The 143,224-nt window shown below is 47.6% G+C and overlaps 1 protein-coding gene across 1 annotated transcript; it reads left to right on the plus strand.

Annotated features, from left to right (window-relative positions):
• Positions 1-17,734: 17,734 nt before the first annotated feature.
• Positions 17,735-64,919, plus strand: DISP3 (dispatched RND transporter family member 3). Its single transcript, XM_069035042.1, has 21 exons — positions 17,735-17,929; positions 47,419-48,351; positions 49,102-49,321; positions 50,800-50,936; positions 51,372-51,506; positions 51,728-51,888; positions 52,776-52,915; positions 53,642-53,787; positions 55,227-55,388; positions 55,774-55,935; positions 56,376-56,498; positions 57,103-57,239; positions 57,773-57,954; positions 58,396-58,526; positions 58,626-58,798; positions 59,519-59,645; positions 60,472-60,617; positions 60,956-61,115; positions 61,485-61,598; positions 62,602-62,768; positions 63,477-64,919. Exons 2-21 carry the CDS (start codon positions 47,427-47,429, stop codon positions 63,837-63,839), a joined length of 4,011 nt encoding a protein of 1,336 aa, XP_068891143.1. The 5' UTR covers positions 17,735-17,929; positions 47,419-47,426; the 3' UTR covers positions 63,840-64,919.
• Positions 64,920-143,224: the final 78,305 nt, after the last annotated feature.

Consider the following 143,224-nt stretch of genomic DNA (forward strand, 5'->3'; position numbering starts at 1 on the left):
GATACATCATAGCTTTACAACAGAATTTCAGCTTTAAGCATCTCCTCTTTCTTCTCCCTCAGGTTTTCAGCTCTTCACAACACTAAAAGGGTTAATCTCACCTCGGCCTTGCAGCTGGAATTTTGCTTATCGCTGTTGGTCACATGACCTTTGCGGGACAGCAGGGCAGCTTCAGCTGAATCTTGGCTGCACTGGAGAGGGGGAGCCGGGCCGCTCTGTCTGCACGTAGCAGAGCTAGGGGGGATGGGGGGGGAAGGGAGGGGGGCAGGTGGGTGGGGGGCTGTGGGGGGAACAGGGCCCATCGGCTCCAGGATGGCTGTGGCCTGGCCCAGCCTGGCCCGAGCAGGGCCTGGGCCAGGCCTGCTGGGCCCCAGTACGGGGCTCCGCAGCACCTGTCCCAGTGCCGGAAACGAGACAGAGCCCTGCCTGGGATTTGTCTATTCTTGAGTGTGGACCAGAGAGGCGGTCAAAATTCTAAGTGGCTTAAAAAATTGTCCATATACGAACTGGCCAACTGATAGGTTCTGTCAGGTCACAGAGGAAGCTGTAAGCACCCCTTTGCAAGAACATCACTTCTGGGACTATGCTTTGCTAACCCATGAGAGATCTACACCAGTGGAGGAAGTTTTGATCTTGAGGAATCCTTTTGCTTGCAAGCACTTTCTGGCTTAGAACTTTCCTAGGAATTTTTGGTTTTATAGAAATTTTTTGCTTTTTAGTAATTTTCTGACTTTGAATCACTTCTGCAAGCTCTCCTGTTTCTGCAATAGTTGAAGAGACTGGTAACATTTCCAAAGTGGTAGTGGGTATGCACTCGTCCTTCAGTGTGTGAGTAGGTTAGTTTGAGTTCCTGTCCTCCTCCTTATTTTCCTTATTCTTGTTCTGTTCTTCCTTCCTGGAGCAGGCATTTCTCCCACCTGATTTTCAGAAGCATTTTTTTTACTGCTGCTACCAATATGCAAAATCTTCTGATTTGTCCCCACTGCATATCTGGTGGAGAAGGAGTCAAAGTTATGCTTTGCTTAAGTACATTTTAATTGCTTCAAAAAGAAATATCTGAAACGCTAAATATTTCAGCTTAAACTAATATATTTTTGTTCCAGTCAGTGCTTCTTAAAGATTTGTGTTTCCAGTGAAGAGCTGAAATGTTTGGCTGGTAAAGTAGAGCATTTTTTGAGACGTTTTTATGTAAATAAGAATATTTACATATCTGGAAATGAATGACCAAGTTTTAAAAGGCTTGAGCACCCACAAATTATGTTACATATAATGAGAACTTCAGGTTTGATGCTTAGAGGTTTAAAGATGGATTTGAAAACCTACCTTTTGGCTTGTGGATTTGAAGTTTTTGGGTTTTTATTATTGGAATGCCCTGAGTTTTCCTCAGTGTGACTGCTTCAAGATGTGTTTGCCTTTTGGGATCTTGCATTCATCAGAGAAATAACTTCTGAAATGCATCAGAAGACTGAGCAATTTGTATCTGTGACACACAGCAGCTGAGGGGACCTGAAACTTCTGCTACATGAAGGTTAGGCAGATGCTGGGGCATTTCTGCTCATGGAAATGCAGTCAAAGAGCTCAGTTAACAGCTCTCACTCCATAGTGTTGATGGGGAGCTCAGGGGACTGGTAATGGAATATGGCATTCTTTCCCTCTGCTTTACCAGTTAGTGTTCTCTCTGGTGAGCAATAAATGAAGGCTAGTGCTGGCTGACTGTGATTTTTGGCCTCCTTGATGTGACCTTGTGGAGTGAACTTAGTTTCCAAATGCCAGATTCAGCAGCCTTCATTCAGTACAATGCATCAGAGCAAGTGTGTCTGGATGTGGTGGGAGGAGGGATGTGTAACCCATGGGTGGCAGAGTACAGCTTTGAAGGGTCAAGTTTAGAAATCACTGATTAACCCTTCTGAGCTCACTAACACTGTGGGCTGAGTGAGTTGAAAGCAGATGATAAGAGGCAACAGTGAACAAATAAATGGCACCTCAAATGCCTCCCACCACCTGGCTGTACAGAAGGAAGAAGGCTAGAGGAAAGCCAAGGTGGAGATAACCAAAGTGACTTATTCAATATCCCAGAGTGTGCCTCTGTGTCCTCTAGGAATAGTTCCCACTCAGCCCGGTCAGCTCGGGACACAGCAGGCTGTGTGGGGCCAGCCTCTGGTATCGGAGTGACCAGAGGTCTGGCTCGTGGGTCCTTCCAAGGGACTGCAGCGATGAAAGCAGATGGCGGAGGAAAGGAGGCAGGCTCAGCGTTGGGTTAAATCCAGAAAGTTTATTGGACCTCCGAATGGGGGGCCTCAACCACCAGGGGTGCCCAGCTCTGAGCAGCCTGGAGGCCTCGTGCAATGGATTTTATGGAGGGGAGGAGACAAGGGAGGGATTACAAATCAACCAACCAGGGAAGGGAAGGGTGTGGCAAACAAGATGAGGGACACATATGGAAACCAACTGTAACAGGGGAAGGGAGGGACTCTTTCCTCAGGACCAATCACCTGGCCCCCTGGCTAGAACTTTCCAGATGCCTGGGAGGAGAGCCAGAGTGACGGACAGGGCCCTGGGAGGAGACTGTGGGAGTGTGTTTGTTTTGGTTCAGTCCGGGTCTCCCCTTTAAGTTCTGTATGTTTGGTATAGCCCAGTTGGCACCCTCCCTGTTTTATTGAAATCACCCCATGTATCAGTTTTGTCTCCTCCCAGTCCGAGGAGTCCGAACATGATTATGGCAATTAAAAGAATAACAAACAAAACCAGTCCGGTTCGCAGAATGGATCCAGCCCATCCGGACAGTCCCCATCCGCTGAAGATGCTGCTGAGCCAGTCGCCAGTTTCTCTTTGAATCTGCTTCACCATGGCCTGCATCTTATTGATGGTCTTGTGGACGTTCTCAGCCCTCGATGATAGATTGAGGCAGCATAGTCCTTCGAACTCCTCACACCGGTGGTCATGGAGGAGGAGTAGGAAGTCAATGGCCGCCCTATTTTGTAGGGTGGCTTGTCTGGTCAGTTCCTCGTCTTTTAGGAGGTCACTCAGGGCGTTTGAAGTAAGGTTGGCTTGCTTGGCGACCCAACATTCTAAGTGGCCTAATTCCCCTAGCGCTTTGGCTGCAGCCACCCATGGCAAGAGCACGGTGATTGCAACCCCTTTTGGCCTGGACCAATGTATAACTTCTGAATCACAATTCTGGTCCAGTTCAGCCAATTCACGTTTTTTGATTGCCAATTCGGGGGTTTGGTTTGTTTTCTTCTCCCAATTACTGACTACAGTCTGGCTGGGTGTCAGCAGCATCAAACGGCCTATGGTACATGGGCCTCCTAATAGGTGAGAGGGGATGCCTGCCCACACCCTGTCGCTGCAGATGAGGAACAATCCCCAGGGTAACCTTTTCGGGCGTGACCGGTGAGGGTTTTCGGTGGTCACTTTACTGACGGCCAGGCACCATTTGGCTGCTCTGTACTCCCAATGATTCGGGGCAATGATCTTAAAAGCCTCCCATCCGGGGACAGACCGAACTGAAACTGGATGCAGTAGCGAGCTGGGTATGACCCCAGGAAGTCTAATTCCTGGGGCTCGCTACTGGCCCTTGGGAGTCGGGGCAGCCATCTTTCAAGGGGGTTGTCAGTGTCACGCTTTCCCCTGTGGTGCCAGCTGAATGGGGGCCGTCTCCGATAAGGTACCCGGGGATGGTGCGAGCTGACAGGCGGCTTGACAACAGAGGCCTTACCCGTATTTGATGATTTGGTGGTCTGGGAGGGCGTTGTCGAAGCCTGTGTGGACTCGAGCTTTTCAGGAAGAGAAGCAAACTCTTCTTGTTCGAGAGGGATCCCCACTAGACATGTGGCCATGGGTTTTTGGGCCGCGGTTGTGGATAAACATATGTGGTCCTGACCTATGGTCTGCGCTAGAACTGACCACACATTAGCTGCTGGTTGGGGAACGATCCACAAGGATACAGGCCATAGGAGCACTCGCAGGACGATGATCTGCAGAACTTTGGCGACGGCTCGGATAGACAGCACTGGACCCATTTCCGATGTCTCCAAACTGAAACAAAAAGAGAAGGTTGTAACTGGGAATAGTAACTGGGATAAACTTGGGGCTCGGGGGTCAAAGAGGCACACGACTAACCTACTCCGGTCTTGGGGGGTATTTGATTTCCCTTCCTGACGGTCTGGGAGATACACGGTTTCACCCACTTTGATGGGATCCACCTAGGGCCCTCGGGGGTGGATACACACGCATACCCTTTCCCCCAGGTAACCAGTTCATAGGGCCCTTGCATCTCCCTAGTCTCCGGGTCTTTAACCAACACCGGAGGCCTCGCTTTCATTTGCAACTGCTGAGACCGCCCAAAGTGCCGCACGATTGGAGGGTTCAGGTTCTCAAAGGCACAGCTGAGAAAATTTAGGGTGAACAATGCCTTGAGAGCCTGACAGCAGGTGACTCTAGCTTTTTGGAGGAGCACTGGCGCTGGAGCATTCTTTTGATGTTTTGGTGGGCCCTCTCTACAATGGCTTGACCTGTCGGGGGAGGGGATGCCAGTCTTGTGTTCTATTCCCCATTGCTGCAGGAAGCTCCTGAACTCCTTGGATGTATACGCTGGGCCATTGTCTGTTTTAATGACTTTGGGGATGCCCAAGGGTAGCGAATGCCTGCACCAAGTGCTTTTGGACATCGCTAGCCTTTTCCCCTGTGTGGGCAGAGGCAAAAACTGCTCCTGAGAAAGTATCCACTGACACATGTACGTACTTCATTCTGCCAAATGAAGTGACATGCGTCACATCCATCTGCCACACTTCGCAGCTGTTAAGTCCATGGGGGTTCGCACCAGTACCAATGGCGGGAAGAGCTAGTTGGTGGCATTCTGGACATGTAGCCACGATCGCCCTGGCCTGGTCGTCCTTTAGATTGAACTGACGAACCAGGGCAGGAGCGTTCTGATGAAACAGCTGATGGCTGATTTTGGCCTGCTCAAACACGTTTGGAGTCGGGGCCATCGCAGCTGGCGCAGCAAGGGCATCTGCCCTTCTGTTGCCTTCTGCGATGAACCCGGGCAGGTCCGTGTGTGACCTGACGTGCATCACGTAAAATGGTTGCTCTCGGTGGGAGACCAGGTTTATTAACTTTGAGAGCAACTCATACAAGGCCACGTTGGAGACTTCCCGCAAAATCGCGTGCTCGGCTCTGGAGACTACCCCTGCAACATATGCAGAATCTGTTACCAAATTTAGGGGTTCGGGGAACTTTTCGAAAGCCCTGACGACTGCGTCTAATTCAGCAACTTGGGGCGATCCTTCCACCTCTTTGATGTCAGCCTCCCACCGCTGAGTTTGGGGGTCTTTCCAAGTCACCACTGACTTATGGGACGCCCTGGACACGTCAGTAAAAACTGTCAAGGCCTTTAGAGGTTCCTTGCTCCGAACACTTTTTTTATTTAACTCGAATTGAATTTCCGAATTAAAAATTTTATGGGCTGGCCTATGCAAGGAAATTTGGCCTGTGTAGCCCTCCAGAGCAAACTGCAATGCTTCACACTCCTGAAGCAAGCCCTCCAACATTGCCTTAGTAATTTGGCCCGTTTTTGTCCTAATTGGCACGTGGATGCAGTCGAAGTCACATCCCGATAACTCCCTGATCCAGATCCTAGCCTTCTGGATCAGTTCAGCCATCAGCTCTTGTGGCTGTGTCATCCTCTTGGACCGATGATGACCGAGAAATACCCACTCTATGATTAAGAGGGGATCCCTCCGGTCCTGGTCCTCTTTGCTCTTCTTCTTGTCTTCCCATTGGAAGACAACCCCGTGCAAGTGTGGCAGATTACCCTGGATAATGAACTCGAACAGCAAGTCAGGCCTATACCTGCTCACCTGCCTAGTGGACATTAGGTGTTGCACCTTCTCCAGAGCTGTTTGCGCCTCTGGGGTGAGTGTCCGGGGAGAACTAAGCTCCTCTCCCCCTTTTAGTAAATCAAAAAGGGGGGCTAGGTCTTTGGTGGACAGACCTAGCCACAGCCTCACCCAATTTAAAGACCCACACAGCTGGTGGACAACTGCCAAAGTCTTGATACTGGTGTTAATCAATTTTTGCGGCGCAATGGTCCGCCTTGTAATTTCCAGGCCCAGGTACTTCCAAGGTGGCATCCGTTGAATCTTTTCTTCCTGGAGCTCAAACCCTGCAGCAACCAACGCACTGATTGTCAGGTCAAGCACACTGGCAAGCATGTCATCGTCGGGGGCACAAACGAGGACATCATCCATATAATGAAAGATGATGGCCTCTTTCGCTGCTGCGTGAACTGGGGCAAGCAAGGAAGAGACATACCATTGGCAGATGGTTGGGCTGTTCTTCATACCCTGCGGCAACACCTTCCAATGGTATCTTTTCCTTGGGGCTTCTTGATTGATAACAGGAATCGAGAAGGTGAAACGCGGGGCATCGTCAGGGTGCAGGGGAATTTGGAAAAAGCAGTCTTTAATATCAATTACTGCCAGATTCCAATTTTGGGGGAGCATCGTTGGGGATGGCATCCCTGGTTGGAGAGAGCCCATGTCTTCAATAACATTGTTAATTTGGCGAAGGTCTTGGAGGAGCCGCCATTTGTCTTTGTTAGGTTTTTTGATAACAAAGACAGGGGAATTCCAGGGGCTGTTGGATTCTACAATATTCCCCTTTTCAAGTTGCTCCTCCATGAGCTGCTCGAGCACCTTCAACTTCTCACCATAGAGTGGCCACTGCTCTACCCAAACCGGTTGGTCTGTTTTCCAATTTAGTTTTTGAGTAGGGCGCTCTTCAGTGGCCGCAACCCAAAAACTTTGTGGGGAGTCTGGTAGGTCAATTGTGACACCCCACTGCTGCATGAGGTCTCTCCCCAAGAGGGGTTCCTTGTAGTCTAATACGAACGGACGTACGTTTGCCAGTTGTCCGCTCGGTCCCTTGATTTGCACGATGCTCTTGGACTGTTTGGCCAATTGAATACCCTCAACACCTTGCACGTGTCCTGCCACGTTTTGCAGTTCCCAATATGCCGGCCATTCCCGTGTGGGAATGATCGTCACATCTGCCCCTGTGTCCAGAAGCCCTCTGAGGTGCAGGACTTCCTCCCCTCTGTTGACCTTACAGTCTACTCGAGGCTTCTCTGTTCCTATAACATGGGTGGCACACACCATTGGGGGTGGCCCTTCCACAGGGATAGCCTGGGCGACTGTCTGCCCTCTGGGCAGGAACAGAGGTGGGTGGACACAGCGCAGCCAGAGAACGGGTCCTTCAGGACTAGATGTCATTAGTCCCGGAGCGACTTCGATCTCTTGTGGTGCGCAGGTAACATTTCCGACTATGACATACCTGTTAGGGCCTTGGTCTTCTGCCCACAGCTCACCACCAGTGCTCACCGGTGCGGTATGCCACTCGCTGGTCTTTAGGAAGAGCGGTGTCAACAGCTGCAACCTGAAAGAACCATCAGAAAAGGAAGTCAAATCCGGTTGTAAAGTCGTATCCGGTAGTTTTGCAGTCTTTTTTTGCCTCTTCAAGTTCCCCCTCCCCCTCGCGTCCCGTCCCTTTTTTGTCTTCACGCGGGGCGGGCACATGCTCCCCATTCAGTTTTTTTGTTGCCAAGGGCCCTCCTGTCCCCCAGGTCCATGTTCCTTTATAAATTCTGGAATTGCCGCTTGAGCGGGCAATCCCTTGTCCAGTGTCCAGGCCGGTCGCATAGGAAGCAGGTGTTTCTGGCCTGTGGGGCTCGCTTTTGGCCATTAGTCGTTGGAGGTGGCTTGGTGTTCGGGCCCGTGGTCTTCCTCTGGTCCGCTGCAGGGCGATGCGTTGCTGTTCCCACTGAGGCCGTTCCTCTGGGTCGCTGCCTCTCCGAGCTGATAGGTTGCAGGTGTGGCGCCTTTGCAGCGCAAACTTCCAACATAGCTTGCATGGTTGGCGGGGGGTCCAGGGGGAGGCTCAGGATGGCTGCCTTGCATTGAGGATTTGCATTCCCCATAGCCATCTCTGCGATGACCTCTTCCCTGGCCGCCGGCTGCTTAACTTGCAATTCTACAGCCCGGGTTAGTCTTTCTACGAACTTTAGGAATGACTCAGTGGGTTGCTGCCGGACCCGTGAGTACGATTCCACGGGCGCATCAGGCCTCAGGCCAAGGAACGCCTTACCGGCCACTTCCTTGACCTGTTGCAAGACCTCCAAAGGCAGGCCTTGAGCCTGCTTTGGCGCCAGAGCCCAATCCCCTTCGCCGCTCAGATGGTCCAATGTAAGCTCCTGATTGTCAGCGTCAACGGCCGTATCAGAACTTTGCAAGAGCGCTGGAAGGAGTTTGCGGAGCTCCCTTTCCCACGCCGCTTTCCAGAGCAGAAACTCTGCTGAGGAAAGCAGGCATGAGAAAAGCTGATGCAGATCGAAAGGCATCATTACCCCTCCGGAGAGATTTGCCTTTAAAAGGCCATGAAAATATTCGCTTTCTCTCCCAAACTCCTTTTGCGCCTTGCAGAGTTCCTTTATTGTTTGGTGGGAGAGGGGTTCCCAGTTGACATGGATTGTTCCTCCTCTCCGGGACCTCTGATAAAAAACCAGAGCGACTGAAGGAATGGGATCCAGTTCCGGATTCCGGTCCTCAGGCCCTCCCCCTTCCAGCCAGTCACCGTGGGAACCGGAAGGGCAGGTGTGGGAACCGGAAGCAGGAAGTGGGTGGCAACCGGACATGGATCTACGATTTCTGGGGGCGGGACACGGGGGCATGCATGAAGGGCAAGTGGGAGGGGCAAGAGGGGTGGACCCAACTTGGGAGTAGGAGGAGTCAGGGTATGGGGAGGGGCTGGGACGGAAGGGGTTAGAACTTGGGAGAAAAGGATTTCGGGATGAAGAACGGGAAGGAGGGCAAGAAGGGGTCTCTGCCATGTGGCACCAGCCATCTTGTCCTCCTTGGGCAGGGAGGCCATTTTCTAAACCTTCTGCATAACTGAACCGAACTCAGGGTCTAACAACTGGGGAAGTCAGGGAACGGGATGAGCCCCGGGCAGTCTGGCCGGGACTGTCCGAGTGGGGGCTTTGGGAATCCTGAGGAGAGCCAGGGAGTCGGTAGCAACCCTGCGCATTGCGGTTTGCTCTCTTCAGGATGCCCGATTTTGGGGACACGGGTGTGGGAGACGGCTTAGGGATAACAACTGGGGAATTCGGGGTTGTCTGTCCTTCCCTCTCCCTTTTTTTATTTAAAGCCGATCTAATTTGCAAGTACAGTAAGGAAAACTTTTCCAAATCTTTCTCTTTAACGGAATTTGATTGCGCCAATTTTGCTCCCATGGCGTTCCAAAAGGGAACGCTTAAAACCGAAATCTGGGAGCACTGAGGGAAGTGCAGAAACACCCACCGAATAAACCTTTTTAAACATCCCTTTGAAAAACTTATTCCCCCACCCTCAAGGAGTCCCACAACTTGGAAAAATACCCCGTTCTGTGCTGTGGAGAGTTTAGCGCCCATTTTCACTGACAGCACAATGTCTGGAGCTCAAAACTTAAAAACAAAGCCTAGAACACCGGTTTCCTGAAAACCAACCGGAGACAAGCTAACCGCACTTGCCCCGGGGCTGCGCAGCCTACGTTTGGCTCTTCAAGAGCCAGGGACCGTGCCGGTCCCTCCAAAAGCCTTTACCAGCTTCAAGGTAAGTTTCCCCCCCTGGGGAAAAATACTTACCTGACTGGCATCCAGGCGAGCTCCAGGCAACTGGTTCCTCCACCGAAGATGACTCCGCTGGCGCTGCTACCGTCCTCACCCCCAGGAGCGCAGCTCACTAAAATGGAGCATGCTTCAACTGGGGTAGCTTGACATCCCAAGGACGCGCTTGCCGAAGCAATCAGTCCCTTCCGTGGGGTCCGATGGAAGCGGGGGCCCCACTTGGGTGCCAAGCTGCCTCTGTGTCCTCTAGGAATAGTTCCCACTCAGCCCGGTCAGCTCGGGACACAGCAGGCTGTGCGGGGCCAGCCTCTGGTATCGGAGTGACCAGAGGTCTGGCTCGTGGGTCCTTCCAAGGGACTGCAGCGATGAAAGCAGATGGCGGAGGAAAGGAGGCAGGCTCAGCGTTGGGTTAAATCCAGAAAGTTTATTGGACCTCCGAACGGGGGGCCTCAACCACCAGGGGTGCCCAGCTCTGAGCAGCCTGGAGGCCTCGTGCAATGGATTTTATGGAGGGGAGGAGACAAGGGAGGGATTACAGATCAACCAACCAGGGAAGGGAAGGGTGTGGCAAACAAGACGAGGGACACATATGGAAACCAACTGTAACGGGGGAAGGGAGGGACTCTTTCCTCAGGACCAATCACCTGGCCCCCTGGCTAGAACTTTCCAGATGCCTGGGAGGGGAGCCAAGTGACGGACAGGGGCCTGGGAGGAGACAAAACTGATACATGGGGTGATATCAATAAAACAGGGAGGGTGCCAACTGCGGTATACCAAACATACAGAACTTAAAGGGGAGACCCGGACTGAAGCAAAACAAACACACTCCCACAAGAGTGGATCCTGGAGGTCCAGGAATAGAGGAACAGAGGTGTCCACCAGACTGTGAGGTGCCTCAGACTGTCCCCCCTCTATAGATTATTATTTATGTTTATACCATTAATAATTTGAAGGAAATCTATCTATATCAAAACTTCACTTATTATGCCTCCCCTTCTATGTTCAACTCTACTATGATCTGTTTGGTAAAGTCTGTTTAGAGACAGCTCTGTAACTGGATGGCAGGAAAAATAGAATTAGGTGTTCTACAGGTGGATGTGAATAAGAACAGTTGAATGATTGATTTGCAGAGAGCTTTCTACAGATGTTGGGGCTCCAGGAGGGGACCAGCTCTGTAGAAAGACACAAGGGAGACACAAGGCCAAAGATAAACTATGGAATAGGGATAGGAAAAAGAGTAGGAAAGGTTGAAAAATATCTGCCACAGGAAGACCATTAAGAACAGGGCAACACTATCCCAGTTCATTGAGCCCGGCAGGAAAACAACTGCTATATTAGTTCTGCTGCCTTCTACCTCAGAGTGGCCTGTAGTGGATAGCTTCAGGACCTCATCTCTCTCCCTTTCCCTATGTCCTCTGGTGAGCACACTGCCACAGAGGAAGTGATGTCTTGTTCAAGGTCACACAATGAGTCAGTGGCAGAGCCAGCTGGGGACAAGCTTCCCAAGTCCCTGGCCTGCATCCACTGTGCATTCACTGGCATAGAGGCAGGTCTGCAAATCTCACATTCATTACAATACAATAAAGCTTTGCTGCATGGGTCTGTTTTTTGGGTTTTTTTACAATGTCTCTTAGAAACCCAAGACTGATTTGCATTTTAAAACCACCAGTTCCAGCTCAGGAGAATGCTATTCAGTAGCTCTGGGAGCTCAGGAGTAAAGATTATCTCCCAGTTTTTCTCTCCCAATTTTTCTGCCTGAAATTTATTTTTGTCCAAATAGCACAATACTTAATGCTTATGTTGTGAATATTCATTACATCCTGAGGCTTCAAGGCTCCAGTGGGACGGCGAGCACAGGAGGCATTGCAGTCCTGATACGCCTACACTCCATAGGCACAGGGAAGAGGCATCAGGGTGAGAAGGCTTGTTTGGCTAGGGTGTGAGCTGTGGGATACCAATGCGGTCTGGAAGCCTTTGGGGAACGCTGGTGAAACTCCATTAAATAGTGCACTGAAGGCCTTTTCAACAAATAACTTCCATAAAACCATTAGCTTCCCTTAATTGTAAGGAAAAAGCCTCACATGCAGCAGGGGTTTAGGACACACTCTCTCTCCTTTACATCTGTTTCTTTCTCTCTGGCAATCTGCAGAAGGATCTCTCTTTCCCAGCAAGCTTCAGGACTGGGGATACTCTTCCTGCCCTCAAAGCTGTAGTGTTTTACCTGTCAGCAGTGGTGATTTAGGTTTCCACATGTGAATTTATTCAAAAGAGCCCTGCTCTCATGCATGCCCGAGAGCAGTACAGCTCCCCACAGCAGTGTGGGCTGCAGCTGCTTGCAGGGCTGGGACATGCTTCCCTTCTCCTGATGTGGCTGGAGGCTCCCGAGCTCACTGCTGTTCAGATGGTGCCATCTGGCTCTCACGAAATATATGAGAAATGTTATCCAATAAAAGAGGGGACTGGCTGGCTGTGTGCCTTCACCTTTGCTCTTTGGGGAAGTGGTTGTTTCTGCATCTGGGAAATGTTTAACAGAATCTTTGAGTACTAGTGTTGCCTTAGTAAGAAATAATAGGCCGACAATTAGAATTCAGGCCTGAATCAGTGGTAACTGGAAGACATTTTGCTTGGTCAGGTCAGGGCTAAGGTTTATAAAAATACACAACTCATAGAAATAGATTGTAATGTGGCTTTGTTAGTTTTATAGACAGATAGGAAATATCCCTTTCCTTGATGTTCTGTCAAGCAGGATGTTTGGGTTAAGAAAGATAAGAAGAAAAGGTCTCAGTTCTATGAAAGGAAGACATAGGAAAAAAAAATGCGGAAGTTTCTAAAAAGAGCATTTTTTTCCCCCATCCCCATTCTTTTCATCTGAAAATATGCTTTATCTGCAACTCAGCATCCTTCAGGGATTGCCCGCAGGAGCTGAGGGGGCTGAGGGGAGTGTTGGATGCACCTGCAAATTCTCCTGGGACACTTTGCTGGCAGCTGATGAAAAAGAACCTCTCTGGCCTAGGGGCTATTGCCCTTTCTTGCTGGGTTTCTTCATTACTTTCTCTTCACTTTGTTAAGCTTACTGGTTTGTTCAGTCTTATTTTGAGGCCCTTTTCTATTGCTGCCTGCTCCAAGGTCACCCTTCCCCCTCCCTGAGACTGGTCAAACAGCCGTGTGCTCTGAACCTCCTTTGTTCTAAAGCGCAGGCAAAACCGGAAGTAACTCAGACTCTGGAGCAGTGTCTGATTGGCCAGTTACCCCAGGTCCACCCCTAGCGCTCCCCTTTCCCTTCTCGTGAATAAAAGAGAGAGCTCAGAGTGGGCCCGCTCTCTTTGGCTCAGCTCCCTTCTGCGAACAACTTCTGTGTGTCTCTGTCTCTGACTGAAAGCATCTAATTGCAGAATTAGGCATAAGCCAAGAGCTATATTTCTACCTCTTTGCTTGTACCCGTGGTATTGGCTTTGCAGCTACCATTTACTGCTTTTTAGAGCTACTGAAGTGCCAAGTTGCTTGTGCTGTCCCTCTAGACGACTTGAGGCTTCCTGAGGCACTGAAACTGAGAGCCTAGCCGGTAAAAGTACTGTGAGTATTTCCACACTTTTCCACATACCCACAGTCCCACTTGCATGTCACCCTGTCATGGTTTGACACTGGCCAAATGCCAGGCACCCACAAAAGCCGGTCACTCAACCTCCCCTGCCACAGCTGAGCAGAGGAGAGAAAAATTTAACAAAGAGTTCATGAGTTAAGATAAGGACTGCGAGAAAACACTACAAGGGCAAAACAGGCACAACTTAGAGATATGAAGTGAGTTTATTACTAACAAAATCAGAGGAGGATAATGAGAAGTAAAATAAGCCCTTAAAAACACCTTTACTTCCCCCAGCCCCTCCCTCCTTTCCACCGACAGCGCAGGGAGACAGAGGGTGGAGATCTTGGTCAGTTTGTCACCTGAGGTTTTCTTCTGCTTGGCTCAGGGAGATAAGTTGTTCCCCTGTGAGACCATGAGGTCCCCTCCCACGGGAGACAGTTCTCCGTGAACTTCTCCAGCGTAGGTCCACCCTCACGAGCAGCAGTCCTGCCAAAACTGCTGTGCCGTGGGTCACTCTTCCACAGGGTGCAGTCCTCCAAGGACAGGCTGCCCACCTGGGAGCACGGCCCTCTCTCTCCACTGGATCTCCCACTGGATCACAGGCCCCTCCAGGCATCCACCCGCTCCAGCACGGGCACCTCCCCCATGGGCTGTGGGTGGATCTCTGCATCCCACATGGATCCCCAGGGGCTGCGGGTGGATCTCTGCATCCCCCGTGGATCCCCAGGGGCTGCAGGGGCACAGCTGCTTCACCATGGTCATCACCATGGCCTGCAGAGGAATCTTGGCTCCAGCACCTGAAGCACCTCCTCCCCCTCCTTCTTCACTGACATTGGTGTCACCATGTTGTTGACTTCACATGTTCTCACCTTCTCTAGCTGGAATTAAAACTGTGCCACTACTTTTGTTTTGATTTCTTATTAAATATGTTATCACAGAGGTGTTACCATCATCTCTAATGGGCCCAGTTTTGGCCAGCAGTATGTCCATCTTCAGAGCCGTCATGGATTTGCTCTGCCAGACATGGTGGAAGCTTCCAGCAGCTTCTCACAGAATCCACCTCTGTGGCCCCCATTTCCAAAAACCAGGCTGTGCAAAACCAACATACACCTTTCAATCCAGGTGCTTCTAACTCCAATGAGACATCTCCATGTACACAAGGCCTGGTAGCCCTGTGTGTACTCCAGGGCTGTGCTGACAGACTTTGCATGCACTCATCTGTACACACTTATATGGAGGCATTTCTCCGTCCCAAGCCTGGCTCTCAAGCCAGCCATTGTGTTTGACAGAAGCTCAGTGCTCAGCTGTTGCTCAGCCCCTTCTGCTCTGTGTCTGGCTGGTACAAACTTGAAAGCCTTTTGGGTAATCAAGCAATAATAGACCTTGTGGAAGCTGAAAGTCCCCCAGATAAAATTTACAAGGCCTACAAGAGTCTGCCTGACATTATTTAATGCTTTAGTAATGAGCACCTGGACAGGAAAGATTGCTTAGCTATTTTTATTCTGCATAGATGAGCAGTCAAGATTTCAGAGATGGGCCATAAATATAAGCAAGTGGAATGGTGCCTGATCTTTCTGTGGAAGGCAGTCGTGCTGAGGCTGTGAGAACGTGAATAAAGGGGAAGGTGTTTTCCTTCAGTTTCCCAACTCCAAAAGACATCCTTTATCCAGGAATGGCTTTAGAGACAGTAGCAATCCCTTTCCTGCCTGCCTGTGACTGTGCCTCTGTGGACAGGTGTTTGTGGATTTGCAGCTGCTACCCAAGAATGCAATTCAGTGCTGATGTCCCCTGGTGTCGTGGGTGTGTTTCTACCTGTGTGGCTGAGGACAGCAGTGTGCAGTGCCTCAGCCCCTGTGCTGTTTGGCTGGGCATGTGTGCCATTAATAAGAGCCACAGATAATGCTAATTCTTTGTAGATGCATTTGCATTGTTAGTGGAGTCTGCCAATAAGGCACTGACACTTTTGTGTACAGTTAATGTGCAAGTAATGCAGGTACGGTTGGATACAGTTTGTTTAGGTGTTGCTCATACAGACAGTTTCAACTTGTGTCTCAATAAAACATACTCAGTATTGCTGATTTAAACTAGTAATGAACTATGTCTTCATTTTGGTAGCACACGCTGTGTTTGATTGAACACTTCTATGAGGCCTGAGGGAAGAAAGTGATAGCAGTTAGAAGCTGATGCTCTGTGAACACAGAGGGACATGGAAGGAAATGTTAGACCAGGTATAAAGATTTCTCCTGGGCACTATCCTAGCCCTCTCATCCCCAAATATTTGAAATGTTTTATTTCTTTCCAATGCAGAATGAAAAGAGACTGAAATCATAGAAGTTGCCATAGTGCAGGATTGTCAGCCCCTCAGTCAGCCCTTTCCATCCAGGTGAGTATTCTATTATGGAGCTTTTTGAGTGCTGTGCAGACCCCTGTGTGTTCATGTAGCGATCCTTAATGTTGAATGTGGCAGTTGGAGTGTCTCTATATTGACAGGGAAAGGGATATTCTTCATGTACATATTGTAGTTGCTAGCACAACAAGAGAAAATTCTAGTTCAGCTAAGGGCTAGTGTAGCTCTGTGGTGTGCATGTGAAGGAAGGTGTCATGGTTTTACGCTCTTGAAAAACCATGTACAAGTTTTAAAAGCTGAAGCTGTCAAGTTGATTTGTGCAGAGAGGAGATGGGAATGGTTCATCTTTGTGCAGGTGTGCCAGCAGCACTCTGGCTGTTTGCTCCTGTGTGCATCACACGACCTGGGGTGCTTGTGCCCAGAGGCAAGCGGGGCCAGCTCACGGGGTGTGTGTCTGTCTGCACCTGAAACGCTGTCAGAGTCAGAAACACTTCTGAGGAGAGTTGTGTTACTGTCTGAGTGTTCAGACGCAGCACCAGTGGATAACTCCCGCAGTCTGCTGGGCTCTGCTGAATGATTGATTGAGCACTGTCCCTCACATCAGCGTGGGCTGTGCTTGCAACACCAGCAAAGTTAGGAAAAGCAATTTTTCCCTTTATTGTACACTTGCAATTTTCAACAAAATTGCTAACCCCACACCATCACCTTCTCTGCAGACATCTTCATCACTGGCAGAAGTGTACAAAGTTGGTGGAATGCATTTTAACTTCAGAAGCCTCATTAGATTTGCATTCCTTGGAGCCCCACAAGGAAGATGATGGTCTGGCTTTGTCTGCTTCACTTCCTGTTCACTTTGGGTGATGCATCAGAAAGAGCTTTTGACACAGCCTGCCTGGAGACAGACTCAGGTGATGGACCTGTTGTATTGTGCTGCTTTCCATTTCTTACTGACTTGACAAATCTATCTGAAAACAGGTATTTTTCCTAAGCACCATCAACACTCAAATAAGTGAGAATGTAGGACAGAACAAATTTAGGCTACATTACCTTTGTAATGTAGCCTGATTAAAAGCTCTTACCACCAGGTAGTTGTTCAGCAATTTACTAACGTAATCCTGCTCTTGCAGGAGTCCACATTACAGTAACAGGTCACTCCAGTAAAACAGGCCAAGGATGAGGGGACTATTGTTCTCTCTCTCTCTGCCTCCAAAGCTGGAAGAGCACAAAATAAATATATGCAAGACCACTGTATCCAGCATAGTAATTAGAGACCCTCCCTCAACACTAAGCAAAGCCCCTGTACTCAGGGATGTCTTTATCATAGATAGGACTCCATCTCCTGAAAGCCAAGGCAAGGGCAAGGCAAGCTAGATGACCACCTATGCAGAATGCCTTGCTCCATGAGAGGGAAGCATGAATGTATAAAAGATTTTCTCTACCACCCTAATTAATAAGTCTTGCGGTCTCCCATTTAATGACTCCTACTTAATTCAGGGATTGTGCATACTTCTGCCATTTAATGCATGTAGATGTCTCCTGTACAGAGCATTTATCTAGCAGTGAGGATACCAGCAAGTACTCATATTGAGTCTTTCCCAGAGCCCTCGCTCTAACACGGGCTGGACCTGCAGCACCGGCTAGGTGCTGCAAAAGTTTCTAGTAGTTTCTGTCCCAAGACGCGCCAGGTCCCGGGGTCGTGGCAGTGCTCACCCGACAGAGCCGGACTCCCATCCCCAGTCCGCAATCTGTCACACGAGGCATTCCCATCACTCTCCAAACGGCAGCCTGTAAACCAAGGGCTTCCTCCGCGGGCGGGCAGGGCAGTCCCGGATGGTCCCTCATCCCGGAGAGTCCACGGGCACCCGCAGCTCCTCGCTTCGGCGGCCGCTCCGTTACCTGCCCTCTCCGCTAAGGAGTTGCGCGGGGAGGACTGTGACCGGGGGCCGTTCCTAAGCGCCGTGTCCGTGCCGCCCTGCCCGGCGGCGGCCGCTCTCCCGGCGGTACCGGGCCCTGTGCCTGGGGCTGCCTTCCCACCGCACCGGGGCCACCGGGGCGAGGGCCGCACAGGGGCATGGTTTATAAACGCGATTTATAGCGCGGCTGCAGCGCCGCCCGCAGCCTGGCGGGGCGGCGGCAGCCCGGGAGCTGCGCACCGCACCGCACCGCTCCGCGGCACAGCGGCGGGCGCTGGCGGTCGCCCTTCCGCCCACGGCGGCCGCGGCGCTCGGCGGAGCGGCATCTAAAGGCGGCGGCGGGGCAACGAGCACCGGTACCGGGGGAGTCGGCGCTGCCCGGCATCGCTGCGAGCCCAGGGCTGCTGCCGCTCGGCGAAGCGGAGGTGAGTGATGCGCTCCGCGGCCTCGGGGTCTGCGGGGGCTTGGGAGTCTGTGAGCACAGCCGTCTGTCGTGGTGCCATCTCCGCCGCCGGCCCTCAGCGCTCGGCCCTGCCCGGGTGGGTGGCCCGGTGGGTCGGTCGGGCTTTCAGGTCCCGCAGTGCCCAGGGACAACACCGCTTGCAACCGCGCTTTTTTTTTCTTCCTTTTTTTTTTTTTTTTTTTTTTAGCCCTCCACTTCCATTCGCTCCCTCCCCTCCCTCCCCCCCCTTCCTTTTTTCTTTCCCCCTGGGAATCCCAACAGCTAAATCCCTCAGTTGTGTGTTTAGCCAACTCTCCCTGGAAGCTCTGGATAGTTCATGAATATGCACAGGGAGAGCGTTTCCCAGGAGGCTGCCCCTATAATAAGCTGATTGAGCTGCGCCTGCAGCAGGGCTGTTCTCCTGGGGGAAAAGTTGGGCGCCAGAACTGAGCAGCTTTGTGTCCCCGGCTTCACGGAGGCTTGGTCGGCCTCCCTGAGAAGGAGCAGAGTCAGTGGGGTATTCGCCGTACTCAGTTGTGTTAGCAGGTTCAGCCAGGCAGAATCCTCATCTGCCGTATGTCCAAAAGATATAAAGAGCATCATGTACCTAGTACATGTAAGGTAACTTTCCTGTTTTATACCATCTTGTGCAGAAATGGACTCTTCCTGTCTAAAAACACCGCACCACTTAATAAGGACATTTCATTGCTTAGCAACAGTCCCAACTCAGCTTGGTCCTGGGCTCTTGCCATTCAGGTGGTCTCCAAAGATGTGCCAGTAAAACAGCTGCTGTCCTGGAGAAGAGGACCTCTTCTGTTTTTTCCTTGGTGATGTGGTGACCAAGCCAAAAGAGTGAGGCTGGTTGCTACTGCCCAAGTATTTAAGAGCACTTGAGAGACTGGGAGCTGAGTGCAACTGAAAAATTCCAGGCCAGACAGAGTAAGCTGGAAGTGGCCGGTCCTTCAGGCATGTGTGGGACCTTGCAGCTGCCTTGCTGCTGCCTCCTGTGTCACTTGCACCTTTGTTTTGTGCACAGGCATAACAGCATGCTGGTTAACAACCTTCACTTATGCAATTATTAGAATAGTATTTTGACAGCTGTGCAGAGTCTGCTAGGGTTTAATGTAATACACAAACAAATAAGTTCCTTTAAAATAAGGCTGATGCATGCCCTTGTCTGCTGTGGCAAGACACTCTAGTTAAGTGGGGTGAGGACTTGAGCTTTGGAAGAGAAGTACTTTCACAATTCAAATGACAGAATAAACACACAGACTTTTTGCTCACAAAGCCACATCCTGATACACATAAAATCTGCTACCCTAGAAACTCAGGCTTTTAAAAAAATTTCCCCATGAAAATTTGTGTAAACTTTTGAAACTAGCTGTCTGTTCTCATCAGAACATCTTTGCTTGGGGACAATATTTTTCCCTCTTTCTCATCAATAACCTTGTAAAGTGTTGATAAAGATATAATCCACAGCATCAGCTTCCTTTAATTGCTCTTTTAGACTGTGTATCGAAATGGAAACCTAGCAACACAACAACTTGAAGGGAGATATTTCAATAGCTACACTTCTTTTATCACCCTGGATGCATCTTGAGAGGTTAGACTCATCAAGCTAGTCTCTTTACCCTTTAGAGCCTTATAGCTTGATTCCCTAAACCTGGAATAAAACAGAACTGAGCTAGTGAAAAAGACAATGAAGATGGAATGGAAAAATTTAATATGATAAAAGATCCATTCTTCCTTTCTTCCTGCTGCCCCTGTGAATACCTGCAGTATTCCCATGGGAAAGATACTCCTCTACAGAGAGAGAATGCTTGTCTAATAGGAAAATGATTCAAGGGGAAACTACCCTTCAGCATTTGTGTCCCTTTCACCTAGAGGCACAAGGGGAAAGCTAAGGGACCAATGGCCCAGAGCAGTGTGTAACAGTGTAATGTGTGAGAACCGGACTGGCATTTGAGAAGAAGGATCAGCATCATCCAATCTCCAATTGCCCATGGTGATGACGACTGTGATTCCGTTTCTGCAATGTACAGGGCAAATTCATCCTCAGGGGTAGGAAAAAAACCCAAATCACAACCCCAAACGCGAGCTGAAGTCACTGATACTCTATTCAGATTTCCCTCACTCACTATAGTGTAGTGCTTTTAGCTATCTTGACAAATGCCCTTGTTGATAGCCTCCTTACCATAGAATAAGGCACTTACAGTGAATCAAGGTGACAATGTAATTTGGGGGCGCATAAATGAGGGATTTCACACGGGTGAAATTGCTGTTAGTTTTCATATATTTGGGGAAAATGTGTTTGCTAGGTGCTAAAAATTCTCTCAATAGTGTCCTTGGCTGTGCCTCCCAAGATCTTGTACTTTTTCAGTGTTAATGAATAAAACATCGCAAATGCCTTTGTCAGACCAACAGCAGAAGCAGTTAAGTTACAGGAGAACTCTGGCCCCTTCCGTATCTGTCATTTCTGAACTGCAAATGAAGTGTTATTAACAAGCTGTATTTTGCAGGAGTTTATGGGGTAGCTGTGGTGTGTATGTATGTAATCAAATCACATGACAGTGATAGGATGGGTGCATTTTGATTTGGCACAGGGAGAGTGTATGCACACGGTGTTAACATTTTGCATCCAAAAAAGCCACAGCACATCTGAAATCCTCTTGTGGTACCAGTGCTCCGAGATAAGTGCTGCTTATACAAAGACTTGCCTGTTGGTTACAAGTACTTAATAAGTAAGCTTGAGTGAAACTGGAGCGGGATAGAAGTTCATACCCTGGTGCATATGGAAAATCTGGATAAACTATGATTTTTATTTCTTAAGTTTGATCGGGTCCTTCTGTGAGTCCCAGGGGGTCTCTGGATGATGCTGCTGTGGTCTCTGTGCATGCCAACATGCAGTAAATCCTGGCAGGACTCTCTTCAGCACGAAGTATTTAGCATACAATTGGTTTAATCCTCTAATTTTACCAAGCACTGACATAAATGAGAACTGAACAGGTTAGTTCATTCTAAAAAATCAAATCCCGTTATATTTCTCAATGTAGTGCAAAAGATTTCTCCTTTTACTTACTTGATTGGCTTATTTTTTTAATCCATTGTTTGTTTAGAGGTATCAGACTATAGATTTGGGCTTAGTGGTGAAAGGTGCAGGTAATCGGCTCTCCTGTGATGCGAGTTTATCTGCGGTTTGAACAGCTGGAGGGGATTTCAGGATCAGAGCAAGTAGTGTGGCCTGAGGGCCTGGTTACTGGGAGTTGTGAGCTTGGCAGAGGAAGGAGTTTCTACTAAGTCTCAGTGCTTCTTACCTCCTCGGCGACAGCAGTCCTGTGCACTTCTTATTGCTTTTGTGCCAGTCAAGAGGAGCAGTTGTCCTTTGCCTTCTTCCTTCCCACACACCTCGCCGTTTCTCTCTCTCTAGAGATAAGCAGTCCTCACAAGGTGTGTGTGAAAACTGTCGTTCGGCTCTGTGAGTGTGTGGCCAGGGGCCCGGGAAAGTGTTTTCAGACCTCGTGATGAAGTTGAGCAATGAAATACTAGTTTCTAGAACTCCCTTAATCTCCCCCCGTGATACCGCAGAACAGGCTATCTCTTTAAATGATTGATTTCACACAGATTTACCTGGGTTCATTCATCTTGTTGTAGCTTTACCAGGGTGAATTTTCTCTCAGGTCTGCCCTTACCAGTGCCTTTGCTAAGGGCTGGATCCTGCCTCTTCTCCTCTTTTAGAGCAGCACCTCATTTCGTGAATAGCTCTGCTGCATTCAGTGAGACCGTTAAAGAGGAAGGTGCTGTGGTGCCTGTGACTCAGACTAATGCAAGTCAATTTAAAGGACAGATTAAGCGCAGTGTGAGTATGGATTGCAGTGTCTGGCCCTTAATGAATAATTCAGGAGTATGGAGGAGACAGTGCAAGAGTTAAGTGCTTAATCCAGCTCTAGGTGAAGTCAGCAAAAGACTTCCCATTGACCCCTGTCCGGGATATGTTTCAGCAAAGCTTAACTATGTGTAAGTTTGTAAATTGTCCCATTGATGGCAGTGTGCTTCAGGCATGAGCTACAACAACTGTCCGAATTAGCACCCAGCTGAATGTTATTTACGAATCTCTTGCCTGTTATACTGTCATTAACCGTCCTCTGCAGCACCTAAAGGAAGATTTCTGAGGTCTCAGCACGGTTGTTGAGTCACACTTTTATAGCATTGAAAACCAGAAAAGATTAATAACTGGAGTGCCACACCACTAACAGAAAATACAGACAGAAAAAAATTGGCCAAAAAAGCTTCAAAGGTTTAATTTTGGTTGCTTAGAGCCAAGGATGGTGCCCTCCTTCTGCAAGAACAAGACAATTGCCTGTGATAGGGATCCTACCAGCACTGGACACTTAGGCTTTCACAGCTCAGGAGTCCACTTGTGCCTGCTCTGCCAGTAGCTGAGTGTGATCTGCCTTCCTGGGGTGAATTGAACCCCCAGGGACTGCAACTGCTCCTGGAAGACCTGATGTGCGAATGGCAGAGCAGTTTTGCTGGTGGGAACCAGAGGATGCTCTTCAGCTGCACCTCTTGTTTTCAGCTATGGGTCTGTAGCACCTGGGAATCCTGTCCTTCCAGCTACTCCAGAGGGATTTACTTTCCCATAAAGGTTCAGTTCAGCACAGCCACTAGCAGTGCTGATTTTTTTCATGATGGCAGCAGCATCATCAGCTTGGAGGGGCAGGGCATCTCCTCCTTCTGGTTGTAAAATATAAAACTTGTGCTGTAACCTGTGCCTTTGTTCTGAGCCTCCAGATTCTGGCAGTGCCACAGGCTTTTGCACACCCACGGCAGAGCACGGCACCCCAGAGACAGGCTGTCTCCTGCACTGAAATTAGGGCTTCACAGATACCTCACCCTTTTTTCCTGTTTTTGAGTTCTCTCTGCTTGTTGGGAGAAGTGGTTTGGGGGACAAGGCTGGGATACTTTCCCTGCCATCTGCCTTAAGGCAGCAGGCTTGAAAGCTGGCAGAGTTACTTCCTGATCTTTGCCAAGCTCTGTTAACACAGAACAGCTCCTCCTGAATAGAAGGCAGTTCATGTTACATAAATAGTGGAGAAAGGGGAGAGGCTTAGAGGGGTTTAGAGGGGTTGAAAGACACACTGGCAGTCATCTGATTCTTGAACTACTGCTTGGTCTTGACTGCTTGGCTGCTTTATGGGGGGAGAGTCAGGGGTGAGTGTCATTCTTCTGCCTGGACTTGAAGGTGTGGATATTGTTGCTTCTGGGGCCTGGTTCTGCAGCTGCGTCTCACTTGCAGTCATGTCGGTGAAGTCACTTTGGATTTGTTACTGGGAATGTTATCTGAGATCTACCTGCTAAGCTAACTACATGGATAAGCTTATTTGGGCTTCAGGGCATCCTGTTTCATGCTGCCACAGACTTTCTTTCCATCTTACTTTTGCATAGCAGAAATCTCTTTGACTTGAACAAAGAGGAGGATTCCTGGAGATCTCTAGTTTTACTCTGAGCTCACTTGGCTGATGTTGGGCTAGCAAGTCACAGGGTCTCTGTGTCACTGTCACTGTCTGTTAAATGGAGTTGTAGGTACGACTGCTGCTTCTCAGATGGCAACTAAAGCTGAATGATGTTAGCTGTAACTTGCTTTGTCTGTATTTAGCTTCTGTGAAAGTCAGCAAAAGTAATAGCTGAATTCCATCAGAGCTGAAGCTCAACTGTGGAACCTTGCTTAATTAATTTGTGAACTTGCATATAATTCTACCTATTTCCCTAGAGGAATAAGGAATTGGATCTGATAGGTGTTTGCAAAGGGTTTATGCAGTCTCTGATATATGATGCACAAAGTTTGCATCATATATCATTTGCTCCTAGGGGGATGTTGGCTTGTTTCTTGGCTCTGTGTAACATCCAGGAGCTGAGAATGAACTGCTTTTGAGCTGTATTAAAGTCTTTGGAGACAGTTCGGAAAAAAAAAACCCAAACAAACCACAAAACAACACCTAACCCTTCTACTGCTTGGGGTACTGCTGCACTTGCAGCACACTTGGTTCCCTGAATCCAAGAAGTTCTCTCTTTGTTCCTCCATTTAACAAGGGACATGAATTACTGAAGAAGATGGGGCTGCAGACTTAGATTTGAACTAGAACCCGACAGGGCATTTTAAACGTTTGAGAAATGCCCAAAGCAACCCTGACTCCTGCTTATAAATCAAACCTGGCCAAATCCTCTGTGTTCATATTTACACTGCCACCTCTTTCACTCTACCTCCCCCCTTCCACACCCTCCCACTTGCTCTCCAGCTAAAAATCAGGCACCAGGTTTAATCTCCAAGCCAATTTTTATAGCTGAGTTGAAACTGGAAGGTGGACAGGCCCACAAGAGCATGAAAGTGACTCAGTAACACAATGGGCTCCAGTTAAACTGGGAGTCTGGACAATAAAGACATCAGCTTGTTTTGAAAGCTAAATTTATTTTGCCTGAAAGCTCAGGCTAGCTCTTGGACCATGCTGAAAACTGCTCCTTCTGGTGCTTCCTGCCAACAGTTGCAATTTCCAGCCTCTGGGCATTGCAGGCTGGGCTTTTTAAGGACTCACAGAGCACCTGTCAATGCCTTGGACTTCTCCGAGTGTCCAGTCTCTGGATGTGCTTCTTAGTGGAGTGTCTCACATCTGATGTATATGCTTCAAGCCATTTCTTTCCACATCCAAACTGAATTTTATGTCCAGGGCCATCCCTTCACTTTTTCCCCATCCTAACTCTTGCATCTCAGCTCTGTCCCTTCACACAGGGCTCAGAGATGGGCAGCAAGTGGGCAGCTGAGCTGTGGTCTGTGATGGTCTTTGGTCCATTTCATACTTGTCTCTGGTGTCAATGCATGCACAGAGCATGGCAGAAAAGCTGCAGCATCATAGGGAGCTATAAAACACCAGCCTATGACAACTGGAAACAAGATATATCAGCAGGTAAATGTTTCATCCCCTGTGGCACTGCTTAAGCCAAAGAAGCAAAGCTTCATTCCTGTAAATCAGCTATCTGGAACCAATTCCTTGGTGCAAGTTTCCTCACAGTAACTCCAGAGTTCATAGCATGGGTTTTTGTGTAAGTGGCACAAGAAAGCATCTGGCCTTGTTTAGATTCCAAAAACAGAGAGCTCTACTATAAGTAGCAGACAAATAAGATTTTGATGACATTTCCTTTACAGACCTCTTGCAATGCCTTGTATTTCTGATGTGTTGTGGGGAGATAATTCCTTCTGGATCCAAATCTTGGCTTACATGCAGCTAAATTCGTTCCTGCACGTACACCACCTGCCTACATGCTCATTTATTTGGTTATGTTACAGATCCTGGTACTGTTCACATTTCCATTTCTCTGGCTGATTTGGGAAGGGCCAACAGTGACTTTTCCTCTTGTACTCAGCCAAAAGCCTGGTTTCCAGAGGGCCAGACACATTTCCACATCCACACAGGGCAGTGGAGTGAGTGCCTTTGAAAATCAATTTACAGATGTCTTTGCAAAAATAGCCTGTGTTTGCTTGTGAAGGGGAATCCCAGGAGTCTTTTGAACAAGGCATGTTGTGAAAGGATGGAAGTCTCGAACTCCAAAATATGAGAGCAATTCAGAGCAGATTATGTGCTTTGCCCCAGGAAAGCTGGAAAAACTAGAGCCACAAATATTACCTTCATTTTTGTGTTTTAACTGCAGGACTTTGTCCTAAGAGATAGCACAAGTAGCATCTCAGCCTGCGAACATCTGTCTGAAAGTGTGGGATGCAGTAAGGAACTGGGAACAATTGCCTGAAATGCTTTGATCCTTTGCCAGGTGGCAGCTCTTGTCCCTTTGGGTTGGCTGATTGCCACTCATGAGCAGCTCCCAGGCAGCTCCTGTGGCTGTGAATCTCTACATCTTTGGTGGTAGAAGGGGAATAAAGACAAGGGTGATGTTTTCCTCTTTCTGAACTGCTTCAGATCATGGACCTCCAGGTCTGTGCTGGGAGGGAGAAGAAGAGAGCAGAGAGGAGGGACATTCCTACTGTCTCAGTTCAATCCTGGTGGCCTAAATCTGTATCCTAGAGACGTGGCTTCACTGGAAGCTTCTGGGAGCTGTTGTAAGCAATGCTTCCCTCCCTTGCACAGTGACTAATAGGAACCAGCTCATGGTGTCTCTTGTTTGTATTAGGAAGCATCCTGGACTTTCTCTGAGATGAATGTGTCATTAAAGCCTGTTTGCTTATTCTGAGACTCTGCCCCCTCCTCTGCTAATGGTCTGCAGGACTGTGCTCATTGAGCTGTAGTAATATTTAATGTGAGTTTCTGCATGGCTGGTGCAGCTGGCAATAAGCTTTAAGTCGTTGTACTGGCAGGGGATCTGCCGACCTGCTGCTCAGGCACTGAGGCAGCTTGTCTTGTCTCCACATCTTCCCCTCAAGAAGTTTGCCTTCTGTTCTGAAAAACCTTGTGCTTGCCCAGGTCCTGCTCCAGAGGAGTGAGCTGTGTGACACTAGAGGCTCTTCAGCCTCTGGATATTGCAGATCTTCTTCCAGATTTCTCACTGATTCTTGGAAGATGAAATATCAGTGCTAATTAGATTAATTCCACAAGCACTGGGTTTTCATGGGAGGAGAGCAGGTAACTGCATCTGTTTGAGAGAGAGAGAGGTGTGAGAGGTAAGAAAGACATACCTGCTCAGATCCCACTTTTCAGGCTCCTGAAAGCCAGCCAACTACAAGCTGCTTTGTGAGTCCCTCCTGATCCAGTAGTAAGTTTTCCATGGGTTACTATAAAGCATGGTTTGCTGCAGTTATTCTCACTCAGTTGTAGTGACGGTCAGGATGAATTCCCCCCAAAATTCACCCTCACATTCTCAGAAATAGGAGGCTGTGTCTGTGCCACAGATAAGCTCAGCTCAGTGCATGGAGCTGGAATGGTGCACAAGTATTTCAGTATTCCTGCTGCTCCCTCATTTGGGAGAGGGCTACAAATCACCCACTCCTCTCTCATGCTGGTGTATGGAAAGCCCTGCTGAAAAAGTCAGTGTTACTGAAATACCATGGGAGCTGTGTCTTCACCACAGTCTTACAGCCTTTCTGTTCCAAATCTGGCATTTTCTGATGTCAGTAAATTGTAGCAGTGAAAAATAGGACTTGTAGATCCATTAGATCTAAATGGGTAGCGCCTGGAGTGAGACACTGTGACCTGCATGACTCAACACATGTGCAGATGGGACTTTGTGCCTGTTCCTCCCCTTTCTGGAAGGTCAGAGCACAATGAGCAGAGCTGGCTAAGTACACTCTTCAGGTGGAGCACTTGTAACATTTTCTTGTAACCTTACTGTACCTTTTACCACCTTTGGAGTGGCAAGAAGTGGAGCTGAAACAGCTGCCTGTGCTGTGGTTGGCGAGAAGGCCTGGCAGCACAGGTTGGAATTCCTGCCTTATCTCTCATATTGCTGCCCACAGAACCACCAGCAAAGCCTCCTCTGCACAAACTGCTGCTTGAGCTGCTGAGAGAAACAGCTCAGATGGAGGGTGAGGAAGAAGTTTTCCTCCTCCTTCTCAGCAATGAACTAGCAGCTTATGTGAATACTGTGGAGAGGAGCCTTTAGGAGAGGGTGTTTTGATCAGTCCCAGAAGCAGTGTGCACACCAGCAGGGTACTGTTGGAGAACTGCACATGGATGAGGCTGCACAGCCAGCCCTTGTCTGTGTCCTTCCTCCCACTGCAAAGGGTGGCTGTGGGGAGAGGGGTCAGAGTCTGCATGGGAATCCTGCAGCTGAGCAGAGTGGTATCAGTCCCGGTGGTTAACATAAACTGGGGAGGCTGAGCACAGGGTAGAATAATAAATTACTGGTAGGCACTGCCAAGCAGGATGTGGCTTTCCTTTCCAGGGTGACAGTGATGTATGAAGTTGGAGTGTATCTGTGAAAGAGCAGCACACAAGCTTTGGGGATGGCAGTTTATTCCACTGGCGTGGGAATTGATGATTCCCCTCTGTGGTCTGACATTCCTTCCTGGAGTGATACTTCTTGGGATAGTAATGCAAGGCCCTGGTTTGTGGCAGCCATCTATATGTAATGATCTGTAAAGGCTTTGCTCTGAGCACAGGTGCTTAGGGGTAGGTGCTGGAGTGTGGGAATCCACATACCTTTGACAAGCTTGTTCCTTTGGGCCCCTGGCAGGTGGGATCCAGGGTGCTTTTGAAATCTGTCAAGGCACCCAAAGGCACCCAGCTGAGCCAGAAGCGATCCCTTTACTTAGAAACAGCAACTGGCTGGGGCTCAGACAAAATCTAAGTTATTTTTGTAGTGGTTAGGTAAGTAACGTCTGAAGCATATCAGAGCCTCAGCTTGCTTGGTGCCTGTGTGCAGAAACCTGGAAGTGCCACATGCATGAGTGACAGCACAGCTTATCACCAGCACAAGCAAGTAGCTTGAGTAGTAAATATGGCACAGGGCTGTGAGGCATGTTTTGTGAGATTATAACCAAGAAAGCTGCTTCTGACATCTACAATCATTAGTTACAATAACCAGGAGCAAATTATTTTATCAGGAAATTAATTTTCTTTGGCAGTGACATGCATGTTAGCAAAGTGTTCTGCAGCAATCCCGGGATGTCAGGGCACTGAACGTGCATGGTTTGATGTGAGCAAATCCTTGTGACCTTTGCCTTTGAAAAGTGCCAGTTTCAATACTTTAAAGCATGTATTTTGGGGCAATTTATTGGTTTATTTTTGGTAGCGTAGATGGTGTGAATATGGCTGTCATTGGGGAGGTTGGATATCCCTCACCAGCATAAAGGTTATGTTGCACAGTGATGGTTATGTTTGATGATACAGCTCAAATTATACCTGCAGAACACAGCAGAGTTTGTGGTTTGTTGCACACAGCCCCTATCTTTGCCCTCAAAAAGATCTGGTATCCTGTGTGTCAAGCTAGGCACCCAAAATGTCTACTTCTTCTTTCATCTCCTGAGCTCCAGCATCTGTCAGATGCAGACTACACCACCCCCTCCTTCTCTGAGATGCTGGGAGAAGATTCAGTTCAGCCCTGTTTGTTCAGCCCTCAGACTGTTGTGACAGGCATTGTTGAAAAGCTCATGTGGAAATTAATAATTCTGCCTCTGAGCCAGGCATGAGCGGTGTGCAGGAAATGAGGCATGAGACCACACACTGAATGATGAGGAGACAACAGGGGAGCAAATAACTGCTGGGTTTGGGGAGCATTATCCATCGCATGCACTGGTGGAAGCCTTGGACACTGGGCTTGTAAGCAAAAGTACACTGCAGAGCATTTACAAAAGAAGGACAAATTAAGGATTCTGTGTTGGCCCTGAATTTGGCATTTCTTGACTAATGAGTGCTTGATTTTGCAGCTAATCTTTCCACACTGTTTTTGGCATGCAATTACGAGTAGATCTAATCAGTGTTTGTCAGAGCCTGGAGTAGCAGGTGGGTGCACACAGAAGATCCTCAACGCCGTATGCTGAGAGTGCTCCAAGCAGCCTTTGTCCAGTCGGAAAGCTGGTCAAGAGATGGTAGAATCATTTAGGTTGGAAAAGCTCATTGAACCTAATCACTTAAGATCATTGATCCTTCTGTTTCCAGCTGCTCTTATCTTAGCCAGGGTGTAAAAGTTCCTGTAGGGCCAAAGAGGGGTGGAACAGTCAGCAGTGGAACACCTCCGTAAGAGATGTGGATGCATGTGCCTATGCTTGATTTCATAAAGCTTGTGATCAGATAATCCTCTTTCCTATATACAGCCCTGTCTATTGTCTTGCTTTTTGTGAGCAAGTGGAATTATAGACTGGAGAGCTTTAATGTATATATATATATTTAAAATATTTTTGTTGAACTTTTTTCCCGGCAAACACATATTTATATCATTACACTGTAATTCCAACAGCTCTGTGCTGCTGGAGCATTCTGATATCATTCTGATCTGCAAAGTGCCTGGAGTCTGACAGTGTTTTTGTGCATCTTACCAAAGGATTTAAAGCAAGTGGAAAGGGAAATGCAAAGCACACAGAAAGAAAATAGATTAAAGCCTTGTTGCTGTGTTGTGCTTGCAACTGGAAAAGTGAACCTGCTTAACTAATAATGGTGGAGCCAGCTCAGCCATCAGATGAAACCAGTGCTTTTGAACAGCATGTGCATCTCCGGGCTCGTATCCCACTGAAACAGGCTCTGTCAGTGTTGTATTCTCAGGTGCAGGTTCTGCTCCATGACTGAATTAAGTCAATGTTTTGAGAAGTGTTATAGGAGATTCAGGGTCAGGTATCCATGGCCTGTTTTACTTTTCCAGGAATGCAAGACTTGTGAAAGTTGATAAGACTGATCAATAGTTAATTTATGCAAGCACAGTTAACTATTGGGAGACAGCAGATGTTGATCACAAAACCTAAGAAGCAGGATTCACCTTAATCTTGTCAAGATAAGAGGAATAAGAATTTACTTGAGACCAACACAGAAACTGCTGAATCATTCTACAAAGGACTGTGCGTGCTCCAGAAGAAAGGTGGAAAGTGCATTGTGATGAAGACTACTGATCTTCATCAGAAAGACCCCTGAGGAAGAAGAGGCACCTTCCTCAGTGAGACCACCAGCACATACCACACATGTGTGACACATATGCTAATGATATTAATGACTTCTGAGAACTAATTTGTATAACCACTCCTATCTCAAGGAATGTGATGACTATTCATGAATTTTACCCATAATATTGTGTTGTAGGAAGTGCCAGTGTGTGTGTGTTTGGAGGAGCACCCGGCACCGAATAAAGCAAATACCCGCTTCTTGGACTCTGTCTCTGAAGTGTGTCTTGGCCTGGTTTGGGTGATTCAACTGGCACCCCAGAGGGGACCCTAACTCTGCCTGGCTGCTGGATCCAGGGGTAAGCAGACCTCCCAGCCACGGCCCTGAATTTTCAGGGGGAGCTCAGCTGTCTCCTGGCTCACGGCGACAGCAGACAAGGACCATCTGCACCAAATTAAGGTATTTGCTATTTTTTTGTTGAGTAGAAATTCCCATGGGTCCAGGGTTTGAGTCCCCGAGGGTGGGTTGAAAGTCCCGAGGAGACTAGGTCTCCCAAAATTAGTCCTAGGCAAAAGGAAAGATACCTTTAAGGGGTTGGAGGCCCCAGGGGTTGGACCCCGCTGTCATGCACTATCGTATTTTTGTTCTGTCTGTCGCTGTTTTGCTACTGTGTGAGTGAGAACAGATGAGATGTGTCCCGGACACAAAGCGAGTGTGGAGCTCTAGCTCTGGTTCTGTAACCCGGCGCCAGGAGTGGCCAGTGAAAAGCGAAGTGATTGGCAGCGAGTGAATGAGTATAAATCATATAAACTATTGGTTTGGAGTTCAACCTTGTTATCCCAATGGAGGCGGATTGTATCACTGGAGGGGAGAGATTTTAGACATTAAATTGAGAACACCCAGACACCCAACCCCTTTTCTAATGTAGCTCCACCTAACTGCCCTCCTGAAATTCTATGGAAACAGTTGTGAGGCTTGGGCTTTGTGTACATGTATTAATTGTGAGAGAAAGTGGTATTGTACTAAAAGAAGTGGGTGGTGTCCAAAATGAGGGTGTAAGTAATGTTAAAGTAAGGGGAGAGTGACAGAAAAGTGAGAGGTTTATTGTGGCTTTAGTGTGTGGATCTGGGAGGCTTGGAAAAAAAAGTGGCAGGAGACGTGCAGGAAGGCTTGTGTGGAAAGAGAGAAGAGAGGGAGAGAAAAGAGAGGAACAGACAAAGGAGGCAATGGGATCATCAGAAAGCAAGGAAATAACCCAGAAGAGTCCACTGGGATGTGTGTTGGCACACTGGAAAGAACTAGGAGGAGTCCCTGGAGGGACTATGAAAAAGAGCACCCTTGTTGGAAAAGTCCGAGGACTCCGGCGGGGGGAAAAATTGCAGAACAGCCAATATGGTTGATAAAAGCAAGCTCTGTTTATTAGCAATCCAGAGGCACTTAGATAGTATATCAGCTTGTTAACTCTTAAGTGGCTTAAACCTATCAAAGCACATTTCTGCTTCTACATAATTAGACTACATTGGCAAGCTTCTACGAGTTATCATTAAAGAATTCAGCATTCACCCTCCCTTCTCCTGGTCAGTACATCTTATCTGCACAGCTGTACATCCTCAAAACTCCCTTTCTTGTTCTCAGGCTTGTTTCTCACACAGGGATTTTCTCATGCAGGCAGTTTCTCACACTAGCTTTTGCTTGCAGGCCTTTTGCTTGTACAGTTCTTTTATCGCTCCCATAATTCTATCAATGATCCATGCCCCTGATCCTCTAATCATTTTGCAACACCCACCCTAATTAAATACTGTAACCAATGGTTGCCACTATACAAATTAAGATGATGGTGAAAAGTGGCCAGAAAATGGGACTTTAAACTATAACACCTTACTACAATTAATGCTATTTTTAAGGAGGGAGAATAGATGGGATGAAATTTTTTACGTGGATTGTTTTTTTACTTTAAGACGTAAACCAAAGTGGCAGAAACGGTGTGGTATCAGTTTGGCACCACAGGATTCAATGGTCCTGCTTTTAGAAAAGGAGGCAAAAGGGAAAAGCTGCATGAAGAGGTGTTGCTTGTCATGCAATATAGGGCAGAGATGTTTAAAGCTCAAAACTGAGAGAGACCAGGATCCCTTAGAAAGCCAGGAGTTAATGAAATACAGTGGTGACACCCTAACATCAGGGACAACATCCCCAGCATCCCTAACATCCTCGGAGGGTAGTGGGAACAAAGGGACAAGTGAGGCTAGCTCAGGAATATCATCCAGAACTAGGAGCAAGGCCCCTGTAAAGAAGAAGCTTATAGCACTGCTCAGACAAAGTGGTAGGGCCAGACGGGGGAATAACAGAAGTTAAAGCACCATTTACAGCTCTGGATTTAGATACCTGGAGGGAGGCAGCCAGAATGTATAGAAAAGACCCTGAAAAGGTAGCAAAGAGGTTTGAATTAGTTGTTAGAAATCAGGATGTTGATTGGGATGTTAATGCTATCAGAGCTAGCTGAAACCGAAAAAGCAGCTGTAATATCCACGGCAAGAACACACGTGCAGGAACAAATAGCTACTGGGATATTACACGGTAATGTAGATAACATTTTCCCCACGGAAGATCCACATTGGGACCCAAATGATCCACAAACATATCTGTTTTTGGTTAGATACAGGAAATTAATACACTGGGACTGCTAAACACTATACCTAAAATGGTTAATTGGTCATTGTTGTTCAGTATTCACCAGGAAACCACTGAGTCTCCAGACTCATTTGTAGAAAGGCTAAGGGATAATATGAGGAGACACACTACACTGGATCCAGCTTCTGAAATCGGGCAGTGACAGTTACTATCCTTATTAATGGGTCAGTCAGCACTAGATATACGCAGAAAATTGCAAAAGATCAGGGAACCAGATAACGGGAAATTAGAGAAACTTTTAGCAGCGGCATGGGAAGTTTATAAAAACAGAGCACAGCCCCTTACGGTCGCGGTTGCCCAGGTTAGGGGACCGAGATTCCCCAAGGGTGGGAGGAGGCCTCCACCTGGGGGGCAAAGACAGCAATGCCCAGCCCCTAACCAATGTTTACTATGTGGCCAGCTCGGGCATTGGAAGTGGAATTGTCCTATGAATCGTGCTGCGATTCCAACGACACAATGATCAGCCCTGCCAGAACCAGTGACTGTAGCACAGCTGTACCATGAGTGACGGGGACTGGCTGGTCCCTCCCTAGCCGACCCGCTGGTTAAAGTTAGGCTAGGGGAACGGGAGGTGGAATTTTTGGTAGATACTGGAGCCACGTTCTCAGTCCTGAATCAGACTTTGAGTCCTATAAGCAATGGTTATGTCCAAGTTATTGGGGCCACGGGGAAAACAGAAAAAGCCTACTTTTTAAGACCCTTAAAATTTACATTAGGTAAAAAGATGGGAATACATCAATTTTTATATCTTCCAAATTCACCAAAGCCACTGCTAGGCAGAGATCTATTAACTTGGTTAGAAGCAAAAATAGAATTTACAGAATAAGGAATGAGACTACAGGTTCCTGAGGAAAAATTAATTATGGCCTTAAGTTTAGCAAATTTCCCTGAAAGAGGAGAAATACCCATGGATAGTGAAATAACAGATCAAGTGATCCCACTAGTATGGGATGTTGAAATTCCAGGGAGATCAAAATGGGCTTCCCCGGTGATTACTGAACTACTGGAAGGTGCACAACCAGTGTCAGTTAAACAATATCCACTAAGACAAGAAGCATGAGTGGGAATAGAACCAATAATTGCCAAATTTATTGATCAAGGGTTGTTGAGAGAGTGTAGGTCTCCCTATAATACCCCAATTCTACCAGTACAAAAGCCAAATGGAAGTTACAGATTGGTTCTGGACCTAAGGGCAATAAATGCAATGACAAAACCACTTCACCCCGTAGTGGCCAATCCTTACACTTACAAAATTACAGAGTGACTGGGTGTGGTTTTCAGTTTTAAAGGATGCCTTCTTTTGTCTGCCATTAGCTGAAAGCAGTCAGGAAATTTTTTCCTTTGAATGGGAAAACCCCAGAACAGGGAGAAAGAGTCAGCTCACATGGACTGTATTGCCACAAGGATTCAAAAATAGCCCCACGATATTTGGAGATCAAATAGCCAAAGAACTGGAAGCCTGGACACCACCACTTGGAGAAGGTACACTCCTGCAGTACGTTGATGACCTACTGATAGCAACAAGGACCTGTGAAGACTGCAAGGATTGGACTGTAAGTATTTTAAATTTTCTGGGACTAAGTGGATATAGGGTCTCCCCTGAAAAGACTCAGCTAGTCCTCCAAAAAGTTACATATGTGGGATATGAACTGGTGGGAGGAGAGAGAGCCTTGGGAAATAACAAGAAGGAGGCAATTTGTCAAATGCCCCAGCCAGCTACAACCAAAGAACTGAGAACTTTTCTGGGGATGACAGGATAGTGTAGGTTGTGGATCTACAACTATGGACTAATTGTGAAACCTTTATACCAACTCCTAAAACAAACTGGGGGAACTCACCTATGCTGGACACCAGAGACTAATAATGCATTTGTAACTCTGAAATGTGAGTTGATGCGAGCTCCAGCACTGGGCATACCAGATGTCACTAAACCTTTTCTGTTGTTCTCACATGAGAGACAAGGACTGGCGCTGGGACTTTTGGCACAGAAGCTGGGACCATACAAAAGGCCAGTGGCTTATTTCTCCAAGCAGCTGGAAGTGGTCAGCCAAGGATGGCCCGCCTGCCTGCGTGCAGTGGCAGTCATCATCCTGAACATAGAGGAAGTTCGCAAGTTCACAATGGGCCAGCAGATGACTGTTTTTGTCTCTCACACAGTGTCAGCAGTGCTCACACAGAAAGGAAATCACTGGTTAATCCCATCTCGCTTTCTCAAATACCAAGCTGTCCTAACAGAATCGGAGGATGTGAGTATCCAAAATCTTAAATCCAGCAGCTTACCTCCAGGGCAAAGCTACTGAGGAGTCTGTACAGCATGACTGCATTGAAACCATGGAGGCAGTTTACTCCAGCTGCCCGGACCTAAAGGACTCTCCACTAGAAAATGCGGACAACTGCTTCACTGATGGGAGCAGCTATGTTAAGAATGGTAAGCGGCTCGCTGGGTATACAATTACAACCACAGACGCCGTCATTGAAGCAAATCCGTTACCTGTGGGGACATCTGCTCAAAAGGCTGAGGTAATAGCCCTGACTTGAGCCCCGGCATTAGCTGAAGGAAAACCTATCAACATTTGGACTGATACAAGGTATGCCTTTGGGGTGGTACATGCTCATGGGGCTATTTGGAAAGAAAGGGGTTTATTAACCTCACAGAAGAAAGAAATCAAGCATGCTACTGAAATCTTACATGAAGTGGACTGAATCTTGCTGGAAGTGGTGCTAAAACCTTTAAAAGTGGCTATGATGCATTGTAAAGGACACTCCCAGGGAAGCACCATCCCTGAACTGGGAAATGCTATGGCAGACAAAACAGCAAAGGCAGTGGCTAGTGGGGTTCAGATCCAAGCCCTAGCTCTAATCCCTTCTAACATCCTTATGGGTGAAAACCCCCCACCATACGACACTGATGTTTTAAATTGGATACAAGAAGAAAAGGGACAAATGGGAACAGACGGGTGGGCTAAAATAAAGGGTCTTATACCCAGAAAACTGTTAAAATTATTTATCCAGAGCGAACATTCTAAGACACATTGGGGAGTTGATGCTCTACATAACCACTTAAAGGACAAAGTGACAGCACCAAAATTAAAGGAGATAATTGAGAACATAACTTCCACTTGTGAAATCTGTCTTAAAAATAACTCTAATGCCACTGTTAGGCTAAACACAGGGATTGTCCCTAAAGGAGGTTTACCAGGGGATGTGTGGCAAATTGACTTTTCTGAATTACCTAGAAAAGGGGGATACAGATATCTTTTAGTCCTCACAGACACTTCCTCAGGTTGGCCAGAAGCTTTCCTTTGTAGGACAAATAAAGCTAGAGAAGTTGTTAAAGATTTAGTACAAGAAATTATTCCACGATTTGGGGTGCCTTGGGAAATTAATTCTGATAGGTGATCACACTTTGTAGCCCAGGTGGTGGTGCAGGGAGTGAGTAGTCATCTACTGGGTATAAGCTGGCAATTACATGCACCATACAGGCCTCAGGCAAGTGGGCAAGTAGAAAAGATGAATCATTTAATAGTACAACAATTAGCCAAAATTTGTCAAGAAACTAATTTATATTGGTATCAGGCTCTGCCCATGGCTTTGCTAAGAATTAGGGTAAAACCACGGCTTGAAGAAAAACTAAGTCCCTTTGAAATTTTGTATGGAAGGCCCTATGGAACAAATGTGATTCACAATGACAGTGTGGCTCTGTTAGGGCAAAGCTACTTAATAGATTATGTAAAGCATTTAGGTAAAAAATTACGATCAATGTGGACTACAGTTGTTAATTGTCAACTGCCACCACCTGATAAACCTTTTCACAATGTGAATCCAGGAGATTGGGTTTATGTTAAGTCTCTTTCAGGGGATCCACTTCAGGAAAAATGGGAAGGACCTTATCAGACACTGCTGACCACTCACACAGCAATTAAAGTAAAAGGAAAACCAACTTGGATCCATTATACAAGGACAAAACCTGCGCCAAAACCAGAGTGGGAAGCAAGAACAGGACCTCTGTGCCTTCAAATACAAAAAATCAACACAACATGATTTGGACCATATTAGTAGCATTGGTAACTGGGGCGGGTGCATGGGATCAAAATACATACCTTCTATTGCTCAAAGGTGGTGTTGAGAACTTTAATCTAACTGATTGCTGGATATGTTCCCAGCTGCCCGAAAATTCTGCTAGAGGCTTTCCTTTGGTTGGGACAACATTCCCTAATACAACAGAAATCCATGCTGCACTTAGTACTAATAACCTTTCACATTAAGTCAACATATCCCTAGACCAACTTCAGTGGAAATTAGAGCTTGAGGAATCAATAAATGAGTCCTCACTGGTAGCCTGTGTGCAGCAGTGCTGGGAGGAGTCTATACCCAAAAACTCAGGAGGAAAATAAGATGTATTCCAAATGTGGGAGCTTAACATTTATAGGCAGCTACCCCAACTGCTCAAGTTTTTGGACCTATGGGGGGGTTTAACATGTAGAATAAGAATCAAACGAGATGAGGACCAAAGCCCAAGGGCTGGCCAGTGCCCTCAGGACAGGGCTGGTACTGGATATGTGGACACAGTGCCTATAAAGTTTTACCCTTAAGATGGCAAGGCCACTGTGCGATAGGATGAGTATTTCCCCACATTAATGTTGTCTCTCAACTACAAGGTTTGCTCCGAACTTTTATACACAGCATCAAAAGGACATCAAACCCCTTGATAGATAGACCCACTGGATTTCACAGCTTTGCGAGGTGGTTTATACCCAGCCTTGGAGTAAGTGAGCTAGAGAAATCAATAGTGAATCTTTTCACTACTGTAGAAACCATAATGAATGCCACTGCAGATGCCATAAGAACACAGCAGATCGAGATTAAGAGCATGTCACAATTGGCTATACAGAATAGACTTGCATTAGATTTGCTGTACGCCAAAGAGGGAGGAGTATGTACAGTTATAAATACAAGCTGTTGCAGTTATGTTGATTTAACTAAATGCATAGAAACAGATTTGCAGACAATTCTGGACAAAACACAAACATTGCATCAGATCACCTTAGATGACACTTCTTGGGGGTTTAAAGACGTATGGGACAAACTTACAGTGTGGTTACCCAACTTATCCTGGCTTAAACAATTGTTCGTAATAGTTATTTCTATAATTGCATTGTTATTTACTGTTTGCATTAGTAGTTACTGTTGTACAATTTTATGTACTTGGAATCGCAATGCTTATGCTCAATGGCAAAAGCACAAACTTAGAAGCAAGATAGAGAAGGGTACTTACTTTCAAGACGTGAGATTTGTAAAGAATTACAAATGACCAAAGAAAAAGAGGGGATTGATAAGACTGATGAATAGTTAACTCATGCAAGCACAGTTAACTATTGGGAGACAGCAGATGTTGATCACAAAACCTAAGAAGCAGGATTCACCTTAATCTTCTCAAGATAAGAGGAACAAGAATTTACTTGAGACCAACACAGAAACCGCTGAATCATTCTACAAAGGACTGCGCATGCTCCAGAAAGAAAGGTGAAAAGTGCATTGTGATGAAGACTACTGATCTTCATCAGAAAGACCCCTGAGGAAGAAGAGGAGCCTTCCTTAGTGAGACCACCAGCATATACCCCATGTGTGACACATGCTAATGATATTAATGACTTCTGAGTCATTTGTATAACTAATACAATTATATAACTAATTTGTATAACCACTCCTATCTCAAGGAATGTGATGACTATTCATGAATTTTACCCATAATATTGTGTTGTAGGAAGTGCCAGTGTGTGTTTGGAGGAGTGATCCCCCACGCACTTTTATTGCCAAATAAAGCAAATACCCGCTTCTTGGATTCTGTCTCTGAAGTGTCTCTTGGCCCGCTTTGGGTGATTCAAAGTCAGACCTTCAATTAGAGGAAAATCGTATCTAATTCTCCCTATTGTTTTGCTTAACAACTCATGAAAGGTAGTCTACGCACTTGTGACAGCTGTGTTGATAAGGGAGAATGGGGACCTGAGATAGCCCTTCTTGGTTGTGTTTTAAAATTAGAATTCTGGATTAGTCCCAGTGATTCAAGTGTAAAGCAAGACTGTGGTGCTGTGTCCCGGTGTCCCTGTGGAGCTCTGCTTTAGTGTGGTACATTAATGATGCCCTCAAGTTGTTCTACATGGCCAGAACTGTGTGCAGCTCTGTGTCACAGAGACATAGCTTTCAGCAGGACCTGGTTGCTTTTAGGATGTTTTGGAAGCACAAAAGCTAATTCTCTCCCTCTTACAGGAACTTCATGTAGCTAACAAAGGGGCCTAAAGCTGTCTTTAGTAGAAACTCCAGGAGATTTCAGGAATACAAATAGGAACATAAAACTGCTAGCTTTGCTCTGAAGCTCTGCCCATGGGAGAAACCAGTGTGAAGTTTAATTATTTTGTCAATGAGAATCTCCTATATTACAGAAATTGTCTTTCCCTCCCTTCTAGTCTTGTGCTTTCTTTCCTTTTTTCTTTCTAGCTTGCTGCTGCACAAGGCTCCCTTTTCCCTGTAGGAAGGAACAACTGGGTAATTGAAATGGAACACTAGTGAAGATTTTTTAATCTGAAAGTCAGCATTAATTAGTCAGGTCAGTTGTAATTAGCTTCCTCATCTGTCACTGCTTCTCTCCAACTTGCCCATGACTTTCTTCTATCCTAGGTGTCACTGAAAAAGAACTGTCTTGTGGGAGCTGCATGGGTGTTTTTCCTGGTTGAGGTGCGAGTGACAATCCCTGTGGGGCTATTGAGGCTTGAGCTGGATCTCGTCTGGAGAGCCTGTTTGCTTTGGAAATAACAGAAGGAAGCCCAAGAGCTCTAAATGCCTACCCAAACCAGTTGAATCAGTGCCTCTTCTCTAAAGAAACAGACCCAGGGCTCCAAGGAGTGCTCTTATCCTCTGCCTCTTTCAACCTGGCCCAGGCTAGGCTTGCGCAGAAGTGAGGCAGAGCTTTAATGAAGGCTGCAGGATTAAGTTCTCTGTGTATATCCTGGAGTTGAAAAAGTAATTGGGCCATGATACAGTGCTGGGAGTCTCTGGATAGTATGAGAAGTGATGGAGGGAAAACAGGCCAGCCCCCAAGTAGAATTCAAGCAGAAAAAATGCATTTCAATCCCCTTCTGGCTAATTTGGGGGTTTATCTCCCCTGCCAATTCCATTTGCCCTGTTTTGGGTTGGATAAGCTTTCATCCTGACCCAGGCAGGATCTGGGAAAGGCAGCAAAGCCAGATGAGTCCCAAGGGCAATGCTAAGTGTGCCATGTCTGGCTTTGGAGCTGAATCATGTGATGAACTCTCTCCTGAAAGGAGTGCAGAGCTGTGGATGCAGGCATATGCTTACCCTGCATGCAGAGGGAGGTTGGCACTGCTGGGGACAGCCCAGGTGCTACTCACCCTGCCCTTGCCTCTGTCCCAGACCAAATCTTGATCCTTCCCTGACTCAGTTCTCACATGACTATATAAGGGCTTCTCCAGCAATTTCTGTGCTGGAGTTCACACCAGTGCCAGAATTGGTGCCAGTCTGCAGCTACAGTGTAACATGTGGTCACCAGACATTGTAGGTACCCATGTATTACGAACTGGGGGTTGCAGTCACCATGACAGTTGATGGAAAAGCCAGAGGGAGATGCCTGAGATCTGATCCTGATGCCTTGAGGGACTACCCAAAAACAGAGGCTAGACAAAATTAAGAGAATAAGAAGCAGTTATATTTATTGAAGGGCCTTCAGATACATTAGGGCAGACAAAGCCCACCCAGGGGCTACACCCAAAATGGACAATGGGTCACAGGGTTTTCATACTTTTATAAGTTTGGTCTATTTGCATATCAGGGTTAATCCTCCAGTTACAGCTTCAGGTAATGAAGTCATTTACCCCAAGCGTGCTCCCCCCAACTCACTTCTGTTTACATTTCTTGGGGCCTGAGACAGTAAGGTGTCCTTGAGTTTCAGGCTTAGAGAGGAATTGTTTTGTCTGATCAAAATGGGAGAACATTAGCTAACAGACTATATGGAGTTTAGAATTATACACTAAAGAATTACAGGATATGAAAAATATAAGAGCTAAAATCCTAAGGCATCAATCCCATCCTTGAGTTGAGGATTTATTTCTTCGTTAAGAAAGAAGATGGTGTGATCCCTTTTCTGCTGCCTTATTATTATGTCGCTCTCTCTCATTTCCCTTTCTTGTCACATGCGGCTCTTCTGTCTCAGGATTAGAATCCTTTCCCTCCTTCTCCTCAGTAACTCAATAAAATGGGATGTTATTATGGCTCTTTACCTCTCTTTCTAAAGAGAGAATACATATACTTGTTCAGATCTCACAGTAACTCCTTTCTGTTGAAGGAGAGCCCAGGCCAGTGGGAGAAGAGTCAGGGGTAGAGAAGAGGTAACTGCAGGTACACACCAACCTGCCCAAATGGGATGAGTGAGGTTTGCACCTGAGTTCCTTCAACACCAATCTACGCTAATGTGAACTGGAGTTGTAGCTTGGCTGTGCGTTAGAGGCTGAAGGGTGACAGTCCTTGTCAGCTAGTGATGGATGGGGGTCACACCAGCCAAGGGTGTTCTGAGGATGCCTGGCAAAGGTGAGCAGTGTGGGGTGACCTGTGAGCTGGGGCTGACAAGATGCTGTGTTGGGGGGCTGGCATGCCAGCAGGCTTTGGACACATACCTTGTCAGCCTGGATGGGATTATGGCTGAGTTTGGGAGTGTAGAGTGTAAGAGAGAAGGCAGGATTGTGGTAAGAATCTTCCAGGAGAGGATTAATTTGCAGATTCAGAGACTTGGGAAAGCCTCCTCCCTGTCATGATGCAAATAAGGCTCTGCAAGCAACAACACAAGAACATGTGGATCTGTGTTCCCATGAACCTGAGCAGTACCTGCAGTCCAGTGCCTGTCCTGGGCAGCATCATTTTTATGCTCTTGGCTTTGCCCCAGTGCCAAGGGCTCACACAGTGATCCATGTGTATTCAAGGAAACTTTCAGGCACTCCTTGGTTGTTTAGGATTATGCATCCTGAATATTAAAGAAATCTCAGTGGAGTCCAAAACCAGCTAGATTACTCCTGACCTTTCCAGAGGCTTGAAAAGAAACACACATTCCCCCCCCCCCCCGCCCCTTGTTTTCCTCTTGCTGTCTTGGTCCTTCATGTGAAGGGGGCAACAACACAGAAGAGTTCTGTGAGCTGTCCTCTCTTCACCCTATTTCTCAGCCTGCTGAGGGTGGAGGTCTGGCAGGAGAGGGACTGTGGCCATCTGCCGGCAGTGGTACCTGTCTGTTTTTGTACTGAGATGGCAGAGCAGGAGGCTCACATGTGCCCTCCTGCACAGTCTCCACAGTCTAGCTTGAGGTGGGTGAGCCACTGCATGAGCCTAACCAGGGTGAGGGGCTGGGAGAGCCCCTGCTCTCACACTCACAGGAAGGGTGGGATGTTTTGAGACATGACCAGTTGCAGATTAACACTGATGAACATTCCTGCTTTCCTTGGTGTGGGCTGGAGCAGGGGTCTGGAGCTCGGAGGTTACCTGTTCTCCACAGGTTCTGTGATGAGGGGAACACTCTGCCCAGACATGCACAGATGCTGTCCAGTGTAAGAAGCCAGAGGTCGAAAGCCGCGGCGGTACGGGGAGCTCGGATCCCCGGCGGGGGGAGAAGAACAGACAGCAGCCAATATGGTTGAAAACTAAACTCCGATTTATTAGCAGTCTCGAGGCACTTAAATAGTATACCAGCTTGTTAGCTTCTAAGGGGCTTACTTATCAGGATATTTTTCTATTTCTACACAATCAGGCTACATTGGCAGTCTTCCACAATCTTGTTATGTTCAAAGGAATCTTGTCCTTGCCTCCCTTATACTCCTAGATATCACACCTGCAAGTACGTTACTCCCTGAAATTTCTCAGGCTGGAACTGTTTTGCTTTTCACAGAGACTTTCCTACAGAAAGTGTCTCACGCACTCAGGCCCAAAAACCCTTCAGCTTAATAGCTTGCACAGCTCCTTTATTGATCCCAATAAATCCATTCTCCAACAAATTCCCCGTTTTCTTTTGTGCAAGCAAAGCTGGAGGGATCACAGTTGTAGACTTTATATATTGTCTATTGCAAGCATCGGGAGGCAAGGTGAATACACTGCCAGTTTTACAGTAATCAAATACTATACAAATAAAACTAGTTATAATTTTAAACTTAACAACTTTAACTATCCCTCTAAGTTGAGACCGTCTTTTTTTATAATCATATAGTTAATTGATGTAACTTACTTATCTATTAGTGGAATGGGAAAAAATGATTTAAAAGACTTAAACAGTATAAACCTCTAAACCTTTCACAGCCGTGGCTGTGGCTAATAGCAGAAGATCAATAGCTACTTAACTTTATATTATTACATGTCTAACATTAATAACACACACTTAACTTATTAAGCACTTGCAAGGCTATATTAAACTTAATGGCTACGTAGCTTTGACATCACTTAAACTCTACACAACTTAACTTAGCAGAACTTAAAATTAACTTTACTTAAACTTAACTTTGCTTAGACTTAACACGAATTAACCTTAACACTACCTAAACGTTATGCAACTTAACCTTATCACTTAAATTCTACAGAACTTTAAACTTAACAGAACTTAAAATTAAAGAACTTAACTTTAACAGAAATTAACTTTAACATCACGTAAACTTAACAGAACTTAAATGTACTCTTATTTCAAGACATTACTTTTGAGTTTGGTGTTATACTCAAAAACTTTTTGCAATATACCCAAAAATTTATGCAATTATTTCTCTTAGTTTTGTTTTTGGAAAGAGTTCCCCGACACCCAGCACCAGTCACTAGCAACCACCTAGGGCAGCTGTTATTATCGCCCCAGAGTCTCATTATTTCTCCTGTTATGGAGAGTGGTGGATCTGGCAAGTCCTCAGCTCCTTCACTCAGCCACGTCTCAGCCTCTCTCAAGGGTCCTCAGGACAGGTCTCACAGTCCCAGCTGTTATGGTAGTGGCATCACGTCCCTCAGGAGCTGATGCTGACTGTGCTTTCTTGTTTCGGGGTCCTGTAGCATGGCACCACTTTGCTGGGCACCTCTCTGGTCAGTGATGTAGCGATGACTTGTCCCTGTTGTTGCAGGACATTCTGCAGTGTTGCAGTCTACGTTCGTTCCCAGAGCAGGAACTGTGAAGGGGTTAACAACTGTAAGATACTGATGTAATGCTTTTGAACACAGGACATCTGCTGTAAAGACAAACTGAAAAATGCTTAGTATAGATAAGTTAGCAAGCTTTTTGATGAGTTTTTGCATTACTTGTTGGTACTTCTCTTTCATTTGGGGCTGTTTTCGGGTCGCCCCGGCCAGCTTTGGCATTGCAGGCGACGAAACTGTAAAAGCCGCGCTGTTGCCGGCTGTCCCGCAGTCCGGCGCGGGGGGGTCACCCTCTGCCGCTTTTGGCCGGGCTGCTGCTTTCGGCCGGGCACCGGGGCTGCCGGTGTCTCTTTGGCCCGCCCGCGCCCCGCCCCCTGGGTCTGGTGTCTGTGCTTCCGCTCTCGCGGCCATTACTCTTCTGGCCGTCGGAGAGTTAACATCCGGCTCTGTCGGGTTTAGTAATTCTCGCAATGAGCTGACGCGCGCTGCCGTGGTTTTAATGATTTTTCTCGCGGCCAGCCCGAAGGACCGCGCTACCCCGAACTCCGCCGCGGTCTCTGGCCGCTGCTCTGTAAGTCCCGCGTCTGTTACTTTCCCGGAGCTACTAAAGCTCGTGCTGCCGCTCTCTACAGTCTCTATAGCAACCGCGGCAACTGTCTTTCCTGTTTTTACTTCTGAGAAAGTACTAATTACTGCTCTCCAGGTGGATTTGGGAGCTCTTGTTTCTGTAGCTTTCATTTTAAACGATCTTGGATTAACTAGTTCCTTATAAAGGTTTATCTCCTTAATTCCCTGCTTTTCTAAAAAGCGTAAAAACACATTAAAGGCTGCCTGAGTTTCCATGACCGCGTCCACAAACCCGCGACTCAGCGCGAAACACAAAGCGCATAAACTATACCCGCGGATAAAACCGCGAACCCGCGTCCAGCGCGAGCCGTACCCGCGATCAGCGCGAACCCGCGCCTCAGCGCGGAAAACAAAACCGCGGACAAACCGCGAACCGCAAACCGCGAACTAAAAACCGAAAAACCCGCGGACTACTCTGATACCACCCGCGTCTCCGCGCGCCCCAAGTATCAGGGTACTGCAGCGTCCAGGCAAGCCTTTAGCAGCCAAGCGGCGAACCACCGATGTTAAGGTGGCCCAGGCTAGAGGTTGGCCACCCCTCCACGCCCGCCGGCGCTGCCCCGGCACCGCATTAGGCTCCCGCCAGGGCAACGGGAATAAAATACCAGTCCCAGTCCAAAGTCCCGTACTCCGCGAAGTTCGGTGTCCCTGTTCGGGCGCCAGATGTAAGAAGCCAGAGGTCGAAAGCCGCGGCGGTACGGGGAGCTCGGATCCCCGGCGGGGGGAGAAGAACAGACAGCAGCCAATATGGTTGAAAACTAAACTCCGATTTATTAGCAGTCTCGAGGCACTTAAATAGTATACCAGCTTGTTAGCTTCTAAGGGGCTTACTTATCAGGATATTTTTCTATTTCTACACAATCAGGCTACATTGGCAGTCTTCCACAATCTTGTTATGTTCAAAGGAATCTTGTCCTTGCCTCCCTTATACTCCTAGATATCACACCTGCAAGTACGTTACTCCCTGAAATTTCTCAGGCTGGAACTGTTTTGCTTTTCACAGAGACTTTCCCACAGAAAGTGTCTCATACACACAGGCCCAAAAACCCTTCAGCTTAATAGCTTGCACAGCTCCTTTATTGATCCCAATAAATCCATTCTCCAACAGTCCAGACCAGACTGAATCCCATGGGAGCTGCTGTGGATCCCGTGAACTCTCTGTGAGCAAAGCCACTGGCATTGCTCAGACTGACCAGAGCCAGAGAGGTTGCTGGGACCCTTGCTGCTTTGCACGACGCTCCTCTGCCAGGGAGCATTTTTGTCCCACTGCTTTTCCTCTCGGTCCAGGTTCATGCAGCTCCTAGGCCTTCTGAGGACCTAGAGTTTAAGAGGTACTGGCAATTTATATTTCTGCTGATATAAGGCCTGTTAAAATAGCAACACTGGTTAGAAGCAAAGCTTGTAAATTGTTTCTGGCCTGTGTGTAAATTGCTTTCAACTCCCAGGGTCAGGTAAGAAACGGAACCTGTTTGTTCATTCATTCAGTGAGGGGGACTACTGGCTTTGCTGCCTGGAGCCGGAAAAGGGAGTGACACTTACAGGGTCTGGGCTTTGCTCTCAGGGACCGCCACCTGTGGATCCCTGGCTTGGGAAGCCACTATGAGACACCCAGGGAAAGTCTGGGAACCTGGGAAACCCCTGCTAAGGAGAGCACCTCCCAGGGATTATCCCTTTCTTTCCTGACCAAGTCTAGGCTAATCAGGGAGGGTTTCCTCTTTCATTCCATGAAAGCAGTAACTGCTTTTTCTTCCTGGTTGTTCTGTGGGAATGGGAAAAATGCACTCCACTAACAATATCCTGCAGGAGTGGAAGGAAGGCAGGTTTATCAATCCTTTCCCTTCCCATGCTGCCAGTGGATATCCCTTCAGGGACTAGAGCAGGGTCACAGTGAGTTCTCAGAGGGGGTGGTGTGTGCAAGTGTGTGTCTGCAGGTGTGGGTGTGTGCATTTCTGGCTCTGTGTGCACACATATGCATGCTTTGTGGGAAAGATGAATACTGCTGTAAATAGCTGGGGGAAATCTACTGTCAGTTCTAAGGAGAGGAAGATACACTCCCTTGCATTTTGTATCTGGTAGCATGAACTATTCCTGGGTGTGAGGACCAGGTTAGCTAATTAAATGTTCCCTGTGGCTGCAGTGTGAGCAACATACTATGAAACCCTGCAGTCTCCATGCCTGGTGCTCCTGGAGCCATGCAGAGCCTTCCTGTGCCACAGCACTGGGCTCTGGGACTGTCACTTGAACTTTTTCCTCTCTGGTTCCTCTGCCAGGCAGAGTGTGGGATACCTCATGGGCAAGGCTGTTGTTTCAGTGGCTGTAGCAAATCTGTGGGGTTTGGAAGGAGTGATGCTTTGCCCCTGGGGGAACTGGAGCATGCCTCCATCCCAGCTCTGCTGCTGGGACTCTGTGGATTCACGGCTGTGCCTGTGACACCACTGCTGGGCCTCGCTGATTGCTCTTCTCTACCTTTGAACAGGTGCTGACATGGACACAGAGGATGACCCATTGTTACAGGATGCCTGGCTAGAGGAGGAAGATGAAGAAGTAGCCTTCAGCTCCCGGAAGAGGCAAGAGGCTCTGTTGTGTGGGAAAAGCCCGTGCAGAGTCAGGCCCCTGTGTGTCACACTGCCTGTATCTAGCTTCTGGAATATTGTTGGCTGGGTGTTTACCAACCCATACTGTGCTGGCTTCATACTTTTCCTGGGCTGTGCCATCCCTGCTGTGCTTGCTATTGTCATGTTCCTCCACTACCCGGCCCTGGATATTGACATCTCCTACAATGCTTTTGAGATCCGCAACCATGAGTCCTCACAGCGCTTCGATGCCCTTGCCTTGGCCCTCAAATCCCAGTTTGGGTCATGGGGGAGGAACCGCCGGGACCTGGCTGACTTTACTTCGGAAACCCTGCAGAGGCTCATCTTTGAGCAGCTCCAGCAGCTTCACCTCAATGCTTCCCACCTTGGGGTCAGTGCACGGGTCAAGCGCAGCCCCCCAGAGGGCAGGATGAGCTCCCTGCAGCCCCAGGCCCACCTGAGCCCAGGAAACCAGACTTCCCGAATCGGGAGAGGAGCCCCACGCTGGGACTACTCTAGCACTTACATCAGTGCCAACACACAGACACATGCTCACTGGCGCATTGAGCTAATTTTTCTGGCTCGGGGGGACTCTGAGAACAACATCTTTACCACGGAACGCCTGGTCACCATCCATGAGGTTGAGCGCAAGATCATGGACCACCCTCGCTTCCGGGAGTTCTGCTGGAAGCCCCATGAGGTCTTGAAGGACCTGCCCCTGGGTTCTTACTCCTACTGCTCCCCTCCCAGCTCCCTTATGACCTACTTCTTCCCCACTGAGAGAGGAGGGAAGATTTACTATGATGGCATGGGACAAGACCTTGCTGACATCCAAGGTGAGCTGAGGGCTGTGGGCAAGGGCTGGCATGTTCAAGGAATGCCTCTCCTCAGGTTCAGGCAGTCACTGGTGTGCAGCTAAGAGGGGTGACTGCCTTGTATGGAGAGGAAGATGCTGCTGGGCTGTGTCTTGAAGAATCTTCTGCACCAGGGCCCCTTTTCAACCCTGCAACTCCAGTCACAGGTCACGCAGACCCCCACAGGCAAGTGAGGGGGTGTCCTGCATGGTACAGATGTCTTCTACTGACCCTTGTCCCCTGTAGATGACTGTGGTTGATTAGAGCAATGCCACGGCTTGAACAGACAATAGGGATGAGCTTCCCTGCACTACAGAGCAGATTAAAGAGGTCTGTGGGGTGCTCCAGCAGCTTGTGAGTCACCAACTGGAAAGGCTCCTATAAGGAGAGGAGGAGAAAGGCCCTGCCTCCTCCTGCCAGCTCTGTACCCTGTACTGTGCACCTCTAGTAGAACAGAGGCTCTGGGTGGTGACAAAGAAGTGACTCATGAGGAGTCTATGGGTGTGATGTAGCTGTGGGATGCACCCCTTCATCTGTCGCAGAACAGAAGCAGGATGTAAGTCTTTGCAATCCAGGTTTCCCTGACCTTCCTTGCTCTCTGGAAGGCAGCTGCAGTCAGCATCACTCTGACGGACAGGATGACTCCCAGTTTCCCTGTGGCAGACTAGACCCTGTGCCTTGCCAAGACAATTAAGCAGGACCTAACAAAAGTGGTGCTGCTTTCTCCTTCAGGGTCCCTGGAGCTGGCCATGACCCACCCCGAATTCTACTGGTATGTGGATGAGGGCTTGTCTGCTGAGAACATGAAGAGCTCTCTGCTGCGGAGTGAGATCCTCTTCGGGGCACCACTGCCGAACTACTACTCGGTGGAGGATCGCTGGGAGGAGCAGCGCCGCAAGTTCCAGAACTTCGTCATCACCTACGTGGCCATGCTGGCCAAGCAGTCCACGAGGTGAGGGTGTGTGCAGGCAGGGCAGGTGGGAGTGCACAAGAGCAGGGAAGGGCAGAGGATGGAACAGACCTTTCAGGGTGCAAAAGCTCTGCCTTAAGGTTCACACCAAGGCAGAAGTGCCTTTTCCACTCTGATAGCCACATTCTATTTGGCCTCACTGGGAAGGCACCAAGCACAGAAGGCTTGGCATGCTAGCTTGGAGTACTGGTCAGTCTCGAACAGGGGCCATGGCATAATGCTCCAGATGAAGGAGAAAAAGCATCTCCACTGAAGCTGGGCTCAGGCATGGAGTTGTAAATGAGGGTGGGGAGCATATGGCAGAAAACCACTCATATGCTCCCCTTTAATGCGTCTTCCTACTGCAGCAACATGCCAGAGACACCAATAGAGACAATGAAAGGGGGACAAAGTTTGAATCTAATGCCTGCCTTTCCACTGAGCCCTTGTCTAGCATTGGGTCTTTTTGCTTCCATCTCACAAATCCAGTTCCACTGGCTCAAACAGAGCTTCCTGCTCTGAGTTTGGCCACCACTGGTCTGATGCAGGTGATGAAATGGTCTTTACTCAAGGCCACTCAACCTGTATATCCAATTGTGCTTTTGCTTTTTGTACAGAGAGGTGGGGAGGGGAGTTTCAAGGCAGGATAATTTTCACGAAAGGCAGGCTTTTTTCACCACCAGGTCTGTATGACTTGGTTGAACAGAGTTTTGCTCAGTGCCTGTGAGAGAGAGATGGTAAAATAGAGCTAAAAGGGCTAAAAGAGCATCCCAGTACCCTGGTAGCTGACAGAAGGCTTGTGCGTCCCAGTCTCTGTATCTTCTTATACTCCAACTTTCCACTGCCCTAAGTCTCAGTAACTCCCAGAATGAAGGGATGCTGATCTTCAAGAGCAGGTTGGAATGCAGGCAGCCACGGAGCATTCTCAACATTGGGCTGGCAGAGCAGGTTGTGATTATGACAAGCCAAAAGGGAATTGAGGCCAAGGCTCAGTTCCAAAGCTCGGATCCCTGATAGCCTCCTATGGTGCAGCATTATTGTAGTCCTGGTTAAATTATGTTGGATTACTTCTGCTCTGTGCCTGCTTCCAGAGGCAGAAGCTGGTAAATCATGTGGTTTCTGATAAGCTCTCACTCTGCCTGCATCTGCTGTGCTAATCTAATAAGCAGTGATTAGGATTCCAGATGGAATTGGCTTTGAAGGCTTCCGGAATTGTCTCTTAGTGACCAAGACCCACCGTGCACTGGAGGAACTTTAGAAATATTAGACCTACTCTTTATTTTTCTCCTTCCCTGTGTGAATTTCACCTCCAGGAGCAACTTTGTTCAACCTGCTCTCACTGCTCTGTTTTCTTCGAGAACTGCCAGGTTATTAGAGCAGTGACCTCCTTTTGCTCTGGAGGAGATACTGTGCTTTAAACCACCTGGCTCTCCTCCTTTTGCACTCAATTATTCCTCTTCTTTCATATCTTCCCACCCTAGCAAAGTCCAGGTGCTGTATGGAGGGACAGATTTGTTTGACTATGAAGTGAGGAGGACTTTCAACAATGACATGTTGCTGGCCTTCATCAGCAGTAGCTGCATAGCTGTCTTGGTCTACATCCTCACCTCCTGCTCAGGTAGGCTGGAGTCACGGCTACCCTGCTCTAACACAAATCCAAATGTGCCCTGTCTCTCTCTGTCTGTGCAAGCCTGGAGAGAGACTCTGATGCCCTGGCACCAGTGTGGCTGTGCGGCACAGCAGCATGCAGAAGCCATGCAAACCAATCTGATTTTCCAGAACAGAGATTTGTGGGCAGGATGAGGGAAGACTCACAGGAGATCAGGAATAAGATGAAAATTCCCATCTTGCTAACACTGGCATATATCTGATGTAATTTTTTGCATGAGCCTCATGGGAAAGAGTCTGCAAGCAGTAGTCCTGCAGCCCTGAACTGTTCTCTGTCACCAACACACTCATGGGAACCAGTGTCCTAACAGAACAGGTGGGAGGTGTCTGTTCTCCTGAGGTTGGCCAGAGATACTATTTTTTCCATGTTTCTTTTCTGCTGTAGTGTTCCTGTCATTCTTTGGCATTGCCAGCATTGGGCTAAGCTGCCTGGTGGCTCTGTTCCTGTACCACATCGTATTTGGGATCCAGTATCTGGGTATACTCAATGGTGTGGCTGCCTTCGTCATCGTGGGGATTGGTAAGCTCATCTTTACTCAAAGCCTACCTGTGTTGCCTTGCCCTGCCTTCTGTCTGCAGGAGAGAAGAAGGTGATGGTGGCAAATGCAGATTGAATTTTCAGGCCCTTTTCCATTACCTGTAAGTGTAATATTTGCAGATCAAATGTCAAGGGGGAAATCAGATTTTAGCAGGTGTCACTTCTGTGAGCAGAGTATCAATATCTCTGCTGTCTTTTTCCAGGGGTTGATGATGTCTTTGTTTTCATCAACACCTACCGCCAAGCCACCCACCTCAAGGACCTGCGACTGCGCATGATCCACACTATCCAGACAGCAGGGAAGGCCACCTTCTTCACCTCCCTGACCACAGCTGCAGCATATGCTGCCAACATCTTCTCTCAGGTACCCTGCACCTTTGGGATTTGGGGTTTTCATTTCTGCCAAATGGCCTAGTAGATCAGGAACCTGCCAACACCATCTGTCCTCTCCTTCAGCACAGTGGGCTGCCAGACCTGCTTCTTACAGGGCTGTCTCTTACCTGCTGTAAGGCAGTGGATTATCCAAGGAAATGCTTCTGTGCCACTGATCAAACAGCATCCAGTGGCCACCAGGCTCTGTCTCAGTGCTGTACCTACCGGGCTTGCTGATTATCATGTGAAAAACGAGGTTCACTCTTAGTAAAATTTTAAGGGAAGTTTAATAAAAGGGACAATTAGGAGACAATAGCAGAAAGGGTATTACAGCCGGGTGCTTTGGCAGAGCCAAAGGCACTCCTCTGCATCCAAAAGATAGTCTTTAAAAGTACATCTCTTATTGCATATTCATCACAATCATGCATGATTCATAAATTCTTTGGAGTTTCTGTGTATCATCCCATCAGCCTTATCTTCCTCCTTGGCTCCATTCCGTCTCTGCTCCCTCCATAAATTTTTCTCTCTGGTTTCGGGTCTTCTTCTTTCTCTGATAAGATACTCCAGGAATGTGAAGACTTTCTCTGCCTATCTTTTCTAAATTGACTACATAAACAGTAGAGATTCTATATCATGTATTGCAGAACCTAGGTAAAGTTTTTCTAACATTAAGGAACATGAAAAAACCAACATCACAATACATTCATAACAATTATGTAACATGCGAAAAGCCAATATCACAATACATTCATAACAATCATGACTGAGGTCAGCGTGTGCTATTCTCAGGTTCCACCAGACATTTCTTCTTTGCCTGCTGTCTCTCCAGCAATCCTGCCCCAGTTGATCCCAATCCCATGTTCTCCTCTCTTCATGTAGATCCCGGCTGTGCATGACTTTGGACTCTTCATGTCACTGATTGTGTCCTGCTGCTGGGTAGCTGTGCTCTTCACCATGCCAGCTGCTCTTGGAATATGGACCCTTTATGTGTCCCCATTAGAGAGCTCCTGCCAAGCCAGGTGAGCCCTGGAGCCTGTGGGTGGGAAGTTGTGGAATTTGCAGTCAAGGAGGCATGCAAATTCCTTCCCTGTCACCTCAGTTTATCCTCATTCCCCTCAGGCAGCTTGGCTTTGGCTCTGACAGAAGGGAAATTTAAGTTCTACCATTCCAGATTGGAGCAAAATGGAAGGGTCAAGTCCCAGTCTCATTCTCTCTGGTGTATGCACAGGTGTCTTCCATGAGCCAGACTCTGCAATGTCAGTCAATCCTCTCGGTTGAATCCTATGGAGTATTGGACCATTTGTTTCCTCGGAGCACTTAATGCACAGCTAAATCTTCAAGCAGTGGAGACACAAGCCCTGCATCGCAGACAGATCACCATTGCTCCCGCCTGTGAGCACAAGCAGGACATGGAGATTTGTGTTTGAAAGTCAGCACGTTTCCTCTTCCCCTTCTCCTTAGCACTGCAGACGACCTGGCCTGATTTTATTCATCAGCAGGGAGACGAACTGCTGAAACTCCTGTCACTCAGCACCCGGTGTCCATGGCTCAGCCCTGCTCTGTGTATCCAGCCCAGCCCTTGTCCTCTCACCACTTAGCAATGGAATTTGCTCATGGCAGTGCCTGTCGTCTTTCCAAGTAGTTGGAGCAGATTGTTGCTGTGCTCCTTGCCACTGAAGGAGCCCACTTCACAGGGTATGTGGCTTAAAACTCTTGCCTTTGTCTCCTTTCCTGCTTCGATCCAGCTGCAGTCAGAAGTGTACCAAAAAGAATGCCTTGCACCTAGCTGAAGATCTCTTCATTGCCTCAGAGGCCACCTCCAGAGCAGGCAGAGAGACCCTTCCCTACCTTGATGATGACATCCCACTCCTCAGCGTTGAGGATGAGCCTGGTATGTGTCTGCTGTGTGGTGCCTTTAGGGGGATCACACTGCCCTCTTCATCTTGCAGTTCTCCCTACCCCTGACACTGATCCTTGCCTCAGTTCCCTGAATTGTAAGTTGGAGATGGTGCCATCATGGGAGGTTGTAGGAGTCAGAACTCAGTATTTGTTGTAACTTTCCTTTGAGATCTTCAGTGGGTGTCAATGCATGCTTTCTGACTACTTTGCTGATTCTCTTGGGTCCACCATGGTCTGCTTTCTGTCTGGAATCACTGATTGTGACACGGATGTAGCCATGAAACATCTAATCCATAATGCCAGGATAGCTCACCTTGGAGTAAAGTTTTCCCCTCTTCCCTGCCATTTGGAGCACTGCATTTGGGAAGCAGGAGAAAGAACACTGTTGTTCTCCAGCATCAGCCCCCTACAGCAGCTCCTCCATCATGGTATGAAGAGGGCAGTGACTTGTCTGAGATCACATAAGCAATCTAGAAAAAAAGCCCAGAAATTGTCTATCTGTTGTTAGCAGGAGATAATCCTTCCAGCCCTGATCCCAAGAAAAAGGTGCTCACAGGGTCATGCTCTCTTGTACTTGGCTTTTAAAACTTGCTGGAATTTCTTCCTTTTAAAATCCCCAACCGGAGTGGTCTGGGCAGTGAGTATCTTTCAGGCCTAGAAGCAAACTGGAACTGGAGGTAACTGCTGCAATTCCATGTGCAGAGCCCTTGCTGCAGAGAAGGCTCTGAGATGCCTTTGACAAGCAGGTAGAGATGCTCTGGCTCTGTGCTTCAAGAGTTCTCCTTAGTATGCCAGAGCCACATGCAGTGCTGATGTATGGAAATAATCCCTCCCTTCCCTGCAAACAGCAGGATGTTTTCCTCCAGGGTCCCTGGGATCAGGGAACTATAAAGAAGCAAAGCAGCTTGTTCCAGTCAGTGACCAAGTGTGGTTTGTAGGTTGGCTGTACAGTGTGCCGGGCATGCTTCATCCCACTACAGCAAATGCCCACTTCTCACACACAGAGAAGGGGGCAGTTCCCTTGGCATCCCTGATCTGGAGAGAAGAGAATCAGGGAGGAGCCAGGCTGCAGTAAGGAGGAAGTCAGCTATGTATAATTAGCAGTAAGACATATTTAGTGGGACAGGGACAAATTCTGCTTGGTCCAAGAAGCATGCAGTGGACAGTGTTTGTGGGGTTTGGTAGGGGAAGGAATAGCCTGAAGTATAGATTTCGACTGAGCTATTGATTTACAAGTGTAGCTGTTGCATGGCAGTGACTTGACAAAGATGCTTCTTATCCTGTGAGTCACTGCCTCTGCTGGGGTCTTACTCCATCTCTTTAGCTTGAGTGAGTTGTGCAGCACCTTGCAGAAGATTTGATAAAAGAGAGCAGAGAGCTCTAAGAGACACTCAAGACACTGAGACTGCTTTTGATTTCTCTCTATTCTAGTCTCCCTGGAAATAGGGGATGTCCCCTTGGTGTCTGTGATGCCAGAAAATCTGCAGCTCTCTGCAGTGAAGAGCAACCGGGATCACTTGATAACTCATCTGCAGGAGCTGCTGGAACACTGGGTGCTGTGGTCTGCAGTGAAGAGCAGATGGGTGATTGTGGGTAAGGAAGGAGGCGGGTATTGCATCTACATGGATTTTAGAGGGTTTGACATTTCAATCAGTCTTCAAGCCTTGATTACTAGTGACAAGAGGTGGGAAAAGGGACATGGTAAATGGTTTCTAACACAGTGGAGTAGTGCTCCCAGAACAGTCGGTCCCTAAGGGACTTTTCCCCTTCTTCTCACTCAGATCTAAAGTGGCAAATCCTGATAGAATTTTTTCCAGGCATGGGCTTTTTACAAGAAAGCCCAGCTGCCAGTGTGCTTTAGTGGCTGTTCTTTTTCCAGCTGAAAATACCATCTTTCTACCACATGCCTACTCTCTGAGTATGTTTGAAGTGTGAAGTGCATGTAAGGTCCCACACTTACCCAGATTTCTCCTTGCAGGGCTCTTTCTCCTTGTTTTGCTCCTGTCCATATTCTTTGCTAGCCGCCTCCATCCAGCTAGCCGTGCTCCAGTCTTGTTCCGGCCAGACACAAACATCCAGGTGCTACTGGACCTGAAATACAACCTGAGTGCTGAAGGCATCTCTTGCATTACCTGCTCAGGTGAGAATGCTGGTCCCCAAACCATGGTGGGTTGCAGCCCAGCCTGGCCTAAGCCCTGGACTGGAGGAGCTGAAATGTGAGGCAGACACCTACAGTGTTCAAATATCTCATTGGACATTGGATGGACCCTGTGGAAAGGAGGCACACATTGGGAGCGGGATGGTTGAATTGCCTGTAGGAGTGGAGTATTTAGAAAAGTATTTCCTGCTTTAGCCATGAACTGTTTATTTCTCCTGGAGCAATCCCTTCATAGACTATGAAAACTGACTACTTTTACTCATAAGTGCTGGCCTCATGTCAGTGCCCAGCTGAGGGGTCTGTTGGCACTGTGTTGCCTGCTTAGGGTTTGGTGTTCAGCAGCAGTCTGTGGTGTGTACAGGGCTGGTAGGTCTTTTCTCATGCTGTTCACTCTTTCCTCCCTGACTAACCTCGTGGGACAGGTTTGTTTCAGGAAAAGCCCCACAGTTTGCAGAACAACATCCGAACTTCCATGGAAAAAAAGAAGAGGGGCTCAGGGTCACCTTGGGGAAGCAAAGGCAGCATGGGTGATACAGGGCAGCAAGGTGAGTGGGGCATGATGACTCTGACCACATTTGGGGTCAGGGCCCAAAGATCCACTGGGGCAGAAACTAAACCACATGCTCTCTGAATAGCTGATGGGGAATAATTCTCTTCAGAGCCTGCCCCACTGAGCCCTAGGTTGGTGCTGGATGTATGGAGCATCTTCAAAATCCCCCTTTCCCTAATACCTACTGCTCTCTAGGACATGCTCCTATAACCCAGGTGGCAGTACAGTCTAGTGGCATATCCCTCTGATCTGAGTACAGGGCTAGGAACTCCAAGCTTTCACATCCCACTCCTGTTCACAACCTTGTTGGCAAGTCACGAGGAGAGTAAATTCAGCCTGTTTGCAGGGGATTTTGAGGATAAAACAGTTATTGGGCCATATCCCAAGACAACATGAATTAATAAGCCATCAGGAATTACTGCAGCTCAGGATATGTTTGTGATAGCCTTTGAAAGGTGGGCTGTGCTGCCAGAAGACAGAAACTGTGCCTGCGGTCTCAGAGCAGACAGCAGACCAGAACCCTCCTTTGCACTGTCCATGTCAGTAGGATTTACTGATTGAGGAGTACCACCAAACCTCATGCCCTCTGTTTTCTTCAGAGCTCCAGGGGACTGTGTATATCTCCAAGTCCAAGAGCAAGGGAAGACCAGCCATCTATAGATTCTCACTCAATGCCAGTGTCCCTGCACCCTGGCAGATGGTGTCACCGGGAGACGGGGAGGTGCCTTCATTCCAGGTAAGTCAGTCCAGGATGTTGGACCCCTCTAGCAAGAGTGCAGCACTCAGCAGGTGAGCACGAGAGCCTTCTCCTGTCTCTCCATGGGGTCCTATGTAGCCCTGGGTGACATTTTCAGGGCACTGTAGTAGGGTAGTTAACACAGAAGGCATTGTGCTTGGCATCATCCAGGATGATACCCTGGAGTGCCACTAGACTTCACCTGTTGCCATTGTGAGGTGACTGTCAGCAATGGGAACAGAACTGTGGGTGTCACTAGAGCCGATGTCCCTCATCCCAGGCAGAGCAGCCACTATTCAGCCTAGGCCACTGGGAATGAGGGTGCTAAGGGGCCCTTCACACACTGGGGAAGGGTGCCCTTCACACACATTGCTGGGAAGGGGCAGGCTGGGGGCTGGCTGGGGCTATGCCTGTAGTGCTCATTCTGTGTGGCTGTGCCAACGCTCAGGGAGGAGGGGAGAGTGTGATACTAATGTGCAACAGACTGCAACCCTGTGGAGTTAAGTGTCTGTTTTCATTAATCCATTGCTTAGGTGTATAGAGTGCCTTTCGGTAACTTCACCAGGAAGCTGACAGCTTGTGTGTCCACAGTAGGGCTGCTTAAGCAGATGAGCCCCAGGAAGTGGATGATGACCACCTTGTCCTGTGACACCAAGAAGGGCTGGAAGTTCGACTTCAGTTTCTACGTGGCCTCCAAGGAGCAGCAGCGAACACGGTAACCTTCCAAAACCCCCTCAGGACAAGGCAGCAGAAACAGCACAGCTGAGAGGCTGATGGGAGATGCCTAATGGCCAGTGCTAGTCCTGCTCTCAATCAGTCACATCCATGGCCCTAGAATTTGCTTTGCTGCATATATGCCCCATCTCTGCAGTCACTTTGCAGGCCTGTAGCATCATTAACATGCCAAAGGCTTGAGAGACTGTGACTGGGGGCTTCTTTAGGTGGCAGAAAGACATTGCTGATCTGGTTCTTGCCCTTACCCACCTGAACTCAGGAACTGAACGGGCAGCACAGAATATGCAGTGGCTAGGGATACAGGTCTGCAGATGTTCACCTTTCCCTTCTGTCCCTGCAAATGTCTGTTTCCATGTAATACTTTGGACGCTTCATCTTCTCTACCTCTGGTCCCCCATAACAAACTTTATTTGCTGCACAGGAAACTGTATTTTGCCCAGTCGCACAAGCCCCCTTACCACGGCCGAGTGTGTGTTGCACCTCCAGGCTGTCTGCTCAGCTCTAGCCCAGATGGACCCAACAAAGGCATCCTGTATGTTCCCAGTGAGAAAGGTAAGCTGATGAGGCCCTGTTCAAACATGCCAAGGTCCGGAGAATCAGACTTTTTTTGCCATCTAATGTAACCAACCTTTATTCTGTATTTGACAACAGCACCCAAAGCAAAGCTGTCGGCCACATCTGGATTTAATCCATGCATGAACACAGGCTGTGGGAAGCCAGCAGTGCGGCCGCTGGTAGACACCGGAGCCATGGTGTTTGTAGTGTTTGGAATCAGAGGCGTTAATCGCACAAGACGCCCAGACAACCACGTCATCGGAGACATGGTACACGTGGTCTGGCATGCTGGCCAGGCGTGCTCGGGGCTGGCGAGTGAGGGACAGGCTCTCTGGATGGTGTTTAGTTAATATCCACAGCCGAAGGTGGTCCAGCAGTCTCGACAGATGGAAGGGCAGAGGTGGAAGCATTGTGATGAGCCAGTACAGTTCTGTTTTAGCAAATTGACAAAATAATGGAGATCAGAAGTCCTTACTGAAAAAAACACGTCAGACTTTTCAGAAAATCCCTCTGAGTGCAATATATAACCTAATTTTGAGTCTAAATCTGGCTTTCTCGAGGATTTTAGAAACAAACCCATCTTGAGCTCAGTACAAAACTCACTACAAATTCAAGACTGAGGGAACTGATATTTTTCTATAATATATATCTTGTTATGAAGTATTAACAAAAAAAAAGAATTGATTACTCTAGGGAAAGGTTACTAAATGTGACTTTTCTAGAAACAGTTTATGTCTCAGATCCGATACCTTGACACATGACAATCTTTCTCTAGAAAAAATTATGCTTAGCTTGGCTGATGCACTTCAGTGTTCTGCTGTTCTTCCTGCCTTGTGATTTAGGGGTACTGTGCAGAATCAGCCTTTGCCTGTTTGCTCTGAGGGGACAGTGAGAAATGCAGGCAGTGGAGCGGGCAGGAAGCTGCAGTGCCAGTTGCTGTGTGCATGTCTCACGTGTGGTGCTCTTGTCATTGTGTCTCCTTGTGAAAGGGCAGCGTTATCTACGATGACAGCTTTGACCTCTTCAAAGAGATTGGCAACCTGTGCCACCTCTGCAAAGCCATTGCCAGCAACTCTGAGCTGGTGAAGCCTGGAGGGGCTCAGTGCCTGCCCTCAGGTAGGTTAGACTAACTTCTCTGCAGCCCTACCTGTGCTTATTTGGGTTGGGGTCCTCAACAGCAAACCAGAAAGGGTGACTGCTTCTTGCTGTCTCCTTTTCTTCCCAAGGCAGCTTGACCCTTCTAGAACATGTCATTGGTTGTGCCTTTTGGGACAGAACAAAAGAAAAACGGTCTCTTTAATGCCAAAGACACTGGGTATATTCTTTGGGATTTAATCCAGAAGGATAAGAACAGAATTGTATTTGTTCTTCCCAGTCATGGATATTGCTTGAGATACAATCTTTTGATTCAGTAGATATCTTCTTAGTAGCTCCTGAATAACAATGAAATCACACCTCATCTCATTGCAGTGAGGCTACTCACTGTCTCTTTGGCTTTGCATACCTGACCAGTGACCATCTCTCCCAACTTCAGAGGTCACAAAGTTGTGGAGCTGAGCCTAGAAAGTGTATATTGGCTTCAGGCCAAAAGCCAGTTTCATGCCTGGAGCAAATCCCTGCCAGGCCAGGCAGACACCCTTAGCACTTGCTCTCTGTGGTGCTTCCTGACAGCTGGGGACAAACAGCAGTGGCAGTGTCCTGTCCTATGCTGATGACACAGAGTGTCCTTTCAAGCTACAGCAGCTGAGAGCTGTGATGCCGAGACCTCAAGGACTTCGGCAAACCAGAATGGCAGGGGGAAGCAGCTGCTGACAAATGGGGGCTGCTACTCTCTTGGGGCTCCCATTTTGGGTTGTTGGTTGAGGTTTTTTTCATTCCCTTGCTCCAGTGTGCTTCCTTTCCCTGTTCTGCCCTCCATCCTTTGCTCTTTCTTTCTCTTCAGGTTACAGCATCTCCTCCTTTCTGCAGATGTTGCACCCCGAGTGCAAGAATATCCCTGAGCCAAACCTGCTGCCTGGACAGCTCTCTCATGGGGCAGTGGGGGTGAAGGATGGGAAGGTGCAGTGGATCTCCATGGCCTTCGAATCGGTGAGCATATGGCATCACCTAGTGACATTGCCATTCTGGTGACAGTTTCATCTTGTGACTTCTGGGGGTTTAGCTCTGCTCTTTCTGCACTGGCCACTTTCACTTGCAGCCATAATTTACTGTTTATTAGCGTTTGTTGCAGACAGATGCCTATACTCACAAGTTGGTAGAAGTGGCTGCTTACACAATTAGGCAAAAAGCTGGTGGCATATTTGCCCAAATGCCACTGCCAGTTCTACCTGGCGCTGCCCTTTGAGCTAGCTTGTTCTGCCCTTTCCCTTGCCATGCACACCCTGCCCAAAGAGCAGGATACAAGTGATGTGTTTATCTTGTTACAGACAACCTACAAGGGGAAATCGTCCTTCCAGACATATGCTGACTATCTGAAATGGGAGACATTCCTGCAGCAGCAACTCCAACTCTTCCCAGAGGGCTCTGCTCTCCGGCATGGTTTCCAGACCTGTGAGCACTGGAAGCAGATTTTCATGGAGATAATAGGCAAGTGACTGCCATGTTTCTCTCCGTGCTCTCTGATACATCTCCGCAGCACACTCCGTCCTGTATGGTGGGCATGGGTTGTATCTGCAGTCCCTTGCCATTGCTGTGCAAATTCCTAAAGCCTGTTCCTGCCCTAAGCAATGTGTATTGTCAAAATTAGGCAAAACCCAAGGAAATAGGTAAGGGAAAGGACTCAGCCTTGCTGATGCTAGATTCAAGAAACCGATCACCTTCTTTCTACTGTCATCCTCCCTTCTCATCTTCCTCAGTGTGAGTCCCTGCCTGCCTTGTTGCCAGCAGGAACATGGTACCTTTCTCACCCCAGCTGTCACCTTCCAGGATTCAAATCAGCTGGTTGTTTTCTTCCAGGAGTGCAGAGTGCCCTGTATGGTCTTGTCCTCTCGCTGGTCATCTGTGTGGCTGCCGTGGCAGTGTTCACCACACACATCCTCCTCCTGCTGCCAGTGCTGCTCAGCATCTTAGGTAAAAACACCAATTCCAATGTGTCAGGCTTTCACTTTTCCTGAAATTGGTGGATTGTGGCACTGCTGAGTCTCTGGTGATTTGAACTGAATTGCCCATCTTCTGTGTAAAAACCCTTTTGGCTTTCCATGAGCCAGTCCTGGAGAACAGACTAGCTAAGTGATCAGAAGAAACTCTCAACAAATGCACAGGAACCTCATTGGGAAAGTAGATTTGTATGTCTAATTCCCAGTGTGTTTTATCCATACAATCCCTTCTATTTGTTTAAATAAGGGGTTTAGCTACACAAATGCCATCCCTACCTGTTATGTATAATAATGTGATTAAAGTCCCACATGCTCTGAATAACAATTGCATTACTTTCCAAGAACCTGCACCATGGCTGCTGTTTCCAAGCAGTGGGAGATGTTAAAAGCTGAGTATTTTAGCCGTATTTTAGTATTTGAAGCAAATTTTAAATAGTTTCCTCTCCCTGGCTGGTGATTTGATGATATTGTGCTCTAAGTGTGTTGCTAAACTTCTCAGTTTAAAAATCAAATCTATCATTTTGAAACCACTTATTCTCCCACATACGACTCAAAAACTAACAGTACTCTTGACTTCTAAAAAGTGTGCTCAGCCTCTGTGTAACTTCAGCAAGCAAAACAACAGGCTCACTTCCTTGTGGTGCTTGTGTGCACACATGGACATTTGTCTGGGCTTGGATTCATATAGCAAGAGTTAGTCTAAATTGACATCAGTCTGTCAGTTTGTCTGATATTTAACTAGGTGTTCCACTGGCCCCAGCAGGTCTGATTACCTTATGGAATGGTCCCTGTGCTAAGGGAAGGCAAAGGAAGTGTTTTTCTCTGTGGCAGGGGGAGTGTGTACAGGACTCAGGCTGGCTGGAACACAGACCTGCGGGGTATGATCCCAAACTCCCCAGGGACTGACTTGTATCAGTAGGCTTGGGCAGCAGTCCCAGAGTCCTTTACATTTGCCTGACAACACCTTCCTCACACAGGGGTTGTCTGCCTTGTGGTGACCATCATGTACTGGTCGGGCTGGGAAATGGGAGCTGTGGAAGCCATTTCCCTCTCCATTCTCGTTGGCTCCTCTGTTGATTACTGCGTGCACTTGGTGGAGGGCTACCTGCTGGCAGGGGAGAACCTGCCACTCCACCAGGCAGAGGTGAGCTCTGTTCTTCCTACAGCCTTGCATTCATTCCTCTTGTGCCCTCCCATGCCACTCAACTGTGATGCAGGATGCACGATAGGCAAGGGGGGATGTGTCCTGGCACCCTCAGAGCATCCCTGGAGTATGGTAGTTGCTGCTTGTCCAGCTGACTACTCAGACTGTGAGCTTGTGTACCTGAGTACAGTAAACTCAGATGGGGGTCCAACCCACATGGTCGTCCCTTTCTTGCTGGCCACAGCTGTGCCAAAGCAACACCTTTTCACGTTCAAGTGAAGACAGTCTGTGGTGGAACAGCTCTATACTAATTCTGTAACCTCTGAAAATTGCTTTGCTGGACGTCCAGCTCATCTCTGGGCTTGTTAACATCTTTTGTCTCGTTGGGAAGATGGAGACCACAAAAGCCTGGGATTTCTGTTGCCAGGTGTAGTGTCTGCCTGCAGTGCCTGTGTTGTGTAGGCCCAGCAATCAGTCTGATATGGTGGAAAGGAAGCACAAAATCCAGCAGCCTTTGCCTCTGCTGGGTTTTAACCCTATGGCTCTTGGCTCAGTGTTCTCAGAGACTGCATGAACTGTCTGAGATGCACTCAGGCAGCCTCTTCGTCCTGGACAGGGATTCTGTGAGCTAAGCCACCCTCTCAAAGCCAAAAATATCAGTGTAGCTCCATGTGCCTGTTCCGCTAACACTGCTGTTCTTTCCACCAGGATCCCACAGTGTGCCGACAGTGGAGGACAATGGAAGCAGTCCGGCATGTGGGTGTGGCAATCGTCTCAAGTGCCGTTACCACCATGATTGCCACTGTCCCATTGTTCTTTTGCATCATTGCCCCCTTCGCTAAGTTTGGGAAGATCGTGGCCCTCAACACGGGAGTCTCCATCCTGTACACGTTAACTGTGAGCACAGCCCTGCTGAGCATCATGGGGCCTGGCACCTTCATCCGCAGCAGAACTTCCTGCCTCAAGGCTGTGCTGGGGGTGCTCCTGACTGGCCTGCTGGGTCTCTGCATCTGCCTTGCCCTGCTGAAGAGCGGATATAAGATCCCCCTCCCCAACGGGACAGCCCTGTAGACCCCAGGCCAAGAGCCACGTGCTCTGTCCTCTTGCTCCCTTTCTTTTTTCTTTTCTTTTTAAAGAATATTTTTTGTAAGAAAAAAAGAGGAAAAAAAGTCCCTTTTTTCCAGAAGTTTTTCAAATCCAGATGCACTTTATTTTCTAATGGGTTTTGCTCTAAACTTGTATTTATTTTGGGTAGTGATGGATGGATGATGGATGGTGAGGGCTGCCCAGGGAATACCTCAGCCCATGAGTAGGAGGGGAGGAGGTTTCCTTCTCTCAATTTTCTTTCTGCTTTTCTTTGTTTCTTTTCTTGTTCTTTTAATTTATTTTTAACAAACAGGGCTTTCTGGAATCACAAAGCTAAAAGGAGAGAATTTGGGAAGGCCATCTGATCCTTTCAAAAACCCTTCCCTCTGTCCTTCCTCTCCACTTGTCCAGGGTCAGCATTGCAATGATGACTCTTGAGGCGATATCCTACTCCCACACCAAGCCTGTGCTTCATTACTTTAGCCTTCAAGAACAGCAGTGAGCTGTTGGACAGGCCTGGGGAACAGTATTGTCTGGATCCCTTTGGCAGGCCCTGTATCCAAGCCAGACCAGCAGTGAGCTTGCTGCATGGGAGCTCTTATGGGTGTCATTTTGGGATCCAAACTAGAGCTGTTGGGTGGCACCACCTGCAGTGACCTGCTTTCATCATTCAGGGAGGGCACTGGGACACATGGCTTTCCCCTTCTTTCTGGAGGGACAGTGCACCTTTTACTGGGATCTCATGTGTGTGTGAACAGCCATCAGGAAGCAGATGGTGGCCTCAGCAGCCTGCCCTCCTCTCCCTCATCTCAGTAGTGAGGTCAAGGCAGTTTCAATGCACAGTCCCCCTGGTCACCCCACCAGTCACTGCCTCTGCTCTTCCTGGTGGAGAGAAAACAGAGAGCCCTGAGATCGCTGCAGAGGTCTTTGGTCATAATGGTCAGCTCTTAGCCTGAGGACAAGGTAACCCCTGGGGCTAGGTAGAGCCCATACCTGGTGGTATGCACAGGATCCTCTGTGGCAGCTCAGAGACACCCTCCTGTGTGGAGACGTGAGTGCAGCAGAGCTGCAGCTGCTGTCTGCTCTGAGCAGATGGTTTATATTAAAGTAAAATGAAATCGCAAACTGGTGCCATTAACAAGTACATTTTAAGCACCACTGATTCTATCATATTTTTTAAATTGAAATAGCTAAGTGTGCATTGATAAACAGCACATCTGATCCTTAGCATGAGGGGAGGGTCAGGCCCCCTGGGAGATGCATTAACCACTATTTACAAGGGTGCCAGTAGAGTAATGTGGCCAGGAAGCAGCCTGACTCCATTTCTTTGCAGATTCCATGTCCTGGTGGCTTTGTGTTATCTGTCTGGATCAACCTCTCTTTTTAAGATGAAAATTCCAGGAAGCCCAACCTAATTGCCAGCCAAGTTGTGGGGCCTGTGCTGCTGGGAGACTGAGCTGCTTCTACTTGGCTCAGTGCATCCATGCTCTGATCCCTGCCAGTCTTACACCTTCACATTGTGTCATGCCTGTGAAACTGGATCAAATATTGGTTTCTAAAGTAGCTTCCCCAAGGTGTCCCCAAGGTTCCCCAAGCTGGAGAGAGGAGTTATTATTTTCAGGAGAGCTCCAGAGCAATCCTGCTGCAGGCAGTGAGGGTCGTGAGAACGCGAGTAGAGCAGACCTGGTTTCTCCTTGCTATTCCATGGTGCAGCTGAGTTACCCCTTTCTGCAAAGTGTTAAATGTTTCTTGGCACCTACCTCTAATCTGCACTAGCTCCTTCATAATGAACCTTGTGTCCATGAATAAATGGTTCTGGAAAGGATTTTTGACTATCCTTAAGCTGTGCTGCTTTGATGGCTCCTGTGCGCAGTTCAGCACCATCCTTGATCTGTAAGCCATGCTGTTCCCTATGCCTGTGCTCCGGACTTAACTCTTGGTGGTGCCCTGAGTACTCCTAGGTGGCAGTGACTGGAGATGGCAAGAGTGCTGATGATATACAGCCCCATGGGACCTGTGTGACTATGCAGGTGCTGCAGGGGAGGGCAAGGTATCCCTAGTGCTGTGGCCAAGGATGCTCTGACTGGTGGCTTGATTTGAACTTAGCAAACACTTCAAACCCCTTTTGGGTGATTAAAGCTGATGGATGTTTCCAGGTCACCAGACAAGAGAATAAGGTGCTGAGGGCACCCTTAGAGGAAGATCCTCCTATAAGTATGAAGAAACCTTTAAAGGCCTCTAAGAAAAGGCACAGGAGTGCTTTGAATCCTGCAAAGTTGAAAGCCTGTGTAAGCCCCTGGTATCCTATGTTTGTGCTCACTATAAAGAGGCTACATCAACCCCTCACCTCCAGTGTGATTCTGGACACGCCATGCTGGGAACACTCATTCAGCTGCTGAGGGGAAGCAAAGATTAATTTCAAAGTAGAGGGAAACCTTTTATGTCTCTTGGGTATGATCTGGCAGTGTCTGATCTGCAGACAAAAATAACAAGAGTTCTTGGCACCTGACAGGATCCATGCTGTTTTCTGGAGCAGGAAGGGAGAAGGACAAGCTATCATTTTCCCCTCTCCTCTCCAGCCAGCCCAGGCTCCCTCATTGCAGAAGGACTAGCTGGCACTAGCAGGAGCAGGGCATCACCTTGCATTTTGTTGCCCAAAGTGATACTGGGAATGCAATGGCTGGAACAATTCAGAAGGAAGAGGAGCAACCAGGATAAGTGCAAATGATTCACAAAGGCATATTGAGGAGAAGGAAGTGATATTTTCCAGGAAGGAAACTGAGGCAAGGAGAGGAGGAGGAACTTACACCAGATGTAGCAGGATGGCAGAAGAGCAGAAGAGCTGGTAGAGGATCCTAGGTGATATTTTATGCTGCAAGGACTTACTGAATGTTGTAACCTGAGACCCTGATTAAACACAGTCATGATACTTGGCTTAAGATCTAACTAGACATTTTCCCCATCACCACTTCACCCTGCACAGCTCTGTGGTCAGGGTGGCTGCTGCTTTCTCCACATGCAGTGGAATGAAAGAGACTTAAAGGTGGGACCCAGCCTTCTGCAAAACACATCCTGATCTGCCCAAGCATCTGTGGAGACAACAAAAGGGTAGCAGATACATACATCCATGTCCATGTAGGCAGTGTCATCCTTGTGATTACAGAATACTCATAAAATTATAGAGGTAAGAAAAGGGATGGCTTTATCTGAGCAAGTGTGGAGGTCCTGCTGGGAATTGGTACTCAAAGGCAGATGCTCGTAGCAATAAAAAGCAAGGCCTCACCTCTCTGGTGCTGTTCTAGGAGCAGATGTTAACCTTAAGCAATTCCTCCCATATCTCTGCCTATCTTCTTTCTCTGATGACTCCTCTGTTTCACAGGCCATCTCCTGGGCCCTGTTTTCTTGCTGAGCAAGGTTCAGCCTTCTCCATGGTACATGTTCATGCCTAAGGTACTCACAGAGTCTGGACTGAAAGTGGCTGGAGAAGTCTCAAGGAGAATCTCTTTAGGCAGAGGAAGCCAGGGAGTTAAACAGCTTTACACAAAGCTTTCTGTTTTGATGTTTCTAAATGGAACGTATCAGATCAGTCTTACTTGGAAAAAAATGCTCCATTTTCCATTTCAAAATGATCTTGGTGCAATTAAAAAGCATACACGATCTTTCAGCTAGCACATGGCAATGGAATGTGTCTGTTAACTGCCCACTCCTTTATTTCTAGTAAATCCTGGTTTGAGGCTTAAGCTCTGAAAAGTTAGGTTAATGCTTCAGGAGGGGGTCATTCTGGAACTATGCAGTCTCCTACAAAACAGAGCGGGGCTTGTCCTGCCCAGAAGTTCTCTCCAGCGCAGGGCAGTAGCAGAAGGACACTGCTCCTTGGTGCTGAAGCTCTGAGATTCATGCACAGAGCTGGTGTGACTGCTCTTTGCCTTCAGTGGAGTTACTGAGTGAGTCCAGGGCTCCCCGTGGCTGTGAACACTGAGAGAAAGAGTCCCCAGTCACAACAGCCCTGTCCACATCAGCTTTGGAGCAGGGAGGAACAGAGTTGATGTGCTGTGTAGAGATCAGCATCAGAGGAAGGAAAAGATCCATGACTCCTCACTCTGTTTCTTTATGTTGTGGTGCCTCTTGAGGTGCTGGATTTGGGCAACTGGGGCATCAGGCTTGGCCACTGACCTCAGCAATTGCCAAGGCTGCAGATTCTGAAAGGAATCATTGGCTGACCTGGACTGTGTTTCTCAATTCCTGCTGGATCTGAAAATATGCCAGAGCAAAGGCAGCCTGAGAAATATCCCCAAGGAGAAGGACATGTAGACACTCGGAGAGCTACTGGGACAATTGATATAGTAGTCTGGAGGCAATGGTCTCCAGATTCCCTGGCTTTGCCTCCACTGGAGCAAATTCAGATGTTGCTATATGTCACAGTGCCTAAGTCTTTTAGCTGGTCGTGCACTGAATTTCTGTAACAGAGCAGCCTGCCTTTCTGGAAGGTTATAAAAGGCTTTTTGATTAACCCCATGACACATATAAATCCTCCCATACTGTCCACCAATGAAGCTGTGCAGACTGATTTGCAGCCAGGCAGGACAAACTCAGTCTCTTGGTTACTTCTTCCAAAATCACACCTCACCCCAGATACCGTGTAAGCCATAGTTCACAGATATTTCAAAGGCTTTTGCTAACTACTCTGCCCTGGGTTAGTACCCGGGGTCCCAGAGCTAGATATCTTTCAATACCTATCTCCATCCTGAGGACAGAGGTTTTTGGCTTTTTCCTCTCTGTTCCTCCTTTGGGCAGTTGCTGAAGGGAGGTGGGGGGCAGTGACCAGGACCAGAGGCAGAGCAACGATCAGATAAACAGAAAGGTTTGGAGGCAGAAGCAGAACAAATGGGAGGGAGGATGGTTCAAAATACAAGGGAGAAGAGGTGTTAGCACCCCATGGACAGAGGGAGGGAGGGCATTGCCATTCCACCACATTGTGTGCAGACCTTAAGAGTGTCAGTTCTCAGAGTGATGTAGCACAATTCCCGATGTATGTGTGTCACTTTTGTAAGTTGTCTCCTACCTTCACTATTTTCAGTGTTCCTTGATTTTTGGAGACTGTTGTAAATAAAAAGATTTTGACATTCGCATGTTTGGATCCCTCACTCATCACCACATTACTGTTTGTGTACACATACTGACAGCCAGAGTGGCACTGACAGGATCTGTATTGTGTAAGGAATGCGGTGGGGATGAGGCCACAGAACCAGTTCCTAACATGCACAGGATTGTCTGCTCCTACTACTGAAATTGGTCCTCTTGAAGCCAACTTATCACATCCAGAAGAGCCGGCAATCTGGAAAAGGCAGTGCAGGAACCCACACAGGTCTGCAAGAGGAGCTGTGCGAGAGCTGTGGACCACTGAGGAGGCACAGGTTGGCCTTCGCAGGACTGTGGGACCACCTGGCAGTGGTGAGTGCCCAGGGCTGCCAAACATGGGAATGAGGGCACAGAAATGGGGTAGGACAGCTGCAGGCATGGACAGAGATGGACAGGGTTTCCACAGCTCTTCAGAAAACAGCTGCTGGACTGAGGAAGGGTTTGGGACAGGGGCTCAGAGGAGGGATTACACTGGGTGACAGCTGCTTGGTATTCATTTCAAGCTCGCAGAGGAGGGAAGGAATTGTGTTTTCATCTGGGGGAGCCTGTCCACACAGGCTGCTGGCTCAGCCTGTGCTAATGCTGACAGTCCACACTCTAAAACCTGCTGCCTACCATTAGGAGAGCCCCATCTCTCTTTCCAGACGAAGGAGTCTGGTGTGAAGTCTTCATCACACACAGGAATTCCCCCATATCTCCTGTCAGCCTCAGCACAGTGAGGTCTCCAGTACCTCCACACCAGCATCTGGGGGCTCTGCCTGTGTTCCCTGTGCGCCTTCTCCCACAAGCTCCTTCCCACCCCAAAACCACCTCCCAGTTCTGGGGGTTTAAAAGGGAAAAGCCTCCTTCTCTCTGAAAAACTGTCAGATGCTGATGCTGTACCTGTGTCAGCTGCCTGTCCCAGGGAGGCTTTTTGAGGAGCTGGAGAGGTAAGCTGGGCTCATTAGTGCCCCTTACTTCAAGGGGAAGCTGCTAAAGGGGCTGCAGTGGGTCCGGGGTAGGGGGTGGCTTTCTATCTTTTCATAAGGGGTGAGGGGCTACATGTTCCCACCTTTTCATAAGCGGGCAGGTGGGCGCATGTGCTGCCAGTGCCTCATCAGGCCGCATGTAAGGCGTGGCTGAGAGAAGTCGGCTGCTTCCGACAAGACATGGCTTGGTGTCAGTCCGAAGAGTGGCTCCCTGTGTCAGGGCCTGTGCCCTCAGGACCATCCCTTGGCTCTCAGTGCCAGCCTGGGTCGCCTTCCTGTCCCCTTCTCTCCCTTAGCACCGTTCTCCACCTCTCCACTGCGGGTGTCTTAGCACAGAAATAGGGATCTTTTAAACATTACGCTTGCCTGACTCATGCTGATGGGAAAATAAAATAGTATTTTGGGGATTTTTTATTAGCTTTTACTCCTTGGTGTTTTTCTCCCCCATGTTGTGCTCAACACCACTTCCCCCACCCTCTCTGAAACATTGCCCAGGGGGCATTGCCTGCCATTGAGTTTGGCCCCCAGCTGGTTCCTGAGAGCCACACACGGCTCATTATCCAGAGTAGCTCGGGAACAGCCTTCCCCCTCTGATGACTGACACAGAGGGTAGACAAAGAGGATGACTCACCCTCTCCCCCAGTACTTCCCCCACACTGCAAGTGACACATCTTGTGGGGAGCTGTGCCTCTGGGATGCTCTTTTTTTATCCTCATGTCTGTTTATTCCATTATTATGTGCACCCCAACCCCTGAGATGGCGATGAGTAAAAGCTGGAGAGGCTGGGTGCCAGGCTTTCTTTCAGCTAGTGGAGGAGCTGAACTGAGCCCAAAGCAATGGGAACGCTGAAGGTTTGTGGATCATGTTTTTGTAAGTGCTGGCCCACGATGCCTATTTCTTGTTACCTTTTTTTTTCTCTTTCAAGTTAGAGCAAGTTTATTGAATACAGTATGCAACAAGCAATAGGCAGGGCCAGGAAACCTTGTAGCAGCCTGATGGGTGTTTTGACATGGAGAAAAGCAGTGGAGGAGCTGAATAAGGCCTGAAGTGTCTTGAGCTGGGGTGAAAAAGATTGCCGAAGATTTGGTTTCAAACCCAGATTTGAAGCAGAGAAGCTATTTTGCTAGGTGGGGTTGTCCATGGATTAATCTGACAGTGAAGGGCAGCCTTGGCTGGGCCAGAAGGCAGCAGCTAGCAAACGGCTTGTGGTAGGATGTGGAGGAGAGTGAAATACAGAACATTTCTACTGTCTGCCTCAATCACAACCTATCTTGAACATGAGAAGTTCTGCTTGTGGAAATGGAGGTTGAGAGGCAATACCAAAGGGTGAATTTGGGCAGGAAGTAGGTATGGGTAGGTCCTGTGTGTGGACTAGCCAAGAAAAGGGGTATGTCTGAGAGGAAAGGTTGTGGTGCTCCTGCTTTGGGTAGCCCATCTGAGAGTGTGTGGGAGGGGAGGATAGGTCATATCCTTTTCCAGAAGCAGATGTGTCAGTCTTCGAGTCCCCAGGCTTAGGGTGGGTGTGAGGACATGAAATCGCGGAAGGGCTGAGCTGAAATATGGCACTGAGAGCATTGTGGTTTGGCTGGTTTTGGTAGGAAGGCAAGCAGCCTATGTTCTGTGTTAAGCTCATCTTAGGCTACAGAAGCGTGCACTAATGTCTCATTTTCCAACACAAAGGAGTAACGCTGTCCCTGGCTCGCTGGCACGAGCTCTAGCATGCCCTCAGTCAGAGGGGACGCAGCGTTAGTTCTGCAACGTCCTTCAGAACCGACTTTGGCAGCAGAACGGTGCTGGCTGGGCGCGTGTGCTGGTTCCTCCATGGAGGAGGCACGTCAGGGGCCGATGGTCTGGCAGAACGGCGCTGGCTGGGCGCGTGTGCTGGTTCCTCCATGGAGGAGGCACGTCAGGGGCCGATGGTCTGGCAGAACGGCGCTGGCTGGGCACGTGTGCTGGTTCCTCCATGGAGGAGGCACGTCAGGGGCCGATGGTCTGGGCTCATGTTAATCGGGAGGCAAAGGAAAAAGAGAGGGGCCACTGGTGTGGGTTCCAACAGGTTTATTGTCAGAGGATCCAGGAACCAGAAAAAGGCCTCCAAGGGGTTTTCACTTTCAGTTTTATAGGGGATTTGAAAATGGCAGGGAAAGGGAAGGCAACCAATGAGATACAAGCCAGGGGGAGGATAAAATTTAACAAGAACCACTGGGGGAAACCGAGAGGCGGGAGTTATAACAGGGAGCCAATGAACAACCGAATACCAGAGAACTTTCTCGAACAGGGGGAGGCGGTTTGGAGCCGGGTACTGCTCAGGGGGATGCGGCTTAGGCTTCTGTGCCGCCCATCGACCCACCCTCTGAATCACTGTCCTGGGTGGGGAAATCCACCCAAGGGAGAGCCCTGAATTGATTGGCATTCAACTCCCCCAGCCCAACAGTGGGCTGGGTCATAGCAACAAAGGAGCTGTGCAGCCTCCTTGGAGTGTGATGGGTGTTGAGTGATTAAGAAGCTCCCATGTGAAATGACGTGATCTGAGATTATTTCTCTAAATAGAGAGTGAAGATATAGAAGGGGTGGGACCCTTTACAACCTGGGGCAGGACAGACTCAGGGTGGGCTTTTCAAACGGCTGTGCAGAGGTGTCTTTTTGGGTTTTTTTTGTTAAACTTTAGTGACCTTTTCAGTTGAATCTCTTTGTGCTGAATGAGAATTACAAGGTGACTGCAAAGGAAGGTTGCATGTGTGTGCTACGGCTTTTAATCTTTTCTAGCTGGTAGCCTCTGTCCTGCTGAGTTTCCTAGGGCTGTGCTGTGTTGGACAGAAGCTTATGAAGAGGCAATAGGGACTTGTGTTTTCTCTCTTGAACTCGTTCCCAAACCCACTGGCTAGCTTGTGCAGGTTCCTGGGAGCCTTTCCTAAGGGGAATGATCTGACCTTCCCCTGTGCTTTTTTGTAGACTAACAGGGGAGTTGATTAAGCAGCGAATGCTTAAGCTAACTGCCCGCAAATGGTTGTCAGAGGCTGGACCCAAGTTTGTCTTAGTGTTGAGCGCTGCCTGTCAGAATGGTCCCGTGCTATGGGCAGCTGTGAGAGCTAGTGTATGGCCCTTGATGGCATTCAAGAATGTGATGAGTTTGCTGCTGTGGTGCTGCTCTGCTTCGCTTCATGGAGTTTGTGTTTGGTGGACAAGATAGTTTTGTCACTAGAGAGTGAGCACGGTGAGTTAATCACCTTCAGTGACACCTGGACTCGTGGTTGTTTCCTGAATGAGATGCAGCCCAACAAATGCTGCCTGTGGGATTTTCTTTCCAGCCCTTTGTTTTGAGAGCGGGAAGTTTCTCACAAGAGAAATTCCTTCTTAAGCTGCCAGACTGCTCAAGGGAAGGTAGTGGAGATGTGCTGCTTTGGTCATGTTTGCTGCCTTTACCTGTTCTGTCTTTAGACTCAGCCCCTGTCCTCTGGCACACAGCACTGCCTGAAACAGTCTGGGGGTCTGACTGAACTCTGTGAAAACTAGACCAGCTTTTTATTTTTCTTGCAAGTGCTATTGAGCTAGCTCTGGATAGTGCTCCCACTGTATACTCTTTGGGAATGAACTGCTCCTGGTGACAGTTTTTAAGGTTGGCTACAGAGGCTGGTGGCTGATTTTTTATTTTTATTTTTTTTTAACTCTTGCCGTTTTCCTGAAGGTTCTAGTTTGTCAGAGACATAGGTATGAATAAACAGCAGACCTGTCCCCTTCCCCCTATATTCATGTAACTTTTAACGGAGCTGCTATAAGGGAGCCAAAGGCTACTGTGAATGCCTGGAATGACAGTGACGATAGATTATATCTTGCCAGTGCTTTGTGTCTGTATGTCTTTAAGCTTCATTTTTTCTGATGTAAAAATGGAAGTGACATCTGCGTCTAATGTGTGAGGCTGTGACCTCAGTGAAATCTGCTGGTGGATGCTGCCAGAAGGCCCTCATGCACCATCCAAGGCTGCTCTACCCTTGCTCAGCTGGCTGTTGTCCCAGGGCTCTTTTCAGTAGCTGGAAATATAGAAACACTGCTGTTTCCTTGGGGCCTGGCTTACACTGGCCACAGTGGAGTTTATGTGGGGGGAGGAAGCATGCTCTCAACTGCCTCATTGTGTGTTTAGACATCTATTGTGGTGACAGATCTCACCCTCCAGTATGCAGTTATCTTCCAGCTGCTGTTAGAGGCTCAGGTTTGCTGGGCCTTTGCTGCTCTGGAGCTTTAGGGCTGAGCAGTCTGTGCAGCTGGGAATAGCCCTGAGAGAAGATCATGGCTTAGCACTGGAAAGCACAGAGGGCACCAGATCAGAGACACCCAACTAAGTATTAATTTTGTTCTCCACAGGCTATCATTGCGTGCTACTGGAGAAGTCTGCCAGCGCTTTCCCAGAAAATTTTCTCTCTGTCTGTTTTGCTGAGGCCATTTTTAATAAAGCTAACTACAGAAAATCAGATTCAGCTTGCTCCCAAAGCATGGAGACAAGTAAGTTTTTTCCTCCAGCACTGCTACTCTGAGCCCTTTCCTCCAAGGTGAGAAACCTGCCTTACACTCCTGACTCTGATAACAAACTTTATCTGCTCATGTGGCAGCTGAATTCTGGGGACACTCTGGGATGGTAACTGTGCTGTGGCCACTCCCAGCAGGGTTAACTGGGTGTTGAGGCATATGTGGGACAGAGCTGGGATGGCTTGGCAGGCAGAGCCATGCTCTGTGTGCTGTGTTTGAAAGGCATCAGTGGTTGGAGCACTGGCTGGGAGCTGTGCCAGGAACCTGGCTGGGGAAGGCTGGTGGTGACCAGCTGCTGACCTCGCGTGCACTTGCAGCCTGCTGTCCCATTTATTAGCAGTTAAAACACGCTGTCTCTGCTCCAAATGGAGTTTTTACAGCATTGACACGAACAGCTGTCCCAGTCAGCCAGATCATAACAAATGGGAGATGTGGCTGGAGTGTTATTTTGCTGCAAGGGGGCAATACATCTTATTACTACACAGTGAAGGTCGTGATGGATGGTGACAAGTCAGAGCCAGTCACAGGGCTGTCTCGCTTGATGATCGCACTGAAAAATAAACATAAAACCAAAGATGTTTCCAGGGAGCTAGCAAGGCCTTGCATTGTACCTGGGAAGAGACAATGCTGAGGTTCTCTGGTGTCTTATCTGCAACAGCCTTTGCATCAGGCTGTTGGTTATGCTATGTCCTCGCTCAAATTCAAGGCAAGGGGGGACTGGGAACAAGGTACTACAGGGGGCCGTGGAGGAAAATTATGATTTCTGTGGGGACAAGGTCCTCCTGAGGGCCGGGCGTATCATCCTGCTGCTTCAAGTGACTTGCGTGGAGGACTGTAAGCCACAGCCTCTCTGAGCAGAAAGTTAGAGCAAATGAAAGGCTTGTTTAATGCCAGCACGAAATTGGAGGAAACATTTTCAATGGAAAGGAGGTGAGTTAGTCTGATCAGCCACCTCTGCATCTGTACAGCTGCAGCAGCAAAGCTCAACCCTGTGCAGATATATTACCTACAACTCAATCACTGCTGAGACACCGATGGGTTCTTGGACCCAGCTCTGAAGGAGCTGCAGGTGGAGGAGTGTGGGCTGGCTAATGATGGTGTGTGACTCACTGATCTCTCCAGTACCTTCACCCACACACCCTTCCCCTCCTGTTTCCAAGAGCAGAGAGTACAAGGACTGCTGGATTTTCTTGTCAGTTCTCACCTGCCCGAAGGGTGTTTTCTTTAAAATGGGAATTTGACATGATCAGAACAGGTAGTGCTGTGATTTCACACCAGAATAAATACATTCAGAGCACAAGTGGGACATGCAGAACAGCCCCATACCAACTAGCATCTCCTCTGTTTGGGCAGTTGTGGCAGAGGGGGCCTGGCAGCAGTGAGGGCTGGTGTGGGTATGCAAGTGGCACGGGCAGTGTTGGGAAAACAATTAAAGGTCGTTTACACTCTTGGCATATCAGCAGGCAAGAATTCTTCCAGCTGGATTGGTTTCACCAAAGGATTGGGCAATAGGGCCAGTATTCATCTGGCAGCTTTTCTTTGAGCTCTCTTGCATTCATCATCTGCCCTGCCTGTGCATGGCAGGGATCTGCTGGGGGAGAGCAGCAAAGGGGCTTGGCTAGCCCTGCAGAAAGGTATTCCCGGTGTTGCACTCTGCAGCAGAAGCTGTGGCAATGAATGGCGGAGGGATGAGCTCTTGATTGGAAGCTATGAAAGCAAACAACAAAGCAGCTCTGTTTTGGTATGTTTGTGGAGTAGATGAAGGACAGGGAAGCTTTTAAGAATCCTAGATCTCTTTTTCCCCAACACATTCTTCTGGCTATCTATTTATATTTAGTATCTATTTAGCAGAGAGGAGAGGAGGGCTGTCTGGGTAGGGCGTTTGTTAAGAGAGGATGGGTTTGTAATCCTGACAGATTCAGACTAACTTAAATAGAGCATTTAGGGAAGAGGGAAGCTTTGAGATTGCAGCTTTCTATTTAGGCAAAAAAATGGAGCTTTCTGTGCATGCCAGCTGCTGCTGGAGTGCAGGCATGGTTGGTCCCTGCACAGAGAAGCTTTCATTTATGTGCACACAAGCACTCCTGAGGGCATCTGTGCTGGTTGGGGGCATTTTTGGATTAAGTCTTAAAAAGGTCATGGAAGGCTAACCATGCCTTGCGTGTGTGCACCATGGTGGAACAAGCAGTAATGTTGCCAGCTTTGGGGCCCACTTGGCTTTCTCCAGACACAGCTGAAAGCAGACTGGCCCGATGACCTGCAAGTTGCTGTAGGAGGTATCTGGGAAAGATCTCGTGGCTTTGTCTTTCTTCCCGGGTGGAAACTGGGGCTTTGAAGCACTGCTGAGCAGTGCCTCTCCCTGCTGCCTGGCTGTCTTCCAGGCTGGCTCTACTGAGCTCCCATTACCCCTCTCCTGTAACTGTCTTTTCCCTTAAAATCGTACTGAAATTGGAAAGCCCAGTGCTGAAAGATTTGCTGAACATCAGACAGTAGCTGAAATCATTATACTCCCTTTTTTTTCTTCTTGCCAAGGTCATGGTGCATCTGGAGACTTTATTTCTGACTGTTCAGTAATGATGAGTACTGGGACCAAGAAACTCCTCTGCACTAGATCTGTGCCCAGGGATTGTCTGAGCAGAGGCTGCAGGTTCCTCGGGTGCATTTGCTCTTTGGGCCAGTCAAACCCTGATTTCTTTGCATTCGTGTTTTTGTCACTAAATATCAATATTTGAAAATTGCAGTCATGTTGCCTGGTTACTATGGAGTAGAGAAATTACATGGACTTGACTTCTGTGGGTGGCTGTGGATGGTGTGTGAGCAATTCCCAAGCAGCTGTCTGGGGTAGGAGGGAAATTCAGGACATGTGGTATGGCATGAGATATCAAGAATACATATCCAGCAGGAGTGAGAGACTGAAATAGGAGTTAGGTGATGAGATACTTAACTTCTGTGGACCTGTGTACATGATATTACTAGAAAATAATCTGAAGAAGTCTCTGCACTCCTGTACTAGTAGTAGATAGGAAAAGTTGGTCTCTAATACTTCCATATCAGCAAGGAAATCACAATGTGGTCCCAGGACACAGACTTTGACAATCATTTCCTGCAAATGCTCTGGCCAGTCAGTCTGTAGCTCAAATATTTGCTGAGAGATGGGTTCTTAGCTCAGTCTGTGCCTGGCTGAGTCCTTGCGAAGGAGGGATGAGGATGATGGAAGATGTGACCTGGGCTAGTGTTGGTTTCTGCACTCAAAGGAGTTTTGCTTCTGAAAAATGCGAATGTGGTTGGAACCAATTTTGTTCAAAAACATGAGCAGACATGCAACCTTTTTTCAATCTCCCCATGACTTCTTCTCTAATTGCTAAGATGAATGCATAAAGCCTTATACTGAAGTGTTCACAAGAGTCGGTTTACTCATTTTACTCTTTTTCTTGGCATAAAAGTTGTCTTATTAAGCAGGTTTTAATGTTTGCTCACCAATAGACATGGATTATAAAGCTTTAGAAATAACTTGCATCTGGAAAAGCCAGTTGTCTGGGTTTTAAAGACAGGTGTCTGCCAAGGAAGGCAGGAGCCCCCCTTGGAATGGCAGATGCAACCCCCCTTCCCTCCGAGTTACTATAATTTTGAAATCAAGGGCTTTCAGGCAAAGATGTGGGAAATAGGAATAACAGTTCTTTACTATTATCTATATAACCAGTCAAACAAACAACAATAACTATGGCAGTAACAGTAAACAATCACAAACCCAGTCCCAGCCTTCTCGGCTGCCAGGCCTTTTCCCCTTGGGTGCAGTTCTGCTTGCAGCCGGCAGGGGCGCTGGTGGCTCTGGTGAGCAAGGCAGGTGCGATGGTTCCCCCGCGGCTGCAGGGGGCGCTCCAGAGCGAGCTCGGGGAGCACGTGGCACTGGTGCCCTGGGATCCCAGGAAGGGATGGAGCAAAGAAGCTTCACAAACCCCTGGGCAGCTGATCCTGGTGTCTGGCTGGACCCTCGGGAACAGCAGGCTGGAATGGCAGGCTGGAATGGCAGGCTGGAACGGCAGGGATGAACACAAATCCCGGGTAGTAGATGAGAGGTATCCAAACGGGGAACCGCTCCTGGAGGTCTGGGCAGGCAGGATGAGCACGGCTACAACACAGCGAAGGCTCGAAGCAACGGTGGGGCAGGGCGGCCACGGCCTGGCTCCCAGTGGGGCGGGAAAGGCGGGCTTTGGGATCCCGGGGCTTCTCTGGCAGAAGGACAAGCAGCCGAAGAAAGCAGCCTCCCTCTCTGTCCAAAATGCCGGAGACCACTGCCCATACCTCCAGGTGAAACAAAAGAGTAGCCAGGTCTTTTGTTTTTCTTAAGTACCCAGCCATTTGTCCCCCTAGCAACGTGTATGGGGAAAATTCCGTTAACAGAAAAAAAAAAAAAAAAACAAACCCAGGAGAGCTCCTAAAACCCCAACACCAATTAATAAAAAAAAAATTCTGATGTCATATTCTCATAAATTAACAATTTATAGGTAATTTACAGTGCTCGTGTCATTAGGCAAATGAACTTTAAATTGATTTCAAATTAGTGGGTTAATGATTTCCAGGGGCAGCATATGCAAGATGTTTTTTCAGCAAAAGGGTAGGTGTTCAGGAGTACACTTGTGTCTATGTAATTGAGGCAGTAATTTGAGTGGTGGTCACATTCAAGTGCAGTATTGGTCTGCAAAAAAAGTGCTGACTGTCTCCATCACTGTAGCAAAAGGTGGGGTAGGAAAGGCTCTGGGAAAGACTGCAGTCTTTGATATTTCTTGTATCATAACTTTCTTTTGGTACACATTAACTCCAGGTGCAACATTAAGGTCACATATTGATTTGGTCCTGTTAAATAGCCTTGGAATTCATAGTACTGTAAAAAAATACTCATCTGAGTTCTTGTTAGAGTTTTAAGAGAGGAACGTGTCCCCAGATCAATTAAAAGTGGGGTGATGATTACATGGAGTCTGAGACCAACCTTAGGGGGAGGTGAAGTGGTCTTGCTGTTGCTGCGAGAGCCCAGGAGGCAGTCTCCAGTCTCTTGCTGCCACTCTGGTGTCAGCTCTGTCTCTGTGATTTATTTTGCTCTTTTTCTTTTTCTGTCATTTCACTGTGCCTGCAAATGTTGTGAATACTCTAAGGGACAGCCTAACTGTCTTGTGTATGTTGGCACAGGAAGTGCAGCTTGGAGCCCTGAGGTACCAGCAGAAGGTCAGTGATCGATAGCTCAGCTTGGCCAATGGTCAGTTGCCAGGAGGTCCAGACTGGTATCACATTGGAGCAGCTCCACTGCCTTGGTTAGCATTTCCGTGGCCTTCTGCTGGCATTAATAATTTGATGATCTGGGCTTTTCGTGTCACATCACCCTAATGCATGAGGCGTAAGAAATGCTACTGAATTCTTCCTCTGGGAGGTGAGGAGTTGTCCTATCCCAGGCTGAGTAACTGCAGCCAGGAGAGAGGGAGAGATGCCCAGCCAAGGTCATGGGAGGGACAAAGGGGCTTCCCTCCCATGGCTGTGGTGCAGCTTTCCACCAGCCCCACATGGCTCAGGTGTGTTTGTAAGTGGGAGGCTGTGTAGGCAGGACCGTGCTGTGCAGAGAATACTGTCCAAACTGGCAAAACCCTGAGCAATACCCCAGGTGTTGTTCCTTGGTGCCACAAATGGGCAGGCTGAGTGCCTGGAGGATTGTTTTGAGTGTGATAGACAATAACTTGTGAATTAAAAGGCCATGGAAATGGATTTTGTTGGCAGCATTTGTGGAGTGCAGTCTCCAGTCTGTGGCTGGCTGTTTACATGAGCTATTGCTTCCAAGCTTTGCAAAATTAACCTCCTCCTTGCATTAAAAAATTATTTTGGATGTAAAGATCAGAGTGTTGAAACTCAGTGAGAATATCTCCCTCCCTCCACCATGCACACCTCATTTAGATGTACCTTTCATGTGAATGCCAGCTTATGATTCAAATCATTCAAAATAAAGCTATTATTACCTTCTATCAGTGCTCTTTAGGAAGTGGAAATGTGCCCTTAGATAGTGGGTGATCCCTGTAAAGATCAAATTTATACCAACTGAAAAATTACTACATCCCTTAGCCTCACCTGTGCTTCCAGAGGTGTTGAAAAGAACCTAGAGAGAGAGAGATTTATGGGAAAGCATCTTTTCACAAGATGTTATTTTGGATTGAAGGACACTGAAATTGTCATTTATTGCACAGAGCTACCTGTGTCAGTACACAATTCAGTACACAATTCAGCTCATAATTATAGCCTTTCATCTTATTAACATGTATAAGAATTTATATAAATTTTATCCGAACATTTTTTAATTCATTAGGTGTTCTCCTTGTATCTGCTGTGCCCTGGGGCTAAGAAACACTCTGTACTTGTTTTTTGTGTAAATTAGTCCTTAAAGATGCACATAAATCTGTAGACATGCTTCTACCATTTAAAAATGATGCCTTAAGATGCATACAATGAAGAGAATAAGGATTTAAATCCCCATCTCTGTGGAATGCACTTTATTTTGTTTATATTTTGCAGGGAAGCAGATATAGCAGCACATCTCATGATAAGTTCGGGAAGACGAGGTGGAATGGGGAGTGGGAAACATATGGGGAAGAGGCCTGATGGCGATAGTGGAGGCAAAGCAGTAGCTTGAGGGTAAAGACAGAAAACCTGGGCAGGGATGGGAGGGTGGCAAGAGAGGAGAAGGCTGGTGATAGGAAAGATGTGTGCTAATGTCTTTACAAACAATTCCATGGGTTGAAGGTATGGGTGTTAATGTCTTTGAAATGAAGCTTAACGTCTCTACCAACTTCAAGCTGCAGGTTTGTTACAGAACAGTTTGACTCCTGAAACAGACAAATGGATCTGCACAAGCCTGACTTTCTGAACTTTGGACCTAAATGACATGTTTAAGAGGGGAATATGTGGCAGGTGGTTTGGAAAGGCTGTACCTTCCTAGTATCTCAGCCAGTGGGGAAAGGAAGAGGGCAACATGCGGCCGGGAGTTAGGATAAAAGGAGGCTGCACCCTCCAAAACCTCGAGAGGGTGTGTGCCCCAGTGGACTCTCTCCCTTAATTTGAATAAAGTTGCAGGACTCCTCTGTCTCCTTTATGGACACTGGCTTTTCATTGTGTGATTTCCCACACAAAATGGGGCCTCGTCCAGGATCCTTCCACCACCTGGGTCCGGCACACAGCAAGAGGAGCTGAAAGTGTGCCTCACCCAGTTTTTAGGTGACCAGCTCCCTTCGACGCTGGCTGGCACCAGGCGATTGATTGGGTTCCCGAGATTGTCCAGGACACAGACGAGAGGCGGACCAGGGGGGTCCATGAAGAGTCTGCTAATGCAACCAGGGGCTTGTTATCACAAACCTCAGCGTGCCCTCAGGCGGAGGGGACGCAGCGTTAGCCTCCACAACGTCCTCTCTGGACGGCTCAGTGGAATAGGCGTGAGATGGATGCGTGCGCTGGCTCCTCCTCAGAGGAAGAACGTTGGGCAGCCAATGGATTAGGCTTGCATTAGCCCGGAAGCAAAGATGGCGGGAGGGACCTCTGGTGTGGGTTCCAACAGGTTTATTTGCAGGAGGGTCCAGGGACCAGCAAAAGCCCCAAGAAGCATTGGGCACACCCTTTTATGGGGGGGTGGAACAAGGCAGGGAAAGGGAAAACAACCAATGGGGTACAAGCAGAGGGGAGGATACAATTTTTCCGAACAAATGGGGAAAACAGGGAGGCGGGAGTCACAACAGGGAACCAATTAATAAATAAAAAAGGGAGAACTTTCTGGAACAGGGGGAGGTAACCTAGACCTCAGTGATCTCGTCTGGTCTGCCTTCCGATCCACTGTCCTGAGTGGGGAAATCCACCCAGTGGATGGCCCTGGTTTGACTGACATTTGATGGTTTCAGCCCAAGAGTAGGCTGAGCCTACTACCCCAACATCTCCCCCTTTCTTATTACATTGAAAAGGAAGGGAGGATTTAAGGGATTTTAAAATCAAATACTTAAAAACAGGAAGGGCTAATAAAATCATAAAAATTGTGAACAAAATCCATAAAATGTCCTTTATCACTGATGGGACCCAGCTGCTGAAGCTCCACATGGACGAAGGGGAGGTGGAAGCAGAAAATAAATTGCTGAACCAGTCCTTGCCTTCCACTTGTAGATTTTGTACTTGCTGTTGTTTTCATTGTTGGGGTTTTAAGAGATCTAGTTTTTTTCTGTTAAAGGAATTTTCCCCCATTCTGTTACTAAGACGATAAATTGCTGGGTGTTTAAGAGAAGACAAAAGGGCCTGGCTACTCTTTTGTTTGACCTGGGTGTGGGTCCAGTTTGCTCTCAGCATCTGGAGAGAGAAGCTGCAGAGAAAGGAGCTGCTGGTTCCTTTTTTCGACCGTTTTTCTTTCTGCTGGAAACAATGCCGGGATCCCAAAGCCGCTTTCCCTGCCCTGCTGGAGGCTGGGCTGTGGCCACCCTGCCCCGCTGATGCTTTGAGCCTTCGCTCTGTTGTAGCCATGCTCGCCCTGCCTGCCTGGACCTCCGGGGGGTTCCCCTTTTGGATACATCGCGTCTGCCACCTGGGGTCTGTGCTCGTCCCTGCTGCTCCAGCCTGCCACTCCAGCCCGCCGTTCCAGCCTGCTGTTCCCGAGAGTCCGGCCGGACACCGAAGCCAGCCATGTGGGGTTTGTGAAGCTTCTTTGCTCCATCCCTTCCTGGGATCCCAGGGCACCAGTGCCACGTGCTCCCCGAGCTCGCTCTGGAGCGCCCCCTGCAGCCGCAGGGAAACCATCGCACCTGCCCTGCTCACCGGGAGCCACCAGCGATCCCTGCCGGCTGCGAGCGGAACTGCACCCGAGGGGAAAGGGCCTGACAGCCAAGAAGGCTGGCACTGGGTTTGTGTTTGCTGTTACTGCCATAGTTATTGTTGTTTGTTTGACTGGTTATATATATATATATATATATATATATGTGTATATATATAGTAAAGAACTGTTATTCCTATTTCCCACATCTTTGCCTGAAAGCCCTTGATTTCAAAATTACAATAACTCAGAGGGAAAGGGGTTATATCTGCCACTTCAAGGGAGGCTTCTGCCTTCCTTAGCAGGCACCTGTCTTTCAAAACCAAGACATTCATGTATCGTGGCTTGGATGGAATTGCCTTCGGTGGACAGGTCCATACAACAGAGTCTCTCAAATTCCTCGCAGCTGTGACCATAGGTGAGGAGAAGGAAATCAATTGCTGCTCGGTTTTGCAGCGTCGCCTGTCTTATTTTCTCCTCCTCAGATAATAGTTTGCTGAGGGTGGAGGATGTGGCTTGGGCGTTTTTTCCAAGCCAACAAGAAATCTGCTCAAGCTCCCCAAGGGCTTTGGCTGCTGCCACCCATGGCAGAAAAATTGAGACCACAACCCGTTTAGAGTGAGGCCAATTAACAACCGATTCATCACAATCATCTGATGTTTTTTGAATGGATCGTTTGGTTCGTACCTGATTAACAGATTGATGCCATTTGAGGAGCTGAGCCCTGTCTGGGGTAAGGGTGGTCAGTCGCCCCAAAGTGCAGGGTCCCCCGGTAAGGTAGGGCGGGATTCCATTCCACGCTCGGTCCCCACAGATCAAAAACAATCCATCCGGCAACACCTTGTTGTGGCCAATGCATCTGGAAACCAACAGGGCCATTTTTTGGCACCAGCCTTTTTTATAGATTTTATTGTAAGGACCAACCTGGAACTGATGCCTCGGCTCGCTGTAATGGGAATTGAAGCAGTAAGCTGCTCCAGCAGACCCCTGCAAATGTAACTCTTGGGGCATTGGGATGTCACCATCCTGTAAGGGCTTTAACTGAAGGAAAGCAGAACAACATATAAATGAGATAAACATAAACAGAACAATCATGAAGTTATGGTTCCCTTAGACTCCCCCTCTTTCAAAACAACAAATGGCCACTTAGGGGAGGGAAACACATTAGGGAAGGTGGGAAAGAGAATGTTTGTCTTTGCAGCCTGGGAGGAGAATTTCTTGTTTATTCAGGAGGTCTTATTTCTCCTCCTTTTCCAGGCAGTTGCTACCACATTTTCAGGCTGCTTTGGTTTTGAGGTCTTTGTTAAAAAGGGTTTGATCCACTTTCCAGGGATCCATTTAGGTCCTTCTGGGGTTGATACACATCCATACCCTCTTCCCATGTGATTAAGGGGTATGGGCCGTGTATTTGCAGCGTGTCTGGGTCTTTTACCAAGGCATTAGGTCTTTCAGTTAGCTTAGCCTTGGTTGAATTTGTAAAGTGCCTTAAAATAAGGGGGTTATGTTCTTCATGGGAGCAGTTTAAAAAATTTAAAGTGAAGAGCACTTTGGCGAGTCTTAAAACAGGGGCATTAGTCTTATTGCCTCCTTTCTGCTGTTCAAGCAGTCTTTTTAATGTTTGGTGTTTGCGCTCAACAATTGACTGGCAGGTAGGAGAATGGGGGATGCCGGTGACATGTTCCACACCCCTCAAAGATTCCTCAAAGAATCTTTTCAATTCTGCAGATGTATATGCTGGGCCATTGTCTGGTTTTATTTTTTTCAGTGTCCCCAGCACAGCAAAAGCTTGTACCAGGTGGTTTGTGACATTTTTGCTCTTTCCCCACGATGGGCTGAGGCAAAGCTTGCACCAGAAAAGGTGTCTACTGATACATGCACATATTTTTGGCGACTGAATTGGGGGAAAAGGGTAACATCCATTTGCCATACCTCACAACTGCTGAGGCCTTGAGGATTAACCCCTTGGCCTAATGATGGTAACTGGTATTTCTGGCAGCTAGGGCATGTCGCCACAATCATCTTTGCCTGGTCTTTGGTGAGGTGGAACATCAGGTCGAGGGCTGGAACATTTTGATGGAATGTGGCATGGCTCAACTGGGCTTGCTGGAATCTATTAAGGCAAGTTTGCCATCTCAATAGGCATAGCTAGGGCATCAGCTCTCCGATTCCCCTCTGCGATGAAGCCTGGCAGATCAGTGTGTGACCTCACATGCATTACGTAAAAGGGTTGCTTTTGGTGGGAGACAATTTGGATTAGCTTCAAAAGCAAGTTATAGATTTTTGGATTCGCCACCTCTCTGAGCGATGCTCTTTCTGCTCTGGACACCACTCCTGCTACATATGCGGAATCTATTACCAAATTAAAAGGTTCGTTGAACCGCTCAAATGCTCTGACCACTGCAGCAAGCTCTGCAACCTGCGGTGATCCTTTGACCACCTGCACATCAGACTCCCACTTCTGAGTGCAAGGATCCCTCCAAGCAATGACAGACTTGTGAGATGCCCCAGAACCATCCGTAAAGATTGTCAGGGCATTGAGGGGTTCATGACTCTGAATTTCTTTTGGAATTAATTTAAAGGCCGAATTGAACAATTTGTGTTTCGGGTTGTGAGCCGATATTTGTCCCAAATAAGTATCAAAGGCAAATTGGAGATGATTGTTGTTTTGAAGGAGATGGTCCAGTGCACTGGTGGTTAGTGGCAGGTAAACACATGTGAAATCACACCCCACAAGGGTACGGAGGCGAGCCCTAGCCTTTATCACCAAATGAGCCATGAGCTCCTGTGGCGTGGTAATACTTTTGGACGGCTGGTGCGAGAGGAAAACCCACTCAATAATCAGAAGGGGATCCCTCTGCACCTTGTCCCACTGGAAAAAAAGCTCATGAAGGTATGGCATTTTCCCCAACACTATAAACTGAAAGGGCAGACCTGGGGCATAACGATGGGCTTGGCGAGAAAACAGCTCTAGCTGCTCTTTTCCGGACAGGGGACAGAATGAGAGCAACATACCACTGGCAGATGGTGGGCGAGCTTTTCATGCCTTGCGGCAGAACTCGCCAGTGGTAGCGCTGCATGGGAGCCTCTCGGTTGAGGGAAGGCACCGAGAAGGCAAACCGGGGTGCGTTGTCCGGATGCAGGGGGATCTGGAAGAAGCAGTCCTTGATGTCTGTGACTGCTAGCTTCCACTGCCTAGGGAGCATAGAGGGTGATGGCTGCAGGGGTCCCATGTCCTCAATGACCTCATTAATTTTCCGCAGGTGACGAAGGAGTCTCCGCTTGTCTGTCCCCGGCTTCCGGATCGCAAAGACTGGGGAGTTCCAAGCGCTGTTGGAAGGCTCGATGTTCCCCTTCCCCAGCTGCTCCTCCACGAGTGCAGGGAGCACTCTCAATTGGTGTGTTTTTAAAGGCCACTGGTCCACCCAGACGCTTTTATCGGTGAGCCAATTCAATTTCTGAGTGGGGCGTTCCACAGTGGCCCCTACTAAAAATCCCGGGGTTGAGATGGGATCTCAAACTGGGCTCCCCAGTGGGACATGAGATCCCTGCCCCACAATGTAAACCCAGAGTCAGTAACAAATGGACGGACTGTTGCAATCTGCTCCTCTGGGCCCTCAATCTGGACAAGAGTCCTGCTTCTCTGGGCAGCCACGGATCCTCCCACACCCATAACAACACCTTCTGCCGGTTGCAACCCCCAATGTGACAGCCAGTTGTTGGAGGCGATGACTGTCACGTCTGCCCCTGAGTCCATCATCCCTGCTAGGCTGATGTCTGAGCCCTGACATGAAATCTTGCAGCTTAGCATCGGCTTATCTTCCCCTACCACGTCAGCCCAGAAGATAGATGGGTTATAGTTTTCTGGTGAACTTCTGGGCATGAGGATGGCCTGGGCGAGAACCTGGCCAGCTGCAAGAAAGAAAGGTGAATTAATACATTGCATGTTAATTATAAAGAGTCCTTGTGGCCCTACTTGGACAATCTCTGGTGTTATTGAGATCTCTGGTGGTGTACGCGTGGTGTCTCCTATAATAAACAAGCAGCAGTCTTTCAATCCTTCGCAACTCACGAGGACCCGTCGAGGGATGGAGTCCATCGTGGTTGCAGTAGCGGTAGTCACAGTTTTTCTGGTCGCGGCTTCTTTATGTCATCATGCGGGGCCGCAGATCCGCGCTGGGTCCTCAGTTTCCCAGCTGTACCTCCACAGAAGTGGGCGATGCTACTTGCCCTGGAGAAACAGCTCGGGAACTTTGATTAATCAGGGCTGGAGCTCTGCAGTTCTGGGCTATATGTCCTGGTTTGGCACATCTATGACAAGTCCAGGTTCTGTTTTTCATCCTCTTGTCCTGAGGTGCTGTTGCCTCAGTGGCACCCGCAGCTCCTACCACATTCCCCCTCGTTTTTAAATTTGGTTGGTCAATTGGAACTAATGCTGTGCAATGTCAAATCATTTGCTTTAGCATTGGTGGAGAATCATGTGGAAGAGTCATAATCACTCTTTTACAAGGTTCATTTGTGTCTCAGTTTTGAAAGACAGGTATCTGCTAAGGAAGGCAGAAGCTGCCCTTAGAATGGCAGATGTAACCCCTTTCCCTCCGAGTTACTATAATTTTGAAATCAAGGGCTTTTAGGCAAAGATGTGGGAAATAGGAATAACAGTTCTTTACTATTATCTATATAACCAGTCAAACAAACAACAATAACTATGGCAGTAACAGTAAACAATCACAAACCCAGTCCCAGCCTTCTCGGCTGTCAGGCCCTTTCCCCTTGGGTGCAGTTCCTCTCGCAGCCGGCAGGGGCGCTGGCAGCTCCCAGTGAGCAGGGCAGGTGCGATGGTTCCCCCGCGGCTGCAGGGGGCGCTCCGGAGCGAGCTCGGGGAGCATGCGGCACTGGTGCCCTGGGATCCTGGGGAAGGATGGAACAAAGGCTTCACAAACCCCTGGCCGGACCCTCGGGAACAGCAGGCTGGAACGGTGGGCTGGAATGGCAGGCTGGAGCGGCAGGCTAGAGCAGCAGGGACGAACACAAATCTCGGGTGGCAGACGCGATGTATCCAAGCGGGGAACCCCCCAGAGATCTGGGCAGGCAGGGCAAGCGTGGCTACAATGTAGTGAAGGCTTGAAGCAACAGCGGGGCAGGGCAGGGCGGCCACAGCCTGGCCTCCAGCGGGGCAGGGAAGGCGGCTTTGGGATCCCGGTGTTGTTTCCAGCAGAAAGAAAAGTGGCCGAATATAACCAGCAGCTCCTCTCTCCCTCCGACACCAAGAGCAAACTGACCACACACTCAGGTGAAACAAAAGGAGCAGCCAGGTCTTTTGTTTTCTCTCAAGCACCCAGCAATTTATCGTCTTAGTAACAGAATGGGGAAAAATTCCTTTATCAGAAAAAAAAACTAGATCTCTTAAAACCCCAACAATTTGCATTAGCTTTTGCTATTTGAGTGATTATGCTTTCTCTAATTCTTGTATCTTCCACTTGCTTCTCCACCACTAATTTTAATTTGTCGATAAAGTCAATAAATGGCTCATTTGGAAGTTGCCAAATTTCAGTAAAATTTAATTGAGGCGCCGATTTAGGGGGCATCTTTGAAAATGCTTGCTCCGCCGCATGCTTTACAGCATTTAAGACCAGCTCTGGGGTGTTTTGGGCCTGGTCTTGTGGCTTGGCAAGCAACCCCTCACCGGTAAGGTGGTCCATGGAAACCCCTGCGTTATTAGGGTCTTGCAATAGGATTGGGAGGACCTCTCTTAGTTGCTTTCTCCACCCGTCATCCCACATCTCGAATTCAGCTGGAGAAAGCAAGAAAAAATGCTTTGGAGGTCTGCTGGACCAAGCACTGTATTAGTGAGGGTGGCCCACAGGAGATTCCGGAAATATGGACTCTCCCTCCCAAACTCCTTCTGGGCTTTACAAAGTTCTTTGAGCCCAGCAGGGTCAAAGGATTTCCAGGTGGGGGTAACGCCAGCTCGGTTATAAGTAACCGTAGCAGCGAAGGGACCGGAGGAGGCTCCTGGTTCCGGGTTCAAGATGGCGTCAGTTCCGGTTCCCACGCTGTGGAAACCGGAAGATGAGGCGTGGGAACCAGAAGGCTCCTCCCAGTAGGCGGGGGCTGAGGACAAAGAGGAGTGGCCACGGGAAGGGCGGGGACTCCCGATGCAGGGGGCGGGACCCGACGCGAAGGAGGAGCTCACAGTCGTCACGTTAGGAGGGGGCGGGGCCAGGAAAGGGTGAGGAGGAGGGAGGAGAAGAGGGTTGTGGGAAGAAGAAGGAAAAAGGCAGGCTGTGCCATGCGGTCTTCTCCATTTTGGGGGAGTGCAGGAACAGTAGGGAAAGGGGGTGAAATGGTGGACAAAGAAAAGCCTTCGCTGTCATTTTGAGGGCAATAAAACTGGGAACCGCTTTTTGGGAGAACAACCGGGGAAGACGACATAGGAGAGCAGGTTTGGGTAGAAGCCGAAACAGCTTGGCCAGAGCTACTTCAGCGGGGTGGCTGAGAGGATCGAGGAGGGTCAGGGAGACGGTGGCAACCCTGTGCCTCTGGGCATTTTACACCTCCCAATCTTGTCAACGAGAGGATAGTGGGATGAGGAACGCGAGGGGAGGAAGGAGGGACTTGGGAAGAACTGGGGAGAACTCGGGGCTTTTCCTTTATTTTCCGATTAGCTTTGTGTATATCTCTCAAAGCCCAGACCATGTAGAGAAACCTCTCTCCAGAGGGATTTCCCCATTGGTTTAATTCCGATATTTTGTCCCCCACAAATTGCCAAAAGGTGGCCGACTTCAAATTAACAGGGGACATCTGGGGAAAATAAAAGAAGAGCCACTCAACAAACCTTTTCAAAAATCCCTTTGATAACTGTAACCCACAACTCTTCAGGGACTCCCCAAATTGGAGATAAACCTCCTGCTGAGGCTGGGAAAGCTTAGCTCCCATCTTAAACCTCAGCCTCAACTTCACCCACCACCGGCAAAAAGGAGAAACTAAAGGTAATTTCCCAGGGGCCGGGAATCACAAAAATACTTACACACACTAGAAGAAGACACAGGCATCCGGTCCTGGAAACAAAAAGGCACGGTGGGGTCCTCTGGGTCAGGAGGTGGCAACCTCCTCTCAGAGCACAACTTTTAAAACAGAGCGCGCTGCCACGAGAGGCGTCGGCGGCTCCGAATCGCTGACACTCGCAGCCCCCTGGCAGCGAGGACGATGCAGGAACTCACGTGTGTGTAGTCCCTGTTCAGGGCGCCAACCTAACTCAATCAGGGGCTTGTTATCACAAGCCCTGGTGTGCCCTCGGGCAGAGGGGATGCAGCGTTAGCCTCCACAACGTCCTCTCTGGACGGCTCAGTGGAATAGGCATGAGATGGGTCCGTGCGCTGGCTCCTCCTCAGAGGAAGCACGTCAGGCGGCCGATGGATTAGGCTCGCATTAGTCTGGATGCAAAGAAGGCAGGAGGGGCCTCTGGTGTGGGTTCCAACAGGTTTATTTGCAGGAGGGTCCAGGGACCAGCAAAAGCCCCAAGAAGCATTGGGCACACCCTTTTATGGGGGGGTGGAACAAGGCAGGAAAAGAGAAAACAACCAATGGGGTACAAGCAGAGGGGAGGATACAATTTTTCAGAACAAATGGGGAAAACAGGGAGGCAGGAGTCACAACAGGGAACCAATTAACAACTAAGAAAGGGAGAACTTTCTGGAACAGGGGGAGGTAACTTAAGATTGGGAGACACCCAGGGGGAGATAACCTAGACCTCAGTGATCTCGTCTGGTCTGCCTTCCGATCCACTGTCCTGGGTGGGGAAATCCACCCAGTGGATGGCCCTGGTTTGACTGACATTTGATGGTTTCAGCCCAAGAGTAGGCTGAGCCACCCCAACAGTCTGCAGGAAAGGACCACTGAAAATTTCACTGGTGAGTCCAATGGGAACTTCGGGGAATAAAACATGGCAGGATACCCACAGGGGGCAGTAAAGGAAAGTTGAAAAAAGGTATCAACTATAGGGATGACAATCCTGAAATACCTCCAAAGGGTCCTTTGGGAGAATGTTGAGATGGTTTGCACATTCTCTCAGAGGTAGTTAAGGACATGGACACCCAGAGGGGGCAGTAAGGGGAGTCGAGAAGGGGTCTCAGCAACAGTGGACAGATGGTGTTGGTTTGGGAAAGGATTGGTTGAAGGGGAGTGTGAAGGAATATGGTTACGGCAAATAGCAGTGGGAGACTATGTGGTAAGAAAAGAAAAGAGAAACAGTGAGGATTGGGATGTTCTCTGCCTTATCTTCAAAATTTGTAGCCTAATACAGAGCTGCCTGCAGGTTCTTTGTATTCCCAGCTTCCAGGATAGGGAAAACAGGGAAGTATTGTTCCTACATCCCCCACCCCTCCCCGGATCATTATGGAGCCAGGGTGGAGGATTTGGGTTTGTCCACTTACTGCTCAGGACTTTTGGGGATTTCTCTATGGTGAGGAGTGCTGAGGCCAGGTGTGAGAGTGCAGGACCAGTGGCACGGGCTGGGGGCCTGTGGGGGAAGTGTGGGACCAAGTCGAGGCTGTGGGAGTGCTGTGGACTCAGCGCTGGGGATTGCCTGACCCCACCACCCCCGCAGGCAGGGGCAGCAGTGGACCCCAGGCCCCCATGAAGCTGGCGACACATCCCATCCACCTGTGTGGCGCTGCTGGCAATGGCTGCCCACTGAGCTGCGCCAGCACCTGGTGCTTTACGGAGCTTCTGGTGCTGGGACAGCGGCCCAGCAGCCTAAACAGGTGTGCTGGGGGGGGGAGGGGTGTGCATCTGGACACTGCAGCAGGACGGGGACCGTCTTTGGTGTACAGTGTAAGGTACAATTTGTCACCAAAGTCTGGCCTGATACAAGAAGGGATTTTGTTTGGGTCACCAAGGAGGTGAGTTGGTTTTTCAGAAAGTTTGGTGGCTGTGGGAAGGTGAGAGCCCACAAGCAGCAGGAGCAGGGCCTGGAGAGGTGGCAGAGTGGGCCCTTGCAGGAGTTGGTTAGAAAGGCACATCAGGTATATGTAAGAAGGGATGGGGAAAAGGTAAAGGTAAAGGCAAGGATAGTAGCACAGTTTTTGCAACCCCTGACAGGGGAAGAAAGTGTAAGGAGCCCCAGGACCAAAGAGAAAGGAGTGGCCACCAGGACAGTGATTGTGAAGGAATCAATGTGCCATTTGTAAAAAAAAGAGAACATTTAGAAATGGATTGTTAAGGGTGTCAGGATCTCCAATTGTACCAGGGGCTCACCCCACTGGAACCCTTCATAACATGCAGGGTGGGTTTGGACTGAGAAGTGTGTTTCCGAGTAAACACGGAAGCCTCTCTGTCTAATTTGAATTTTATGCCAAAGGTTGGACAATTGTCCAAATCTTCTTTTGACAAGTGGAAAGATGAGCAGGTGCATTTTATTCAACCACTACTGGTGAATGTGGGAATTGGGTTTGAAAAGCCTAAGTTCCTGTTTGTTCCTAGTTGTGACTATGGTTTGCTAGGAGGGAATTTGATGACTGAAGAAGGCGGGTTAGTGTTGTGGGGGTGATGGAGAGGCTAGCACTGTTGTGCTGATAAAGCTTATTCTAAAGTGAACCCAGAAGTGTGGGTAGGTCCCAGGGGAATGTGGAAAGCTGGATATGGAGCTTCTCCAAATTACTCTGAGGCAACCAGGGCCAGTAGTGTCTAAAAAGCAACGCCCTCTTTCAAGGGAAGAAAGGAAGGGGTTGCAGCCTGTTGCTGAGTCTCTGCTAAAGCCAGGTCTGTTGGAGCTGTGTATGTCTCCCTATAACACTCCTATCCTGCCAGTTGTCAAATCAGATTGAACCTATAGAATGGTGCAGGCCCTAAGAATAATAAATGAGACTATTAAACCCAGGCACTCCACAGTCCCAGATCCTTATACTATCTTGAAACAGTTTCCCTCCTCACACTGCTACTCTTCAGTACTTGATTTAAAAGATGCTTTCTGGGGATGCCCACTTACAGAGCATAGTAAGCAGTATTTTACCTTTGAGTGGGAACAAGAGGGAGAAGAGAAAATAGTAAAGACATGGATGGTCCTTCCACAGCGATATACAGAAGCACTGGTCTTATTTGGGCAAGGTATTTTTTACTCCATCCCTAGGAATTACGTTATTGCAGTATGTGAATGACTTGTTCCTATCAGGAGAACGGGAGGAGGTGGTAGGGGAAGCCACTACCAAATTGCTTAATTTTCTGGGTGGAGGGGGGCTTGGAGTGTCTAAAGGGAGGGCACAGGTGATGGAGAGAAAGGTTGAATATTTGGGGCATATTTTGGCTGAAGGCTTGCAGTGTGTTGGCCCAGAGGGGATCCAGGGAATCTTGGAGGTGCCATTGCCCAGGACTGAAGAGAAGCTGTGACAATTTTTAGGATTTATAGGATATTGCAGGACCTGGATTAAGGACTTTTTATTCTGTGACCTTTTTAAAGCCAAATAGCCCCAGTATTATGGTATGGACACGAGAAAGAGAGCAAAACTTCAGCCAGACTTAGAAAGGAATTTGAATTACATGTGGATGTTAAACAGGGCTGTGCCAAAGGAATTCTAGTACTAAAATGTTTCACGCATTGAGAAGGGGTGGCCCCATTATTTGATACCCCTCAGCCAAATGGGGGAAAGGTGTTTATTGATGGCTCTAACGGTAATTGAGGCTTTGTTGTCTACAGAATTGTGCAGCTTTGATGGTAACTGATGGCAGGAGGATCTCTTATTGTTAAAATTCTGGCATCAAGCTCTAAATGGATGACCAGCACTAGATTGTTAGAGTATGAAACCTGTTTAATGGAACAAGAGGGCTTAAAACTGAGAGGTGGGGAAAGGTTTAACCCAGCCTCCTGTTTAACTGGTCCTGAGGAAGGAGACCTAAAGGAAACTCGTGACTGTATCCAGGTAACAGATCTCCAGACCTGAGCTAGGGAATATTTACGGGATACCTCTAGCCAAATTGGGGAAAGGTGTTTTGTGGGAGTGTGTTTGCTTTGGTTCAGCCCGGGTCTCCCCCCTAAGTTCTTTAAGTTTGGTGTACCCCAGTTGGCGCCCCCCCTGTTTTATTAAAATCACCCTATATGACAGTTTTGTCTCCTCCCAGGACCCTGTCTGTCACTCTGGCACCCCTCCCAGGCTTCTGGAAAGTTCTAGCCAGGGGGCCAGGTGACTGGTCCTGGGAAAGAAGTCCCTCCCTTCCCCTGTTACAGTTGGTTCCCTTACGTGTCCCTCGTTCTGTTTGCCGCACCCTTCCCTTCCCTGGTTGGTTGTTCTGTACTCCCCCCCCATGTCTCCCCCCCCCATAAAATCCCTTGCACGATATCTGCAGGTGCGCAGAGTTGGGCACCCCCTGGTGGTTGAGGCCCCCCGTTCGGAGGTCCAATAAACTTTCTGGATTTAACCCAACTCTGAGCCTGCCTCCTTTCCTCCGCCGTCTGCCTTTATCGCCGCGGTCCCTTGGAAGGACCCATGAGCCAGACCTCTGATCCCTCCGATATCAGAGGCTGGGCCCCGCATCCTGCTGTGTCCCGAGCTGACCGGGCTGAGCGGGAACTGTTCACAGAGGACACAAAGGCAGTGTTTATTGATGGATCTTCAAGAGCAATAGGAGGAAAACAAGTTACAGGATATGCTGTAGTAAAAGGAAGGGAATTGCAAGAAGAGGGGAAGCTGCCATGCACATGATCAGCACAGACCACAGAATTGTATGCCTTAATAAAAGCCTGCAAATTGTATCAAGGAAAAGTGGTGAATATATTTACAGATTCAAAGTATGCATGTGGGGTGGTACATGCATTTGAAAAACTGGGAGGAAAGAGGTTTATTAACCACAAGGGGAAAACATTCAGTCATGAGACCTCAGTTGCCTGTTGGAGGCGGTGAATTTACCAAAAAGTAGAAATAGTACATGTTAGGGGACATCAGGCAGGGGACTCAGAAGAGACAATAGGTAATCAACTGGCCAATGGAGATGTTCAGAAAGCAGCAATTTTGCCAGAGGTCTCCAGGATCCTCCCTTTGCTTGCTGTGCCATTGCCAGGGGGAGGGGGGAGTGGTGGTGATGGTGCTGTCTTTTCCACCAGAGGAGTTGGAGATCATTAAAAGTGGTGAGGCAGAAGAAAGAGGGGAGAATTGATTTACAAAGGACAGTGAACAGTGGATGCCAGGAGCTTTGACCTCGCAAATATGAAAACAACTCCATGGGGGGAGTCATTGGAGCTTTCAAGGATTGGCAGAGACCTTCCTCAAGATGAACTGTCTTGAGTCTTTTTTTTTTTTTAGCAAAACGAGCTATTGAGGGTTGCCTGGCTAAAGTTAATAGCCAGACTACAAAGGAGATTGCAAGGCAAGGGGGTGACTCTGGGCTAATTGTCCTTTCCAAGGATGCTAGGTGTATTTTGCTGAGATGCCCCAGGCAAGAAGGCTTAAATATGTTTTAGTAGTGGTATGCTGGCTGGCAGGGAGACCAGAGGCGTTTCTGGTTGCTTCAGCAACTGTTGGGTCAATTATTAAAGTATTTTTGGAGCAAATAATTCCAGGATATGGGATTGTGGGGGTAGTGGACTTGGGTGGGAGAACTCATTTTACAGGAGGATCCTTCAAGGGATTATGGCTGCTTTGGGAATTCAGTGGGACCTCCATAGCTCTTGGCAACTTTAGAATTCAGGTCAAATAGAAAGGATGAGTGGAGAAATAAAGAAACACCTTTTAAAGCTAGTGACAGAAACTATGATGCCATGGGTAGGGCTTTTGCCATTAGCTTTGGCAAGAATAAGATCCAAACCCCGAGGAGATAGTCAATTATTCCTCTTTGAGTTAATGTTTGGTATTCTTACTCTGTTAATTTTCAATGTGGCAGGGAGGTGAAGATGTATATTTAAACCAGTGTGTGGCCAGAACACTGTGTCAATGAAATCTCTTTGACAGGAAGCCCAGTTAGCACAGACGCTGCCCTTGGACTCCGCTGTTCATAACATCCAACCAGGACCGCAGGAACAGCAGTCAGGACAGCTGAACACAGGTGGACCCATCACACTCGAGTCAAGGTCTCTAAAACCCCTGAGAAGTCCAAATCCAGAGATTTGGACTTCTCAGCAGGAGGGAAAGGATGGGAGACCTCAGCAGTAACTGCGGATCATCTACAAGGACCTCTAGTGATTAGTGGGCTAATACTGTTAGAAATAAATTCACTTTTGGATACAATTAAGTCCGAACAAAGTCTTTGAAACAAAATAAAATTGTTTATTTGTACCAAAGCTAGCTGATTCAGGTGCGTGTCTCTCCCCGGAGAGGTGAACACACACCCTTCAACAAAATGGCAACTTTTTATACCCGTTAGCGGCTGGGGGTGGTCCCTGTCCCCTTCCCCCTTGGATGGGTACTCAGAAATTTACACTCTCTCCCGACTGCCTACCTTTCTGTCCCCTCCCCTCTCATCTTTCTTCCTATTTTGGTCCTGTCTTCAGCCCCACCCCTCTCACAGTTCTCAACTACCCCCAGCAGATTAACCAGAACAAATCCAAACCATAGATAACAACAAATAGGGAACAGAACCAACAAATTTCATTATTTTACTCAATAATCTTTTTGGCTGTAGCAAAATATTACTACATCTCTCACAATACACCCTTTCCTTTTATTATCCTTTTTTGCTGAAGCCCTTGATTCAATTGTCCTGTCTGGCCAGCATAAACTAATTTCTTTTGCAAAGTAGTTATAAATAAGATTTAATCAGTCTTTTATTATGTTTGTTTTAAATTCAGTCTATTTAAAATGTTCCTAAGTTGTCCGTTCACATTGCTGCTCATAGCTCTCCTCCAACTTGCATAAAATAAATTGTATCTCCCCCTGTTGTTCCTCCCTTTTTCGATCTCTTTTCTTCAGGATCATAATCCTTTGAGCTCCCTTTCCTTGGCAGCTGGTTGTTGCATTAGGATTGACTGGCACACTAGTTATCTGCATTCCTTCTATTACACCATTAATTAATCGAATGTAACATGGGATAAGACAGGGTAAAAATAATAATCGCGCAGTTGCACACAAGAATATAAAGCCTAACTTCTTCCACCAGGCCATTCTGAATAAATTGTCCCACCATGTAGAGTCTATCATGTACTGGTACTTGGGTAATTATTCCTTTTTTGTCCCTCCTTGCGAAAACACACCCAAGGCCCTTCTTTAGGACAATACCATCCTCTTCAGTATTCCATACCTGCTTCCTAGGTTCTGTGCAATCCAATAACTTCACATTCCTTGCTGACATTCTGCAGACTTACCAGAATAGCACACTGTAAGGATATGGAGGTGATGCAAATAGGCTGTAACACTCTGTCCAGCAATTTCCAGAGTCTTAGAACATCGGGGGTACAAGGGCCAATCAAGACAGAGCTACTTATCATTAACATTTCAATCCCAATTATAAAAATCAGATTCTTCATTTTTCTATTCCTCTTTTTGTCAAGGTCTGGTATGACTTATATTTCCACTGCTCAACACCTGAGGTGTTGCAGCCCACAGTGGAGCAAAGATCTCTCTGGTGGCAAATACAGGGGTCAATCCAATCTTGCCTTTGACTGTTAACTGTTAAATTATCTTTTGAAGGTTAACTTTAAAGTGTCACTTCCCTGTACCACTGTCCAAGTTTGGGGAGGAGGTTCCACTGGTCCTTTAACTCGAGAGGCATGAGACCACCCCTTTTCTGCAGTTCTGATTGCTGTTTCAGTTGTTAAAAGTACCTGAAAGGGACCTTCCCATGGTGGTGTTAAGGTGTCATCTTTCCAAGATTTTATTAGAACCCAATCTCCTGGTTTTATCTGGTGTATGTGAAAGTCTAGAGGTGATTTTTGGGGTAACAACTCTTTCCTTCTAAGATCCATGAGAGAAAGTGTGATCGCCTGCCAATAATTTCTGAGATATAAGTCATCAGTTTCAGTAATCAGCAACCTCTCCTCCTTTCCCAGATAAGGTAACCCATATAACATTTCATAGGGAGAAACTCTTATATCCTTTCTTGGAGCAGTCCTAATCTGTAATAATGCTAGAGGTAAACATTTAATCCACAATAATCTGGTTTCAATCACTCATATAGTAATATGTTTCTTAAAGATAGCATTCATTCTCTCCACATGTCCGCAACTTTGAGAGTGCCACAGGGTATGAAATTCCTAATTTATGTCTAATGCAACACATATAGTATGTAAAATCTTTGAGGTAAAATGCATTCCTTTACCTGAGTCTATTCTTTCCATTATCCCATATCTGGGAATAATTTGTTCTAATAGAATCTTAGCCACATTTGAGGTAGTTGCAGTTGAGGTAGGAAAGACTTCGACCCAGTGGGTAAGGTGATCAATTATTACAAGAAGGTATTTCCATCACTGTATTTTGGGGAATTCAGTGTAATCTATTTGTATATTTTGAAAGGGTCTAAGGGCTAGGTGTTCAAATAGCGTGCTCCACCTGTCAGATTAATTAATTACGAGAGATGGTACTATGTGACTAATTGGATTTATTGCTCAAAATAACAAAACACATCAGTCTCGAAGCATGAGATTTTACAATACCTCCGAATAACGGTGAAAGTCACAAGATTTAGAGTTACATTGTAATTTATAACTTTCTAATCCAATAGGCACTTAAAATGACACTTTGTTTTGACTTTATGACCTATCACCTGTGCTACTTTTCACTGCAGTGTGTTGGGGTCCCTCCCCTGCCATGTAGCCCTGAGGGGAGGCACGGGGTTTCCCTGCCCCTGCTCAGCCTCGTTCCCCATTGGTTGGTTTGTGTTCCCCTGCGCGGGCAAAGCAGCTCGGGCCCCGACTGTAAGAGTCCCTCAGCAGAGCCCGGCCATGCGGCTGGGGAAATAAACATCTCTGAAACATCTAGCAAGAATCCGTCCGTATATATTTATTTCTTTTTCACGGGACTCCTGGTTTGATATATGCGTGTTGCAGTATCCCCGCTGCAACATATGGTGGAAGATTGCGAGCAGAACGATCCCCGTGACTGATTTGTGTGAGTAAACCCTGGAAACTTTGGATTCCTCTTCTTGGTTTTGTTTTGCTATTGCATATCTGGACTATGGAAGAATCGTGGGAAATGGGGCTCTCTGAGCCACAGAAAAAAATGTATCTAGAAGTAAAAGGGATCCTTGAACAACAAAACAAAGAAGTATTGGAACCGGGAGATCTTGAACACTTTTTTATCTGGCTTTTCAAAGAGTTCCCCTATATTTCTCGAGACTTACTTTTTGATATCAAACCTCCTGGATATTCTCAGGAGTGTTTCTGGAACGAGATCTGTGATAAGCTAAGGGATGGACTAGCGATAGAAGCTCTCCGTGGATCCTTTATAATCAGTGACGCTCTTCAGGAGCATCTGTATGATCCCATTACCCCTAAAGCAGAAGATCATACTTCTCCCGTGGCCGAGACCGCGTGGCGGCCACCCCAGGAGTGTATGACTGCAGCTGTGCCAGCGGAGGTGCCTGCGCTGGATGCGCCCGGCCCCCTCGGGAGCGCGCGCCTTACTGCGGACCCCATCCCTGTCTCGGGGTCCCCGGCTACGCGGCCGCGAGTGAGGGAGCGATGCCGCAGGCGCCATGGGTGCCGTGGGCCACGAGCAGCCAGGAAGCGGAGGTCAGCGTGGAAGCCCGCTCTGTGCATACGGCTCAGAGAGCCCTATGCAGGGAGAAGCGGCGGTTTCCACAGCGACACGAGAAGCTGTGCAGTGCAGCGCCGAGCCGAAACGGGGCCGCTCTCAAAGCAGCGTGGAGTTTGCGGAGCGGAGCCGTGCAGAGCCCAGACAGGCGCTGGAGCGGGGCCGTGCAGAGAGCGCAGAGCGGCCGCGGCGCGGGGGCCTGACCGAGACGTCGGAGTCGGCGAGGCGGCGGCCACGCGGGACCAGCAGCCACGACAGACACGCAAGCACGTGATAGGAGACGTTCTAGCAACGAAAGTCACAGGAACTGTGAAATGGTACAATGTGAAAAACAACTATGGATTTATAACACGAGATGATACAGGGGAAGATTTATTCATCCATAGAACTGCCATTAAAAGGAATAACCCTAAAAATTACCTGCAAAGTGTAGGAGATGGGGAAGTTGTTCAATTTGATATAGTGCAAGGAAAGAAGGGTTTACAAGCAGCGAATGTTACTGGGCCTGGAGGTATTCCCGTCAAAGGCAGCCGTTATGCACAAAATTATAAACAATATCCATTCCAGCAATTTCCCTACCCACAGCCTAATTTCCCCTTTTACCCTATACCCAATATGAACCCTTTCCTAAGTTTACCCTATCCCCAGTTTATTCCCAATCCGTTTTTTCATCCATGGTTTCCCTCACAAACCCCTGCCTTTGCCAATTGTTTCCCCAAAAATCCCTTTCCGATGCCGATGGGGGGATGAAAAGGGGGAGGAAAGAAATTAAACCCTCTCCTGCCTCAGTTTCCCCACAGGCATGTCCAGAGAGTTCTGTCTCCCTTCTGTCAGCCCTGAGATGTTCCACAGAATTTGTTTGGACATTTAAAGACTCAGGAGGGTGGCTTGTTTTGTTTTGAAACTGTTCTTGTTATGTTTATCCAATTGTCTTCATTCTCCTTTTATTAAAATAAAACGGGTGAGATGTTGGGGTCCCTCCCCTGCCATGTAGCCCTGAGGGGAGGCACGGGGTTTCCCTGCCCCTGCTCAGCCTCGTTCCCCATTGGTTGGTTTGTGTTCCCCTGCGCGGGCAAAGCAGCTCGGGCCCCGACTGTAAGAGTCCCTCAGCAGAGCCCGGCCATGCGGCTGGGGAAATAAACATCTCTGAAACATCTAGCAAGAATCCGTCCGTATATATTTATTTCTTTTTCACGGGACTCCTGGTTTGATATATGCGTGTTGCAGTATCCCCGCTGCAACAGCAGTGCAGTTGTGTCGTAACCAATAGCTTGTCATGTCACATCCGCACAGAGACTTCTATTATAACATCTAAGTTCTTAACTTAAACTACATAAAATTACACTATTATATTTAAAACCCTTCACCAAAAACACCCATTTACCTATAACTATAGGAACACAGGCTTGTGATCCTTTTGCTTAATGGTCTATAAATCTCTGTCAATTAAGCCAAACCTAGTCTCTTCCAGGGTTGTAAATCAAAACCTCCTTTAATTCCAGGAGTTTCTACTCCTCTGTCTCCCACAGCTAGGGCTCTTCCCCCACTAGGATGTTTTCTCATTACTCTTCTATTCACCCTTTGACACGTCAAACATCATTCTGTCACTTGCTTGGCTATTGCGTCGATTCCCATAGAACCGTAAGTTCTTGAAAACTGATCACATAAAGTTTCTGTTCCCCAGTGTGTTTCCTTATGTAATCTGATTAAGAATTCTCTAGTAATTGCTTTATTCACTATTTGCCTCCCATCTGGTAAAAACTACTTGCCCTCCTGAGTTCTTTCACCTCCCAACTTTCATAACCACTCTTCTTCTTTTGTAAACACCAGGATTTTTACCTCCTCTGCCTTTCCACTAGGTACTAGTGCTAGCATCTTTATTTCCTCCTGCTCTGCAGCCTCTTTACCTGGCCTGTCAGCTAAATGATTGCCCTTTCTTTCTAAAGTTCCTCTTTTCTTGTGTCCCATTATATAAACCACTGCGATTTCTTTGGGTAATCCCAGGGTTTCTAGAACTTCCAAAACCAATTGTTCATGCACTAATTCCTTCCCTCTGGAAGAAATTCGTCCACGTTCTTTCAATATTTTTCCAAAAACATATTTAGAATCAGTGTATTTAGTTCAGTTTTTTCCTCTGAGTAGTTCCAGGGCTTGTTTTAGTGCATATAATTCACATATTGGAGCTGACCAGTTATTGGGTAATTTCCCTTTCTCTAACAGACTGCTTTGCTCACCATTCACAATAGCATAACCACTACAATGTTTCCCATTTATAAATCGAGATGATCCATTAATAAAGACTCTTCTCCCTTCTCCTAAGGGAGTTTCTTCTGGGTCCTCTTTAACCTTTGTCTGAAACTCAATAATCTCCCAGCAGTCATGTTCAGGGACTTCTACTTCTGCCTTTCCATATAAAAATTGAGAAGGATTTAAACTTTTGTCTGTAATTAATGTTAAATCCTCCTTCTCCATTAGGATAGTTTCATATTTCAGAATTCTAGAATCTGTCAGCAGCCACCTCCCAGACTTTTGATTTTAAATTGTCCTGACTGTATCCAGAGTAGCTACAATTAAAGTACCCAAAAGTTAGTTTTCTGCTCTCTTCTACTAATAAGGCAGTAGCAGTTTTCACTTGATCATAGGTGGGCATCCTCAGGACACTGGATGTAACATTTTTGAAAGGTATGCCACAGGTCTTTTCTGCCCTCCCCATATTTGGGAGGGGGTATTAATTCTGTAAGCTGTCCCCTCTTCTATGTTGACATACAGATAAAGTTTTTCTAAGGAAGGGAGTGCTAAAACAGGTGCTTGGATTAATTTCTTTTCCAGATCTTCAAATTGCTGTTGCTGATTCCTAGCCCACTCAACTTTTTCTCCTTCCTCTTGTAGTTTTTTATAGAAAAACTTTACATGCTGGGTAAAATTCTCAATCCATTAAAATGGCAATATCCAAGCAAACTTAAGAATTTTCTTACTTCTCATTTGGTTTTAGGAAGGTGCATAGAAACAATGCCAGAAATATGTTCTGGGGTTATCCTCCCTCACCCTTCACTTATCAGATGCCCAAGATATTTTACTTCTTTCTCCACAAATTGTAATTTTATCTTAGAGACCCTTAGTCCATTTTCTCCCAAAAGGTTCAATAGCTTAATTGTGACATCTCGGACTTTCTCTTTCCCTGATATCAGCAAATCATCCACATAGTGTAACAACTTTGCCTCTGGATTTAGATTAAACTCTTCAAGCACCTGTTCTAAAATTTGTCCAAGCGGATTTGGAGACTCTAAATCCCTGTGGTAAAGAGGTCCATCATAACTGTTGCTTTCTCTCAGTAGTGGGGTCTTCCCATTCAAAAGCAAATATATCTCTGCTGTTTTCTGCTAGTGGACATGTCCACAACGCATCTTTTAAATCAATCACACTGAACCACACATGGTTATGGGGAATCTTACATAGTAAAGTATATGGATTAGGGACTACTGGGTGGTGTACCCAAACAAGTTTATTCAATTCCCTGAAATCTTGAACAAGATTATATGTCCCGTCCGGTTTCCTGACAGGTAAAATGGGGGTACTATAAGGGGACATGAAAGGTTCTAACAATCCATCCTTTAAAAGTTGCTCAGTTATAACTTTTAATCCCCTTTTTCCTTCCAAAGTTATTGTTTCACACAGATGGGTTGGCTCCCTTCCTTCAATTTTACTTCCAGGGGAGAGATATTCAGCCCTTCTCTATTATCTTTAGCCACCCACACCATCAGATTTATTTCCTTCTCATCCTCTATAGTCAATTTAAATAGCTTTACCACCATTCTACCCTCTTCTGGAATTACCCCAATCCTTAATTGCACTTGTAAATCTCTTCCTAACAAGTTGGTGCTGGCCTCTGGTATTATTACAAAACTAGATGTTATTTCCTTACCATTTCCCAAAACTTTTACTTGTTCCATTATGGGGGCATGGAATCCCTCCTCTTTCACTCCAATTATTCTGGTTTGCTTCGTCCCTTTCACACACCCACAGAGGATTTTAATTAAACTTGCTCTCTCAGTTCCTGAATCAACCATAAACACATATTCTTCTTCTTTAAAATTCTTAAATTTTCTATTTATCAAGGGCTCTTCATGGTATTTGGACCCCCCCAAAAAACAGAGCCCCTAACACCCCTAATCCTGTGCATAAGATCCTGATTCCATCATCTGGAAGGTTTCAACCTCCCTCTGTAGTTCTGGGCATTCTCTTTTGAAATGTCTCACTTTTCCGCAATAGAAGCATTTCTTGGGGCCTGTCTGCCAAGTGGTCATCCCCTGTCCTCTTCCCTGGAGTCTCCTAATGTTAGGCTGAAGGCTTCCCTTGGTTACTCCTCTTTCTCTCCCTGGCCTTTCCAGCATGTGATTTGGTGGGAAAAGGGGATTTTATACAAGAGAGGCTGAGCCCTGTTTGGACAGAGGAAACCTGGAGTCATGGGGCACCACTACAGACAGCTGGTACTAAGGTGCCTCTCTGCAAGGTAGGTTGGGGCTCCCTCAACACCATGAGAGTATCACCTGTGCTCCTGGCTTGTGACAGATACCCTCATTCATGGAATTGTTTGTAAAGACATTAGTACACATATTTCCTATTAACAGGCTGAGGAAAAGGGCTTCAGCTCCATATGCTGCTGTTCCATGTGCCTCTTTACTTGGTACTTCGAAGTAGAAGAAAAACGAACCCAAAAACTCCCCTTGCCGTTAGCCTGGCTGGCTATAGTGGAACCAGAATGATAATTTTTCCCTGCATATGGAAACTGGGAAGAGTGACTTGTTTCCTCCCTGCACTGGAAACTCCCTGGGTCACAATGATCTGGCAGGCAGCACTGTTTTCTTCCAGCAGCTGCAGCAGATCACTTGGGGGATGGACCTGGGAGCACCTAGCTTCAGAAGGGCTGATAATAGACCTCCTGTTTCTAGTAGTTAGATCTTCTGTTACCATCTTCAGAGACTCTGGGGAGAGACTATGGGCCTAAGCCCACAAAAGCACTGAGGCTCCCAATTAAGGAACTCAAATGGGAGTTTGATGCCTTTGCTGGGGACAGCCTGTGATTGAAAGGCCCTGCCCCTCGATGTTATCTGTAAGTATCTGTCACTTGCTAAGCTTTTTGAGAGTGGGAGATAAAACCTCTGATTAATGCCTCCAGGGAGTTTCTGCAATATTGTTTTGCAAGCAATTGTCATTTAACATTAAAGTAAAATACCTTGCATCTATGAACTAGAAAGCCATCCTTTTGAAGACAGTGTCTCATCTTTCCAGGCTCTCCAGCTAAAAAGTTAAAACTGTTTCATCTGCCAGTGCTGAACCAATCTGCTGGAACCCCAAGCTGGCCCTGAGCACCATGTGGTTACTTCAACAGGTCAGGTCCTGCTGCCATGGCTGGGAGACCTGGAAGGAGAGGGGGGAAAATGGAAAGGAAGCTTCGTGCTTATGCCCATTTTACCCCTCATTGGAGGAGACTGATGCTTAATTGGCACAGGCTAATGCTGGGTGGCTGGATATGTGAATGAATAGACTTTCATTGGGGATCTTGGCTATATGAAAACTCCACCCAGGCTCAACTGTTAATACATATGTTTTCCCTGAAGAAGTTTTCCCCCTAAGCTAATAATTTACCAGACTGGTGATTTTTACTTAGGAAAGTAGCTTGATGGGGGAGACACCACTCCTAATGTTTTCCCTTCATGTCTAATTTATGCAAATCCTTTTCATTACTACTGCCTTTCTGAAAAGCTTAGCTTCCAGTTTTCCTTGGTCTCTTTGCCTCATCTGGTTCTTGCTGATTCAACCAAGCTGACTAATCTGGTAGCCAAAACTTGCAACATAATCCTTCCTGCCATTCTCTAATCTAATAAAATGTTTTTGGGGTGGTCACTGCATTATCGCAGGTGATAATGGTACCACTGTGTGCCCTGTACCCCTGTCAAGGTGGTGGCAGTTCTCTCCTATGAAGAACAACAGCCTCTCATTTTTCCAGCAATCCCCAAAAGCCAGAAGCCTTGTTCAGGCTCCTTCACAGCAATGCAATCACCATTGCATGAAAGCCACGGCTGCCCACGCTTTAACAGCATTGCAAATTACACTCATAAATTCAGAGTGCAGCTAATTGTTGTTTTATGGAGTAGATGTTTTTCTGGGGGAAAAAAAAATTAATCTGTAAACACTGATGCCCTGCTGAGCAGAGGGCTATATATCTTGGGTGAGGAATAGCCTTCCAGAGCCATGTACAGTGGATCAGACTTTTCAAGGGCACTCACATCCCCCTGATGTTGTTCTGGGCAAGTGTGATCTGCAAGAGGTTTTTTTTTAATGTGGGGTTTCACCTGCTGCTACAGTAATATGCCCTGTGATTACAGTGTTATTACTTTTTCTGGAGACTTGTCTGGCCTGGCTGAGATCAGGGCTCCCCTGTGCTGCCCACTGCCCTTGTGAAGGGGAAGGATGCAGTTGGTTTGAAGGATTACACTCTTAAGTGGATGTGACTGGCAGGGGACAGAGGTATCCAGCTCATTCTGCAAGGGAAGTGGGCAGACTGGGCAGACTCTGCTTTGTTTACCAAGATACTATTGTGTGGCATTTGTCACCATTAGGAGGTGCTATGAGAAGGTTTCTGCTCTTCATCTATCTTGAGGAATAATGGGAGAGCCAGAAATGAGCTGCTCTGGAGACTTGGCCCAGAGCCCTGATCTTCAGTGGCCTCATCCTGCACATGGGGAAATTGGTGGTGAAGCAGCACACACCCCCCCCCCCACCCCCATTTGCTTGGGAGTTGTCCAGGCTTCCACCACCACTGGAATGACCCAAGTTAGGTTTCAGCTCCCCACATTCAGACCCTAACGCTTGTAGGTCAGCCAAAACCTGCCAGTTCTTGTGGTGGCAGTCCCACTCTCAGACACTGCTCCCGTATCCTGCCAGTACCACGCTCTGTGTGCAAATGTAGCCTTTTAAAAAGGCTACTTTGCTGAGCCCTTGTCTCTATTCCTAACTGGATCTTCTATACTCAATTGTCTTCATCTGTGGAAATGTTATGAGAGTGAGTTTTCAGCCCTTTTTTATTAGAATAGTTTATTGTATTTTAGTTTTGGTTTCAGTGTGTAGTGACTTGGCAGGATATGTGATTTATCAGGAGGCAGGGAGTGGGAGGCTTCATAAATAAAAAATCTGCATCTGTTCCATCTCTCTTCACAACCAGGGGCTGATCTTTGTTGCACCAGGACAAACCTCTAAAGCTTTTCACTAAAATTTGGGGTAGCAGCAGCAATGTGTGGGTGTAGCAGAGATGAGAATCTGAGTGCATGTAAATTGTCAAGGCTGTGGCTCTTGGGGCTCTAAAGAGCCAATGTATGTGTATTTTAATTACTGTAGCCTTTACAGCAAGCACAGTTTCTGCTGAATGTGCAGAATGTAAACCTGCAATATAATAGCTGGAAAGGTTGTTTGTGGTAGGGCTTGATAAACTGTTTGGACTGGGCTTTGCTTTGCCCCAGGAGGCTGTAAGGAGACTTTGGAAGATAATGATATGCTAGTGTAGAATTCAGCAAATAACAGCTTTTTAAAGGTCCTTGTTTGGTATGGTAAGAGATATCTCTAAAAACAACACTTTCACTGGTTAGACCTACATAAGAGAATGTATTTACGCTGAACTGGGACACTGTAATTACAAATAATAATTGTGCTTTGAGCTTTGCAAATGTTCTTTATAATCAAAATGCTTTTGTCCCTTCCTTGTAGCGCTGAGGTGAAGCACATAAGGACAGGAAAATTTCCCTTGCAGTGCATGGAGACAGCTCTGAGAGCTGTACTGAAAGTGCTGTCTTTTGCCCAAGTCCAGCTCCAGAAAAGGACTCGGATGCTGTGAGGAGCTTTGGTGTAACTGCCAAGGTTGGCATATGTCTAGTGCTCAGTGAATGTTGCTGTACAGCCTGTCTAAGATCTGATATTGTGCCAAATGGGGCCTAATGGGAATCAGACCTTTAAGCACATAATCTGCTTTATCAGGCTCTGTCACCAGGGGGATTCCTATTGTAGCACTACTTGTTTAAAGGGGAAAAGTGAGCACAAGCATTTTGAATGTAAGGGTTGAGCCAGGCTTTCTTGTAAACAATGTGCCTTTCCCCTTCAGTGTGTGGAGGCTTGTATGGAGTGCCCACTTGGCTGACAGCCCTGGAAGAGCTGATGGTGGGGAGGTCTCCTCAGGGGGTGCAGTGCAGTCTCGCTGCTGCTGGTGCTGGAGTCTGATCCGGCTTCAGGAGAAGCAGGAGCAAAGAGGGATGAGAACAATAGTGAATCACAGGGGTGCTTTCCGAGTGCGGGCTTGGCTCTGCTGTTGGAGGACCTGGGGCCTGACCTCCTCTCAGAGGAGCTGAACTGGAGCACCTGGGGCCTGACCTCCTCTCGGAGGAGCTGAACTGGAGCACCTCAGTTCTACTGCTGAATCAAGGGTTGCTTTGCCACAGGGTGCAAGCAAAGGCTTCAACTGGTGCTATACTGTGATTGCCAGGCTATGGAGCATGTGTTAGTGTGAAAACTGTAATGCTGGCTCTTGGCAATCATTCAGAATGACCTGAAGGGGAGAAAGATCTTTCATCCACTCCAACACCAACCATTATTTAAAGGAGTCAGTGTCCTGGTGTAGAGACAAATTTAGGAGATAAAGTTCTGGAATGGGTGTTTTCTCTAAAATGAAGGGCTGCAGTATTCTCCCTTTTCTGCCAATGAGAGAAGTGAATACCAGTGGGTGAAAGTGAAAAAACACAGTTTATTAACAAAACAAGGTGCCAACAAAGAAAAGATTGAATAAATGCTAGATATTGAACTTTCAGAAGCTTATGCCCCCCCGCTCCCCCCAGCAGAACAAAAAAACCTCAAAATGCCAGTGGAAGAGACAAAGACTGACTGACAGTGTGGCAAAAAAAGGGGGGCAAAATGGCAGCTGGACCCTTTGGCTCAGTGAAAGGAAAAAAAAGGAGTTCCCACAGCAGCTCGGGCAAAACAGATGGGAAACTGCTGAACCTCTGGGGTTGGTCTCATCCTCACAGCAGATGAAGCTGGTGGATTTTGGTGTCCTTTGTCTTGTTGGTTCAGCTTTTCCGAGGTCTTGAGCTGGCTGGAGCAGCCCCTGCTGGTCCCCCACAGGTCCCAGATCGACTGCCTCGGCGACCGCCTGGCTTCAGACTTAGAAACCAGGCCAAGCAGTTCAAGAGAAAATGAAACAGAAACCGCCAAAAGGATTGCTCCAGGCCAGGGGAAGGGGGGAAAAAAAGAATCTTCTTGCTTAAGCTAGCAAAAAACTAATCTAGCGAAAGCGACAATTTAATGTCAGATCTACGCCGCAGCCAGCATGCTCCAGAGACAGTCTCTGAAACAAAACCCGTGCAGGAGCCCAGGGCTCCCTGCCTTTCCCCCACATTCACCTTAAAGCTAAAGCAGCCATTTCCGGACATAAAGTAGATGATTAGGGAATAGAGTATCATCATAAAATCACCCCAAGATAGTCAGTATTTATTTCTGGTCTTATGTGAGCTTATTCTGTCATTGTGAGTATGCTCAGCTAAGTTTGCATGTAGTCCCTATTGCTGCTGTATTGGGACCCCTTGGACTTCCCCTGCTGTACCTCTGCAGCTGAAATCTCAGCTGTAACATATTTAGATTTCTTGGCAAAAGTTTTCAAGTAGAGCACCAGGCTTTGCAGGCAGTGTGTAGGTGAATGTGAGCAAAGCCAGCAAGGTATTCAAATTCAAATAGGTCAAAAGAGGGAAAGAGAATTCCACAGGAAACACTGAGATATTACCGCAGGCCTGGTTCCTATGGTATAGCACCGTGTCCCTCAGCCATAGGGAGGAGGAGGAGGAGAAGATCCAGCAGGCAGGAGTTGTGCAGCAAGATTGATTTATTTAATTATTTTACAAACTCTTTTATAGACTTTTTTCTTCTTTGTCTAATTGGACAAAGGACCAGCCACCCCTTGGGGGTGATTGGCTAAAATCCTAAAACATCCATTGTCAAAATATTTTTCTACTAGACCATAAACAAGACTTTTCAAGGTTGCAGGTGGCTTGGTTGTTTACATTCCCTGCCACCTCTTCTGTGAGAGAGAAAAGTCTCTCACGGACTTAGAAAATAACAAGAAAATCCTCGCTAGCAGCATTTTTGTATCTACAATTACCCCTTTTTGTTTTATAAGATAACAACTCTACTATTAATGCCAAATAGAAATCTACATCAGTTATTAATTCTAAATATGTCCTTAAGGCTTTAACTATCTGACTCCATAACAAGAAATTTAAAGTTCAGTCTCTGCTTGTGGAAGGACCATCCCAGTCTCTGCTTGTAGAAGGACCATCTGCCTGATGGTTGACATCCTGGTCATCATCAGAAGAGTCATTAGGCTGATGATCTACATTCTGGTCGCCATTTGGATGATTTGCGTTCTGGTCATCATTTGGAGGTTGCCTGTTCTGCCTCTGGTGCCGTAGGTCAGGGCGAACGCATTTTGAAGGTAGCCACCATATCCCAGTATCTGTGGAAACGCAAGCATACCCACGACCCCAAACGATAAGCTATGCGGGCCTTCCCACTGGTTAGTGAGTAAATTCCGCACCCAGACTTTTGCCCAGGGCAGTTGTCCGTCGCCTGCAGACTGCAATGAGAGAAAATGATTCAGAATAACAGGATTATTTGAATTTTGTGGTACTGTAAGCTGATTAACTGTATACATAGCTTTTGCTAGTCGGCTCTGTGGGGTTTCTCCATGCATTCCCCTTTTCTGCTTGCCCAAAACACGCTTCAAGGTACCATGAGCGTGTTCAACAATGGCTTGGCCAGTAGGAGAATGTGGGATACCAAAGGTATGGTCTACACCCCATAGGTGTAAAAACTGCCGCGTCTTCTCCGAGGCGTAAGCAGGACCATTATCGGTTTTCACAGAAGCTGGCACGCCCAGGACTGAGAAAGCCAATTTCCAATGGGCAATGACATCACGGCTCTTCTCTCCAGTGTGAGCAGTAGCCCACATAGCCGAGGAGAAAGTGTCAATAGACATGTGCACATATTTCAGCCGACCAAATTCTGGGATGTGAGTTACATCCGTTTGCCAAATCTGCAAGGCTTTTAGCCCTCTGGGGTTTACCCCCACTGGCAAAGGCGCAGCGAGTCCGTGACAGTCAGCACAAGCGCTGACAATGTTGCGCGCCTCGGTTGGCGTTAAATGAAACTGCTTCTGCAGGGTATGTGCACTTTGATGGAAGAAACCGTGCGATGCCTTGGCTTGTGCAATTCTGTCAGGCTGAGGCCCTACCCATGCAGGGTTGGCCAGCATGTCAGCCCTGGCATTGCCTTCCATTAGAAAACCTGGTAAATTGGTGTGGCTTCGAATGTGCAGAATGTAATACGGATGCACTCGAGCCTGAATTGCAGACCACAAGGTTTGCAACAGTGAAAACAGAGCCGCTTTGCTCACCTCCTTCAGAAGGGAACAATCTAAGCGTTGGGTGATATCTGCTACATAAGCAGAGTCAGTAACCAAATTCAAAGGTTCCTGTGAGAATCGCTGAAAAGCCATGGTAACAGCCCTTAATTCAACTAACTGAGCAGAGTCTGACTCGGATTGGTGTGTTAATAAACCACCTCAAAGGCAGTGTCGGATACTATGTGCCCTTACACACAGTGACCCCTGCTAAAAATTTGTCCCAATCCGTACTCCCCAAGCTGCCAACACATCCCGTCCCCAAAGATTATGGGAAGTGGTAGCAACATAAGGCCTAATCATAGCTGGGTGTCCCTCTGAATCCTTCACCACCACAGGCCGTGCGCTTAAATAACTCTGTGTGGTTCCTCCTAATCCTGCGATGGCCGATCCCACCGGGGCTAAAGGCCATGAGGGAGGCCACGCAGAGAAGGAGATGATAGTTACATCAGCACCCGTATCAATCAAACCTCGAAGCTGAGTCCAGGGTGGTTGGGCGCTCGGCAGGATCAGGGTACATGTCATCTGTGGCCTTTGGTCAGAGATGTCTGCAGTCCAGAAGGCCTGCGGAAGTCCCGTAGATCCACTGCCATTATCTTCCTGAGTTTGTTCTACCCTGGCGACACAAGACTTAAAAGGCACTAATTTAGCAAGGCAGGTCTTTTCAGGAATAGTTACAGGGGGTTTTTGCGTGGAGACCATAGCGCAAATCTGATCTTTAAAGTCAGCATCAATAACTCCTGAGTGCGCTAAGATTCCTTGATGGGCAACGTCAGGTTTTCCCACCAGCATCGCACTGGATCCCTGGGCTAAGGGTCCATATGCATCCAAGGGAACCTTATAAATACCGCTAGAGTCTAAGCCAACTGCGGCTGCGGTGTGGACGTCAAACCCGTCTGATCCCTGGGTGCCGTCTGATCCCTGGGTGCCATCTCTAGGGTGGCTGGGTAGGCCTGTGCCTGTACCTGTGCCACTCTCTGGGGGAGCGACTGCATCGGAGAGCAATTCCCCCTCCTTGCACCCTGGCGGAAGTTTCCCGACACAGGCCGACCATCGGCATGAGTCCGGGATCTACAGTAGCCTGTACAATGCCCTGGCCTGCCACACCTCTTGCACTGGGGGATCGGTGTGTTTTCTTTTTGGCTTGGCTTAGGCCGCTTTCGTTTCTTCACCTGTTTTGGTGGCTTTGGTTCACGACCAGAAGATGCATGAACAGGCTGCAGGAACGCAGCCGAAGCAGACCTTTTCTGGTTCCCAGATCCCACCTTAGCACAGGCTTCGACCATGTCTGTTACCTCAGGATCCCCTGGTAAGGCATCTGTGATTTTCCTGCACTCCTCGTTTGCGTTATCTCTCACTAACTGCCTTAACAACATCTGTCTTAACCCGTCATCCTCAACCTGCTTCTCGAGAGAAGCAGCAACTTTCTCTACAAAAGAGAGGAATGACTCTGATTTCCCTTGAACTATTTCAGTATATCGCTTTCTGGGCGCAGACAACTCTATGGTTTTCAACAGGGCAGCCATGCCGACCTGCTGAGCTTGCTGCAGGATGCTAGAGGACAAGTTACCCTGTAGACTGGGATCAGACTAGGGACCAGTCCCCATCAAAGCATCCACTCCTGCTGTGTGTCTAGGATCAGCAGCAGGGAGCTGCATATTTGCTAATGCAGTCTTGCCGGCCAGCTTTCTCCAGGTTTTCTCAAAAACTGTAAATTGTACAGGTTGAAATAGAATTTGACCTAAGTGTCTGATATCAAATGGAGAAAGCAAATCTGTATTTATCACCCTTATTATCTGCATAACCTCAGCAGAACCTAGCCCATATTGTGCCACCTTGGATTGGAGGTCCTGGGCAACTTTCCAAGCAATTACCTCATGCTTGTCATGCTCCCCTGAATCTGGGAGAGCCTTATACACTGGGAAAGCTTGGATCTCCCCTTTAGGGGAAGCACTACCATCCTGAACTTCTGGCACCACCTGTGGATGGAGTGTAACAGCTCCCCGGTTACCCCCAGAATCCTCAGATCTATATGGCATTCCAAGGATTTCTAATGACCTCCAGTCACCCTCCTCCAATGCTCGCATCTTAAGGGACTCCAAGAAGCTATTATAATGCGTCGGACGCACTGTTACGGTGCAGTCCTGAAAGGTCCAGGGGCGAGACCGGCGCAGCCTTTTTCTTTGCCGCGCGGCTACAGCCGCCTGACGACCTGGGGCCAGCACCTCATCTGCCTCACTGCCTGATGAGGAATCATCAGGCAAAGGCAACTTTGGGGTGCTGGAAGTGAACAGAAATTTACGTGGAGGGGCACTTTGGCTAAGTTCGCTAGAGGCAGAACAGACAGGACAGACTGCAGCTGGCTGCGCGGCAGTTTTTGCACCAGTTTCTATACAGGAGGCCGTCTCGGCCAGCCCCAACCGAACTGGTACTGGAACTGCTGTCGCCGTCTCTGGGGCTACAGCTGCTCTCGGCGCCGCCGCCTCTGGCACAGCAGCTGCGTTCGGCGCGGTCGCCGCTGCCGCTGCTGTTTCACGCTCCCCAGCTGCACCCGGCACTGCCGCTGCTGGCCCATTCTCGGGGGTCGCTCTGGGCGCCTCTGCCCCTGCCCGCTGCTCCGCAGCCGCCGTCTCTGGCCGCGTCTCCACAGTTGCCGCCGCTGCTGGGTTTTCCCGTGGCTGCACCGCTTCTGGGTTCGCCGCCGGCCGCGCCGTTTCTCGGCTCGGAGCCGCGTCTCCCGCAGGTGGCAGGGGGGGCGCTGGCGGCGCGGGTGGCGGGGCCGGCGCGGCCGGCATGGCCGGCGCGGGCTCGGGCATTCGCCGCTCTAGCAGGGTGAGGAGTTCCTCCATCCTTCGGGATAGGTTTGGCAGCTCCATCAGCAAAGGCAGATGTTGCATTAAGAGGTCGATGGCTTGGTTCTGCGACTGCGCAGAACAGTCCAGCGCCAGGGAGGGCAGCGGACCACACCCAGGGAGTCCCGGGGCAGGCACGCCTGGTGCTATGATGGCTAAGAAGTTAGATCCAGGTCTGTACGGAACCAAGCTAGGAGCCTCTCTGGGCATCCAAGTGGCTAAGCCGCTGATCTGCGGCCCTGGATAAGCCGTGGCCGCTACCCAGCCGAATGGCAAGGCAGGCTGTGCGCCCTCCTGCTGTCCTGACCCCCCCGCCTCTGGCGGCGCGGGGTTCCTGGGGGCTGTGGAATCCTGCGATTGTGCAGGGTGAGCCGGCACAGGCTCTGCCTGTGGAGCCGGGGGGGATTTTCTGAATCCATTATCATTTTCCCCAGAAACCCAGTCAACGGGGCCCTCCTCGGACATTCCTGTGTCACTCATCACCGAGATAGGCGAGCCAGCCCTGCTATCACAGTCAAGGTCTGTCAGCAGGATAAATAACGAGCGCCAGGTTTTGTATAATTCTAACGCTGCTGAATCCCCAGTCAGGAGCTCCTGTCGGACAGCGCATCCGAGTTCCTGCCATAAGGCAAAGTCCAGGACAGTATCTCTGTCCATGGAAATCCCTTTTAAAGCAGCCCAGTCTAATAATTCTCGAACTGAGTTTTCAGGAATGGAAGTGCGCAATATGCTAAACACACCTTTCCAGACCAGCACGACAGCGTCGTTTTGTGAGCCGCTGTTCGCCATTTCTCAGTTCTGTCGGACCTCCTGGTCCCGGGGGGAAAGGGGAGCAGCGTACCTCTAGAGGAATTCGGCTTGGCTCGCAACAGCAGGACACGTCAGAGAGTGCAAATCACATCGGGCAGCACCAAATATTACCACAGGCCTGGTTCCTATGGTATAGCACCGTGTCCTGCAGCCATAGGGAGGAGGAGGAGGAGAAGATCCAGCAGGCAGGAATTGTGCAGCAAGATTGATTTATTTAATTATTTTACAAACTCTTTTATAGACTTTTTTCTTCTTTGTCTAATTGGACAAAGGACCAGCCACCCCTTGGGGGTGATTGGCTAAAATCCTAAAACATCCATTGTCAAAATATTTTTCTACAAGACCATAAACAAGACTTTTCAAGGTTGCAGGTGGCTTGGTTGTTTACATTCCCTGCCACCTCTTCTGTGAGAGAGAAAAGTCTCTCACAGACTTAGAAAATAACAAGAAAATCCTCGCTAGCAGCATTTTTGTATCTACACTGAGACATGTATTTTAAGTGAATTTGTTCCAAATAGAAGCCATATCATCATTTATTTTCTTTGAAACTCAGGTTTTCTAGAAGTGAACCTAAAACATAAATCCCTTCCACCCTGCAAATAATTACCCAAACCTTCAATTAAGTAAAAAAATTACTTTTAGTTAGCATTTCAGCCCTGTTGCCCTCAACAATTAGTATGAATGTGAGTCAATCATCATAAAATCAAACACAGTGCTGCAACTGATATGCAGAAAAGACTCCACTACTGGAATAAGTAGTAAAGGAGGTATATTTATTCCAGCGCTGGGACGCATTGGGGATAATTCCTCCAAAGGGATGCATGCGGACACCTGGGTTCAGCTTGGTATGTATCGGGTTACAAACTCCATAAAGTTTCCTAATACACCTATACATATTCATTACCTAGCCCCGCCTAGCCTTGCCTTGTATTATAATGAGCCCAAGAGTCATTTACATCTGCATTGCTTGCGCAGTGTTGTCTGGTGGTCATGGGCAGGGGGCTCTGGGATGAAGTAAAGGGTCTTCCTCATTCTGAACTTTTCACCTTGCTTCCCTGCGCGTGCTCTTTATGTCCCGGGCCCAAGTCCAAACTTGGTTTAAGTTAGTTTTAGGTTCGAAAACAGGATGTTTGGTCAAGATTCTTTCCCTTTATCAATAGTCTTATATCTCCTCATTCTACTTTGGTAGGCACAATAAGTGTTGAGCAAACTGTATGCATTGTTTTTAACAAACAGCGTCTTAGCAAATCATTTAACCTCTGCTTCCCCCTGATTCACAACCTTGGTAATCATGCAGCCAACCTTTCCACTGCCATTCCAGAGCCACTTTGCTTTCATATACTGTACTAGTTTGAAAACGAACCAGTGGGAGGCACCAAGTCAGAATAACAATTTAATGGGGAAATTAAAGAAAAGGAAAAACTTAAAGAAAACACTGGTTTAAACTGACAGAGTCAAGATACAACCTGACAGAGTCAAGATACAACCCAGTCAGGGTGCTGGTAGCAGTCTGTTAGAATGGTGGCTGCAGTCCTCTGAAGCGGTGATCCTATAGAAAAAGGGTCTGCTCTTCCTCAGAAGGTCCAGGGGTGGCTGTGTAGCTCCTGTCCTCCGGAAATCCAGTGGAAAGGATGTCTCTGGTGTTCAGAGTGTCAGATTATATCCACGATGGGATGCTTGGTTCCTCCCTCTGGGTGGAGCATCTCACAATGGGGTAATGAGTCATGAGGCCAGGCGTTGATTAGGCTCATTAACAGAAGATAGTCCGGAGGGAGTTATCTATGATATGTGGCAGGACAATGATGGGCCATTAACAGAAAGATAGTCTGGGGGGAGGAGGCAAGGAAACACTGCCCCACCTGATTTCAACAGCTCATGAGGATGGTTATAGAATACACTGCAACCCAGGATATATACATAGCCTCGGGCATGTGGTCTGGGTGCTTTCTGAGCAGGACCACAATGTACAACCCCTGGTGAAGTTTATCTGTAGGAACAAAAGGGTCTTTTTCCATCCCTTGTCACTGCAGTTGCTGCGTGTGAGTGTTACAGTGCTGCGGGGGTGGGCGGGAAGGAAGTAGGGGGAATGTGCATCTGTGTGATCACAGAATTGAATTCATTCTGTGTATCTATGTGGCAAGTGTCATTTTCTTTGTGCAAAAGAGAAAGTTCAAGAAGTAAGAGGTTTAACTGAAGTCATCAATACAAAAGAAATGCCTCAGGTTGTACCACTGTAAACAAATTAAGCTGAATGTCTCTCTAAACAACCGATAGCTCAAAGGCAAGTAAATAAAAACCATTCAGGATGTGACATTTCTTCAAGGGGACCTTAATGTTTTGATTTACCTTCACTAAGGACCCAGAACTTGCTCCAGCATGTTTTTGTGAGCACAGAGGAAAAAAGAGCTCCAGGGAAAAGAGATTTTGCTGGAGCTGGCTGGTGAGGAGGCTCTGTGAAAATCGCTGCAGAGGTGGCGCTGCTTCTGCCTAGCTCCCTCCACCTCTGTGCATCCTTTCTGGGACCTTTCAGGGTTTGGCAGGTTCCTGTGGATGCTGTGGCATTGCACGCAACTTGAAGAGCACAGCTGCATTGTCATTATTGAGAGTCTGTGTGCAGAGAGGAGCAGCTGTAGGTGTAGCTGAACATTGGCACAAAGATGGGATGTGCCCATTCGCACGGTGGGAGTGAGGCTGAGACAGGCACAGGAATTGGAGGGCTGCAAAACGTGCTGGGAGCCCCCAACCTGGTTTCATCCATGGCAGCACTCTGGTTACCTCATGGAAAAAGGTTTTGGCTGAGTATCTGGGAAGGCACACATGGACAGGATTGTCAGGGCAGTGTCTGTCTGCTCCATGAGCAGGGACTGGGAAATGCAGGTATTACTGCAGGGCTAGGCCCTAGGGTATATCACTGTGTTCCACAACCACAGGGAGGAGGAGGAGAGAAGATCCAGCAGGCAGGAATTGTGCAGCAAGATTGATGTATTTAATTATTTTACAAACTCTTTTATAGACTTTTTTCTTCATAGTCTAACTGGACAAGGATCCGCCACCCCTCGAGGGTGATTGGCTAAAATCCTAAAACATCCATTGTCAAAATATTTTTCTACTGTACCATAAATAAGACTTTCCAAGGTTGCAGGTGGCTTGGTTGTTTACATAACTCTGCTGTTGCGACGGAGAGAAGACTTGGACGCTCAATATGAGTGATCAGCAAGTTTCTGTTTATTGATCATTCGTGGATTACAGATATAGTGTGACTAATGAGGCTTATGCATATTCCAAAAGGCGCAAGCTGAGTGGTTAACGGCACTGCTACTAACCCCTCCCTCTAGTTCTTCTTTTGTGGTCAGCAAGTTCTTCTTTTCCTCTTTTTCTCATGTCTTGACCACAAGCTTTCTATTGTTAATTGTACTGCTCATCAAGGCTAGCATGTCTCTGCTGTATCAGTATAAGGCCTTGATTAGCTGCAAAGGGTCTATTCATCTTTTGTCACGTAGCTCAGCTATTATACAAGATGGGTACGATATTCTGCTAAATCATGCTCTGTAAGCTGCAAAGGGTCTATGTGTCCTCGGTCACGTAGCCATTCTTTCACAATTCCCCCATTTTTATTAATTTGAGCGAGCAAAATGCCGTGTGTTACTTGCTCTATGCGCTTAGCTAAGCAAGAAAATATTATGCGAGCAGCAAGTAAAAGCAGAAGTATAATGCATAGCTATCTAAACTCTTTATAAGCTCAAAGGCCTCGGTCTGTTTCTACTGTACCATAAATAAGACTTTCCAAGGTTGCAGGTGGCTTGGTTGTTTACATAACTCTGCTACCTCTTCTGGGAGAAAGAAAAGTCTCTCACGGACTTAGAAAACAGCAAGAAAATCCTTGCTAGCAGCATTTTTGTATCTACATGCAGGGAGCTGAAAAACCAAGTGCATCTTAGACATTTCCTTGTCGTCCCTCCTCAGGCACTGAAAGTGCTGGTTTATGGCTATGAATGGCAGGAAGCACAGGAACCATTTCTCCTTTGATGTTTAAACTACAGGCAACAGTTCCAATTAAATTTCTCCCTTTTTTTAACTAGATGTTGGTTTAGATGTATTGGCCTCTTTATTACCGTTGTTATCTGTCATTGAGGCTGGGCTAGCGATGCAGAATTTGCTGACATTTTGGCAGAAAGATTTCAGAAAGCATTGTCTGCTCTTAACCTTTGGGAATGTGTGAGACTCTGCTGTTGGGCATCTTGCCAAAGTCATGGCCATCTTAAAAGCTCTACGAAGGATCTGCAACCCCAGCAATTTCAACTTATTTTGGAAATCCTGGGGCATCTCTGCCTAGCCCTTGGCTATGGCTTGTATGCCCTCTGTCCAGGTAGAAGATGGTGGGGCCTCTGGGAAGGATGCACAGGGAAACCCCAGACCCACTCATGGAACTGCCTCCCAGAAAGGTAGAGATAGAGCTGAGCCCAAATACTTCCTAATGGTTTATCTTTTAATCTGTTTCATTCTGCTGGCTAGATAAAGGTTTTCTTATCTTAAGGAGAGATGTTCTTTGTCAGGGTTCTTAATCTCTAAGGCTGTGCAGGTAAAACTACAGACCTGGGAAGACAGGCAAGAAGGAGGATGTGGATAGTCAGGGAGAGAGGAGGATACTGAAGACGGAGCAGTGGGAGGGAAGAGGGGAGGGGGAGAGAGGTTAGGAGAGGGTAAGCTGTGTCACATTTTTCATTTGTATTACTTGTCCTCTTCTTCCAAGATGTTGTGAATTGTAACAGAGTCATCAGAAATTCGGTCTCTCAGCAGAAGCATCATGAGACAGTGTACAGGAATTTAGCCATATGATGCTTTTATTATTATTTTATTTTACAGTGCACTGTGGCTGGGCTTTAGCTTGGAGTAGCTTTTCTGAGACACCTGCAAGGCAACAGTCGTAGCATTACCCAGAGTGCTCAAGAGCTGCGCTGGGATCAGCTGTGTGGCTGTTTCAGGCTTTACAAGTATATTGCAGGGATTTTGCTTTGTGGAGAGCTGTGCAGTTAAATCCTCTTCAGCTATTTTATAACTGATGCTGCTCATGTAAGTTACTTTCTCTTCTGATAGCTATGGTCCTTGTGTTACAGGAGAGGAGTGCCCATAGCTTCACAGGGTGCTGAGGGCTAAGGCAGCTGCCTTTTCTGCTTATTCTGAAGGCATTTGGCTTGCCGGATGAAATGGACTAGGCTGCCTCTTACCAGAGTGCCAACAGCAGTGGTAGTGGTCTGGATCTGAACTGGAAGAGCTGATCTCCAGTTCCTGGCAGGTCCAGAGGCTGTGTGCTAAGTGGGTATGTGGGAAGATATGTTTTGAGGCTCCTCAATCATGCTCACTCCTTACTGATCCAGGGTGAAGGGTAATTGAGAGCAGCACCGCTCCCCAGTGACTCTCTTAGCAGGGCATGCATGGGACTGTGTGACTTCCAGCAGGAGAGGTTTGGAGCTTGTTGGGGTTTTAGGAGCTCTCCTCGTTTTTTTTCTGTTAAAGGAATTTTTCCCATACATGTTGCCAGGGGGACAAATGGCTAGGTACTTAAGAAAAACAAAAGAGCTGGCTGCTCTTTTTTGTTTCGTCTCGGTGTGTGGGCAGTTCAATCTCCGGTGTTCGGACAGAGAGGGAGTCTGTTTTCTTTGGCTGCTTTCCTTTTGCTGGAGAAACCCTGGGATCCCTAGCCCGCCTTCCCTGCTGCGCTCAGAGCCGGGCCGTGGCCAGCCTGCCCCGCCATTGCTCCGAGCCTTTGCTACGTTGTAGCCGTGCTCGCCCTGCCTGCCCAGACCTCCGGGGCGGGTTCCCTGTTTGGATACATCTCATCTGCCACCCAGAATTTGTGCTTGTCCCTGCTGTTCCAGCCTGCCATTCCAGCCTGCTGTTCCCGAGGGTCTGGCCAGACACTGGGGTCAGCTGCCCAGGGGTTTGTGAAGCGTCTTTGCTCCATCCCTTCCCGGGATCCCAGGGCACCAGTGCCGCGTGCTCCCCGAGCTCGCTCTGGAGCGCCCCCTGCAGCCGCGGGAAACCATCGCACCTGCCCTGCTCACCAGAGCCACCAGCGCCCCTGCCGGCTGCAAGCAGAACTGCACCCGAGGGGAAAGGGCCTGGCAGCCAGGAAGGGTGGGACTGGGTTTGTGATTGTTTGCTGTAACTGCCATAGTTATTGTTGTTTGTTTGACTGGTTATACACATATAGATATATAATAGTAAAGAACGGTTATTCCTATTTCCGACATCTTTGCCTAAAAGCCTTTGATTTCAAAATTATAATAACTCGGAGGGAAAGGGGGTGACATCTGCCATTCCAAGGGAGGCTTCTGCCTTCCTTAGCAGACATCTGTCTTTCAAACCAAGACAGAGCTTGATATGTGTAGCTAGAATTAAATACAATTTATGGGGGCATAGATTTAAATGAATAGGTTCACTGTCTTGGTTTGAAGGACAGGTGTCTGCCAAGGAAGGCAGGAGTCTCCCTTGAAATGAAAAAAAAATGCAACCCCCCTCCCTCTGAATTATTATAATTTTGAAATTAAGGGGCTTTCAGGCAAAGATGTGAGGAAGAGGAATAACAGTTCTTTATTATTATATATATATGTGTATAACAAGTCAAACAAACAACAATAACTATGGCAGTTACAGCAAACAATCACAAACCCAGTCCCAGCCTTCTCGGCTGTCAGGCTATTTCCCCTCGGGTGCAGTTCCGCTTGCAGCCGGCAGGGGCGCTGGCAGCTCCCGGTGAGCAGGGCAGGTGCAATGGTTCCCCCGCGGCTGCAGGGGGCGCTCTGGAGCGAGCTCGGGGAGCACGCGGCACTGGTGCCCTGGGATCCCGGGAAGAGGTGGAACAAAGGCTTCACAAACCCCTGGGCAGCCGATCCCAGTGTCTGGCCGGACCCTCGGGAACAGCAGGCGGGAACAGCACGCTGGAATGGCAGGGATGAGCACAAATCCTGGGTGGCAGATGAGATGTATCGAATTCCGGGAGCGTGCAGGGCTACAGAGTAGCGAAGGCTCGAAGCAACGGCAGGGGCAGGGCAGCCACAGCCCGGCTCCCAGCGGGGCAGGGAAAGGTGGGCTTGGGAATCCCGGGGTTTCTCCGGTAGAAGGAAGACAGCCAAAAAAGCAGAAGCCTGCCATGCTGATGAATTCCTTGCAGCCTCTCTCTCCGTCGAAACTGGGAACTAATAGCCCACAAGCCCAAGTGAAAGAGAGTAGCCAGATGGACACCTCCTGCTGTGGTCAGGTCTTTTGTTTTTCTCAAGCACCCAGTAATTTGTCCCCCTGGCAACATGTATGGGGAAAATTCTTTAAGAGAAAAAGAAAACAGAAGGAGAACTCCTAAAACCCAAACATTCATTTATAAAACCAACTGCTTCAGGCTATTTAGCTTTTTGATGTCTCACCAGTATTTAATTGTCTTAACTTGGTCTTACAAGAATTTTTAGGTTTTATATCTCTGTAGATCTTGATTTATTTCCCAGCTCTCAGTTTATTGGCCTGTGGCAACACTTCTGCTTAGCTTTGATTTGGGGGACGGGGGGAAGGGGGAAGTTATTAGACCAGCAAGTTTGTTCTGCATTAGTAAAGGAAACAGTTCTTAACCAAATCATCTATGTTTTGTGATGTAGGTTAAGCAGAACTATGGCGATACTTACCACACTGGATGCACTGGATGTTATCTTGATGAGTTAATTATTCTCCTTTCCCATCTTGGAATGACCTCTGTCCCTCAATATTGCATATCTGAGTCTGAGGAAAAAAACCTTTTTCAAGCATACCTGTGAAATGAACTTCTGAGCCAAAGCTGATGACAGGAGGGTGAAGTGAGGCAGGAAGATAATTATTTTAAGTTTCAGAATTTGTGTTTTTCTGAAATGCTAAAGTATGTTTTAAAACAAAGTCTTTATTTTTGTTCTGATACAAACCAGGATTTTCTGGACTTGAACCAAGAGGAAATTTCAGTTTTCACATCTTTTTTGGTCAATTACTAAGTTAAAGAAAACAAAGAAATGTAGTCACTAATCAAGTCCTTCCCCAGGCTGCCAAGGTTTTGGCTGAGAAAGGAGAGATTGGCTCCTTATCCTTGGGGATTCTGCTTTTTAGAGAAGAGGGTGGCCAGCAGCAGATTGGAGAAGGCATCTTGGCACACCAATGAATTTAGCTCAAAATAACAGCTGGGGTCAGTGACAGCTCTGTCTGTAGCTGATAAGTAAAAGACCAAGCTCAGAACTGCAGGTCAAGAAACAGCAGCTGTTATTACCATAGAAGCCCTGATAACATAATCTTTTAATAATACCAACATAATACCAGCAGCTGAGGGCAGGAGAGGGAGGCGAATGCTAGGAACCCTGGCCCTGCATTTGGTATGGATTGACATGAGAGAGGACAGTGTGTGCCCAAGTGGCTGGGGCACACTACAGGTGAAGGTGGGTCTCTCTGAGCACAGGAGGTGGCTTTACTAGCCTCATAATTGCTGTTGGTTTTAACTTCTTCCCCCCTCCAAAGAGAGCAGTAAGACTTGTGCTCCTATTCATGCCCTGAACTAACGCTGCAGATGCCTGCTGGGAGAGGAGGAATCCCCTTTGGAGCTGGGGATCTTGATACTTGAAGACCTCGGGATGAGAGGGCTGTGGAGAACCTTTGCAGAGGAGGGCAGTGTCCTCAGGCATTGCAGCTTTTCAGAAGTGAGGATTTTGTACAGAGCACTGAAAATAATGCAAAAAGTGTAGCTTGGCTCTTATGGGATGAGTTGTCCCTCTGCCCCCACTTAAGAAAATATTGCCCTCCAAATTCAATTCTGTAGCCCATTATTCATGAGGTCATTACTGTTTAATTTAATCACCAAATGTCAGCTGAATCCCATTTGTTCTGCCAGCTCACTAGAGATTTACCTATTTATTTTACATTTCAAATGAATTGCTCATTATTCTGTCATTCTGGGATTTTATTTTGTAATTTATTTTGTAGGCCCTGACAAGATGAAAATGAGCCCTGGTTCTCTCCTGTCTTGCATGTTAATTTTCAGGTCCATGGTTCAACTGTTTGCTTGCAGGACAGAGGAACATACCCAGTATTCAGGGAGGGAAAGGAGCCAGGCTGTGTAATCCCACAGCTGCTGGTTGTGATTCAACTGTGATAAAAAGGAAATACTTTTACTCTTTCCTCCCTCCCACGCCTCTTGGGTCAATGTCAAAGGACAAGTTATCCTGTGCAACTTGCCGCTGAAATACATCATGGTAAATCAGAGGTGTGTAGGTGTCCCTTATGGTGTAATGGGCATGGGTGCGGGTGTGTCATTGAAGTCCTGAGAGCAAAGGCTGTAAAAAGAAATTTTGGAGAGAAAGCAACATTTGGGGTATGAATCCCAATCCTCTTTTAAACCTTTTTGAGGTTAGGGTGAAATGGTCCTCAGTAAGAGACAGTCCTTACACTAGCTATTTCTAGCTGCAGTTTTCTCTTCTTTGCTCTTGTTTTTGGCTAGTGTTGGTGCTGGAGAAGACAGAACAGTGCTCTGTTCTAGCCAGCCAGGTCTCAGCCTCCTGTGGTGGCCCTTCACCTGGATGAATTCTGGCTTTCTCTGGTAGTTCCAGGGATCCTGTAGGGCTAAGCTCACAGATCAGCTCCTTGTAGACAGGTTGTGCTTGTGTGTTTGACAGTTGTCCTAGGTTACAATATAAGATGTGCCCACAAGCATGTATTCTATCACCATCTTCATGAGCTGTTAAAACCAGGTGGGGCAGTGCTCCCTGCCTCCTCCCTCAAGACTATGTCCTGTTAATGGCCCATCAGTGCCTTATCTCATGACTCATCATTCCATTGTGAGATGCTCCACCCAGAGGGAGAAACCAAGCATCCCATCCTGGATATAAACTGCGATTTTTGAAGACCACAGACAGCCCTTCCCACTGGATTTCCAGAGGATAAGAGCTACATACCTACCACTGGACCTTCTGAGGAAGACCAGATCTTTCTACACAGGATCACTGCTTCAACAGAACCACATCCATTCACTTCAGGAGGACTGCAGCCACCACCTTATTGGACTGCTACTGCTACCCTGACTAATAGGGTCAGGTCGTATCTGACTCTCTCAGTTTAAATCAGTTTTTTTCCCTGTCTTGTTGTATATATAGATAGACATATATATATAATTAAAGAACTGTTATTCCTGTTTCCCATATCTTTGCCTGAAAGCCCTTTGATTTCAAAATTATAATAATTTGGAGGGAAGGGGGGTTGCATCTTCGATTCCAAGGGAGGCTCCTGCCTTCCTTAGGCAGACACCTGTCTTTCAAACTAAGACAATGGTATATACCATGATTGCTGTATACAATCTGAGCCCCATCTAGCCCCTTCTTGTTTTCCTTTTGCAGAGTGCACAATATTATGGAAAACCAATTTTCTGTTGGGATTAGTTCTTTATCTGCCAATTGAGTGATCTGTGCTTTTTCTCAGTTGCCCTGTAAGCTGCTGGTACCTATGGGCCCTGCAATTTGCCCCTTTATTATACAGTTGAAGAGCAGCTCTTCTGTGTTGGAGAGGAGACTTGTTAAGAAAATTCACAAAAGGCCAAAGACACTGGCATGCACTAGAAAGAGAAGGAGGAGGAATTTGGAGGATATGAAGGGGGATTTCAATCTTCAGGCTCCTTTCTTGGTGGGATATAAACTGAGCATGGTCTCAGTTTGATTTGAGCAAATAGCTGAAAAAAAGTAAAAATCCATTGCATTTGTCTTTGATGCTTTCCCTGTCGCTGACACAAATCCCAAGCATCTCATTGATTTTCTGCTTTGCCCAACCTGAGATCAGTAGTGTGACATTGCTCCTGATTGCTGGGCTGAGTTACTGCCTGCTGCTTCTAGTGAACTTCCCTGGAAGGTTGTGAGAGCTGGATGAAGTAAACCTGTTTGGCTGTTCTTCTGAGATGTTCTTGGACATGGTATTTTCCCACCCCACGCAGCCTGGGCAATCAAGGGCATGTTTTGGAAGTCAGTGTTTACAGGACTGGAAAAAGCTTTCTTGCATCTGCCTCACTGTCTCTGTGAAGTAAGCCAGTGCCCCTGTAGCCCTGCTAGGAAACCTAAGGTACTGTTAGTAGCTCTGAGTGACCGTAGTCAAACTGTGCTTCCTTGCCTGCATGTCTCCACTGCTCAGTGTGTCTCTTCTGGTGTACTGATATCCAAGGCAGTGGCTAATGGATATTTTGGGGCAGGTGGCTCTGCAAGCCAGGCTGGGCCAGCTGGGGTCTTCCATGGTCGCACTGTCTCTGTGCAGATCTGTGCTGGCTGTGGGGTGGATGAGTGACGAGAACAAGCTCTCTGCCTCCTGATGTGCACTCGTGGTCTAAGCTGCTGCAAGCAAGGAGCACTTTTCAGTCCCACTCTGCAGGAGCAGGGGCTGAAACAGGGCCTTTTGGACATGGCTGGGGTATGAGTAATTGCAAAAGCACCTAAAATATGTGTGACTTGCTCAGGTGCTGTTTCCTGGGTTTCTTCCTGTACTCTGGTTTGACCTGTGTCTTCACTGGGGAGGAAGCCTCCCAGCTGATGGGTAGAGAATTGCCTGGCTTGCACTTGCTCAGTGCAGGGAGGAATGGGGTGGCCAAGTGCTCAGTACTTGCTCTTGTGAACAATGGCTCAGAAAGCATAATTGTCTATCCAGATGTCAGGCAGGTTCATTTTGGGATACTTAAATACTCTTGACTTGGCCCTAACTGAATTTGTGTCCTAGTATTTTTCTTAATTGGGTTCTCTGATTCCTCTATGTCAGTGTTTGAGTTTAATTGGGAAAAACAGCGGTACACATCCTGCTAGGGTAAATGGATCATGTACCTGTCTCCCCATGCTCCTGGCAGGCTCTGGGGAGGATCCTAGCTAAATTTTAGCCTGTCCTCCCCTTTCAAGGTTATGGTCTCCTCTGCTTCCCTATCTGTTGCCTTGCTGATGCCAGGGAGGATTTCTGAGTCTCTGGATTGGTAGCTGTCCTGAGCAGGGAGGCTGTGCTGAGAAAGGTGATGGGCTGAGCAGGCTCTCCCGGAGGTCCCTGCAGCTTGGCTCTTTGGGGTGTGATGGGGAGGGGTGTTAGATCATCAGTAGGTGTTTGGTGGAAGCCCTGCCTGGTTGGATCCTGGCAGAGGAAAGACTCTGGAGCACTGCTGAGCACTCCTGGCTCTGCCTTCAGCTGAGCACAGGATGATGAATAGAGGTTATTGCTGCAAATGCTCTTTCCACCCATTAACAAGCAGTTAATGGTACAGAGGTGCAGTAACAATCCCTCAGACTGGCTCCAGAGCTTGTACGGCAGTGTCCCTGCCAAACAGCATCTCTTTGTTTGTCCTGTGTCTGGGAGAGCAGTGAAGGGGATGAGGGAACCACGAGGAGAAGCTTGAGCTCCTCACTGTCCTTCAGAGGTGAGTGTAACCATGACTGACACAGATGTAGGGGCTGGTGTGTCTCTGGTAGCCAGGGAATGCAGGTCTCAATCACTGACAGTGCTGCAGGCAAACACTTGTTTTCAGCTCATTTTCCCCACAGCTCAGTGTTCCCAGAGGGTTCAGGGAAGGCAAGGAGAAATCTGCTCAATTCAGTAGGCTGTGCATGGGTTGGGGTGGCTGTTTGATGTTGCAGAGCTCCTTGTACCTTTTAACTGTAAAAACTGCTGCTTTTGAAGCTGCATAAGCAGTCCTATTACTGAGAATACTAAGTAGAAAATAAGAGCCCCTCCAACATCTTCCCTGCTGGTAAGACATTGCAAAACACTTCTTTTCCTTTAAAAAGGAGCAAAGAGCCTTGCTTTACTGTCAATAGAAGATGCATTTCTCTGGCAAATGGCATAAAATAAATCTATTTAAATACAGGTAATTTGGTGCAAATGAATCAATTTTGCCATCGTGGTATGTTGGATAATGTAATTTCTTCTTTTTTTTTTTAATCAAAAGACTGTGGGGCAGATCCATAGTTTGTTCCTGTGCACAGCTATATAGCTGCTTCCCTCCATGTTTTTGCAGACTGTCTCAGAGGGTTGTTGCTATGTGTCCCTCCTGATAGGTTTTGTTTTTCTGTCCCATAGCGTGAGAAATTCCTGGCTAGTTAGTCCAGCCCCATACTCCAGAAATGCTCATCTTGAGTGATTCCATTTCTAGAGGAGTTGGAGGGTAGTATAGAAATGGCAGTAGTAAGCCTTTAGACACACATTAATTCTTGGCAAAAGATGCAGGGGTTTAGACCATCTGGTAATTGCTCCACTGGTTACCTGCAGCTGGGCACTAAATATGAGATGTCTAAGGAAAATATTTGGTCAGCTTAGGCTGTTGAGCTGTAGAATTGGCTCATTTTGTCTCAGCTCTTTCCGTCTTTATCAATAGGGTGCTGCCATGGTTTAACCCCAGCTGCAACCTAAGCACCACCCAGCCACTCACTGTGGCATCATCCCCCCAGTGAGATGGGAGAAGAATCGGAAAAGGTAAAGCCTGTGGATTGAGATAAGAACAGTTTAATAATTGAAGTAAGGCAAAATACCATAATAATTGAAGTGAAAAGAGAAAAAAAATACAAAGAGAAAGAGAAATAAACCCCAGGAAAACCAAGTGATGCACAATACAGTTGCTAAATTCCCAGCCCATCTCTGGGCAGCAATCAGCCCTTCCCAGCTTGGGCAAGAGGCTTTCTCTTTTGCCTCAGTGGACACTGTCTGGAGTGGGGGTGCAGAGAGCAGAGCCCTGGCAGGTGTTGAACAATGGGGATAGTGGGTAGGGATGGAGCTGACTTGAGGTTTCTCCTTTCCTTGGTGCCTGTCAGTCATAGCATCCATCAGACTTTTAAGAGTAGGGGTAAGATGTGAAGGGGAGGATTGAATTATGGCAGGAAAACCAGATTTCTCAGTTTTTATCTGGAAACTTATGTTCAGATTTACCTTTGTGGCCTGGGTAGTCTAATAATGAATTGATTTCTCTGTGCCTTGGCACAAATTACAGAAACTCTGTCAATATAACGCACTTGATTTAATCAATAAAAAATGGGCTGGGGACTTCAGTCTCTAATTTAATCATTGCAACATTGCTGGTGACATTTCAAGTGACAGATTCCCTATGGAAACCTAGAATACAGAGAATACTTCTCTGTCTGTTTTGAAGGGTTCTACCCCCTGGACAACACTGTTTTTGACCTTTGTCAAAAATTGCCTACCCTCTGGGAAGAATTAGAATCTACAGTGGTCTGAATTAGGTGATAGAATACTATGTAAGATTGTCACAGGGTGAAAAATTTAGAGGTTTTGGGTTTATTAATATAGTAAGTAGATAAAAGCAAAAAACATCAAAATGGAGAATTGTTGTTGTTCTCCAGACCTTCTTCTTCATCTACTCCGCATTCTGCGGTAGAAGTAGTCTGGGATGATTGGATAAAGAATTCTGCAGTTCCTGTCTGCATGACCAGATAACTTAATAAACATTGGAAGAAAAGTGAAAATATCTTTCATTTTAAGTTTTCATTGGACGATTTACCTTTAAAAGGTTGTGTAATCTTGATAATTTGGCTTTTCTTGCATTCTCCACTTCATGCTATGGGTCACGTCAGTGGTCACGTCAGTGGCTTGTATTTCTCTGATAAGACTTAATAAACAACTACAGAAGAAAGAGAAGGTTAAAAGTCCCATTCATCTCTGACTCCTGGCAAAGACTCTAAAAAGCCTCCCCCATCAGGGGAGACACAATTAAGGGGGTGGTTTGTGTCAATTCCCCATTAACCTGTTCAGCTTGTTCCTGCAGTGCCCTCTGATCAGCTGATGTTTGGGGGGAAAGCCCTGCACTGACACTACTGTTTGTGAGGGAGCTGAGCAGTGATAGGGAAGAGTGAGACGCCAGACTGGGATGGTGTTGCTGCCTTAGCAGATGTGCTGCTGGCTCTGTACTTATATCCCACTGTTGTGCTGCACACTTAATAATGTTTGGCAGCAATTAATTAACACTGTAATGAATCAGGGGAAGAGGGGGAAGCAGAGGTTAAATGATTTGCTAAGAAGCTGTTTGTTAAAAGCAATGCATACAGCTTGCTCAACACTTATTGTGCCTACCAAAGCAGAATGAGAAGATATAAGACTATTGATAAAGGGAAAGAATCTTGACCAAACATCCTGTTTTTGAACCTTAAACTTACTTAAACCAGCCTTAAAGTTTGGACTTGGGCCAGGGACATAAAGAGCATGTGCAGGGAAGCAAGGTGAAAAGTTCAGAATGAGGAAGACCCTTTACTTCATCTCAGCGACCCCTGCCCATGATGACCACTGCAAGCACAGCACAGATGTAAATGACTTTTTGGGCTCATTGTAATATGAGGTGAGACTAGGCAGGGCTAGGTAATGAATATGTATAGGTGCATTGGGAAACTTAATGAATATGGAGCTTGTAACCTGATAGATACCAAGCTGTTGGGAAATAGAATTATTGGGATCAATAAAAGAACTGTGCAAGCAATAGGTCTGGAAGTTTTTAGGCTTGTGTGTGAGAAAAACTTTCCATGGGAAAGTCCCTGTGTGAAGGAAACAAACAGCCTGAGAAAACTGAGAGGGAGTGAAAAACTTGCAGCTGTGCTATCCGGGAGTGAACAAGGGCGGTGAGCACAAAATTCTTTTGATCATAACAAGACTGTGGAGACTTGCCAATGTAAGTCCAATTATGTAGAAATAGAAATGTGTCTTGATAAGCTTTAAGCCACTTAGGAGTTAACAAGCTGGTATACTATATAAGTGCCTTTGGACTGCTAATAAACGGAGTTCATTTATCAACCATATTGGTTTGGACTGTGTTTCTCTCTCCCCCCGCCGGGGGCCTGAGCTCCTCGTCCCGCACAGCTTTTAACACCAAGCTGAATGCAGCTGTTGGCATGCATCCCTTTGGAGGAACTATCCCCAATGCATCCCAGCACTGGAATAAACTTACCTAGTTTACTACTTATTCCAGTAGTGGAGCCTTTTCCGTGTATCAGTAACAACTATTTTCTGCCAGGAAATTGCACAGGTGCTGCAGATCAGGATGCTCTGCCCTGCTGGTGGGAGGCTGGGGCTAAGATGGGACATGGGACTTTGACCCCAGTCTCCAGTAACAGCAATGCTGCTATGCACCCCCAAAGCTGAGGGAAGAACTCTCCTTGCTTCTGAGGAAAGGTCACTGCTTGCAGAGGGTACAGCCTGTAGCCACAATGGAGAGTTGTCAGACACGGAAAGATAAGTGAACTGTCTCTTTCCCTTGCTCACGTTTTTCAGAAGCACTGCATTGTGAGACACTGTTGGTCAGAATTTAGTGTATTCCCTGTGTGTGGCCAGTGTGCTGTCTGCATATGGGGTGGTTCTGACCTGTCCAACTGCATCTTAGTTCTGGTAGAAACGCTGTTCGGGCTGGGGTTGATTTGTACTTGGAGGTGGGACATAGTTCTGCAGTTAGTAGCCGTTCTGCAGTGGTGGATCTCCTGCCAAGCCAGTGAAGTCTATGAAACCTGAGACTACAGGAGGCTCTGGAGTGTGAGGGTGTCCAGGAAACCACACTTCTCCATCTCCCGTCAGAGCCAAAGCGGTTTGAGGCATTGAGATTCTCCCCACAAGGACATGTAGCTTCCCTTGTTATGTCATCTGGGTAGGGAGCTGTTGCTTGCTTCACTTCATCAGTGGTATTTCCCTCAGACTTGGGGCTGCCTCTGTGAGGCTCAGTCCAGACACTATTCTCCACGCTGTCACTGTGCACTGTTCCCTTGGCTGCTGTGGGAAGAGGTCACTCTTCGTTGCTCCAGTGGAGCTGAAATGCTGCCAGCTCCTCCTGGGCCTGGAGCAGCAGTTGCTGCCAGCTGTCTTTCACAAGAGCCCTTTCTTCTCAGCAGGGCAGATGGAAAACACATGACCCCCCTCTGCTGGCAGTCATCTCCCATTGAAATATAATTTCAAGCCAATACAAAATTCATTCACATCATCACTGTGAAATGAACAGGCAAGGGGTTTCCTTGCTTTTCCCATTAAGAATAAATCTGCCCTCTGAGAGCCTGCTTACAGCCTTAAATGAGCCTCCCTGTCTGAAGTAGGATCACTACCTGCTCTGCAGGATGAGTCATGCTTGCTGAGCACCCTCTTGTCATACTGTTCCTCCTGCTTGTAGGGCTGCTGGGACTCCCTCCCTGGGACTGGCAGTATTTCAGCCCTGCTTCTGACACTGGGAGTTTTGTCTGTCTGGGGCAGGCAGATGGTGCCAGGACATAGTGTTGAGACTACCTGAAACTTCAGAAAGAATTTTTGTTGTTGTTGTTTTAGTGAAGACGGTTATTGTGCTAATTTAATTCAGGGCTCTCAAGGCTGTGGGTTGAACTAATCTGTATGTTAGCTGAGGCAGAGGGAGCCGGTGGTATGGGGTCTGACATAGGAGCACTTGCATGGGACAAGCTGCAGGACAGTAAAACACTTCTCATCCCTCAGGAGGCCCTGAGCAAAGAGGGTGATGCTGTGGAGCCTTCCTTGGGTCAAGGCTCAGAGGTATTATGATTTGGTCTGGGCTGGCACAGGCAGTTCTGTCAGTTTGACTGTTCAGTGTTCACCATGAAATGCAGAGCCTGCTTGGGTTGACTTTGATGGGTTCTTGTGATATGAAGGGCTTACACTCGAGACAACCAGAGATTGTCTAAATGGCCTCTTCCCTGCCTCACCTGTGCTGGATGGAGGCTTTGCAGAGCTTGGTGTGCAGCAAACTGACAGTCAGCAACTGGCTCTGCAATCTGTGCCTGCCCAGGGCATATCCTGAGGGAGCAGCCCAGTGCTTAGCCCAGGTTTTTTGGGTAAGCCACTTTGTGCTTACACTCATATAACATTGTTGAAGGAAACCACTCCCCTTGCTGAGGTGATTTTCCAAGCATGGTCAGTAGGGATGGCCAGTCCTTATCTCCTCCTATCCTAACAGTGAGCTGAAGTTTCACAAGTCTGAAAGCTGCTTATTATCTGTTTGTGCTCCTTGGCATTGCCAGGAGAACAAAGGCCTTGTGGTTAACTGATTTAGGTCAGTAAAGTTGTTTCATCTTTGCTCTATGCTATGTTCTCCCTTTAAACCAGTTCCCTGAGACCGGAAATTACCTGGTCACTGATTATATGGGCTATACAAATTTTCCCTTCTTTGCTAGCACTCAAAGATTCTGTCACAGCCAATCCCAGCAAGAGGCAGAGGGTACTTGTAGGTAACTGGTAGAACTGGAAGAAATGGGGATCTGGGCATGCAACGTGATGAGATAATCTTCATCCTGTGCTCAGGTCAGAGCTGGAGGAGACAAAGGAGCAAAGGGCTCTGCTCAGCAAACTCCTGGGTAAAAGCAGTGTACATTTTGCTGTGTATGGAAACTGGATAATATCCTGAGCTGGCACTGCTTGGCTGTAAAACACTTTTCTCTGACTTGGCCTGGATTATGAAGGAGAGTGATGCATGTTTATATACCAGCTGTGCTGCTGACCTAGTAACTAGGAAGTAGGGGTTTTGTTTGGTGGGGGGTTTGGTTGGTTGGTTGGGGTTTTGTTGTGGTTAAAGGATGGAATCGGTCCAGTTTGGGCTGTACAAAGCAGCTTTTTAAAGCTGGTTCTGCTGTGTGGGTTGAAAAAGTGTTGAAATAAAAAGAAACAACAGCACCTTCATAAAGAGGAGATCTTGAAGACTTTATCCTAATCATATGGATGCTTTCTGCATTAAAGCATTACCATAATGAAAATGTATTAAAGGCTTTGCTGGAAAAGCCATTCAAACAGATTAGTGCATCTATCTGCACCATAAAAAGGTCCTTTTAGTAGGACTGCCCATAATTCCAGCTGCCACAAACAAGAGACTCCTGAAATGCCCTGTGAACAGCCATTAAAACTGGGGAAGACTCAGCCACATGATCTTGCTTTGATTGGTTTCAGTGCAAAAAGTTACTTTGACCTTTGGGCTGTCACTGCTGGGGAACCTCTGCCTAGAGGAATTAATGAACCCTCATTATACCAAGATAATAGTCACCTCATTTTCCAGCCAGCTGCGGGGAGGAGGATGAGGGCAGTGCTATGGGATGTGCTGTATCATGTGGCTTTCCCTTGGTTCCCTGACCTGTCCCCACCTCCCTGAACACAAATGTGAGCTGGTCAGGCAAAGGCTGATGTGACCCAGGGCCTGAGAGGGGCAAGCTCCAGCAAAGCTGGGGAAAAGGAGCTTGCAGAGATCCACATAGACTCAGGGACAATAGTCAAGGTGGGATGAGAAACTTTGGAGCTGTAACAATCAGAACATGATTTTTCACTGGAACAACTTTGATGTCTATCCACATCCCCACCTCTAACAAATACCTGTGTTTTCTAAAAATAACATCCTCCCCCACCTCTGAGACTTTGGCTTAGGTGAAGTTACATTTTCACATGAAAAATATGATGAGGAGAAATATCTTGCCACATTGGCCATGGTTTCTTCCTCATCCCCAATGAAGTAATGGAGATAAAAGGACAGATGCACAGGGCTAAAGGAGCTGGGGAGTATATAAGAGACCAGAGGCAGGATTATATTAGCATCAATGCATTTGAGCTTCTGTCCTAGTAACAATGCAGACACCAGTCCCCAGATCCTTGTTTTGATCCTTTTGAGCTGGGAATATAAAAGGAGTGCTCTTCCATATTCAACAGATGCATCTGAAGAAGGAACAAAGGGGAGAGAAAGTGCCAGATCCTTTAAGTTCTTTGAGAAACTTATTTTAAGGGGGGAGGGGGAAGGAAATTAGCAGGGTTTAAAAATACAAGAAAGAGAGGGAGGGGAGGAAAATCATAATTTTAACCTTTAACTGTCCTCTCTGCTCCTTTCCTTTGCTGAAGCCCCAGGTTGTGTGTCAGATAAAGGTATTTGGGATGATGTCTGTCTCTCCATCGTTTAACAGATGTTTATGCCATCTGAAAAATATACATTGCATTCCCAAGCAAATCGCCATGGCTTTTGATGAGTGAAGAGGGGCAACTGTGTTTGGGGGCATCTATGATCTTGTGATAATAGCTGCTGGTTTAGCAGTGAGACTACCTTTTTCTTCAGTGGTTTGACTGTATATATAAATTATAGTCCAGTTTTCTCCATCAAGATTTGTTGGGGAATTCTGGTTTTGTTTGTCCATTCTTTTAATGATGGTGTAGGAGGGCGACTAGCTTTTATAGTACATGCAGCTATGGAAGTGGACACTTAGCAGCAACAAGGTTTGCAAGGGGTCAGACTGTTTTAACAGAGATTCAAATTACTGTTGTTCTTGTATTGAGTCCCAGAGCGGGTGGAATCCTTTCTTCCTCAAGAGAAAATGCCAAGAAAAGTCACATCATGGCTTTACTATTACTGCAGAGCACTGAGCAGTGACTGTAAAGCGCTGCTGCATTTTATTTGTTTCCATTTACAGTCAATTGACTGACCTGCACTCTCTAGGAACAGCCATGGGATTAGAACTTAATGAGTCGGTGGCAGGGAGGACAGAGACAGGTGTCTGTCTCCTCTAAGCATGGGTGAAAGGCCCATTTATGTGTCTTATGAATTATGTTAAAATCGATGGGACTAGATAACATCCAAAGTACACTGGCATTTAAAAGTGTTTTGTGGCTGTTAATGGTCACCCAGACAGGCACCTTGTAGGCCCTCTGGGGCTGATGCATGTGCTCTGAGGGCTCAGTCCCAGTGGGCAGCTGGTGTCCTGGCACAGGTGGGAGGAAGCTGCTTAGGTTTGTCCTGTTTCTGTACCAAAACAGCTTGTGCATATACAGTGATCTGCTGTGGAGTGATTCCAGAGAGACTATTCCAAGGGCAGAAGGCACTGCCACAGACATATTGTGTGGTTTATGCCTGTGACAGCTTCATTTGTGAAGTGTGGAGCTGTGCATTACTTCCAGGCTGCCTCTGTTTGGGGAAAAAGCACCAGGTACCAGTCCTTCAGAGGCAATTCACTTTCACAGGACATCCTGCATAGGCACAGTGCCAGGCTGAGGGCTCAGAGCACCCCCATCTCATCCTTGCTAGAACCAGCCTTGTAAGGACCTGCACAGCCCAGATCTGAGATTGGTGAATGATCCCCTTGGTACAGCTGCTTTGTAACATAAAATAAAAATAAGCCATTTTCTATATGTAGAAGCCTGCAAGGTAATTAATATCCTAGCCATTAAATTCCACTGCTGTATATTCAGTGTTAATAAGCTAGCTAAGAGCTCTGCTTGAAATTAATAAGTTGCAAATGACCTAAGGGCCGCTGCTTCATGCTTGCTTTTTTCCCTGTGTACCCACCCAAAATTACAGAATTTAAATAGAAAGACAATTTTCATTTATGAGTTAGTACCATTATTCATAACTGGAGAGTTTTAAGGAATAAAAAGCCTTTCTGGTTAATTAGAAACTTCTGCATCTCAGGGAAACTAGGAAGGGAATAAAATCTGGGTTTGACTGAGGTGCACAAATATAAAGCACACATCAAATGGAAGGGTAATGTAATTTCTGCAGAATTTTAAAATGCGTGATCCTAGGGGTCCAATTTTCTGTGCAGAGAATATGAAGCACGCCAGAGGTACAGTTGCCACGTGTCCAGAGTATTTCCCCAACTCCTGGCTGCTTTCAGGAGAGGAAGATGAGGGATGTGCTCCAAGGAGGAAAGGGGGAGAGGAACAGTCTGATCAGCTTCTGATCTGAAAGATCAAGTCTCTTTTGCTCATCCTGCCATGCAGCTCTGGAGCTCTCCTGGCACTGACCTGCTTGGTTTGCCTTTAGTTGAGCTGCTTGGGAGACATGAGAGAGGTGCTCAAAAGGAACAGGAGCAGAACTGGCCAATTGCCCTTGCAGTCACAAAACTGAGATGACTGGGACAAAATCTCCTCTCCCCTTCAAAAAGCGGGCCATGGTGGGAGAAACTTGGAATGCTTTTATGTATAACTGTCTTCTTTTCTTGCTCACAGGAATGTCAGTCTGCTGTCACCTAACAGCAGCAGAATCTCTAATAAAAACAAATTAGGACAAGAAGACCTAGAAGTATAGCAATGCTCTGCTAATTATATGGCTTGTTTAGCAGGAGAGCTGGGCTGTGGTTTTGTTCCTGTCTTTTCTAAGAGAAGGTGGCATTGCTCAGAGATGCTGAGGAAAGGGAGAGAACAGCCTTGGAAACTCAAGTTATTTGTATCTGTCTTGGTTTAAAAGACAGGTGTCTGCCAAGGAAGGCAGGAACTTCCTTTAGAATGGAGAATATGACCCACCCTCCCACCAAATTATTATAACTTTGAAATTAAGGGGGTTTTTAGGCAAAGATATGAGAAAAGGAGTAACAGTTCTTTACTAGTATGTATGTGTGTAACAAGGCAAACAAACAACCATGGTAACAACAATTGCAAACAAGAACAGCAAACCCAATAAACTGTTTCTTCTCACTCCTTGAATGATTTCCCCTCGGTGCAGTTCCGGTCACAGCCGGCAGGGGCACTGGTGGCTCCCGGCCGGGCAGGGCAGGTGTGGTGATTCCCCCCCCCCCCCAGCCGGCAGGAAGGGGATGGAAAAGGGGCTTCCTTTACCAACCCGCAGTGGTAGCTGATCCCGGTGCCCCCTCTGGATAGTAAAAGGAGCTGTAGCAGGGACCTCGGAAGCAGCAAGCTGGAACGGCAGGGACGAGCAAAATCCCAGAGTGGTAAACGAGATGCATCAGAAACTCCACAGCTGTAGCTGGAACAGTGGGGCATCCCAGCAGGCAGGGGGTGTGGGGTTACAGTGTAGCAAAAAACTTGAAGCAGTAGCAGAGAAACAGTGAGGCTGGGCAGTGGCAGCCTGGCTCCTGGACATGGCAGGGTGAGGCTCCGTTGGAGAGGGAAAGGGCTCAGGGTTTCCTCTGAGGCACCTGAGCAGATGGTGAAAGTCTTTTCTTAGTAAGATAGGGTGTTAATAAGGTCCCCGTTCAGTGGTTGCTCTCACGAGCAAAAGCTCACCCCATGGCGGAAGAAACAGGACTGGGCTGGGCTCTAGAGGCAGCAGCAAATTCCACCCCCCAGGCAGCAGCTCCGACCGTCTTATTCCGAAGCCAAGAGCCAGAGAGAGGTAGGAGCTGCACCCAATTCTTTTTCCCCAGCCCAGTTCTCACAGTATCTTTGCCCTTCCTAGAGAAAACCCCAGGTAAAAAGAGAGAGTAGCCAGCTGCACCCCTCCCCTGAGCTGTGGCCACTCCTTTTGTCTCTCTTAAGTACCCGGTTGTTATTGTTTCTTAGCAACACATATGGGAGAAAATTCTTTGAGGGAAAGAAACAAAAGGAAAACACCTAATTTTCAACAGTATTCCTTATATGTGTGTGGATTGCCTCTGTGCCAAGATACCGGCATGATTCCTGTTTTCCTGTTTTTTAAGCAGTTCTTTCCACACTCTGGAAACTGGGTGCTTCTATTGTGCCGCTGTGTTCAGAAGCATCACTAATGTGTACAATGTCTCTGTAGCTCCAGATGCTCATCTTTTCTTCCATCCCCACCCTATCTCTTAGGGGTAATTAGGGAAGAGCTTGTAAATTCATAATTGTGGACCTTCTCAAACCTAGATTAATTCCTCCAGTCTATCAGATGAATACATATTTATAAGTGTTCTTAAAAATGCACTATCCTTCACTCAGTGAGGTGTAATGAATGCATCATGTAAATACATGCTCAGGTGCAGAATGGAAAAATCCTTAGGGTATTTTTTAGGATTAATAGAAAGATGTTCTTTGAGTAGCTTGGCTTTTTTCAAAAGTGATAAGTGAATTAACTATATATAATGCACAGTAGTAAGTTAAAAGAGTTTAAGGAATAACTCACCTATGCTGCTGAGATCAGACTCTGAAGAGTGCACCTTCCCATTATAAAACAAAAAAAAACCCAGTTATTGATACAAGAAATTGTGTTTGGCATATATGAATCTGAAATTTCTTGTTATCTAGTCCATTTTCTGCTATAGTAAAACTTAACCATTTTTGCATTTCTAGTTTTCTATGGAACATGTAGTAAAGACTTTCTGAGGATGCTGAGCTGGTAGAAGTTTTCCCAGTGCTCTGAGTAGGGACATGAATACCTGATGCCAGAGTCTTCTGTGTCTCAGGTAGTGCTTGAGGTATGGCAGGTAAAGCTAGGTGTGTTCAGGAGCCTGCTGACCAGCAGAGACAATTTGGTGGTGGCAGGGTGAGAGGAGCAATGTCATCTGGCACATGGTAGCAGCTGTGGCCTGGTGTCCTAGGTTACAGTGTAAGATGAAACCAAAAGCATGTATTCTATTATCATCTTCACAAGCTGTTAAAGCAGGTGGGGCAGTGCTCGTTATCTCCTACCATGACTCGTCCCTGATAACTCTCTGTTTAATGGACAATCAAGGACCCACCGCATGACTCATAGAATTACATCAGCCCATTCTGAGATGCTCTGCCCAGGGCGAGGAGCCAACCATTCCCACCTGGATACAATCTGGGGTTTGGAATAGCACGAGTGGCTTTTACCTATGGGACTACCAGAGAACAAGAGCTACACCACTGGACCTTCAGGTGAAGACCAGACCCTGTTCTACAGGATCACTGCTTCAACAGGACCAATACATCTGGACTGCTACCACCACCCTGACTAGCAGGATGTCAGGTTGTATCCTGACTCTGTCTGTGTTCTTGTACTATTACATTTATTTTAAGATTCCTATTAAATTACAATTCTGACTTGAGATTTCCCACTGGTTTGTTTTCAAACTAGCACACCTGGTGGGGCTAAAGGAGGATATGTGAATCCAGAGTACTTTTACTCATCCGAGCTCCACAAGTCACGTACTGTGTGACTGGGGGGAAACCACTACTTCTCTGTGCCTTGGTTTCTCTGGTAGAAATCCAGGTCCGTGAACTACACAGGGAATATTGGCTGTGGAATTGCTGAGTCTTACTGGCCTCTGATGAGTGCACTCTTGGCAACATTTTAGACCTCCATATGTCTGATGTGATTCGGTGTTGTTTCTGTCTTTGGAGAAGGTGGTACTTGAGAGGGCTGAGGCTGTGGAGGAGAGTTTATAGTGATTGCTGCAAAGGAGGGCTTGGAGTGAGGGTTGGGGTTTGTGACTGTTCCCCTGGTCAGTAAGATTTTTCTTTCTTCCTCCATGTGAGCACTTCTGAGCTCTGCTGTGGGAGACGACAGTGGATGAGTCACCTCTCTCCTAAGGCAGGTGTTGGGTCTGGTCTGATTAGGAAAAAGCTGAGGAGAAAGCTCTGGGGAGATGTCATTGCAGCCTTCCAGGACTTAAAAATGGCTTATAAAAACGAGGGAGAGTGGCTTTATGTTGGGGTGGCTCAGCCCACTCATGAGCTGAAATCGTTAAATGCCACTCAAGCCAGGGCCTTCCATTGGGTGGATTTCCCCGCCCAAGACAGTGGGTCGGAGGGCAGATCATGGGACGGCTCGGAGGTCTAAGCCAGATCCCCCTGGGTGGTTCCCGGGCCCAAGTTACTGCCCCCTGTTCTGGAAAGTTCTCTTTTGCTAGGTTGTTCATTGGTTCCCTGTTGTGGCTCCCGCCTCCCTGTCTCCCTTACTGGTTCTTGTTAAATTGTATCCTCCCCCTTGGCTGTACCCCATTGGTTGCTTCCCTTTTCCCCACCTTGTTCTACCCCCCCTATAAAAAGGCATGCACAACCCTCCTTGGGGCCCTTCTGGTCCCTGGACCCTCTGGCAATAAACCTGTTGGAACCCACACCAGAGGCCCCTCTCTGTTCCTTTACCTCTGGGTTGACGCAAGCCCAGACATTGGCTGCCTGTCGTGCCTCCTCTGAGGAGGAAGCAGCATGCGTGTTCAGTTTGTGCCCTGCCTTTCCACCGAAGGCGTTCCTTGAGGACATCGTGGAGGTGACGCTGCATTCCCTCTGACTGAGGCCATGCCAGAGCTCGGCCTATCGAGCCAGCTCGCGTCAGCTTTATACATGGGCAGATAGTGATAGGACAAGGAGGAATGCTTTTAAACTAAAATAGGAGAGATTTAGATTAGATGTTATGAAGAAGTTTTTCACTCAGAGCAGGGTACAGGCCCTGGCACAGGTTTCCCAGAGAAGTTGTGCTTGTCCCATCCCTGGAAACGTTCATGACCAGGTTGAAAGGGGCCCTGAGCAACCTGATCTAGTGGAAGATGTCCCTGGCCATGGTAGGGAGGTTGGAACTAGATGGTCTTTAAGGACTCTTCCAGCCCAGGCCTTTCTATCATTTTGATTTGTGTGCCCATCATTGTCACACAAAGTGGTGCTGACTCATGGGTAGCCTTAGACAACCATGTCTGTTTTCTTTCCTTGTACTGCAATTTCTCTGTCTGCAGAATCAGCTTTTATTACAGTTTTGAGTATTTAGCATTTTTCTACTCGCAAATATATACTAGTGAATCTTAAAATAACACCAGGGCATGTCTCTGGGACATACCTATGATTACAGTTAATCAGGGCTGTAAGTGCTTCATTGGACTGATGCCAGGGCACTCAAGCACACTCAGAGTCAAACTTGCCTCTCAAATCCTTCTGCTGTGAGGCAGAAGAACACACTTCCTCCAGGTTACTGTGTGCCAGGGAAGGGAAAATTCAGTATTACAACTGGAAATGAGCTTTCCTCATCTCAGGTTAGGAAAACTTGCAGACTCTTATCCTGCTCCTAATTAACAGAATCTATTCTACTTTCATTGCATGAAACTTAACTCCTTAGAAAGGAGAAGACATTTATTTTGGAGCATTAACAACTTTCCTAATTTAATGTTGCATTGAATAGCTGATGCAGAAAGAAATCTGAGATTTTATGTCTACAACTCTCCAAAGTCTGCCTGCCCAAAGGGAAAAGGCTTTTTTACCTAGAGCAAGGGGAGGAATGAGTCAAGAAATAGATAAAGGGCAAAACATTTTTCTTCTATGTCTCTTTTCCCACAAATTCATTAATTCCTATGTGCCAGAAGACAGCAGTTGGTGTTTGTCATACTAGCAGGGGGAAAATTGTACCCTCAGCCCAGATATTTGCAGGTGAATCCTGTGCATGTGGTAGCCTTTGATGCTGAGTTACCTCTATGCCATGATGTAATTTACTACAAACCTAGAGATGCTACAGACAAAAAGCTGTGCATACCTTAGGGAAACTTTGCATGTTCTAGTCCAGACTGAGCTTGTGTGAGTGGTCCTCTCATGTAATCCATGAGGAATTGGGTAGGTGCTGCACGTTACCAGTTGCCACTAGCCATAGGTCCCAGAGGCTTAAAAATAAAAAAACCTGGTGACCTACCCAAGCATGGGACTGCTGGTCAGAACAGAAATCAGCATGCAGAGTACCTCCTTTCTTGCTGGCATACTTTTTCTCCTAAACAATAGACCTGTCTGTTGGTTCTCTGTTTTAAGCCAGCTTGATGGTGCTGTGGTTCTCCTACAAGGCTCTGATACTCCCCCGCTGAGCTCTGATATAGAGAATTACTATTAAATGCCTTTCTAAACTTTGATTGATTGTAAGCAGTTGTGGGGCTGTGTATTTGGGATGCTAAAGCTGAGGCACTGCTAGGTGGAGGTGTTCCAGTTGTTCAGGTGTGGCCTTTCCAAGGGCCCTGTGCCTATTTTGGTGAGACTGGGGTGCAAAGCACCTGTAAAGGGTCCACCTTGTGCTCCTGGGAAACTGCCAAGACTGTCACTGGGGATTGGCATGTTGCTGATGGATAAGCTCAGCTCCTTGGCACTGACTGCCAGCAGATCCTTCCCCACTGATCTCTTTTCTCCTGCAGTGTCCTTTTACGTTTTTCTTTAAACCATTTCTAATGTTACAGCCCAAAGATATTGTTTAACACAGTACTTGTGCTTGAGGCACAAGCTCTGGCGAGCCCCTGGTCAGAGAGAGTCCAGCTGTGTTACTTCTGTGTGTCGCTGAAGCGACTTCGGCATCAGGAAAAGTGCTGCTGGCTGAGCTAGCTATCTGGCTTCTTTGCAGAGGAGACACGGCAGGAGCTGATGATATCGGCTCACGTTAGCTCGGAGACAAAGGAAGAGAGAAGCTGTTCTGGTCTGACTCCTAACAGGTTTATTGTTAGAAGTTTTGCAACCCGAACAAGCTCGGAAGGGATGGAA

This window comes from Aphelocoma coerulescens, chromosome 21, assembly GCF_041296385.1.
Source record: "Aphelocoma coerulescens isolate FSJ_1873_10779 chromosome 21, UR_Acoe_1.0, whole genome shotgun sequence".
NCBI lineage: Eukaryota > Metazoa > Chordata > Aves > Passeriformes > Corvidae > Aphelocoma > Aphelocoma coerulescens.

What these genes read in the sequence shown, in the direction of transcription:
- DISP3 (XM_069035042.1), top strand. Translation starts at nt 47,427, where the DNA reads ATGGACACAGAGGATGACCCATTGTTACAGGATGCCTGGCTAGAGGAG. An exon ending in CTGCCAACATCTTCTCTCAG is followed by an intron (nt 51,889 to 52,775) that starts GTACCCTGCACC and finishes CTCTTCATGTAG; the next exon opens with ATCCCGGCTGTGCATGACTT. An exon ending in GAGCAGATGGGTGATTGTGG is followed by an intron (nt 55,389 to 55,773) that starts GTAAGGAAGGAG and finishes TTCTCCTTGCAG; the next exon opens with GGCTCTTTCTCCTTGTTTTG.